The following is a 144,179-nucleotide window of genomic DNA, read 5'->3' as shown; positions in this document are numbered from 1 at the left end:
TCAGTATCACAGCACAACTTGCATTGAGAATTAGGTAATTTATATGCAGTAAAGTTTACTAGAAATGTTGAGATTACTGAGCTGAGCAGGGCTATTCCATCCATGAGTACCAACAATCTCTGTTAAAGTATGTCCATTTCACATGGTTAAATGGGCACAAGAAGTCAGCTGTTTTGAAGATGACAGTGCTCTGATAATCTGTGAATTTTCAATGGATTCTGTTGTTCAAAAGTCCAAAAGGAAAATGTCATGAAAGGGCATTGCTGTCAGGGGTGGATGTGCCAAGTATTGGGGCACACTCGTGAACCCACTCACTCGCCCACAGGTGAGAAAATATGACTGGCAAGTGAGTGAAAGCATGAGTGTCAGTAGAACAGCAAGAGGGAAGAAAAGACATGTGAATGTTTTGGTTGGCAAATGTCATTTTGCCCAGTATGAGTTCCTGTCAGGTTTAGGATTTTGTATCAAAAGTGCTTTGGATCTTGATGAGCTGCCCAGCTGGAACAAGTAGATGTACAGAATTACCACATTGTTAATAGCTCAAGGTCTCCTTCCTCTCTGTTGCTCTCACAATGGGTCACCAATAAGAGCTGAGATGCTTGTTTTGGTTAGTGGGTTTGGGTTTTACCCCCAGTTGTAGCCATTTGATAAAACCACAGCACTATTTCCCTCCTCCTGTGTCCCTGACACACTACAAAACAACGACAAGGAAGAAGGCAGAACAAAATAGCAGATGATAAAAATGTGAGATGGCCACAGTGGTGCAGAGGGAGCACAGAAGTTCAGAGGCAGAGAAGAGCAGTGCAGTATTCTGGGAGAAGGGAATACATTAATTATAGGGACAGTTTTATTTATCCAGTCTCATGTTTTCATACAGTTTTATTGATCACAGAACAGTTTAGCATACCAGCAGGAATGCTTATTTGTATCCCACTGTGCACTACTAAAAACCCAGAGATATCTTACATCCATTGGGATCAACAGAATTTATTTCTTACATGTATTGCCATTGCAATACCCAATTTTTAGCTGTTCTAGTTCCCATAAATGTTTCTACTGATGAATGCATATAAACAGCAGTTCACAAAACTTTATTGGATTATTTTGAACTTCATCTTAAATTCAATAAACAAAGGATAAGACATATCTAGACAGTTTTAGTGTCTCATCAAAAATATTGATCATGCTATTGGCATTTTTTTTACCAAGTCTTCAGTGAGACCAAAACCTCTTTCTCTTTTTTTTCTTTTCTTCCCTGTCCAAAGGAGCAGACAGAGGGTTCTTAATTATACTGTAGAAAAGATGGGCAGCCTAGTAGTAAATATCCTTTTTCTCTTCCTTCAAGCAGGAAAGAAATTAATCTCTGCTCTTTGCTTAACAGAGATATGTCCCTGTATAAGATTTTGGTCCTGACTGTGTTACACAGTCATGACTCAAAACATTGGGAATTGCACTTCTTGGTTAAAACACTCATTACCTGGAAAAAGGATCTTATTTCTAATCACTGTACTAGTATTAGTGCTTCTAAAAATATCCTTCTTGTCTCCAGTCTCGGCTGTACTCTTCCAGTGTGGTTATTGAGAACCACTGAACCTGAAATATGGTTATTGCCTGTCTCATTAGGGCAGTCTCACACTTAATTATTGAATGTAAGTTGTGTTGACATTGCAAAGTTGGGCAGTTTGTCTCTGCTTTGGTTCTCTTGGTAAACCCTGAACCTTGTGCTTCTGCTGACAGAACACACGGTCTTTTTTTCCCAACTGCCTAACAGTTCCACTTTATTTGAGACATGTGGAGAAATAGTGGATTTCTTTTTATCTTTCTCACTTATGTCCAGTATTTTCTGCTTGACTTCACTGGCTTATTGTAGCTCTCCTTCAAAAAAATGACAGGACATACATTGAGATTAGGAGCCAGAATGGTCTTCAGCTTTCCTCAGAGAGAAACATGCCTAAAATAACATCAATTTTGAGCGCTTTTTTATAGCTAATATCACTTAACAAAAGCTGCTACAAAATGAATGTGATGACCTCCACATTTCTGAATAGGTCATTTGGATTTAGTACTGCTGTAAATATAAAGATCCTGTTCAGTGCTACTGCCAACATTTCCACGAACTCAAGACACTTTAACAGTCCTTGGCACAGACACCATTAGTACCAAGCAAGCTGTGTCTTCTCTCACAAGTGTGAGGTCTGACAACTTCTGGGTGCCAACTCTACAGTTCTCCTATCAGCTTGTGTACCAAATACTGCCAGTCTGGGTGTAACTCTTCCCCTTACTAGTCTGTGAACACAAGATTGTTTTATCAAAACATCCTCCTGAGATTAAGTTCCAGCACTCAAGGGAGAGGATAATTTAGACGGATTTGCCATTCACCAAAAGCTATAATGACAATATCAGTACCTATCTTGGCAAAGCTTTGTCATCATAAAATCCCAAGAATGTACTCTTCTTCTCAGTCATCTGCAGACTTTCAGGCAGGTGCCTGGTCTGTGCAAACAGCTTCACAGATCTCCATAGAATAATTGATGATCTTCATCAATCTAGATTGTTTTCTGGTTCATTTAATACAATTTATTACCCTGATAGTAAAAAATTACTTGGTGAGCTCTCCAACAAGTAGGTCCTAACCTTCTATGGACAGGTTCAGTGCTTTGTATCAAATGGCAAGGACTTTGCTAAGGATGATTGTCTTGTCTTCTGCTCTCACACAGGACGTCAACAAACTGCTACAAATTAAAGTAACATGATCTGTCTGACACTGTGCTAATAACTAAGTCCTGATCCTCAAGTGTTTTCAATCCTGCTGAAGCCCTGTTAAAAATGTTTAAGTACTTACAACCACATGTGTCCACCTTGCATGTCATATATATGTAAAAAATTACCACAGGGCTGCTCTGTTCCTCACAAACATGGAGGATGGAAGATAGAAGTCAGAAAATATGTTCTCAAAATTATATCACTGGAAGGCAAAAATTTGACCATAACTAGACTGAGTAAACTCTATGCCTTCGTAAGCCTAATCATCAGACAAATGTAACGAAAAAACCCCCAAACATTATTTAAGATAAAAAACTGGTCTAAAGAAGAGAGGAGATTGCCATGTATGAAAGGCTATGCTGTGTAAAGAGACAGCAGCAGGTCATTCCAAAATGAAGCAAAGGAGCTGCTGCCATAAGTCAGGTTGCACAAATCTTATGAGGAGTGGCTGTGGCAGCTGGGGTTGTTTAGCCTGCATAGGAGGAGGATCAAGGATGATTTTATTGCTCCCTGCTACTGTCTGAAAGGAGGGGTAGCCAGACAGGGGTTGGCCTCTTGTCCCAGACAATTAGTGATAGGACAAGAGGAAATGTCCTCAAGCTGTGCCAGGCAAGGTTCCTGCTGGACATTAAGAGGAATTTCCTCACAGAATGGGTGATTAGACATCGGAATGGGCTGCCTGTGGAGGTTGTAGAGTCACTGTCCCCAGAGGTATTTAAGGAAAGACTGGGTATGACACTCAGTGCCATGGTCTGGTTGGCAAGTTAGTTTGTTTTGGTTTGTGGGTTTGGGTTTTTACCCCCACTTGTAGCCATTTGATAAAACCACAGCTATTTCCCTCCTCCTGTGTCCCTGACACACTACAAATAGAGAACTCAAGTCATAGGTTGGACTGGATGAGGCCTCAGAGACCTTTTCCAACCTAATTACTTCTGTGATCATTCATTTTTGTATGAGGCAGGGGGAAGAGTAACCTCTGCGGCTGCAGGACATATGAGTGGAGGGGACTGAGGGGGAGCAGAGTGTCTGGCCTGCTAGAGCCAGCTCATCAAAGAGGAAAAGGGCTTTAGAGAGCAAGTGGGCCGTGCTGATGGGACAGAACTTTAAAGTGGGAGAAACCAGCATAGATTTACTGCTCCTCCTACTGCTTCTCTGGGTCTCACTTCCACCTTCCAAAACAGTAGAGTACATTCATGACTAAAATGATAGAGATTGCTGTTTTCCTTTCCCTCAAAGAGGAAAGGTGCCACAGGACAGGAGTGGTGGACAAGCAGTGCACAAACCAGCCTGTCCCACCATCCCACTGACCATCCCCAGGGGAGTGTCCTGTGAGATCTGAAAAGCTCAGCTCATGGATGGACACATTTTGTGATGAATCTGTGAGGTCTCTATCCCAAACCCATGGGTGAAGTGCAGCTGCATCCAGCATTGCTGTGTGTGGTGAGTCATTTTTCTGCAGGATAATGTCACTTGTCAGCAGTCTGCTCTGAAATGTGTGTGTGTGCTCATGCCACAAAGTGTTTCATGCACTGATTTTTCAAATTTAATTATGACAAATACAGACTTAGATCTTGTTTTCCAAGGTGATTTGTTTTGATGACTTCATGCATTGTTCTTCACTGCTTGCCCAACAGTGGGAAACTGGGAGCTGTCACTTCAGCTCCATACCCAGAGCTGGGTACATTAACTTGGCCTAAATCTTGTAGACATAACACTTTATCTGTCCTGAGGCAGAGCAGACATGTTCTGTGATGATGCATCTCCTCTGTGGGCAGCAAAAGTCCCTTTGTAGACAACTTAGGAAATCCCCTTCTACGTGATTCCATGCCTGCATGCATTGAATCCCATAACGTGAATGTACTTGATTTTGAGTAGACATCTCTCTCAGAATTCAGAAAATGCAAGCCTTGTTCTTTGTCAAAATGCAAGCCCCTCAAGCAGACAAGAGGTAGATGCATACAAGTTGGGACAGACAGCAAACTCCTGTCTGATGGCAGCTGGTGGCAGTCATTGCTCTGTAATGACTCTGTAACTTCATGGGTTTTCACCTTACTCTGTACCCTAAGTAGCTCACTCTCTCACTGTAGGGTAAGAAAACTCAAATTACCTCATGCACCCCACAGACTGCATCAGCACCACATCTTCTAATTACATATTGTGCTAAAAGGTGTTAGTTTTTTATCAGCTTTTAATTTTCTACCCTACAATTTCACTGAATGTCTCCACAGTCTTGGGTGGAGCCAGGGAACAGAGCTGTCTCAACAAAGGTTTTTATCTATCTTGCCTGTACCATTCCTTACTCTAACTACTATTATCATGTTCTCTTTTCAATGTCTGCCTTGTGAAACCAACTCTCCCAATCATTTCAATCTATCCATGCATGGGTTTTCTGCGCTCCTAATCAGTCCTGTTGCCTTCCTCTCAATACCCACAACCTCTGCTTAATCCTGTGTTCTGTTGGCAGATGGTGAAAATACTGCTGCAACCTGTTTTCTTTTAATATAATGGGTACGTAGTAATTTTTGTGTGTGTTTTTTCTCAATGCACAGGCAATATAAGGACTGGTTTTGATTCTGAATATAGTTGCATACTGAAGAAAGGCTTTCACTTGAGCTGTCCTTAGTGGTAAACAGGTGCCATTCCTGAATAAGGATTCCAAATAACTCCAAGTTTCCCTTCACACGTGTGCTATCCAGTGGTATTGAGCTTAATCTGACATAATGTTATTTGTTTGCCTCCCTAGTGTAAGTCCCTCTGATGTTCCTGGGGGTCTTTTCAGGATTTGACCAGCCTTTATAGCCATCACAGAGTGTGGCTTATGGCCAGGTCTGTAATTTGATGAACTCTTTAAGCCCAAATAAGCTTTCACTGGTCCCCAGCTGCTCGCTGGCTGCTTTATGGAGCCGTGCGTGTTTGCGCGGTTACGCCATGAGCCAGGCTGGGTAACAGGCCTGGCTGACGGCCGGCACGGGGACAGAGCCCATGTCCTGTCCCCATGTCCTGTCCCTATGTCCCCTCCCCACGTCCTGTCCCACCGAGCATGGAGCTGTGGGAGCAGCTGTGTCCCCAGTGGGAATGAGCCACGGAGAGTGCAGGAGATGGGGGACCCCTTCTTTCAGTGCCAGTGCTTCCTTAAACTGCCAGCCAGGCAATCTGTGACATACAGCCCTCTTCAAGAATGGCAAATTGTGTCAGAACAAGCTTTATGCGGAAGTATCTGTAGCCAACAAACTCCCGGAGGATGCCCAAACTGAACACCTTACCTGCCACAGGTGGCTTTGCTCTGTGTGTGTCTCCCTGTGTCCCAGAATTCTCCTTCCTGGAATCTCATCAGAAGGGAGATTTCTAGAGCTTTCATCCAATTTTTGGCATGAGATACTGTTGAAAAGCAGAGCTGGGGTGCTTCATTACAAATCAAATTGGATTGGTTCTGTATATATCAAACATCAGATACATAGCTGAGGTCATTAGGAACTTCCAACAGGAGGCAGACGAGGAATGATTATCCTTGAAGACCCAGAGGATGAGATTACAAACACACAAGCCAATAAATCACACAGGTCAGTTTTGCAGAAGCTGATGTGGTATAGCAGCAATGTGTTTATGCTGTGACAGGTCAGTTGGATCAGTGTCAAATCTTCCTTGGAATAAAAGATTTTAGTTTTAATGCATACTGTTTCCGAAATAGCTGCTATGCAGCCTTTATATCCAACACCTCTGGTCAATTTCAGGATTACAAATAGAAAATCTAAATAGATGAAACTGATAAAATAGAATTATTGCTGGATTACCTCAAGATGCAGATTTGACACTGAAAGATCTCCAGAGTAAAGCAGCATTACATGATTTAAGTTCAATTCTATCCCAGCCATTTAAAAATGTTTCTAGTATAATCTTATAGCCTCAGCTTAAATCAAATCTCCTTTTGAGAGAAGATTCCCTAAACCATGTCTTTCTAAGGGGGACTTCAGGGCTAACATGATCTTTTCATTACCTTTTCTAAAACCTTGACAAAAATTGTCTAAGGGTAATAAGGTTGGGAGGCACGACAAAGATAGAGAACCTTACGTTTATGATGAATGTTACACTTCTTCAATTGCTATGCATTGGTTTGATACCACAAATTACTACACTTTTGACAGTCTTCCCTGCAAAAATGCCCCAAATACTTGTAGCATAAATGTAGATTTATCAATGTAATAATGAAAAGAAGAAACTGCAATTGAGGCAGCAAAGAGTTTATATTAGTCTACTGTCACGCCAAGCAAAAGATAATATGGCTACATAAAAAAATTAGGTTTTGACAGAGGTGTAAGGAGAATTTTAGGTTTTGTGACATCTGTCCTTTTGTCTCAGTTAACTCTGGTCTTGTCACTACCAACATATAGGCAGACACTTCATCGAAGTCCCTCCCTTCTTCGTGTGCTTGCTTTCTACTGGCGCATCTCAGACTCACACATCTCACATTCCTTTTGTTCTCCACATAGAACAAATCATAATTTCAAATGTAATCTGCCAATTAGAGGATCAAAAAATATTTTTCCAGACTGCCTCTATACTGCACTAAAAATAAACCAAAAAAAATCAAGTTTGGCATAATCTCAACTTTTTTCTTTTTTTTTAGTCACCTTTTGGTAGGAAAAGAAGCTTTGATAGTGAAGGGTTATCCTTTACTTGGGATTTTTTCTTTTAATGGTGGTCTCTGCTGCTGCAAACCAAAGAGGTGATAATTAGTGTCTCCTACTGTTTACGCCTGCTGCCATCTACAACGATGAGCTATTATTATTCTGTCTGCTAATACTTGGAAAGGATATCACTTGGAGAACTAATCCAAAATACAGCAAGCAAAGATCATTGTCACAAATGCCAAATGGAGACATTGTTGCAGATGTTGGAAATGAAAGGATTTCATTATATTGAATCATTCAGTCCATCTGCCCAGACTGTGCTTAGCTGTGCAGTCTCTAATGTCTCACATAAGTGCTAGAATACTGTAAGTATTAAATAGATCATTCTCTTTGAAATACATTGTGTTCACCCAAAAAACTTTAATTATGCTAGATAGACCTGATCTTGAGCAGTGTTCCAGTTCAGCTGGGCTTTATGGCAGTGTGCTGGTCTTCTGATAATTTTCAGTTACTGGCCCGGAGTCACTGTGTGGAAATTGCTAAATAAGACAGGCTTTCTGTGGAGAACTAGACTGCAAAACAGCCTAGAATATACTGTTGGGGGTCTTCATTTTTTAATTTTTTTCTTTACTTTTTTGTTTTGTTTTGTTTCTTGTTAAGGAGTTAGACTTTTGTTGAAAAGAAGTCCCCACCTTTGTAAAAACTGTCAAACTGGAATTCTGCATCTCCATATGGTTTCTTCACAGGGACATGTTTTTCAGAGGATCATGGTATGTTCGCCATTATGCTTGTGTTCACTGGTAGAAATCCAGAAGACAAGGACCATAGAGAGATCTAGCATCTGGGTTTCAGTTTGTTTGGCATGCACTGCCTTTGGCAGTAGGAAGGCAGAGAAGCTGCCATCTTCAGCAGTTTGGAGGAAGGTTCTCTGAGCCACCTGGAGGGATGCATACATCACCCTGCTGAGTGATGTGACAAACAATCCTCCTTGTACTTGACCATGAGTGACATGGGATCCCCTGCACTTTTTTTTTTTTTCCAGTTTTCTGCTGTGTGTATATGTCTCAAAAGCTCTGCTGTGTGTATATGTCTCAAAACCCATGCTCCACAGAAATTATGTAAAAGCCACCTGGCAATTCTCCTCTTGCAGGTGGTACAGGACACCCTCCATCTCCCACTAAGTCTTCTTTTACTGTTTCTCATTGCCTTCATCCCCCTGGGAAAATCTTCCTGCATGATACTGACATCTGTTGCAATCAATACCTAGTGCAAAGTAAAAGTTGGGCACTCACAGAAAGTGTCACCAATGCCTCTTGCTGATTGAAATCCATAAGCACAACACAATAATGTTTCAGTATTTCAAATATATTTTAATCCTTGACTGCAAGTTCTTCAAATCTGGAACTCTACAGAGTGTTAAACATTTTTCTTGCTTCCTGTAAATAAATCTGACTGCAAAAATAGTTTAATTCCCCATGACATATAAAGGAGAAAACCTCATCATTGTCTTATGTAAACTCATGAATGACAGCAGCTATTTAAATCTATTTGATCATCCAGCCTTTCAAATCATCTCCTTAACTAGATATAAAAGTTTCAGTGGGATGTTAAAATGTTGAATGTATGTGGGAGGGATCTACACTTTACAATGCTAGGGACCAGGATATTGTAAAATGTGTAAAAAACAAGGAAGTGCTTTCTTACAGTGCTTACTTTAACAGTTTGTTACTAAATGCTTTCTTACAGCTCATAAGGTATTGATTTAAAAAAATAGAGGACTTCAGAAGATACTTCACTGTAAGTATCATGTTCAATTAATGTATCTTGGATGACTGACTTGTAGCTCAGTTTTGGATGCCTGTTGAATAACCATTCCCAAAATAAGGTCCTTTAAGAAGTTAAGGGGTAGAGGTCTGCAGAGACACCCATCTCTTCCACTTTTTAGGTACCTTGGGGAACCAGCCTTCATAAAATAAGTGTTTAAATGCTAAAATATAGCACTATTATTGTAGGCAAACGATGTTGCTGATTCACTAACCACACTGCTGAATTTTTTCCAGTCCGATTCCTTGAACTGTGATTGCTGTAATCTGAAATAATAATGCAGTATGCTGTTTATTGTATCTTTTATGTAGAGGTTTCTACTTGCAGTCTACATCTGTTTAATGGAAAAGCTCAAAAGGTAACACACTGCTCCTGCTGATCAAAGACATAAATGAGCTGTTTTCTCTCCTGGCTTATTCAATGTATGCAAATATCTCTTGTTTTCCCTCACCTCTCTGTCTCCCCATTCTTTCCTTGTTTTAGATATGTTTACTGACACTATAAATTTTTAATGAGGTGGCCAGGGCTGCTTTCCTAAGAAACTATTGATTCTGTCTGTGCCTGTCAGTCGGTCTGTTTCAGTCCTCTCTAAACTCAGTGTCTTTTGAAGCCATGGCTCCAGTTCAGCTGAATTTGTCAAAGGGATTGAAAGGTGATGTTTTTGTGAGTTTTAAGGAACTAAAAGCTTTGCTAGGTGGGCAAGCACATCAGCAGGCCACTGTTGGAGAGAGTCCAGCATGACTTTGATCTGTTCAGCCTTCCCGTTAACCAAGGAGCACGTGTGTTCTGGCCTGCTGCTCAGAATCCTCACAGCTTGGAACGAGTCCAAGCACATGATAGAATCACATTCCCCGACAGCCACCCTTTTGCTAGACTAAGCAATCCAAGGCCTTTTAGTTTACTCCTGTAAAACAAGCTCCCCTTTCCTTGGATTATCTGAATATCATTTGCAACTGCTGGAATTTCAGCCCTTCTCTCTTAAGCATGGATGGGCAGAGCTGCCCACTGGACTCCAGCTGAGGTCACATTAGGACTAGGTGGCGTTAATTTTTCTTGACTCCAACAGGACTAATTTGTCTGATTGAAGTGATTTCGAAAACCAGCAAGATCTCTAGCACATTGAAGATTACTTGTCTTGAGTTGGGAAAGTCAGGAGTTACTAACTTAGGATTTTTTCCTTTTATTTTCTTGAAGTTTTAAGCAGTAAGATCAATTTTATGAAAATGGAACTCTCTGAAATGCTAGGAAGTATTTCAAGGTTTTGTTCAGAATTTATCTTTTTAAAGAAGATTAATAATTTCTTCCCTTCTCCCTCATTTAGTTTGTAGGAATAGAACTCCCAGTAGCAAATTTTACTGCTTGGCCATCCAGTCCTCTGTACCCTGCAGGAAAAAAGCTATTTTTTGAACAAGCTGTTATAGATATTAGTCTTACAATGTCTCTATGTCTGATAAGAAAGGAAAAGATGAGTGCAGGCAAGCTGCTGAAGTTGCTGCAAGACAGAAAAAGAGTAAGAAAAGCTCTTTTGCATTGTGGCTGTAGAGATGGCTGAGCATTTAATGTTGGACATTAGTATTTAGCACTTAAATGTATGCTTGAACTGTAATTTCTAGTTACTAAAAGATTTTCTGGCTGAGGAAGTGGGTGGCAAGTGTCCTTCAAACTTGTGTCACAAGAAAGAAACTATCTTCTGGCCTGTTTGAAGATTGATTTTTTTTCAAGTAACTTGTAGATTTTTAGCTGAAATACTGAACATATGCTTGAATTCTGTTCATCTTTTCTTTGACTGATAAAGAGAAAAGAGTAAAATGAAAACAGTTTTTCTTTTTAATAAGAGAGGATTAATTTTCTTACCTAGCAGAAAAGTATTGAGTTATGCTATTTCATATGAAAGTCAGTTCTCAGTAATAAAAGTGTTTTTCCTTTTATGTGATAAGATGGGCGGACTATAAAGTAGCTATAAAAAAAGAGGAATAGGAAATATACTGCTATAAAGAGCTACACCGTGTGCTTTTTGTTAGGATTGTTTTGTAAAACCGACTTGCTGGAAGTAATCCACAAATAGGCTTAAAAATAAGCCTCAGAATTTTATTCTGAATATCTCATCAACAACAATAAGGAGAACATTATGCATATTGACGAAGACAAATCTTTGTGTCAAGTATTCACTGTAGTTTCAGAGCTGTTGCAGTTTTAAGTGTGTTTGCAAAACATCTTTGGACCTCTATTTTGACCTCTTTTGTGAAGGTTTCCCATGATTTCTGTTCATTAACATGAAAAAGGCAATCTACCACATACATTTAGATAACCAAAGCTACGAGGAGCATCTGTTTTCCAGACATCTCTGTGTTGTACGTGACCTATGGTCCGATTTGGCTGAAATCTGATAGCGTTGTATAATTTCACATGCCATGGTTAGAACATTCCTCCGAGGGGAAAAGGAACAGGCCCCGAGCCTGGGAGCGGCATCCTTGGGTGATCTTCCTGCTCTTAAGGCAGCTCCGTGCAGAATCACATCCAGCACGTGTGGAGCAGTGCCCTGAGGATGGGCGCGCAGGCTTTGCCAGGCAGGCATGAGCTGGCCTGCAGGCTGAACACACAGCAGCCCTGTAGCAGGGCTCGAGCAATGATCAGCACGTCCCAGGGCAAGGTTTAATAGCTGTGGTTCAGTCAACCACAGCAACAGCCCCAGCACAGGGTTTGCACAAGGCTCTGCAAAGGCACGCAGAGACACCCGCTCCTCCGGCTGCAGCAGGCCTGCACATGCAGAGAGAACAGGGACCATGTGCATGTCAGCCAGCACCACGATGCTTTGGGAGCACATCAATGGACCTACTGTTGGTGCTGAGCCTCCTGCATCTTCAATAAACCTGGTCTGAGGCTTTGCAAGTAGGTCTAATGGGGTGCTCTGGACCAGAAATCTCTGGCACACATGTGGTTAGAAACTGTCTGATGTTAGGTTTGGGCTCTGTGGTTTGGCCCCCCTGTGGGGATGGAGCACATTTGGGGAGCACCTGGTGTGGGGCTTGAGATTCAGCTCCTCTGAAGGAAATACAGTTTGTATATACAAGCCCCATTCCTTTTACGCAACAATGTGCAGCAAGTGTGACCGACTAGGGAATTTGATTCAAAACTGCTTTAAGGGTTCCAGCCAAAATCTCAGCACAGACACAGCCCAATTAATTTTCTAATTATATTTGCTCACTTGTTCAACATTTCCTTCAGATCAACAAGATGTGTACAATTTATGTCCAACTCAAAATCTGGTGTCATTCCCTATGAATGGAATGCTTTCTCTTGAAAGAGCATGTTAGAGCAGTTTGAAATTGAAGAATGGGCCATAATGAGGTGGAAAAATCCAAATTTTTATTTTAATGCCTTTCTCTGAGAAGTAACGTGAGTTGCGTCAGTATGAATTTTACTTACATTGTGATGCTGCATAAGTAATGGATTTAAATTCCAGGGAAGCAACTCAAGCTATCAGAAGCCCTGAAATTGTGGCTACCACTGCAACATGATTGTTCACACAAACTTGAAAGTTATATTTCTGTGAATTTTTCCAAGTGATATATAGAGGAGGTTGGACAAAGCAAGTGATTTGAATGCAAATCCTGCTCAAGCTTCTTGAATGCTTAGCAGCCTCTACCTTTACAAACTTGGGAAAAATGCAACAGCAGAAGATTTAAAAGTATATGTTTTAATTAAAACCATAATTTCTAATCAACACTGAGAGTTATGCCTAGTATGAAAGGAATGCAAATTATATCCACTGACATTGAAACAAGAAAGAATAAACTAGAAAACAAGTTTCAAGCTAATCCTTTTGTCTGTGTTTAAAATAAAATCCAAGCCAGTAATGCCTGAAAGCTGTTTTCGCTGGGATGACCATTCTCTGGTACAGGTGATGTCAGCCTGATTTCCCTGAAGACCGATGCATGTATCACAAAACTCCAACCCACTTCCTAACAAGGAACTCAGGTATCTGGACAGTAAGCAGGTAGAGGAGCACAGAGACAGGAAATGCCTTCTTGTCCTGCTGATGCTTTCATTTGAGGTGTGGGCAGAATGGTGAGGACACACACAAACCTGTAGTACCCAAATCCTCGGCATTGCACCTTCTCTCTGAGTCAAGGTCTCACAGCTCTCCCAATCTCTCACCTTTCACAGCTATGCCATTCCTTTCTTAAAACAAATAAATTGTTTATTTGCACATAGATTGCATGAAAATTAAAAAATAGAGAAATATTTTAAAGCAGTTTACCAATTTTTAGTACTGTCCAGTGAAGGTCAAGGGTAGTAGTTGTAAATATTTTTTGTAAGTTCTAACATAGGCAGCATATCTGTAAGAGTAACTTAGATCTTATCTTCCATGCAAATCCTGCAATGAAGACTTTAAAAAATGGGAAAAAGAGGAGGAGAAAGTCTATGTAACATCACAGTAAAATAAATTCCAAATTTTTGCCTCATATTTTATAAATCGGGAGTACTTTTATGATCTGACATGAGGCAATTCTAGGTTTACATCCTAATACAAGAAGATAAAAGCCTTTAACCTATGTTGTCTACAGGTCTGGTGGCAGAATTATTATGTTAAAGTCACCACTCCAGGTGACAGAAATCTAATGTGTTACCAACCAAACAAATATAAAAAGGAAAGATAAAAGAAAAAGGGGAACCATCAATAATCTTCTGTAGCAATATTGAAAGTGTTCTGAAGCAACAGTTCATTCCTTACTCAGAAAGCTGGAGGCTGCAAAGGTCTCCTAGATTACCATAGTAACTAAAAGAATAATTTAAATCTGCCTTTTAAAGGGTTGTAAATAATGCAAGTATAATATCAGCCGCTGCTCATTGCCATTTCACATGCTTCAGAACACAATTTGAAGAAGATTGTGGTATCACCATTCCTCTTGTAAGGAATTCCAGCATAATAAAATGTTGTGTCCAGATCTCTCCCTTTCTCTGTTGTTTTGTTTTTTTTTTCTGGATCTATCTGATGAGAAATGAGAACTTGTACAACAGGCTTCATTTACATGTCTCTTTGGGAACCTGAAATGATTGTAAATATCCACTTCTCTGTCCAAAACTCATCATCCTAAAGGACTGAGAATATGAATCAGGCTCTCTCTCTATGTGTGTACGTACCGAATGTTGAAGGATCTCCTGGAAGCATTACAGTGCTAGTACACAGCTGCAAGTTGTGTGTAAAGGTCTTCTACACTATCTGCAAGAGTGGGAATGCACAACTGAATGAGTTCTGCTTTCAATATTACCAAAAATATTACCAGAATAAATATGTTAGGTGGGGATTTAAATCCCCACCTAAATATTTATATATAAGGATGAAATAGCACTGATGATCTTGTACAGACTCTTATGTGAAAAAAGGGATATAAAATTCTGGTCTTGAGTGCTGGAATGAAAAATATAGCAGGCCAAGAAATTCCACAAAGGTAACCTTTTTATGATGCAGAAAGTAGATACTTTTGACTCCCTTTGACCGCAATGAGATGGTTCTATATCTCCTGGGTCAACTTCTCATTCTCATGCCAATCATGATAGGAATTAGAAAAATGCCTTCTGAAAGCAAGCTGAAAATTATTAGCAAATTGTGTAAAACAATGCTTAGAAATTTATTTTTTTTTAGCAAACAACTTATACACATTTTTGTCTCAAACTACAGGGGTGACCCTCTTCAGATACAAGGAAGGGACAAAACCAGTATTTATCCTTAAGACAGCCCAGCATGTATGATCTGGACAAAAGTGTTTTCTTTCCAGAGCCTCTGTCACTCACATTCATCTTTCCCCTGGAGAATACATGTTTTCTCAAATCCCTCATTGTATCTGTGCTCTCTGGCTTAGTATATTCCTTGTTAGCTTCTTAGCAGGCCTAGAAATAAAGTCTTCCTTTTGCTTAGACCTCTCTTGAGCCCAGGCAGCCTGATGCACCAGGAATATATACCTGTGGTGTGTATGCCAAGGCTTTTTGGACATGATCCAGACAGCTTCTATGTCTTGTCCTCAGGGGAAATGTGCCACTGCTGCCTTTTCTTCCTGACATGTGAGGCACCATCTCAGGAAACCTATACCTAAGATAGAAAGCCAGTAATATTTACCACTAGTATTTGCTGTATTTATTGCAGGCTCAATGGGACCAAGTAGGAAAATCCTTTAGTATAGACATATGCATCCATATCAAAAGACAGGGAAGAAAAAGGATGGTGTGACACATAATCTTTTCATATAAATTCAATACAAAGAGGAAACTTATGTGCAGATTATTAAGGCACAAATCTTTGTTTGTATTGCAGTATTGGTAGGAAGTGAGTACAAACTCTAAGATGGTTCAGGCAGGGAAAGTGTAGAAGAAATCAGATGGTATAGGATTGGTGTTAGTCCCTATTAAAACAGACAAGACCCATGTAGGTGGGAATAGATGCCTTAGAGGAGAACACACATAGTTCTAATCAATAACGCAAACAAGAGGATTCACTTTAATTTCTGACTTGATAGCATTGTCTAAAATGAATATATTCCTTAGCCTACTAAACTTTACTCTAACATTATATTTAATTCATAGCACTTGCTTTGCACTTTGAGGAGGCAAAGAGCTGTGAAGTATTGATCATGCAGCAAAAAGATGGCATTGAGTATTTTAAAAGACAGCAACAGTTTTCCTTGGTAGTAAAAAAGTATCAGTATTGTTTTTGGCAATGACAAAATTAAGCCCAAAACTCAGATTTCCCCCATGTTAGTTATTGCATAAAACCCTCAGTTTTCCAAATTTATTAGAAAGATCAGTAACAGAAATAGTTCTGTAACAACCCCCCCAATTTATACGCAGTGCTTTCTTTTATTATCCAGTGATTTCGTATCCATTTTGCCTGACTCATTTTTCCCGTGATGCCATTCTAACTTTGTATTATCATTCCAGAGGATTGAATTTGCCTTGCAGAGATCTCAAGTGCCACAGCAACGGGACATTTTCTAATGGTAGGTAAAGCAACACAGTAAGAAGGGCTAAATTCTGATGGCCTTTGTTTTTACCTCAGAATTCACATGGTTGCAATTTTTAGCTGCAGCTGGATTTGCAATCCAGTTGTAAATCCAATGAGAACTTACAGAAATATTCTTAAATAATTTCAACCCTACCTAGCTCCCTTAAGATATATTGCTCTATAAAATAAGCATTCCTTTAAAGATGGGTGATTTATCTGTAAGACTAAGTCAAATGAATTTATATTGTATATTTTTATAGTATCTAAGATTATATAGCCTAGCATCACAAACCACAACTGAACTTGCCGTGGTGAAGTACCATATTTCCATAATGCTTCCAGGAGAAACAAGTTTCACAGCTGCATTTTTTGGGTTTTTGTTGGGGGCTGTTGTTTTTTTCTTTCCTTTGGTTTTAAACATAGGTAGGATTATAATGTAGGTAAGCAGAGGACTTCCACTGCTAAGTTCCTTTGCATTATGTTGGTTAAAAAAAGAGGACACTCAACAAAACATATGAGAGAAGAGTCAAAGACAAAATGTTCTTCAGCTTTGTAAAACAAAGTAGAGAATTACAATTAAGTGTCAAGGCCAACATTCAACATACTTAAAGCCCTGTTTGTACCCCACATGCTGTAAATTTGGTCCAGACTAGCCAGATCACAATAAGAATAGGATGCTGTCATATCAGATTTTTATTCCACATGTAGCATCTGTACAAGATGTGCAATCAAGTACAAGATTTCCCTGTTTAATGACAGATACTCTATAAGTTAACCCACTATGTGCTGCTTCTTCGCAGTGCAGTGTTGAATTCATCCACATGAAAACATTTATATGAATTGCACTTTAGTGGTGAATTATGTAGATGTGAAAGCATGTATCACTTTCCCATCTGCTGCTTCACTTTGTATTGCTCTATTGATTTGGAAATAAAAACTCTTATGGTGCTGCTCAAACAGTTGCTTAGTTCCAGTTCCATGTTCTGCCAGGGTCACCCAATGCGATTGTTGTATCTGCAGCTCCTAACTGGTTGCCACAACCCTTTTCTCTCTGATTGCAGATAGATTTTTAATACCCAATTCTGATGGCAATTGGAACTGGGGCACTCAGAATCACCTGGCTGTGAGTCTGCCTCATCGCAGTTGGGAAACTTTTGCTTTATTTTATTTTATTTTAATGGATTAAAACATTTAAATGGGTTAGCCGCCTCTTGTTTTCAACAGTCATTTTTCATGTCAGAATTTACATTACTTACTTCATTAAGTCAGGTCATGAGGTTATGCAGGGCAGAAAATTAGAAGACCTAGAGCCCAACTAGAACTTAATCTGGTTACTGCCACAAAAGATAACAAAAAATGTTTCTATAAATGCATTAGCAACTAAAGGAGGGCTAAGGAGAATCTCCATTCTTTATTGGATGTGAAGGAAAACATAGTGACTAATGAGGAAAAGCCTGAGGTTTGTAAAGCTTTTTTTGCCTCAGTCTTTAGTAGTAAGACCAGTTGTTCTCTGGTCACCCCCAGCCCTCTGAGCTGGAAGACGAGAAGCAGAATGAGGCCCCCATAAGCCAAGGGAAAATGGTCAGTGCCATGCTATACCACTTAGAGGCACACAAGTCTATGGCCGCAGTGGCATTCATCCCAGGGTACTGAGGGAATTGGCAGAAGTGTTCACTGAACCACTTCCCATCCGGTGTCATCAGTCCTGGATAACTGGAGAGGTTCCAGCTGACTGCAGGCTACACAGTGTGACACCCAGCTGTAAGAGAGGCTGGAAGGGAAGACAGGGAACTACAGACCTGTCAGCATGACCTGGATATTGGGCAAGGTCATGGAGCAGTCCATCCTGAGTACCATGGGCTGCATGGAGCACGTGTGCGGCAGCCAAGGGATGAGGCCCAGCCAGCATTGGTTCATGAAGGGTAGATCATCCTTGACCAGCCTGATCTCATGCTATGACAAGTTGATTTGTCTGGTGGATAAGAGAAAGGCTGTGGGTGTTATTTGCCTGCACTCTAGAAAAGCTTTTGACACTGCTTCCCACAGCATTCTCCTGGAAAAAACTGCTGCTCATGGCTTGGACAGGTAATCCCTCTGTACTCAGCACTGGTGAGGCCACACCTCCAATTCTGAGTTCAGTTCTGGGCCCCTCACTACAAACAGACACTGCGGAGCTGGAGCATGGCCAGAGAAGGGCAATAGAACAGATAGATTTATAGATAGATAAACAGATAGATAAACAGATAGATAGATTCTATCTATCACAATAGATAGACAGGTACAAAAATGGTATTATAAAAAGGCATGTGGTGAAACACGTACACAATGAAGTGTTGTATAAAAATAAAAGAATATTATTTTAAAATTACAACTTCTTCAGCAGAGAACTTGCAGCACTAACTTCTGCTGTTTTTGTAGAATGTCGTGGCTACGGGACTATGTCTGATTTCTGATGTAGGCTCTGGAGCACAAGTCCGGTGAGGAGCAGCTCAGGGAGCTGGGGCTCTTCAGCTGGAAAAAAGGAGGTTCAGGGGAGACCTTATCACACTCTGCAACCACCAGAAGGGAGGGAGTTGCCAGGTCAGGATCCCTCTCCCAAGAAATCAGCAACAGGACAAGAAGAAATGTGTCACCTCAAAATGCCAGGGGAGGTTTGGATTGGATATTAAAAATCTCTTCATGGAAAGGGTTAAGCATTGGAACAGGCTGCCCATGGGAATGGTTGTGTCACCATCCCTGCTGGCATTTATAAGATTGTAGATATGACACTTAGGTGCATGGACCACTTAGGTGGACTTGGAAATGTTGGGTTAACAGGTGGACTTAAGGATCTTAAAGGTCTCTTTGAAACCTAAATGATTCTATGATTATGTTGGTTTTGTACCTTATTGCTTCCAGAAACTCTCACCAATTTTTCTACACCATAACTAACTGAGGCTCAGGTAGATAGGAGGACACTTATGCTTGTCAATGCATTGCATGTAGAAGAAAATTAATTATTTAAACGTTATTCATTTGCAGAAGTACTGTATAGGTAAAAATTCTGACATAACTCCTGTGAAGTTGTGCCAGTAGCTCTGGGGATCTGTTACGTATTCATTGAGCATACCCCTACAAGAGTCATTTGCAAATTTTAAAAAATTGCTATAGTTTATAAGGCACTGGATGTCTAGATTCATTCTCTAGTTCAAATGATAAACTATAAAAATATTTGCCTATTTTTCCTGGATAATTTTAAAACCAAAGTTCTTAAACAGCTATAATTCTTAGACTTTTAATAGGAGAAATGCTGAGAAATGTAAACTAAATTGAAGAAGAAATCTTTATTCCAGAAAAAAACAGAAAACAGAAAACAAATGTGTGTTCTTAAATTCATCTCTATTCAGCAAACCATTTAAACATACCAAGGCACCACTGGAACTTCAAGACATACTTAAGCGGTCTGAGAAACAGCGATAAACTTAAACAAATCCTTAAAGTTAAGTGCTTTGTTGAAACAGAATTCAGTGTTGCAATTCCCAGCCTGTAAATTATTAAATAGATGTAGGTGAAACTGTAAGGTATGAACTTTAGCAACCTTTCTAATGGGTCTAAGAAAACTTCTCTGGCAAGGGCTAACAATATTTAAAAACATGTGAGCTGTCATTTTAAAGAGTTAAATGGTTTGGTTACATTTAGGTACAAAAATGGTATTATAAAAAGGCATGTGGTGAAACACGTACACAATGAAGTGTTGTATAGAAATAAAAGAATATTATTTTAAAAATACAGCTTCTTCAGCAGAGAACTTGCAGCACTAACTTTTGCTGTTTTTGTAGAATGTCGTGGCTACGGGACTATGTCTGATTTCTTGATGCCCTGAATTTAGGTGAATGTGGCCTGAGTGTAAATCCTATTTTAATGCACACCTGGTTGGATTATTGCTGTTGTCTCTACTGGCCTTAAAAAGCTATAGGGTAAAGAACACCTGAAATATGTTATCCTATGTATGAGCTGTCAAGACGTTTGGATCTTAGCAAATAACACTATGTTTTATGCTAAAGCTTATGATTTACATATAAATCATCTAGATAGAAAATAAATATAATTGGTAACTTCTAACCAGGGAATGATTGCTTGATAGTTTGCATGGGAAACACAAAAAAATACAAAGCAAAACAAAACAAAAAAGAAAAAAGACAAACGAACCCCAGAACTGATGGCATTAAAGGAGAAGGACTATTTTCTTTTAAAATCTTCTTAATGCAGTATCCTTCCTCCCAAAGGGAATGAGTTCATTATAAGACCTTCTCTTGACAAAGTATAGTTAATTGTCACTCTAAAAATTACCCTGTTGTTTATGTATTTCTCATTAGAATCTGATTACACTCCATTTGCCTAAACAGGCAATGGTAGCAACCAATATTCATCTGTGAAATTCTAAAAGAGCTAATTATCCAAAGCTTAGACTAATTGTCAGCATAAAGGACAGAGAACAGGGCTTTGAAGTAGAAAGCTTTAAGAGAAATTGCCAGTCGTTCAAGGATAGCCACTTGGATATGTAGATCGACAAGATTTCATTAGCATGTAAAGCTTTTACTGGGCAGAAAGCCACCCTGGTTAAAAAATTAAATGAGGAAAAGAGAAAATAGAAAATCAATTTGTAAAGACTCAGGTGGGGAAACAAAGTAATTAATGACGGGGATTAAAAGTAGCAAGAAAATAAAAAGTTACTTGCTAGAGTAGTAGGAGGCAACGGGATTAAATGCAGTAAAAGGGCACTTTACATAAATATTAGGAGGAAAAGCAAGGAAGGATCTTACCACAAGTACACATGAAATACGATAGGTAAACAGCACAACAGATTTCTGGCATTTGTAACAAAGGGATTATGTATCCATGTGAGAGAGAGGGAGGAAAAAATCACCTGCAAGAAAGCTAGCAGGCTGAGTTCTGCTGAAATCACACTTCAAGAACCTGTCTTCAGTTGCTAATGAGGCATTTTCCTAGGTCGTGGGTGATTCCAGAAGAATATTGTCAAAGTTGCATCAGTTTTGAAAAGTTTGAAAGGACTTGTTGAATAACTAACAGTGTTATTCATTACCACAGCAAAGAGATTGCTAATTTTGGATCTTATTAACAAAAATTAGAGGTCAAAATACAATTAAGATCTGTCAACACAGTGCCCAAGAAAGTAGTTACTATACTTCTTCTGCTGGGGAGTTTGTGTCTGTGTTTCTTCCTTTGTTTTGAAAACTGTGTGATTCCAAGTGCTACAGACAACTGTGTTCACGTGACAGCCATTGATCCTTTCAAAGCTTCCCAGTCAATACAGCAATAACACTTTGATTTAAAAGAAGTTCCATTATACAAAATTAACATTACACGGATTAAAAACTGACTCGCTGTTTGATCTCCACATGTTATTGTTAATGAAAAGACATAAACAAAAGAAGCTATTGTAATGATTTTTCTCCCAGAAACTTATTTTTGTGCTTAATACTTTTATCAATGATCTAGACAAGATAAAATATTATGGCAAAGTTTGCAGATGGTAGTAAATACTGCAGAGCACGTACTGCTTTTGCCAGTGAGTCTGAATCATCTCATTGAGAGCCACAATCTGACAAAAAAAGTAAAATTAAGAAGGTCAAATACAATGAATTACACATGGGATCTGGCAACGTTAGCTGTATGTATAGAGTAGAAAACTCAGGATCAGAAAACTCTGTGATGTTACATGTATAGAAGTAAACTGCACAGGGCAAGGGTACAGGCTCAGCACTGGCAGTCTGCTTTTCTCTGCCCTGTTTAATGGCTACCTACCACATGGAATGGTTGCATGACACACCTTCAGACAATACTGAGCATGCAAACTCACACCACCACCATGTTCTAAGAGCAGGGAATAACTGTGCACACTAGGCAGAACAAATGTGGCCAGCTTTAAGAAAGAAAGTAAAGTAGAAGAAAGTTTAGCCATGTGCATGCAACACCAAGTGTGACTTGATCACAGACTCAAGAAGAGTCATGTGTAGGTAGTATGGAGATGTCCCTCTGCAGTCCTCCCCGAGGACATGAGCACTGTACTGCCCTGAGCATGTTCATTTCATTTACAGCTCTTCATTAAAACCATGAATGTATTAAAATCTTGCATGTCTGGCCTTCAGCTGGTTGGCTGTCACAGTATGGAAAGACTTCTTTCTGCTGCACAATAGCCCAATTGTACTTTGTGGGTAGAGGGTTACTCTGACACACTAGAAATGAGCTGGAATATTGGTTGGAAGCACTCATTTTCTGCAATTATATGGAGAATCTTTTTTCTCACATACTCATCTTCTACAGCTTTTTCACACAGTGAATAAAGTTGCAAAGAATTAAATGAATCTATAAATGGGAAATAATTTGCTTCCAAGTCAGGGGTATTCTGTCTTCCTTTGAAGAACAGGGCAGTGGTTTTCTCTTAGGATCACCTGGCAATATGGCATCACCACAGATTAAAGAAGAAGCCAGTCCCTACCAGGCCTTTGGTCAACTTCATCTTCTCTATTTCTTTGAGCATAGCATGCAAAGATCAGTCTGCTGTGGGGTAAGACAGCTTCTGCTGTGATTACTGAAGTTGAGAACAGTGTCATTGGGCTGGCTCTCTGTGGCTGTGCCTTGAGAAAATTTAATAGCACATGGCACATGGTATATCTGTAATCTATTGATTCAATATGGCCTTGAGTCCTGAAATAATGAAAGACTGCAAAACTTCCTAATAAATGTATCGTGAATGTATTTGAAGTGTTATTTCCCAAGAGCATCCTGAACAGATGGGGCAGATGCAGCAATTGTCGCAGGAACAAATTTAATGTTGCATACATGAAAAAAAGATATTGCAAAACTTGTGCAGAAGCAGCAGCTTGCAGACTTTGTTTCCTTGGATGATGGCATTGCACAAATTTTGGGTGAATTGTTTATGATAATTTTTTGCTCCAACATTTAATAAAAAAATATTTGCACAATTAACTTGCATGAGTTCATGTTTTCTCCTTACTATTAAAAAAAAATAGGGAAAAGAATGAGTTATGGCCCTAGCTATGAATTCTAATGGCCTCTGTATGTACATATATTGGTGCCCACACACAGGAAAACTTGATACTCAGCTGAATTTTTCTAGGCTTTAGAAAAATGACATAGGCTTGAACTGGCTTGATGGCCTTTGAAACAGCAAATTAATCTTAACTTGTGGAGACAGGCATAATGTCAGTGAAACCATGCCAACTTTCCCTTCCTGCAGTACATGACTATATAGATAGAAAAAAAGGGTAATTTGTAAAGTTTCTTTTTACTGGTAGCCTTGAAAATAAAGGGGCAAGGAGAATTCATATCTGAACTTAGGAGTTTGCCATGGTCTGAAACTGACTGTTGGATTTTCTTGATAGCCATTTTTATATAAAAGCAAATAAAAACCCAGATTATGCTGGTATGGACAAATGGTATTTCACTCCATACCTCCTTCCCTTGTAGGAAATTCCCAAACCGATTTTAGGGTGGAGAGAAAGGCGCTGCACGGCACAGAGAATGCGTATGCCTGGTTTCTAGTGACACATAAATCGAACGAATTCCTGGAATCCCGGGGTTTGAAATTCACGTGTGGAGACACATGAGGGCACCACTGGGCGGGGGATGGCTGCTGATGGAAAATGGACGTGTGCTGGCCCCTACTGTGGGCTGGCTCCTGGGACTCTCCTGGATTCCATGGCTAGTGGGCAGCACCAGGGCAAGCCCCTGGTGCAGCAGGGAAGGCGAGAATGGAGCCCAGAAACACGGATCTTATGCTCTGTTCAAAGATTTGACAGATAAGTTTCAGCAAAATTCAGCATAATTTCTGAATACCATTTCATGATTTTATAAAATATAAATAGTTCTATTCAAACATCTTGTTTAAACGGTAAAACCCCTTTAGTCCTTGTGGTACATTTGTAGTAAAAATTAATAATACAAATAAGACCAAAAAAAATCCCTGCAAATATTAAAGAGTTAATGGTATTTAACTTTGTCTTGTCTTCTCATCAGTTTTCTAGGCTGCACCTTTCCAAGTAGGATAATATTGACTAAGCCTCATTAAGCCGATTGAGAAATAATCTTTTAAAGAAAAATGCAAAATTAATGATCCATATTGCAAGATCAATAAGCCACTTCAGAATGTACATTGATAAACTATTGCTACTAAAAAATACTCTCAATTTTGTATGCAAAACGAACAAGATGGGGCCAAGTGCTGACTAGGCACTTAGGAGGGCATGAAATTCATACAGGGAAGAGCTGGTGAAGAAAGGGTGCCCTTGGCAGTGATCCACTACTCAATGAGTCAGCATGAAATTGCCATTGCAACAAAAACAAATCACACGGAGGGATTTATTGGCAAAAAATCTATATGTAAGTCACCATTAATTATTCTACTTTCTTCATTACTTCTGAGGCTTGGCTGGTCTACAGTGTCTTATTGTGGATGTCTTATTCAAATGATTGGAGGAGAGCAAAAGAATGATACAAGTTTGAGAAAATGTGGCAATTTGAACCAAAACGTAAATTCTGAAGGCAAAATATAACTCATCATAACTTGAGATGTATATGTAGAAGATTGTCAGAAATAGGATAACATCAGTCATTCTCCACAGCCAAGAGAGGAAGACAGAATTTAATCAGGTTAATTTGCAGAAAGAGGGGCTTGCTCAAAGCCAGTTGATGGGCACATTAAGTTGCCTGAAGAGAATAGGCACCTTATGGGTGGTTTTTAAAAGCAGGGTAAAAACCTGTGTTGGATTTGGCCTGAAATATATTTAATTCTGCTTCTGGGCATAGATGCTTAATAGAAGGCCTCCGGAGAGCCTGCGTTTCATGGTATCAGCTGAGCACTAAACTCTCAGTGATGGCACTTCCTGTTGAGGCTTTTTGCATATTTAACAACTTCTTTAGTTCTGCTTTCTTTCATTTAATGAAGATTAAAAACAATATGCCAGGGGAAAAAAAAATGTTACAATTTCATTTATTTTCTTTCACAAAATTGCCATTCACCGAGATCAAAATTATATGAAAGGAGGGAAAGAATAGAGATGTTGCTGTTGCTGTTTCTGGTTACCTAGGGGCTACCATGATCAGCACTGGGTTATGCTGGAGCAGCAGCAGAGTTTTAAATTTTATTTTCCACCCTTTTCAAAGCCATTGTCTCCTCCTACAAACTGGGGGAGGGTGCTTACTGTACCTGGTGGCATCCTCAGCTAGGCTCTAGCTTGGCTTTGTGTTTACTCCATTTATTCTATTTTCCCTTTCACAGTAGAACAATATTACCATAATTTTTTCATTGGGTATATTCAAACACATTTAACCATGGGGCCGCCTTGAACAGACTGGTTAAAACAGGTTTTCAATTAGCCTTAAAATAATAATTTTTCACTCTGCTCATTTCTTAAATAAAAAAAAAATTAAAACCCCGGGTTTTTCTTTTTGCCTTTTTTCAGCCTCCTAACACCAAAAGGATGTGGCTAAGTTGAAAGGGCCGCTTTTCTTCTCAAAATGTGACACATTTTTCAGTAGCAGTTCAGTTACTGATCCTTGTGAAAGACCTTAGGGACAGTCTGAAGGAATTTACTTGAAATTGAACTGCAGCCGCTTTCTGATTTATTTCCTGCTCCACCACCCTTACAATTGGGATGCTGCAGCGGCTGAGATCCATCGAGGATGGGGCAGCTGCGGCCTCACCCCTGGATGTTGCCTGGCTTTCTGGAGAGCCTGTTCAGGGACCCGAGCTGCCTGGAAATGAATTGTGGTGTTTGCCAGACGAGGCTTCAGCCCTGCAGGGGCTCGCTGGCACCGTGGGGCCAGGGGTGGCTGGGGACAGAGCGGGCAGTGCTCCCCCGAACCACCGCACCTTCAGCTTCACCCGGCACACGAGCACAAGCACAGTTTGATGGGCTGGAGGCGCACCGGGAATCACTGCAGCTGCCCCTCTTTTTCTGCGTGGGGAATATTCCATGTTTTTTAGGGAAAGGCGCCAACCCTTGTTCCAGGGACAGCGGCCAGTGGGAGAGCGGGGCAGAGGGGTACCGGGGGCCTGCGCCGGCTGCTGCGGGCGAGGGGAAGAGAGCCCATTTTGCCTGTGAACGACACTTCACAGGAACAGAAACTGCTCACGAATTCAGGTCAAAATGCGGCAAGAATAAGCCCTGGGAGCCCAGCCGCGCGTTTGTTTCCTCCAGAAAATCGTCCACGGTAACCGGTGACACGCCATAGCTCCAGCAATCAAAAGGAAGCCGAAGAACACGACGCAAACCCAGGATTTTGGCCGCTCTGCAGCACCGCCCGCCCGCCCGCCGCTGCCCCCGTTGTTTTGCGGAGGAGACGCTCGGGCCCGTCCCGGAGGCGGGCCGGGCTCCAGGCACAGCCCCGCGGGCCGGCCCGCAGCCCCGGGCCCCGCGCTGCCGCTGCCCCTTCCCCGGCCCCGGCGGCGGCCGGACGGCGCGGGCTGCGGCGGGCGGGCCCGGCCCCGGGGCGGTGCGAGCGGCGCTCGGCCCCGGCAGGGAGGGGCCGGACCGCCCCTACGCGAGGAGCCGCCGCCGTCGCGGTCGCGGCGGGAGAGGTGACAAGCCGCCGCTGCGCGGAGCCGCCTCCGCCCGGCTGGGAGAAGCGGGTGTACCCGCGCTCCGCGCTCCGCTCCGAGGTAAGGCAGCCGCCCGCGCCGCCGCCAGCCCACCCCCGCTGCGGGGCGGCTGCGGGGCCACGGCGCGGGGACAGCCCGTGTCCTCTGGCCGCGGGGCCGGGCCGCGCGGGGACGCGGCGGGTGCGCGGCGGCGGCGGGACTTCGGCTCCCCCGCGCCCCGGGCGGGAGTGGTGGCAGCGGTGCCGCCGGCCCCGGGGGAGCCTGGCGGCCGCGGCGGCCCGCGGCGCCTCCCTGCGCGGGGAGCTGCCGCCGCTGCCCGTCCCGCCGCACCTGGAGCCGCCGTTCCCCCGCTGCCACGCCGCCAAGGGCGCGGGAAGGCGCCCCGAGCCCCGCGCCCGTTCGGGTGCCCGCTGCCCCCGCCGCCCGCCTCCCCTTCGCTTCCCTGGGGCAGGCGCCGCGGCGTGGGACGGGGCGAGAGGCGGCGGGCTCTGCTGCCGGGCCGTCGCGTCTGGTTCAGCGGTGATTTATGGTTTTGTTAACTCAGCATTTGGCACGGCGTGCGAGCGGGGAGAGCGGCGAGCGGGAGTCATAACTTTGTGTTACTTCTGGAAGGGAAAGGGAAAGGGCCCCGTGGGGCCGTGGCCGCCCCAGCGGCTTCCTCCAAATCCTCCCTCCCCGCTCCATGCCCGCCCGCTCCATCCCTGCGCAGGGGGCTCGCTGCAGGCAGCGGGGAATAGCGCTGGGCCGGTTCGCGGGGGGAACACGGCACGGGACTGCCACCCGTGAAGGTGAATGTGACAGAGGGGGAAAAACTCAGAAATTAAATGTTTTTCTTACTCCTGGTTTTGTGTGGATACCCTATATATTTATTCCTTGTACACACATATTTGTCTGCATATGCACAGAATATGTTCATGTATTTTTTGAACTGTGAGAACATTGCCTATAGGCTTCTGTTTCCAGATGTTTTGTTTTCTGTTTCTTTTGGGCGTATTTACATTTCTGCTGGGAGGGAAACAGACAACAGTAATGTGGCTGAATATGTATTTGAGCAGTAGCGAGGAATAACTTGTGTGCCTTTAATTCAGCTGCAGAGGATATCCATGTGGGATTAATATACTTAAGTGATCGTGTCACACTGACGTATCTTGTTCAGACTTGTAGATTTTTAAAGCAGTGTGGACTTGTAGGTAGTAGCGGAAGTGTAATTAATTTTAAACATGTGACTTGGCCTAGTGCTTATGATTTTAACGTGGTATTCGTACCTTGGTAAATATGCATAGATTTAGCCATCTGTCCTCTATTTTCCCTTCGTGTGTGCACGTACCACGCTGCACAAATGAAAAAGGTACCTGCGGTAAGCTTTAGGGCCAAATACATATTTCATCTCTTCTGGGAAATGCTCTAAAGTTACTCTCAAGGACTAGTGGAAAACATCTTTCATACAGTTTCTGAGTATATTTAAAGTTTAAAAAATAGTTGCTCCGGCATCAATTATGTCAATTTGTAGCTTGTATTTGGCACGGATACTATTTGCATTCGTCGAGTACAGTTGATACTGCTGCTGGAAGGGATGTAGTTTTTCCCACTGTGGACAAGGCCCTTTTGTGCAGTGTAAACCTCATGCTTTTAGAGGATGCATGAACCTCTGGGTAGAGCCAGCCCTGTGGTTTCTCTCTCCAGTGGTAAGGTGGTGGTGGGGTGCCAGCTCCAGTGGGGCTCGTTGGAGATCATAGCAACAGAACTTCTGCCATGAGCTGGAGCTCCCAGTCAGGGCACGCCAGTCTTCGGCACTTGCCATGGTTGCAGGCATATGCTATGGCTTATCTGCATGGCAGTGAAATTTGGAATAGCAGTGGGCCACCCTGGTGATTTGTACAGTGTGGGGGTCTGTCTGTCTGTCCATGCAAGGTAACCTGTGGGATGGTGCCTGTTTTCCTGCAGCTGAAGAGATGGGCTGTTCTGTTGTGGAATCCCTGCTGTCACCACAGGAGTGGTACCTATCTGCATTGTGCATGTAGGTGGGTGGATGATATAACACGGGTCACTTCAACATACCTTCTCCTCTGGAACTTATCTCCTCTATATTTATGTCCCTCTCTCTGAAGAAATGGCCTGGGTTTAGTCAACATCAACTCTGCCAAATCTCTAATCTTTGGAATTGGCATGTTTGGGATTGTGATGCTGAAATCTTCATCTGAGCATCATTTTCTTGAATTTGGCTTTTATAGAATAACAGTTGTCATAAGAAGATTAAAAATAAAGTCTACTTGCTGCTAACACTTGGTGGGTGAAATTTTCATCTCTTATACTCCAGATGCTCTGCAGTTTCTCTGCTGGTACAGTCTCTAGAATTGTACTGTGCAGTAGTACTGAATGCTTTTTCTCCTAACCTAGGGGTTCTTAAACTGTGGTAATACCTACCTTAGAAAAGTGGTACATGAATGCTGCCGCCAATGGTGTGTGACTGTTTGGGGAACCTTCTCAGTCTTGCTTTTCCTTGGGTTATAAGCTTGGCTACAAGGCACTGGAAAAAGTTCTGTTAACTTTTTGTCCTGATTTATGGCAGGAAGAAAGAAAAAATGTATTAAATTGGTATTCCCATTGCTGCCTGATGGTGTTAGATTTTTTGCATCCTCTGGGTAGCTCTTGGAATCTCAGCAACACTACATGATTATTTTACTCCTTATGCTGCCAAGTAGAATTATATAGCCTAATTTATTTAGATTTGGCATGTTCTCACTGAAAGTCATTCCGTGCTAGGTGAATGAACGGTTTTCTTGTTTATATTGCCTTCACTCCTCACTCCCCTTTTAATAGACCCTCACAGGTCTTACTATAGCTCTACTTGAGGGTTTCTGAATTTTGTTGAATCTGGCAATAAAAATAGAAATAAAGAACTATGAATCACATTAAACTTGTTATCAAAGAAGGTATTTTCATGCTGTCAGTTACCAGGGTAGAAATCTCACTCCTCATGGCTCCAGCCAGTCCTACAATCACATTTACTGCTCTTCTATAAATTTTTTTCTGACAGTTTATTGTTAGCTCTCTGTGGCTGAAGTACTCAGGACAGATGTGAACACACTGCCTTCATCTTTGAAGAATTACAAAGTCTCCTAATTGGCTTCCAGATCACACTGTATCTTTCTTCATAGCCCTCTATCATAATTCAGACTCTTCCATTCTACTTATTATTCCTTTCCAGATGTCTTATAACAGTCAAATCTTTGCTGGATCACTTTTCCCCTGATGAATTTTATTTATTTTCTCAGAGGCACCTAAGAAATACAATGACTGATGGATTATTCTTTTCCCCTCCCATTACCTTTCTTCAATATTCTCCCACGTTCATTTGCAAGTAGAGCTACTTAGAAAGTGTTCATTAAAATGTCATTGAAATGAAAGTCAAGGCAGAATGTTAATCAAAAATGCTTTTCAGTTTCAAGTCACTCATTTCTCATGAATAAACCTTCAAAAACAAAAACAATCTCTTTCTTTTCTACTGCTGATACTTTCTTTCCCTGTGCATTTTGCTGTCTTGATCATTGTGGTTGGATTATTTGTGGTAACTGAGTTTGACACAATCGATTGGCTTAGGGCTTTAGAGAAACACAGTATCAAAACACTCAGCTGGCTCTGGAATAAAAATATATGGCTCAATCAACTACAGGTATGAGGAAAGAGTAGATCTCCTCAAAAATCTTGAAGTGCTGAAGAACTCAACAGTTTATCTTGCCGTGCAGCTGCATGGCACCGTGTTGGGCTCACGTTGGGTGACTGTCAGGGGCTGTTCCTCTGCAGAGCCCAAGGCAGCCCTGCTGGGGCCTCTGGGAGCTGTAGGATGCTGGGTAGATGTTTGAGCTCTGTGAGAATGCAGCCTGGAACATGGGGGGATGATGGTATCACGCCGTGTTCCTAGGGAAGGACACAACACACTCCGGAGCAATCGGATTTCCTAGATTGGAAGGCTTCGTGGGCTGCCCATGGGGACACAGATGACTCTTTGCCTAGATAGAGCTGAGACAGCAATGCTGTTATTGAGTAGTGTTTCAGTATGAAAGTATAATGTCAGTGTAAAGTCCAGAAATACTTCTGACCTATGACCAGCTGGGATCAAGTATCTTAAAGCAACAAACCTAGGGTCCGTCTGTGGCTGCAAGCTCTTTGACAGGGCTTTCCTCTGTTCTCCACTGAATTCCAGGTTTAGGTTTAACTTCAGCTATTTCTCCTTGCTTGGATGGTGCTGCAGTTGTTTGTGCTGAATGTTAAATAGGTCTGTGTGTTTTCACACTGGCAGAATTTGAGACTTGCTGGCTAATTCACCTGGTGGTTTGACACTGATGTTAAAAACTAGTGTATAGGGAATTGAGCTTAGTTGGTCTCTACAGGGGAAGGAAGAAGTGATGTGGAAGCACCTTTCTACTGCTGCCTGTTCTCCATTGCCCCTAGTTTATCTAGGAAGGACCTAAACTATATTTTTGTGGGCCCTTTTGAGGTATCCCCCCTGGAGAGAGACAAATATTTCATGCCTGATGGTATCAGAAAGGAGGTCTGTGAGGCTGAGTTTATATTGTCCCGTACCTCCTCTGAAAAGAGACAATTTGAAGTATGGGAAGATCCATGTCCTTTCTCTAGTTTGATGTCCCTGGTCTGTTCCATTAGGCTTACTGAAGTGAGCCAATAGTTGGTTTTGTTGCTTATCTTTTTCAGGAATGGGAGATTTGACACTAACCAGTGGTTGCTCAGGATGGTATATCCACCGTGAGTTTCCTCAGCAGTGGTAGAACTGTTATGTTTTCAAGGAGGAAGAAGACTTCCAAGTATTTTGTTAATGATTTCAGACTGGAAGGAGCATGGTTGAATTCTCAGGTCTCAGAGAAAAAAAGGCACCCTGTTTTAAGATTGGGTGATGTCTAAATGTGGTTGCCTTGAGCTGTGTAAGCTGGCTGTTGGTGGATATGGGCGAGGCACAGTTTTGTTTCCTGAGAGGGCTTTCCAAGTGTGCACAAGGCTTTCACAAAGGAGAGTATTTCCTTGCTGTGCAGTATGACTGTATGGATGAGCATGGAAACCCTTAGCATAGGCTTTGATTATTGAGCATTTATTGGCCATTTCTTCATTTGAGAGGTTCTGTCCTATGCCTGTGGTGAGATACTGAAAGATAACATCTAGGTGATTGTTGGGTATGTCACTGGAGCAGTGTTTGTCAGGATTTGACTGTGGTTTTGATCATTGCTGATGTGTGGGCCTGAGCCCTCAGGCCCTTGCCCCACTGCTGTTGATGAGATCTGCAAGATTTGGAGTTTCTCAGTCCTTACTCTGCTTAGGCTTTCTCTGGTTCCTGGGAAGCTGGCCATGCTTTCACTTCCCTGAATGAGGCAATGCTCTTTGCATAACTGCAGTGGTGTTGTGCTATCCATAATGTTCAACTTCATTGTCAAGTGTCAACAATATGATCAGCTTTGCAGGTTGTTCCAGGTGTGGTCTGTGAAGGTGCCAAGAGGACTATGAGGAATTGGCTTTTCTGAAAAAACACCAGGTGATAAGGTTTGGGGATTTCATCATGTTCAACCTTGTATCAAAGTATCTGCTGAAATTCTCAAGCTTTGTAATTCTGGGACATTCTGCTACCTTCCATTGCAAGATATTAATGCTAGCCTTCCTAAAGCTGTTTCTTTATTGTAATCTTTGAGTGAATAAATTTTAGCTTTGGCTTTTCAGGTTAATGAAATCTAATAAAGGTGCTTTAATATAAGCACCTTAGATTTCACATCTGCAGAACAGGTGAACAAAGTGCTTCTTGGTGTCTGTTTGTCTTGGACACTGTATTGTGAGGAGCAGGGAAAAAAGACATGGGGTTTATATCTCATCTGGAGAGAGCTTTGGGTGATGCAATGTATATCATGTATTTCACTCTCAGGATTGTATGTTGCCTGTTGGCAGTTGGAGCTAGATCTTATATTACTCAATTCATTCACTTAATTTCATAATGCTTTGTGCTCTCTGCTTCCTGTTCGTAGTGGAGAGTATTTCTTCTGCTACTTGCAGCTACCAGAAAGTATCTGATTTCTCTGGTTCTATCCCTCTAATTCCTTGGAAAACCCAATCCAGTTTATACCATGGCAGATGAAGTGTGCCATATCATTTGGATTGCTGGGTGCCACAAGAGAGGCATGTGATTTGTCTTGGAGGCACAAGCTGTTGAATCCTAGCAATGGTTAGACCTGGATATGCCTCCTATGGGAGCTATGTTGAGTGTGAACAGGAAGGATGAGGGCAGGGTAATGTTAAGATTAAGGCACATTCCATCAGACGATGGTGTTGGTGGTTTCAGGCAGTAATATTTTATTTAAAAATAACCTGTCCTTGCTGTTGTGAGTTAGAGGAAGGGAGGGAGAAGAAAAATCTGTCTGCTTCCTGAGCTGTAAAGGGGCCACTTGACTAATGGTGTGGCAATAACTGAAGGCCAGAGCTGGGTGGGTCTCAATACTCCTCCCTCACAAAGCAGCAGAAGAGTTTGGTCATCTGAATTGTGGTGACGGCCCTGGGGCTGACAGGAGGATTACTACAGCACTGTACTTGCTTTCTGGAAAGCTTACACCATACTTCTTTACAAATTTCAAAGATGACTGGAGTGCTGAAGTGGTATGAGCAGTTCCTAATCTCCTAGAGCTGGTCCCCACTGCTGCTGAGTCCCTGTCTACGGCTGGAAACGGACTGGGGTGGGGGAAAATGTCATTAGTGCAGAACTGTGCAGAAGGCTTTTAGGATTGAGATAATGAATTTTCTAAACAGGAAGAATAATTGAAACTGCTGTAGTTCCACTTTGCTTACTCCAGCAAGATTTTGTCAGCGGGTTCTTAGTTATTTGTTGATTTCCGCATAATAGACTGAAAAAGGAGCAGAATGAATGGATATCCGTAACGGTTAGATTTTTTTGATTTAACTCTCCCCACCCCCCTTTTTTTTTTTTTTTTTTTAGCTGCCAGTATTCTTGAAGTTACATTGTCTCAAAAAGAAGTCTTTAGAGATGGCCATAATTTGAAACATCTGGATAAAATTTGGGGGTTTTTAAAGGACCCATAAAGAACTCCTATAGAAAATAAGTGCTAGTAATTTCATTTTTTATTGTTAGGTGCCTTGATTTTAGATACCTTTGTAAAATAGAAGTGCATTCAATATGCAGAATATCTGAGAGTACTGAAATAGAAAGGTCTGAAATTTTGTGGACATTTCTGTACAGAATGCAAGGCTTTTAACATATCCCTTCTGTCAGCAGTACAAAGAGGAATCAAAAGAAACAAATGCAAAACATCTGAGTAGTAGTCCCTTGTATGTGCAGCCAGTAGTAAAGGGAAAAGCAGAAGTCTTTCTAGTTCATCCAGTGAGCACATGGCCACAGCTTTTGTCAAGGCAGTACTTCTGGCTCAGATGACGTTCCATTGCCATGTCTAGCTCCAGTGAAAAGTTACTTTTATGAGTAGTTGTCTAGGTTGAGGGAACTGGGCTCATTTGTTTGGATGAAAAAGGACACAATAGTAGCTATTGCAGCTATTGGAGGATGATTATGAAAATAGTAGGACCAAACTGTGCTTTGTAGTGCCAGGTGCCACCAAGGGAGAATGGCAATCAGGTGTTTCTTTGGAGATTCAGGTTGGATGTTGGAAAAATCTTTTTACTAGTACAGCAGTGCAGCACACCAGCAGAGTGTCCAGAGGAGCAAGTTCCTGCCCTCTGAGCTTCTCAGGACTCATCAAGGCAAAGCCATGCTGACCCAGTCTGCTCTTGATGATAGTTTTCTTTTGAGGCAGAAGCTGGACTAGGTAAGAAAGCCCCTTAGGTTCCTTACAATCAAAGCTTCTAGGAGAATTCCCCCCACACCTTCCTTCTCAAATGAGGAATTTTTTAGACAATTTTGGACTGAGCAGACCATCTACTGTGAGATGCTTGGTGGTAAGCTTACTTTCATGTAGTTCATCCAGTAACGTTTCAGTCTACTCTACTTAGATCAGTATTGTTCATCTAAGCATTTATGACCTGAGGACCAGGAGAATATTTTTGTCAACAGGTTTCTTTTGTTCTTACCTGTACCTGAAGGAAGGGACAGAGCTATTGATGGTTAATGCAATCCTGCCCTAACAGGCAAACCTCTCCTTGTGGGTCTGCTGAAGATAGCTTTGGGGCATGAGGTGGCATTACAGTTGCCAAAAGGGCAGGTGGTCTGCAGTGAAATTTAGTTTCAAATCTTAAGTTTATAAGACTATACATCCCACAGCAAGACACCTGTGCAGTCTTAATCTTGTACTTTTCCCTGCATTCCCCTTTCCTTAGTAGTGTGACCTTTAGGTAAGCCAAAGGTAGCGGACAGGATATGTTCTAATTGTGTTGTGGCTCTACTAATATGTGTTAGTGGTTTTATTTATCCTTGTTAGAGCTGATATGAGGGGGAACAGCCAAATGAATGGTTTTGTCAATTTATAACACTTTTTTTTTGAGCGAGAGAGAGGGGAAGGGGAGAGTTGGAGAAAAACACAGAATGGATGAAGTAGCTATGTTAGAAAGCTGGATGCTATCCCTTTATAGGCATTTCTCTACAAATAAACTCTCCTTTCCATCTCTGGATCTCTGGTGAATGAAGTCCTGTATGCATTTTGATTTTTGAAGCATTTTTTTCTGTAATTTGTTTCATTTTTCTGGTGGTGGGATTAAATATTGACATGTGCTACTTGAAACATGCTGTTTTCAGAGGTCATGCTGTTGGATGCCATTTTATCCCACACAGTACTTCTGCTAGAAGACCTTGTTTTTTGCCCTGCATTACTCATACTTGTTTGCTTATTTTTTCTATATGAAAACAATTCTTGTTTCTCTTTGTGTTTACAGCTACTTATTTCTTGGTTTCTGTTACATGACATTTGGGAAAACTGAAGGTTCATGTTCATGTATATAGTATTTTGTGGCAGAGTAATTAGGCAAAGATCCACATGTAATGTTTAAAAGCATTATGCAACAAAGTGTTCCTGACACTTCACAGTAATCAGAAAACAAGCTGAAACAAAGCAACCTCTTTTGAGGTGCAAATGGAAATTTGGTGCAAAACTCATGACTGAATGCATCTAAGTCTAATGTTTAAAGAAAAGCTTGTCTAAGTGAGCACAAACTCATAGACTTCACAAAACAGAGCTGCCTGTTAACCAAAAGACTAGTTGCTTGCCAACAGTTCACTTGGCATAGCTTTCTCCTACCTGTCATCCATACTTCACAGAAAGAAATAAAACCCTGCACTTACATATTCCAGGCCCTCTCTTCTTGCCAAGGTAATGCTTTTTTAATTATATAGAGTCCTCTGCTCCTACATGTGTGGGTTATTAATTGCTGTAAAGGGGTGAGGGATTGAAAGCTGCTCTTACTGATTTTGAAAAACAAAAATTATCCAATTGGCTTTCATTTTCTGTGAAGTTTCCTGGAGCCTATTTTCTCTGCTTACAGTGGAGATTGCTTGCTGATTTTGCTGCATGCCCCTGAGCATCTACCCTACAGACTCAGACTGTTAAGAGGCAGCTTGTAGAGAAATGGGAGGCAGCATCACCTCCTAAATTAGGTTGTTTTACACCTGTATTACAGTAGTGTACAAAAACAATAGCGTAATTTTAATGAATTAGAAAGAGCAAGTTAAATTATTTTTGTGCTAATTAAAGATGGGAAAATTCAAAATGTAGCTTAGTTCCAGCAGCATTTTTTCCCTTTGGGTTCAAAATGGATTAATAAAACTGAGCTTTTGATTTAAAGGATAATTAGAGAGTTCTCATTGCATCACTCATTTAAAGATGCATTATTTGGAGCCATTGCTTGAGTTATATGCATGATTTCAAATATATTTGAAGCTGATAACTGAATCTTCATAGATTTAAAAAATACTGTGTTTGCATGTAGAAAACTTACTTGGAATACATCTCTCATATAGTTACATGAAGTACTAATTTTTAGTCATTTATGAGCTTCTTGGAGGAAAACTCTTGCTCCTGTGTCTTCCCAATGTGTTGGAAATCCCCAAGATAAGGAGCAGAAGTTTGGTATATGCATCCTCCACTACATTCCTTGAAACACAAGAGGGTTTTCCTGTTCCCACGTGACTTTGTGGCTGAGGTTAGTAGGTTTTATGAAAAGGTGATTTATCAAATGGTTTCCTCCTGTTGTGGCTTTGAATAGGAACTACTCCAGATCTGAGGCCAGAACAATGGGTATGGAGGAAATTAGTCATGGAGGGGTCTGAGGAGGAAGGAGCATGTTTTTATCAGTGATGGAAGAACTTCCCAGTACATGGGGGTCTCACTAAAGATGATTTATGCATCAGTGGGTAGGGCTGGATTGCACCTTTGCATTGTTTCCAGCTGAGTATTAAAAACCTAAAGGTAAAACACTTGCTTTCTTCTTCATTTGACACATTTGGGAAGTATTCTTTCTAACCACGTGGATTTGCAATACATTTTTATGAAGGCTTAAGCATTTGGTGTTTATTTCAGCTGAATTCAAGGAGGCTTCCATCAGGTAAGTCCCTGGCCCTGGCATGTGTTGTACAAATGAGGGGGACATAAAGTCAGTTAGCAGAGAGAGATTTATCTTGAATTTGTGATACATGTTTCTGGCTTAAATAGTGCTTGTACTTTTACACTGTGATTCCTTGTGATTCATAAAACATATTCTGGACAGGGTTCAGGAGCTGATGATAAAGGCTTTCTGTTTTGTATATAACTTTTTACATTCTGCTGGAAGATTTGGGAAGATCTGTTCTGATAGGAATATTTCTGAGGAAATGGTTGCATTTTTGGATGGGTACAGGTATCTAAATATATGGCATCTAAAATGGCACTAGACAATTTTATATCTGGGACATCTGTGTGAGGATGGCAAATATAAGACATACCAGTAACCCAGTCCTTCCAGTGATGGCCACTGAAGGCCAACAGAAATTCCCTAGGCCATCTACGAGAAGCTAGATATCTGGGTTTGATTTATTAAAATTTCAGTTTTAATGCTTCTATGATTTGGTGTTTCAGATGAGCAAACTGAAAACTGCTTTTTATTCAGCTGTCATGAAGAAAAACAGAATCACTTTCCTGAAAAAACTTTTGCATAAGTCAGTGTTCTAAGAGTAAGGCAGTGTAGGTGGTTTGCCAATTTATTTTTCTGAGCTTATTATTTTGCCAGTTTATAGTATCTGCCTTATAGAGTCAGCAAGATAATGGTTATTTTACCAACCTTCCCTCTCCCCAGAAATGTCCCCTTGGAAACAAAAAAGGAAATCAAGAGGAGAATCCCGGTTCGACTCCTCTTAGGTTGATTTCGTGTCCATCAGTTGTTCAGAGGAGGAAAGCGTGAGTGAGTGCAAAGATTGCTGTTCAGTCAGGGGAAAAAAAACCCTGGAACATGTTCAGCATAGCTTAGAGAACAAGCTTATGTAGCTTATATAGCAACATAGCTGGAACATGCTTATGGCAAGCTGAGGATTTACACCAAAGCTGTAAGTGTACATTGTCAAAATACAGGTGTCCTTTAGCTCTCTGCTAATGTCTTTAGTCATTTGAACTGATTTTGAAAATCTAGAGTGCTGTCCAGTGTATGTAACTGAAATATCTAAATATTTATGTTCCTAATAAGGCTTCTTCTGTAGTAAGATTTCATCTCCTACATGTTTAATGAAGGGCATGCTAGAAGAAGAAGCCTAAGGGTGACCATCTCAGGTAACCAATACAGAAACACAGATGCTTTTAGGGTATGATGGAATCTCTTAGAATAGCTACTTTGGGATAGGATGAATCACAGCCCACAAATGCCTATTTCTCTTCAGTGACTATAAAGAGAGAGGGGGAGTAGAGTGACTCAGTGAAATGTGGTTGTTTATATTTGGTCAAATGTATTTCGAGCTAAGTGCATAAGGCTACAATCCTGAGGCAGCTCAGCTCTCCATGGCACCTGGTGTATGTGCCTCAAACATTTAGCTACAAAAGCCTGAGTGGACTGGATGTGAACTGCAGTTCCTCTCTGCCTGATGCCTTCATCACCCTTCCCAGCTGGAACCACCCTCTAAAGGAATTGTGCACTTGTACTTAGTTTTCATCCTGATGGGGAATTGGTGTCATCCTAAAATAAAGTCAGGATGCAGACTGGATGTGTGCCTGAACCCATGTGTTTGGATCTTGCAATTTAGACATGGCTTAAACTCCTTGTGCAAGCAGCGGAAGGAGAAGGGAGCATTTGGAAAGCCTCCAGGAGCTACCTTAATTTTGGTAAGATTGATTCCTAACATGTAACTTGAATATGTGCTTGCTTCTGTGGAGTGTTTCCATTTTATATTTGTCTCAGCATATATATGATAAAAATTGTTTTCCTTTCTGTGCACAATCTCCAGTTTTCCTAGGTTAGGGAGATGTTGGGATGTCTGGGAGGTAGGAAATTAAAACAGTTGAAAAGCCAGACTTAAAGTTCTTGTGATTAAGCCTATTTTTAAAACAAAAATTAGACCCATTCTTTCAGAACCTGTTCCCAATTAGTAACTTGAAATTTTGATATTACTGTCTAAATTTTTATCTTATAATGATTTGCACCATCCCTTCAGCCCCAATATAGATATTGAGGTGTTTTGCGAAAGCTGGCAACAGTGGTATTATGCATGAGTGCCTAGTTTGAAAATCTTGGCAGCTGCTTTGACTTTTCTTTATGCTGTCATTCAGACCATAGCTACCAAAGCTGAATTTTGCTTGTAGTAACAGTTGTGGGAAGTTACTAAGGGAAGAGTCTATTACTGACACAGGAAATGGCTTTACAGTTCTTTTTGTCTTTGCCAAACTTACCAAAACATCACTGTTGCCATAGGTCATCTAGACACAGCTCAAAATCATCAACCTGCTGCAACTGAGTATCACATAAATTGCTTGGTGACTTCGGTGCTAGTGTTACATATGTTCCATCCTTCTTGCAAAACTCCCTTTAAATTGACAAGTTTTGTTGCTTCTGGAATTAGACCTAATTGCTGTGATTCAAGAGTAAGGAAGGAAAAAATAACTGTGTGGGTTCTGCATTTTTCAGTTCTCCTCCTCTTTATTACTTCCAAAATAGTTCACTTTTCTCCAAAAGTTGTATCAAGACTATTCAGAAAATTGTGTGTAATAGTCACTGATAGAAGCATTTTTCCCTTGATTCATTAATTACAGGAGCATATCAGGCAGAGCAGATGGCATTTTTTGAGTTGGGAATTTACCTTTGTTATTCTCTGTTGAGTTCGACATGTGAATTTCTCAGCTTCTCTAAGATGATATTGTTTTGCAATTATATACATAATATGGTTGTATAAATCAGACTGAAAATTGAATTTCTGGCCTTTTTCTTTGTAACTGATGTGAAAAATGAATGGGTACATGGCACATCTCCATTTGAGAACTACTCACTCCTCAACGTACAGAGTAATTATTTTTAATTTATATTTTTTTTGCTTGAATGAAGTCATGCCTTACTCTGGTACTTCTCAAGTGCCAGTTCTGAGGAAGAACAGAAATTTTCTCTTGAGCTTTTTGATGGGTCTTAGCTAAAGGGTTCACAAGTGGGATGTGATGTATTTTCAGCATGCCCCATCGGGTTGAGGGTCTTCTGATCCTCTGTCATGGGAGAACCTATAACATAATAACCCACATGAGGATCTGGGTGGGTGTGTGGCTGCTGGCTTTGTGTTTGTGATGCAGGAGTCCTAGGAATGCTGTCTGGAAGGCCCCCAGCCCCGTTTGACTGCAGTTAGAGCTCTGCAGGGGCTGAAGGCAGTGTGTTCGCTGTGAAGCAGTGGCACAAGAAATTGGGTTGTGCAGGCAGTGCTGAGCCCGTGCCTTTTCAGGAGCTGTGTTAGTAGTGACTTGCCTTGGGTTTGTGGCAGGGAAGGGTTGAGGGAACTTGCAAGTTGGAGTTAACCAATGGGCCACAGAAGCTCTCGGTGGGGATGTGGTGTGGATGTGCCTGGGTCTGTGAGAGGGCAGCCAGCTCCTGCTGACTGGGGCTGCTTGTGCTGCTCACTCGGCCCCGTCTGGCAGGGGCACCACCTTCCTCTGTGCTGTAACCTGCTCGCCTAGACCAGCCAGACCCTGCAACTATTCCTCCCTTTCCCTCTCATCACTCTGTCCCTCTTCTGCCCAGCCTCGCGGTGTGTTTTGGCCCACCTGCCCGTTCTGACAGTCCCCTCTGCGGTGTGCTCGGAAGGGCTCTTCCCGCACACGTCTGTGGGGCACCAGCCGAAGGGTCATGGGAGCAACAGGCGAGGTTGTCTTCCTGCTGTCAGCTCCAATGTCTGGTCTCTGGCAGATGGGAGCAGCAGTTACAGGGGAAATCCTGCTAATCTCCTGTAACTTGAGCCCATTACATGCTCAGTCGCACTGTGGGGCTGGTGCCTTTCCAGCCACATATGGACGGATGGCTGAAGGAATCAGACGCGCACTGCAGAACACTTTCCGAGATTTGCACTGTGGGGATCAGAAACAAAAATTAAAAAGATGCTGTGAGTCAGCTGAATATTAGCAGGTTTTAAAGCTTTGTTAAATAGGAAAATATTTTCATATGCATAGCAAAACATATAAAAACCCCTCCATATATAAAAAAAAACACCCTGAAAAACAACATCACAAAAGCACTTTGCCAAATTTCAAGGCTACCCCAACATGGGCAGAGGAGCCAGAGTTCCCCAGTGAGTTATAAGGATGGCAGAGCAACATGTTTTTGTCTAGGTTATCTCAGAAATAGGCAAACTGTGTTTTGGCAGAAAAGTCAATAAATCCTGCAGCAGATGTCCAGCATGGAAAATTTTTAACAAGGGCAGCTCAAGTTTGGCAGAGTCAAAAGAATGTGGAAAATCCTGATGAGATGCACCAAGGGCCATCTTAATAATGGGTGGAGTTACCACCCTTGTCCCCAGGGTCTCTTGAACCCACCAAAATCAACTATTTGATTTTTCAGGAGGATTGTTTTGGGTTTTTTTTAATATAGGGCAGAATAGAGAGGAATGGAGGGGGTGATTGAACAGAAATTAAGGGCTGGCTGGCAGGAACCTTCTTGGCAGAAGCACGTTTCAGCCATGCCTGGAAGGGGAGGGTTTTCACAAATTCTGTGGGAGATGGTGGAACCCAAAGGAGAGTTGCTGCTTGCTGGATAGAGGAATAATGGATTTTTGGGAAGCTGTGTTTATAATATGCAAAATAGTCCACAGGAAACAATGGGGCCTTGGGACAGAGCTGCCAGTGAATGAGAGCTTTGTTTTCCTCTTGTCTATTCATATTTCTAAACTTTTAGTGGCATTTTAAACACATTTTACACATTTTTTGTGTAATGTCTTGAATTGCCTAAACTGCTGCCTAAAGTACGGTTACCCTGCAATCTTTATCCCTTTTTGGATAAAGATTGACTTTCAGCTTAAGCTCCTTTTTGTATTTTTCTTAATTGCAACTCTTGTTTAATAATCTTTGGCTGCTTTGTTCTCATGTTTTAAAACTTTAGAAAAATTTATAGGAAAACTGGTTGACAGCAGACCTTGTGCACCAAGCGTGTTGAGCTGCCCACAGCTTGACTTGAAAATGGCAACTGGTATCGTAGTCCTTTTGCCAGAACCTTGACACAAATGAACATCAGTTGCGAGCTAATTGCATGGACTTCAGTTTAGATGCTGATGATGGGATTTGCCTGCCATGGATATGAATTAAAACACCATCACACAGATTGTGTTTTTGTTGAGAAGCATCCCATACCTGCAGCCCCTAACAACCGGTCTGAAATAATCAAAAAGATGTTATGGTTGTATTGCTGTTAAATGCAGACACAGATTATGCAGTATTAAAATGAGAATATTGCTGCCTCAATCAGAGCGTGTTTTGGCTGCATGTTAAAATAAAAGACAGATAGTTTGATTTATTATGGAGCATGTCTCACCTTTGCAAACAAGACAGCACCACTGCAGTTTTGCAGTTTCAGAAATGTTGTTTGTGCACGCGTTTACGATTAGCAAAAGCTTTGAAAATCCTTGTGCAAGAAATGCTGAAGCTGCTGTTGCAGTGGAGGGAAAGGGAGTTGTTTGCTTTTGCTGTGTGTGTTATTTCACAGAGCTATCGCTTTGCCTCACCAGTAAAACTCCTTCCCTGTGCGAGGGAAATTCCTGGTTCATTGGTATGGATGCATTGTTTTTACACATTAGAAGTGCTGTGTTGCTGTGTCAATCATCCCGTTAGGATCAGTTTAAGAGCAGTAGGGCTGACGAAGCTGGGTGTGATTGGCTGCCATATGCTGGGAGGGCTCTGTGAGAAGGAAGGGCTGCAGTCTTTCAGCAACAGAGTTTAGGCTGTGTCTGCTTCATCATCTGAGGAAAAATCCCCCGATAAGTCACAAGGCTTTCTGAGTAGAAAACCCAAAACATTACAGGCTGCTCATTGTTTCGTGTCAGAATTAGTTACCATGATGCGATGGGGAAGATGTGGCTGTTTGTTTGTATCAGATGTTCCTGTTCACGTTGGGAATGCGTCGAATAGACAGGGCTAAACAAGGTAGGAGGATCGTTGTCTTTTATCCAATGTTTCAAGAGTTTGCTGCAGTGTACTGCATACTGTATGTGTTGCTTGGGGGAGTCAGGGAAACACTGTTTCTTCTGTGAATGGATTCTGTTTGGGTGAAATAGGTGGATTTTATGGTAACTTGTTTTCAAAGGGTATTAATTTCCAGTGTAAATAGCTCTCTTCAGAAATAGAACATGAGTATATGCATATTAAAACAAGTAAAAAAAGAAATAGGTCAGTGTGTTTCAGAAGTGCTGCTACCCTAATTGGATTTTTAGCTGGGTTGTTGTCTGGAAGTGCAGCCTAGCTTTAAGAAGGAGAAGGAGTCAACCTGGAAATCTGTGAAGTTTATAGCAGCTATGTTTGAAGATTTAGATGAATTAGACTGGCTGATCTAAATAATTCTCTATCAGAAGCTTTGACTGAAGCCAAGACTGCCTGGTTTAGATTTGTAGGAGTATACAACAAGATTACGGTATTTTACCCTGTTATAAAACTATAGGGGTTTTCTGACTGTGCTGTGATTCCTTGTGCTCTTCAATGAAAGCCAGGGGAATTTTTCATAATGTAGTTTAGCTTATTGTAGTTTATTGTAGAAAACTGCCCTTTCCAGGTCTTTGTCTAGGCAGCAAAACAGAACCTGTACATGAAAACAAGGAAAACAAGGTTAATAATATGTGCTGCAATTATCTGATCTTTATACATTTTTAATGAGAGAACACACAGCTAGCAGAATAATTTAATGAGCAGGCTGGCTTTTAGAGCAATGATTTCTCTGTGCTAAGGCACATCAACTTTCTTTCAGAGGAGGAGCCTCAGTAAGGAATGGAGAAGGTTTATGTTAAATGCTCTAGAGAGAGCAGAAGTCTGTAAAATTCTGGAAGAATAGAGTAGTTTTCAGTTGTTACTATTATTTTTTAGATAGAAGGCAAACTTTACCATCATGTTTCAGGAGGGCTCTGAGAACATTTCCTCATCCTGTTATATGCTGAAGCCTTTTCAACTTTCTCACACTGCCATATGCATTGATGGTACTCAGTACCTTTTCAGGATGTCACCCAGTTAGTGACCCAAATTAACATGCTGACTTCAGTTGTGTTATAGCAGCATCCTTTATATGTACTGTACATATTACAGTTGGGTTTTAATTTTTTTTCCTGCTAAGGTTGCCTATTGGTGAGACAAGAAAATGTTGTATTCTTATTTTGTAATAGCCATGTACATCGCATACTTGTATTCAGCTAAGATGTTGATAGAAAAAATACTATACATGTATACATGTACTCAGGAAGACTAAAGATCAATTTCTTAAAGAGAAAGCAGGTAGAATAACCTTTTGCTGCCTAAAAAGAACTTTTGATGATGTAATTTTGGGGGGAAAGTTTCAAGATTTCCTTTATCCTAGGAACGAGTTACATAAGTTTTAACAGTATTGTGGCAAGTAGGCCCTTCTAGCCCAGCTGTCCATAGACCCACTGTCCATTGCCCCTCCCGTTCTTCAAGGAGAAGTACAGGACATGCACTCAGGACTCCTGATGTCCCCTCCCAACTCCTCACAGCTGACCCTGCTCAGGGAAGGTTGATATGACTTCCCTGCTCCCCGGCCAAGGACTTGCTGGAGACCTGTGGTGGGTTGTTGACACATACTCAGTTCATGAACCAGTGACTTTTGAAGGCTGCAGTCTTCTAAGTCAAAACAACCTTGTGTCTTTTGAGAATTTCAAGATCTGCTAACAAATGAAACAAATGTCAGGATGTAGAGCATTATTATTACAAATCCATACGGTATAGATATATATGTTTAACTCTATCGCTATTGATGCTTAAATGTGTTGTTTGTGTGCAGACTGTGTTAAGCATGCGAGGCAAAGACTGATAATTAGAAGCAAGTAAAATAATATTTTTCAAGAGATTTCTCTGTAAGATATGAGACAAATATTTAGTTATTGCAAATAAAACTGTTTTCATGCACAACTCTCAGAGAAAACTTTTCAGTTTCCTGTTTTGAGACATCTCTTACTTTCAGAAAATTTCAGTGTCTGGTTTCTGTACCTTGTAGATCTCAATATCTGGAGTTATCTTGTTATGGTTGACTACCAAAGTGAAAATTTGCATTCATCACTTAGTCAAGTAGCTGTATCAAACTACTGACAGACATTCAAATGACAAAAGGATTTATAAAAATTATTTCCTGGTCAAAGTGCATATATATACTACTACTTTATATGATTAGGTAAATGAACCTTCAGCTTACAGAGTAGAGGTGGTAGTATGTATTTACATTTATTTGGTATTAAAAGTATTTCAGACCAGATTCTGGTGTCTATTTAATTTAGTAATATCTTTCTGCTTAATTGCTCTGTGTATTTCATCAGAGATATTAGTGTGGTAACCTTCCAATGTGCAGTCTGTCTGTTTTCAAGAAATAATGACTTTGTTTAGAATTACTCTATTTTCTGAAGATAGAATTTTCTATTGAGTTAGAGGTCCTGAAGTATAGTGCTTGGCAATAGAGCAATTATAAAGGCAAATCAACTTCTTAGTGTGTAAATGTACATTTTACCGAAATGTGAGATAATTATGTGGTACCATTTTAATTTTTTTTTCTTTCTGAGCAAGAAAAATGGCTCTTAATGTTGCGTGGGATTTCTAGCACTCAGGTATCACCTCAGCTGTGAATGAATTATCTTCTCTGTTGCTCAGAAATGTATCAGAAATAGTCTGTACTGTGTTTATTTGTAAAAGCTCTGTAAAATGTTCCATTTTTATAATATTGAGAGATGAGAAATGGAGTGTTTAATTGAAATAGATTATTTTGCACACAGTTTTAAGACATTGCTAATATTTAAATTTCATGTGATAGCTATTAGTGATACTGTGCTAGAAATTTCTGACTTTGAGGATTGTTTTTTCTCTTCCAGGGAAGAAACACTTTTTTAAAAGTCAAATTATTTTTGCCCTTTTTTATGAATATGACTGTTGCAAAATTGTAGCAAAAGATAGCTAAATCACTTTTTAAAAAATTTATTAGTATGTATTTTCTTTTTAAAACCTGTGATTGTGAAGCTAATTTGATGTGTTTAATACAATGTATTATGGTTAACTAATGTGCACCAGTGCTATGTAACTGGTTGTAAACAGGCTGAAATTATAGCCTGAGGAAAATAAAACTCATTTCAAGAGAGTGTCAGTGCTGAAAACTAGTTCAAATAATAGCAGTATTAACTGTTTGACTAATTAAACTAATCTCCTTATACATTATTAGCAAATGCAGCGACAGTTGTTGGTTATTGATATATAGTGTCTTCTTTTTAAAAAGTCTTTTAAAACCAAACTTTTTTGGCTCTATTTGGAGTAGAGAGTTCATGAGGAGAAAGAAGTTATGCATCCCTTTTCTGGGATCTGGCAACTTCTTAATCGCCACAATTTTTTATTATTCCTTTGTAATCGGGCCGTTAAAACACTGAGCTCTCTCTCCGATAGCGCTGGCAACGTCAAGTTCTTCATTCCCTTTTTCAGGAGTGCTAAAAAAGGAAAAGTCTGGGTCTCTGAAGATTGAAGAGCATACCTAACAGGGGATTATATGCACAATCCTTATAACTAACACAAGGAAATACTAATTACGTCGGGGACTCTTTGTGCTACTGATGATTACTAAAGCTGTTGAGAATTGCCAGTTTGCTGCTGCTGCAGCCGAGGACTTGTAGGATTCCTGGAGCCGCAAGTCTGGCAAAAGACCTGGTGGGCTTGTGATGCTGAAACTTTGCCAGCTAGAAGAGCTCAGCTGTAAACAAATTGATAAACACAGAGGTTCATGCTCTTTTTATTATTTATTTTCTTTTTTTTTCTTTTGTTTTTCCTTTTCTTTTCTCCCTTCTTTTTCATACCTAGATATATGCCCACGAATACTTACACGCATACATAATATACACGCACTCATAAAAAATAATTTTTCACCTTTATGATTTTTGTTATACAAAAACAATAGCTAATATAGGCAGTGGGAGGGATTAAGTGATACAGTTATTGCATAAAGAAGTGGATCAAGAAATAGGAACAGATGGTTCATATCAGAGTCTATTAATTTTTTCTACTTTAGATCAATGATTTTTTTCATCAGTTTCTGAGTGGATGATAAACATTTTGGGAGGTGTTTTGGGAAGATCTGGGTATCATACATTGCTGAACTCATAAATAGAGACAAGGTCAGTCTGGAGGTTCATGAGCTGTTAAATCTTCTCTCCTGCAGGGAATACAGCACCTCTGATAGTAGACAGAATTAGAGAGTACAAGTAAGGAAAAATGCAGGAAGGTTTACCTGTGGTAGTTCTATGGAAGGAGAAAGCTAGGATTTGGCTAGAAAGGCTTCTTCTTTTTTTTTTTTTTTTGTGGGAATTCTGAAGGCGGCTTTTCAGTATGTTTTTATTTTTGTGTATGATTGCTTTTAAGAGGCCTGGCAAATGAATTTTTGGTTTTTTAACCCTCTAGTGTTCACTCTTATCCAGACTGAATACTTTTAAACTTGAGTTTCTGAGGAATTTTATGTTGTTGTTTTGGTTTTTTCCCCCTACTGCTCTGTTATATATACTTCAGGTATGTTAAATGGCACAGTCCCCCAGTCCTTAGTTTTCTGAATCTGTCATGATTTATGTACTTTACAGGTGTCATAGGCAGTGGTTTGAACTTAGTCTAAAACTGAGCTACAGTTTCCAAGTGACAAGTTTTCCATTCTTTTCGGTTGTTCAGAAGGATGATGTTTCCATGCTGGGTTTCAGCAGATCAGGTTTGTGCCTTCCCAGTCGTCTTTGGCAGCTCTCTGTGGGACACTGCTGCTAATGTCTAGGTGGGTAAAGTGGCTGCCTCGTGGGACTGGCAAAGCCCTATTTTAGTCCATTTAAATATTTTTTTGGGTATTTCCCTCCACTTTTCACTATCTGCAGTGCTGTTACCAGCAGCTGTATGCATATTTCAAGCCTAGAGCTGCCTTGGTTTGTCAGCAGACCCCTCTGGCTGTGCCCCTGGCAGGACAGGCAGGCTCACTGCTGGCAGGAGCATACCTCCACACCCAGTTAATGATTCAGGACTTCAGCACTGCCTCACTCGTATTTACTTAAAAGGCTGTGACAACACGTGTGGGATTTCTGTGATGGCTGGCTGCGTTCACCTGTGGCTGTGAGGAGACCCATGCCAGCTTTCTCACCTGCATCTCCTCACCCCGTAGCCAAAAGGTGCTGTGGCCTGGGGCACCTCCTGCAGCTGGCACGAGGCTTGTGCAGAGGAGGACGCCGGTGCGTGGGCTGCTGGTGCTGGGGATTGCGGTGCTGCAGTCCTTATTGGCATGCTGAACATGCTCTGGCAGCACGGCGCGCCGCTGTCCTGGAGTCTAGTGCTTGTCTTTAAAAACTTTTTTGCTTTGTCTGTGTTTTTTTTTTTTTACAATTCCCTTGGGTATTTTAGTTCCCCCGCTGCTAATGCTGGGAAACACTCTGGGAGTGGATTACTTTATTGCCATAATTTTAAGGAAGTTGGGGTGGTGGCTAAAAACTCGAAGATTTTCTCTGTCACATTGTCATGAAAGGCTTTGTAAGTAGCCCCACTGATGTGTTTATAAAGCCAGTGCACTTTCCACTTTCTCCCCCCTTCCTTTTTTTTAAAGACCTCATTTAATGCTCAGGACTGTGCAGTGAGGTCACTTTCAAAGGCTTTAGTATCCACAGTAGCAGCTCTTTGAAGTGGAAACACCAGCGGGGAACAAACCTTCAGCTTAATCCTTGGTGTAAAAGGTCCTAAGTGGTAAGAAGCCACAACATCCCTCTCAGTGGGAGGAGCTGGAGAGTGATACCTGCAACTGAATCTGTATCCTGGACCTCATCTGTGGGGCTAGAACTGGTTGGACATTTCTGCAGGGCAGGAGGGATGCAGTCCCTCTCATCTCTCTGGCTTTTCACTCTGGCTCTGTTCCAGCTTCTTTCCCCAGTTTCTTGAGGAGGAGGACACAACTGAAAGGCGAGAAGAGGCCTGAGAGCAAATGTGTTTTGTGCTTGGGTTTGTTTGCTCCCTCAGGTTGGTAAATCTTTCCTCTGGAGTGCAGAGCCAGTGGCACAATCCATCTGCTGGGTATTTGTCTGTCCAGTTAGGTCGGTGGCTTCATGGTGCTTGTCTCCCCTTTGGCACAAGGAGGGTGAAGGAGACGGTGCTTTTTGGTCACCAATGACTCATTCAAGTGCTCTAAGCTAGGTGGGATGAGTCTTTCATCTCTGAAATACATTTGTTTGTTAGGGGATGAAAATGTTGAGTTTCTTGCAGTGGGGCTTGAGGATCAGTGTATCCCTATGGATTTGTGGCCAGTCTTGGTTGCAGAATTAGGCTGCTTGTAAGGAGCTGCCTTCCAAAAATGAGGAAGGCAGAAGATGGCAGTGCCTTGACTGGCATGTGGCTTGAGCTACCAGGGGTGAGAAGCTTTTTGAGGAGAGTTTTCCTTCTTGAACATAGTAGCCATTGTTGATTCTGATGACTATTTAAATAATATGATTTTTAATTGAAAAGTTATTTTTTAACTTGTTGGTATTTTTGACATTCAACACATCATCTGCCATTTAACTTCACCCTTGTGCTGTTTGCTGTGTGCAAAAACAGCTGTCTTTTCTGTTGCTTCCCCACAGGTAAAGGACTGAACACTCCTTGCCTCCTAGTCAGTCTGGTGATTCTCATCATCAGCCTGTATGAATTTCATATTCTTTCTGTTGTCAAAACTTCACTGCTGCCTCTTTGTACATGTAAGCCTTTCTGCAGTGCTGATGGTGCTGTTACTGTTCTCTCACTCTTTTATCATTCCAGAGTTACATGCTCCATGTCTATACACACTAGTGTAATTCCTTTTTGTTTTCCTTTGATAGTGCCAAATGTTCTGCTTGTTTTATACTCCATCAGCTGCTGAATATTTTGCAGAAGTCTTCACTGAATTGCCTCTAGTGTCCACATGATCTTTCCTCTGTAGCAGTATCCTGTTGGAACCTAGTGTTGTGTGTTTGCTATTCATTATTTGTCTTTTTTTCCCCTCATCTGCATTATTGTGCCTATCTTTATGTTAAAACTGAAGTCATTTTATCACCTAGCAGACTCATTATCATGAGATCCTTTTCTAACTCCTCACAGTTGGCTTCAGTTATGACTTCGCAAAAATTTTATGCTAACTGCAAACTGTCTTATTGGTTGTGGCTGTTGTTGCAAAGCAGAGAAGGAAACTCTCTTGGCAAACCTAATTATGAAAATTACAGTATATTATTAGAAGTAAAACATGATATTTAATCTTGGGAGTTTGTTGTGAACTTCTGCTCTGACTTTAGTCTTCATACTGTCTGCAGTGCTTAGCACTTTTTGCTGCTCTTTTAAATTAAATTTCTTTAACATCCATAAGGCCTAAGTCATCACAATAATTGGGTTCCACAAAAATGACCAGGTTACAAAGATGAGATGATTAATTTGCTTTCATTTTACTTAATTTTGAGCATTTGGGATTTGTATTTCCTAGCTCTTCCCTACCATTGTCACAATTGTATTTCTTAATGAAAACTGGCAGTTGCTTGTAAACATACATGTAGGTGATAAGGTTGTATGAAATGCACTTGATGTTTTCAGATTTCCAGTGAAATGGGCAAGAGATAGCTGTGCTTCAGTGCCTTCTCTTCTTAAACTTGAAGATTCTTGTAATAGGAATTAAAACAGACTTAGTAGTAATATTCTGCTTTGATGAGGATAATCAGCTGTATCTCATCCATCTGGGTCTCCAGTCACCAAAACATCAGCATACTTTTCACTAAGGGGAAAGGTATATGTGATGATTATAATCTTTGGAGTGCTTCACTGCAAGGTAAAAATTATTTTCTTGAAACAGGACATTAAAATTTGTGGTCAGGTTTTGAATCTTCTGATTTCAATTTTTTTTTTTTTTAATTTGTGTGGCTGTTTTGACTCCTGTTTTGCAGTTAGGAAATTTCTGGTACGTCATGCAGGATTATTCTTAAATTGTTTTCCTGATGGATTTTGTTCATGTGGTGAAAAAATATGGGACCTTAAATTGTGGATTTCCATTCAAATTTACAGAATCATAGTAATTAAATTGACCACTCCCCCAATATGTAAATTGAGTGAACTTTTGTTGTAAGAAAACATAGAGCTAGAATACCACTGCATCTTTGTTGTCCCTCTCTTTTCTCCCTTTTCAGAATATATTTTTTTGGGGGATTAGGGATTTTTGGTGGTTTTTTTGGCAGGGGCTGGTGGATTTGGGGGGATTTGGTTTGGTTTGTTGCTTGTTCTTTTTTTGTGGAGCCTTTTTGTTTGTGGATATTTTTGCTTTTGGATTTTTTGGTTTTTTTTTTTGGTTGGTTGTTTTGGGTTTTTTTTGTTGGGACTTTCTGTATTTTTAGTGGGGTTTTTTGTTTGTTTTTTTATAGCAGACAGTCCTATTCAGTTGCTCTAAAGTGGTACCATGGTTCCTGGTCTTTCAGGTCATGGGCAGAAGGATAAATGTGGAGAAGTGCCATTCAAGTAGGTTTTCAGGATTTCTAGAACCTATGCATTGTTATAAAGTGGTTATCTCTGTGAAAGCCAAATATTGATAGTGTAAACTTTGCATCCCATAAAGTTGTAGAGGATTACTAGAGGGCATAACTCTGACCGAGAGTGAGGTTGTTCTTTTTTTTTTTGCTTTTTCTTTTTTTTGTTTGGGTTTTTTTTTTTTCTGGTCTGGTTTAATTTTATGTCTCACCTGTTTTATCCTGGAAATGCTGTATGAAATCGAAGAAATTCTTACCAGGTATCTGGGATCAGAGCATGTACAGGCTGAAGGTTAGAAGTTATAAAGTCTCTTATTTACAAGCTAAGGAAATATTGCACTAAAATAAGGGACATTCAAAACACATTTAAGTAATTTTTAAAAACTTGTTTCTGGAATAGAAATGTGTGTAAGCATAGCAGAAACAGTTCACTTCTTATGTTTCTGTAAGTTTTTTTTAATCTCTGAGTGGTGTTGATGATGTTATTTATTTGACCAAATTATTTTTTTTTTTTTGCTATTTTTTCACTTTGTGATGCAGAAATTTTGGCATTGTCTTTCAAAAACGCCAGGCTGTGCTTAGCTGTTCTGCCATTGCCAGCAGGACAGAGAAATTTCTGTAGTTACCAGTAAGCAGAGATAGTAGAAAAAGGTCTGGAAGCGGGCTCTGTCAAACCATTTATAGGAAATATGTTCAGTTTTCACTGCAAAACATTGCAATTCATTGTGTCAAAGCATGAAAGCACTTGATTTTTCAACTTTTTTTTCCCTACTGCTCTCTTCACAATAAATAGCTGAGTTAAAATAGAAGTTTTAATTTGAATATTGAGAAAATGTTTGATTTAAGGTGGGGACATGCCTGGCTCTGAGACATAGGCTAACACTGCCTAACCTGTATGGCTGCCTAAATCCATTCCCTTTCCAACTTTTAAGCAAAGAGAAATTAAAATCAAGACTCTATATATTGAAGTTGCTTTTGAAAGATGCTGGCTGGAATTTTTTGTTGTGGTTTGGGATTCCTTTCCCTGACATAAACCTGAATGTAGTTAATCTCCTCTACTGTTACAAACAAATTAATGATATACATGGTAGAAAACTGAGTATGAACTCATCCAATGTCCTTACTGTAGGCCAATAAACCTTCTGAGTTGATTTCTGTGTAGCCTTTCTACGTTTAAGTACTTTATCTCCTGTTAGTTGTAAATTAAAAAAAAAAAAAAAAAAAAGTTACTCTAAAATGAAACTGAGTTGAAAAGTAACTTTCTTCAAGTGGCAACGGGTGGTGAGCTTTTTGGACTGAGGCAGACATGTTACACAAATCAAAACAACAGATCGATGTGACCCATTTTTATTGGGTCAGTGCTTCTTAATTGGTGCTCAAGCAAAAGGGAAGGTCAGTAGCTGTACTGCACACCAAACCCAAAATTCGTCATCCTGGAGCTCAGGGGAAAAAAATGTTTACTTGGTAGGCAATGTCTGCAGATGGTTACTGTGCACTCCTTCCAGTTGTAGCTCCATTATTTGCCTCAGGACTAAATAGAAGTATTCAAGACTTTCAGGAAAACAGACATTCACCAGAAGTTGCAAGTCATATGAGAAAAGCTCGTCTCTTCTTTTCTGCCACTAGTTGCAAAAACAGTTTTAGGGGAAAAGCATTCTACTTCTGAACTTGTCATAGCTATTTGACAGCTGAATAGTGGTTCACTAAATGCAAATTTATTTTATTCCAAAAAGAAAAAGCTTGCAGAATTTAGCAGAATTATGTATTATCAAATACAACGCAGGTAGCCTTTGAAGTTTTATATGTTGGTTTTGTTTAGGGTTTTCTGTTATTTGTTTTTTCTTGTGGACAAATGCATGAATTTTGAAAATGAAGTTTCTTACTGTCATCTTCACATGGAACATGATTAAATATTTTCTTTATTCACCTTGGAGGACCAAAGATAATCAGGCAGGAAGCCATCTCTGCTTACAACACAAAAAGGCAATCTACCTTCAGAAGAGACCAATAGAGACCTACCTGTTAAATACTACTTCTTATTTCTTCAAGGCCATGCTAAACCCTCCATTTCTGTTTTTTCTTAACTGGGAAAGGTCTTTGAAAAAATTGCTTTTAATGGGAGATCTCAGCTGCTGTCTGAATGTTAGTATAAAAACACTATTTAAAAATATTTTTTTAAAAATCATCTTTGAAGATTATTAATTTAACTATCTACTATTCTATAGGTGACTTTAAGGTTAGGTTGCTGTTCCATCTTTAACTGCTCTATTCTGGCATAGGCATCTAATCAGGCTTTGCAGTATGTCCTGTGAGATATTTAAGCAGTAAAGCACTTGAATACGTTCTGCTTCATGAGGATTTCTTTAGTTTTGGAAGTAAATAAAACTGGTGTTGTGTATTATGTGCACACTACTAATGGAGCAAAAGGGGAATTGAATCCTTGTGATAAAATGGACTCTGGTGAAGGCTTGCTTGGCAACCCTCTGAGTACTAAAGATACTACTGAGTATCTTTATTTTTCTTTTCCCTGCCAGAAGCACTTTGCCATTGTGATAAGTTTGTCCTTCCAAAATATGTTTGAGATGCTTGTGAAATGCTTTGGGTCTGGTAGGATGCAGGAGTGCCTTGCTTAGGCTCTTTTAGACAGGCTCTCAGGTTTTCTTCCTTCTCAGTTGCGTTGCTGAGGAAGATCCCTGCTTCTGGGAGTGTTCCTAGGTGATGCAGCTTGGGGTGCAGAGGGAAGGGGTCTTGGTGTTTCTTCCTCTTGTGGTTGCTTTTAAATCTTTTTCTCCAAGCTCCACTTCTCCTGGAGCTTGTAGGCTTGTAGTTTAACACATTCAGGAGCACAGGTGAAGCAACACAGATTCTCTTGAAGTCTTTTGTAATCAGTCATCTTACTCTCCAGCTCCAAATGTGGTTTTCAAATTTTTGTGAATCGCCAAAGTCCTGAAGTGTTTCCTTTCATATCCGTGCTCCTCTCCTGAGAGTCTGTGCTTTTGTCAACAATTGTGAGATCAGTCAGGCTTCTTCTTGGTATCCTGCTTTTCATGCACATTATAGAGGACATTTCTGACAGCAGCATTTGTAAAAGGGATTGAGGAAATCCGTGGAAGTAAAATTCAGTGAGACCTATTAAATACAAAGACATCAGTTACAGGTTGTTGGGAGAAAATTCATGGAAATATCATGCCCTGCCTGCCCTGGTTCTGCACTATTCTGAAGACATCTAGCATAAGTCATAGTCACAGGCTGCATTTTGGGCAAGACGGACTCTGGCTCATCTGCTAGGATCATCCTTTTGTGTATTGTTATTCTGTGCTCAGGTAAAAGGTGGAGGAAATGGCACAGGAATGCAGGTATTTTATCTCAGAACGGTGATGCTGCTTGAATATAGTGTAGGAAATCTGTTCAGCAGGATGGGTTAAGCACTTAAGAGGCAGTTTGGAGTTAATAGCATTAGGTAGTGTACTTGCTGCCCTCACCTTAGGAGCTTGGTTTGGATGTGCCATGCAACTTCCCAGAGCTGGGTAATTTGTGGAGTATATTATTAATAATGCTGTTGGCCATCTTAAAACATGTGCAGCTTGTGAATTCAACATGTCATTAATTTACATACAGTCCTTGGTTTATTCAGACTTATCCTTGTCTTTCAATGCAAAAGGGTGCTGTTTGTCACATAAATACCTCAGCAAGAGTTCTGCCTTCTTGGCTTAGAGCAAAACTGGACTAGAGAAAATAGAAAATTTACAACAGCCTGAGCTCCTTTAGACTGTGCTCCTGTGTAACAGCATGTTATCAGTCCTTTGGCAGGTGAGAACAGTCATTTGATCACACGTTCCCTCCATGCCAGTCTGTAAAAATTTCACAGTACATAAGCACACTTTTCTATAAATATTTTACAGTCCTAAAAAACATAAATACAATGCATGTCTGCTGCTGGGTGTGAGTGGAAGCTCCTAATGCACTGGGGTACCCTTTCCTGGGGAATTGGGTTTGATTAATAGCTATTACATGTTTCACTCTGCCAAAAGCAAAACATTTGTGTCCACAAGAGGCCAAGTGGTAACGTCATTGCTGCCGGGGATGATTAACTCTGCTTGCCGAGGCACAGAAACAGAAATTGCTTTTGCCCTCTTGTCAAGGTGGGAACAGAATTTTGTGTATGAAATTCATGCGCATAGAGGAAAAATCAGGTTAATTTGGACTTAGAAAATGTTTAAGTTAAAAACTGTGAGAAGGTCCAAGCCAAGAGAGGAGGAGTAGAATAAAAACAAAATTAGTTTGCTAGAAGAAGAAAACTCTTCTGCAATTGCATTTTAACTGAAGCATAATAAGCATTAGTTTTTCCAGCATGACTTCGAAGCAGTTTGATTTTTGAAAATACTCTTGTGGTCTGTAGTCATCCACTGACCTAAAGTTCAGCAGAAATATTTCACGGTCCATTAGCAAAGTAGTCCAGTGGGTTGCTGAAAAGGTCCCAGGCTGTGTGGGTTGTTTCACAGTCAGTGGTACACCTTCCTCCTCACCTACTTCCCCAGGGACAAAGGACATTAGTGTTAGTATATTGTAAATCCAGCTTCAAAGGGAAGCGGCAGGTTTTAACAAGAAGCTCATTGCCATGCTGTAAATAGGGAGGGACATACTAAAAAGCCTGAACCTGGCACATTAGTGATCGTGAAAAGGAAAATATGGCTCATTTAGCAAAACTGATTTGAAGGTCATGCTCAGTTTAAATAAAGCAGACTGGTGTTTTCTAGTCTGTCCCTGGCCTGAACTTCAGTCAGCTTAACTAAAATAGTTAGGATTGTCTCTATGCTCTGTAAAGTGTTCATCTGAATTACAGTTCACAAATGTTCATTGCTGGTTGTGTAACAGGAAGAGAGATGTTGCAATAGTTGATCTCCAAGTCAAGCAAATAAAATAAATAATGTCTTTTTTGTAAGTCCTGGCACTTCTGACTTGAGCTGCTTCATGTTGAATTAATACAAGACCCAGGATTAGAATTTTAGTATTTTTAGCTACCAGCCACCTGATCAAACAAGTGGGCTGCTTCCCTGATATGGCAGTTCTGGCTTCTTCCTCATTTGAGCAATACTGATTTCCTCAGTGTGACATGGGAGCTGCTTAACATCTTAAAGTGGAATGTAGTTGAATGGCTCTTCTTAAAAAATGTTATGGTGAGAGAAAGATTTCCAATTTGTATTTGCCATCAAAGAACGGATGATGTTTCATGGAAACCTGTCCTGTTTTCTCTTGTTTCTTGAATTTAGGGATTATAATTTTTTGTGACTCCACAATAGTTTGGAGGAGAGCCAAAAGCCTGATTCTGGTTTTAATGCTGTCTTTTTATGTAACAATGCAGATGCTCCTAAACTCTACTGTGTATTGTCCCGTCTTTGTAGATATCTAGAATAAGTGTACATATAAGAAAATATGAATATGAGACATTGCTTTAAAGAGAAGAACACAAAGCTGGCATAGTACTCACTGATGAATGATACCTCTGTACTGATGCATCACTTCTGGTCCTGTTTCCCTAGTTTGGAAAGCTGGTGGGATGAGAAAAGCCTATCCACCACAGGAGAATCTCTTGCATGTTCTTTCTTTAAGATGTAGTTTATTCAAATGTGATTAACAAGCATGCTGACTGTCGCATTATTTGCCTGTAAAATCACTTTATTTTTTATTTAATTCATGTTGGCATATTTTGATGTAGGATCCTGTTTGTATTGGCTAGTGAGGAATAGGCTTAAATTAGCACGTGGTGCCTGAGAGCCAGCCTTGCTTTCCAGGGACAGGGAGGATATCCTGTGGGATACAGCACTGCAGCTAAAGGTGCTTGCAGAGAGGAGCCAGACCTGCTGCAGGTGGGGTGCCTGTCCTGCCTGCTCTGCTCCCTGCTCCGTTGGAGTGGGACGTGAGCAGCTGGCCACGTCTCTGTTGAGTTGGCACGTGCGAGGCAGGGGGCATTGTGCTGCTGTGCCACTCTGCACCTGATGAGGCAGATCAGAATGGATCCAGCCTGGGATTCAGCTGCAGTCTTGCTTTCCTCAGCAGGGAGTTTGGGGGAGCTCAAGAGAGAACTTCCCAGGGGAGTTGAGGAAATGGCAAGTAGCTGGCATTTAAAGTGACAGTGGAGTGAGCCTGTGGGGTTGTGGCTGTCCTTTAGTGGGCAGCTTGTCTTCTGTTTGGAGGCTTTGAATGTTATTTAAAACACAAACGATGCGGGGGGAAAGGACATTTAAGAGCATAAGGATGAGGTTTAATTGAAAAACGGAAGCAAATTTCCACCATTTTTTGGACTAAAGCACTTGCCAATGTCTTCTAAACATATGTCTGTGTCCTAAATGATTTGAAAGTGGAGTCCACTATGCAGCTGCAAACAAGAGGTATGACTTAGTGAGACTTGAATGCCTTTTCCTGGAATAAGGGTAAGGGTTCAGTAGCTGTCAGTTTTCAAATATCTGTATTTCCATTGTTAATGTTCAGGATACGTAACTTGATCTAGTTACAGAAGCATTCCTATGAGTTAAACTCATGCAGGGAATCTTTCCACTGGTTTTGTCTGTAAACATAGGGAAATGCAAAACTTTGCAAATTTCCTTTGCAAATATGTCAACTGCTGAAGAAGCAGCAGCTTTTTGAAGGAACACAATTCTTGTCAGTAGTCTGAGGATGCATCTGTGTAGTGGGGCACATTGGTTAATCTGTGTTTTCAGATGTCCTGAGGCATCTGGAGATGGCTGTGTTTTGTTCCATGTCATCTGACCCAGGTAAAATCATTGATTCAAAACTAGTAAGTCCAGGCTGAAAGAAATCGCTAAACTATTTTTTTTCTTATACACCAGTTTATTTCCTGAACAAAAAGGAACATCATAAGAATCTGAGTTAAAGTAGTATGTGGTCAAGACACTGCTGGTTCATGAACTTGTGCTGTGGGATGTGAAGTTAGTGATACTTATGGTTAACCCTGTCTAAGGGTAGAGCCTGTTTTGCTTTTTCTTCCAGCTTCCAGCCAGACCTTAAAATTTTGACATTTAACTCTTTGGGCCTGGTGTCTCCTGCAGGGTCATTGTTATTGTTTCTTTGTTAAAAAGTTTCTGGAATTTAAGACTATGACCCTGCTTTTCTGTGAGAAAGCAACATGAGATTTTGTTTATGTGTAAATGGATAAAAGTTGTAGAAGTAACCTGCTTTGGGCCAATGGCTTAAAATTGTTTCCCTGGGGTTAGAGAGTTGACCTTGGTTTTCCTGAAAAAGATCTCACATTTGGGTGAGAAAACAGTTTGTCCCTGAAGAGTGGCAGTATATGTGTGCTGGGTTTGAAAACTGAGTTTTCAATACATTGAATTGGCATTGGAGTACCCAGCAGGTCATTTGTGGTGGCTGTAGATAGGTCCTGAAGGTTTTTCCCACCTGAGGTCATGTGTTTAACTGAATTTGGGCAGTAGTCTGTAAGTCAACATGTTTCTCCCTGCTAGTGACCTAGAGAAGGTTCACCTTGCTTTCACAGCTCAGTGAGTCTCTGGGGTTTGAGGAGTGTTTTCGTTTTGTTTTTCTGAGTCCTTGTCTTTAAAACAGAGCATTTTTTACAAATTATCAAACTTGTATAATAATAGAAATTATCAAACTTGTACTTGGCTAAGTATATTTAGTGCATCTCTTCTGTCTGGGAAAGAAGAGCTTATATGCTTCAAACTGCACAGTCCCCTTTAATTACAACCCTTTAAGTACAACTGAGGGTTTTCTAACTTTTTAATTCTTATGTTTCTGGTATATTTTTAGAAGAAATATATGGATCATGTTGATAAATTTTGACAGTAGGAGCAACAAATTGAGCCCCAGTGTTGACATCTCTTACTGAAGATTTTAATGTGATGAATAATACAGAGTGTTTAAACCTCAAAAAGTGTAAAACTGTTTTAACACCTTCTGGCTGGACTTAGTGGTTCCTCTAGATATCTGTGGTGAGACCATGTAGAAGACTGTGCTCCTTTACTGGATGTCATCACCTGCAGAGATGACTTTTGGAGATGGGGTTGCTCATTACTACGTGTTACCTACTGAAGCATGAGTATGTCATGTCCAGGAAGTCTCAGCTTCACCATTAGACAGATCCTGCATAATCCATTGCCACATGATCTGGCTGATAAGTAAAACTGTACCAAAGCAACTCATATTTTGTAGATAGTAAGAGCTCCTATTTTCCAGCTGAAAGATCCAGCTGGTTCATAATAGGGCAGGGCTTTGTTTTTGCTTGCAATTCCCAAATATGAGGCTGCCCTGTATTTCTCTGAGAACTTTTTCTCTGGGCTTCTAGTGTCTGTGTGCTCTGTCTTGTCTACTAATTAAAAGGATTTTTTTTCTTAACCATGACAAAGGCCTTCTAGTCCTATGCCTTGCTAGCTTTCTGTGAAAGGGAATTGATGCTTATCTTAAAAGGGATCCAAAGCTAAATAACTTTTACAAATACATGTCCATGAATTTCATTTCACTTAACCTACAAAAAACTGCATTTGTACATGTGAATTTTTGATCAATTCCATTGATTCAACTGGGTGAGAGACTGAAAATTAACAATAATAGTTGTAAAAAGACAAAAATAATTTGCGCTTATGTTAAGTACTTCCTTCATCTTCAGTAAGAATATTTTGCAGCTCAGTTGTTTGTTTGTAGGTTTTGATAGTTTGTTTAGCTACAGTGGTGGGTGCTGTCTTGAGTTGGAATCATTAATGGTAATAACAACAAAACAACTAAACAAAACTATAAGGCAAACAAAATCTTCTGCCAGGATGAGGGACACTTTGTGCTGAGGACTTTATGCCAGTGAGGTACCATTGGTCTTGTCAGGACAGCTAACTCCAGCTGATATGTTGGGACACAATTAGAAATAGTGGGAAGAGGAGCAGAGTTTGCATTTGCAAAACCCACTGGTTTTCTCCAGATGGGTGGGTTTTGCAACACGCAAGGTCAGGGTTAACCATGATGTTAATAATGGCGTGTGACGTTGCAGGCATTTTATTGAGGATTGTTGTTGTTATTGTTGTTATATTTTCTTATATAAATTCCATTCATTTCCCTTATTTACTTCCCTCTTTACTCAAACTGCTGGAGTTTTTTCCCTGTAACCACAGTCTCTTCTGCTTTCCTTCTAAAATTTCCTCTTGTCCCTCTCTCTTCCAATGTTCACAGCCTTTCTCCACCTTTCTCCATTTGCTATGAAGTCTCTCCCTTCTTTTCAGTTTCACAACCAGTCATTTCCTTTTCCTACCTTCCTCTCCCATTTTCTTCCTTCTCTTGAGCACTTTCCTCATGTGTTGAATTCTACTTTTATTGACTTCTCCAAGAAGAATAATTTTATTCTCTGCTTTGTCTTTTCTCTCCCTCCTCCTCGTTTTGTATCCCTCATGTTGAGGTTTTCAAGGTGGCATCTCTTCCTTCATCTTCCTGGTGCAGGTGATGGGCAGAGGAGGTATGACAGCTGCCTAGCATGTGGTTGTGAACGCATAGGTCATGTAAGTGGTAGAGATAAAGCACTCCAAATTGTTCTATCTTCACCATGTTTGAACTTGCCTCCTGCTGAAGGCATGGCCTCCTTCAGAAAGGAGACAGGACTCAGTTCTGTCTCCCGAGTTTTTACCCGTAGGAACTCCTGAGGCACTTGATGACTCTTGAGAAATCACGTGGCACTGTTATGTTGGACAAGACATGGATTTTAGAGACAAACTTTTCATGCTTTCCTTTCTTTAGAAAATCTTCATGTAGCATGAGGGTAAGAAATAGGATGATACTGTGTTTCACTCTTCTACCTTGCACCCCCAAATGCTTTTTGGTGTGAATTCTTGCTGTAGTCTCTCAAATCTTGTATGTGATTCTGCTGTGCACTTCTTTTTTAAAAACCATGGTTACTGCCATTTCTATACTGTGTGCTGTTTGCTTTGCTGCCACGTGCTGTGTCTGGTTTTTTTCAGTCTTAACACCTACTACTTGAGAAACAACTTTGTCAATTTTATGGTGTGCAGCTCTGCAGAGTATTACTACTTGTGACTTTCAGCAGTGTGCAGTATAACATTTACCCTTTTCCCAAAATTTCCGTCTCTCTCCTACATCTATTACTGAAAACCGTTACTGACATTTCTGAATTGGAATGTGTGGCTCTGGGGAGAGTATTTCCTCTTTTACATTTAGCCAGCTAAATCATCAGCCCAACAAGCTATCAGCTCAACAAGCCCTTGTGGAGAGGCTCTTCTTGTATTTCCTCCTCTCTTTCCTTTTCATCAGTTATGAGTATTTTCTCACCTCTTTGTATGCTTTTAGCTTAATCTCATTCTTCATTGATTCTGTCAGACAACATTGATGGAATATTTAATTTGAGGAGTTTGTAATTTATGTGCTCTACTGTAATTACATATAATTATTTCAAAATGTACTGATTCTCTTGCACCTTGTTGTTCTTCATGACCAAGTAAAGCTAAGTGTCATTCATACCCATCTTAATGGACTTTGGACTTGAAATTGAATTTTGAGCAATTAGCATTGCATTGCCTTTATTCATGCTAGGAGTAGGAACTTTTGGTGGAAGTATTGGTCACATAGTAAAACACCTTTTGGTAGCATTGCTAAGTAGTAGAAAAGCTTTTTGATGCGAAGACTTAGAAGTCAGAACTGGGATCTGATCCTGAGACTGGGTGTGAGTAATTCTTCCTTAACAAACAATACTGACTTCAGTTAAGGCCAGTGAATGCAAGCACAGAATGGTAATTGTTCTGACATGGAAAATCTGACAGTGATTTTAGAACAATTTTTATTGACGTATTTTAAAATCTCAGTTATTCCAGTCCTTCCCCTTTTCTTTTTTCATGCACAAAAATAATCCATCAACTGTTTCTGGCTGGTATTTGCAAAGTAAAAGTTGTGTTCCTTTGAAGCTAAATAGAAGAAAACATCGTATTCATGATTTCACTATCTATGTATAAAATTTAGGTAGTGGTTAAATATTTTTGTAATATCTAACCCTTTGATTTTCAAATCGGTTTTTCTGTAAAATATCCTAGGTATTTTATAGTCTGCAAACAGTTTAAGTGCCATATTGGAATCTGATGTTTTGATTCTAAAGGATGTATTTGCAGAGGTACACAGAGGCTAATTAAATCAAAAGAATATTTAGATAAAGACTGCTTCATGTTAGAAAGGACTCATTGGTGCACGGTGACTTGGTGGTTAAGCCCTTTCATGAAGCCCTTATGGAACATCATCTGAGTTAATGGGAGGACTAACTATATTGTCTGCATTTGGAGGGGTTTTATTTCCTATAATTTCGGAATTATATTTTTTGGTTTCTTTTTTGTTGAGAAATAGAGGAAGACGCAAAAAATCTGAGCAGAATACTACCATCCTGGTTTCTAAGGAAGAGCAAGTAATGAGTAACTATTTATAATGTAGTAACACAGTCTAAAGGGCCAAGTGATAAATTAATGGAAACGGGTTCTTGTATACAGTTTTGGAGACTAAGCACATTTGATTGAATTGTTTCACAACTAGTGTGCCTAATTATTGTGTCTGCCACATTCATCTATTTAAATCATTCCCAACTTTTGGATTGCTGCCTGGAATATTACTGCAGTACGTGTTTCAACTGGTTATTCCCCTATCACATGTAACTTCACAAAGGAGGATTTTTTTTTTTAAAGAGTGAACTTTGGCTGTATGTTTATAATATCTGATAAAAAGGGACTGTAGGTTTCATAATGTTGATTTGAATGAGTTGCACGTGAACTGATGCCGTATTTGTTTTGTCAGGTCAGTGACTTAAAAAGTGCCTTTGCCAAGTCACTTTTCCGAGCGAGGACTGCTACGCCCGTGTTCTCAAAATCCCGTCTTTGCCAGCCAGACATTGCCTTCACCTTACACCTGGCAGAAGATACCTCAGCTGTCTCCATTTGCCAATTAGTTGATGGGAAACTGAAAGCAGAAAAAGGATTATTATTATTGTTATTCCTGGGACATGAACAAATGACTGCGTTGCTTTTCTCGTGTAATCAATACCGGCAAGCAACCATCAGGGGACTGCTATTCTATCAAGGAGTGCCATTGCATTGATGGACCTTGGCTTTAAACCAGTGCATCCGTGATTACAATCAACAAACCCACGTGTTTTACAGACAGAAATGCGACTGAGCATGTGTTTTCCCAGCCAAAAGTCTACGAGCGGGACTTAATGATTGATGAGTGACTGCTTGCTGATAAACTTTCTCTGCTTGTTCTGCTTTGTGTGCGTTGGACGTCGTTAATCGTCCCCCACTGTTTGTTTTTTTTAACTTCATTTTCCATTAGAATTGAAGTTATTTTTTACTGACTTCCTTCCCCCCCCTCCCACCCCCCTTCCTTTGTCATTAGTTTTGGAAATTTCTTCAGCATAATTCACCTGACAGCAACTTACAAGTTCAAAATCAGCTTCTCATCATGGCTTTGAATGTTGCTCCCGTAAGAGACACAAAATGGCTGACACTAGAAGTGTGCAGGCAGTTTCAGAGGGGAACTTGTTCACGCTCTGATGAAGAATGCAAATTTGCACACCCCCCTAAAAGTTGCCAGGTTGAAAATGGAAGAGTTATTGCCTGCTTTGATTCCTTAAAGGTAAGAAAAAGAAACTGCATGTGTAGTGAAAATGCTACTACGTCGTAGTGAAAGTAAAATAGGAAATGATGAGTGATTCGTTCCTGGTGAGATGTATATTGAAACAAATGTTGTTTATCATAATGTTTGTTTACTGAAGCTTTTAAGATTTCTTTCTAAGGTTTTTTTTTTCAAATGTCACTATGTTGTTTACAAAAATTGCATGTGACTGTGGGATACAGAATTGGTTGCAGCTGGTAGGACAATTGTATTCTCCCAAGTACATTTTATGAATTATAATTGTTTCCTGGTAAATGAAAATACACAGTGGCGCAATACTCTGCCATTCCCAGAGTCCTAAAGAAACAAATCATATGGAAAGAGTGCAGATTTTTTCATTTAGATCAACATAAGTGAGAAAAGCCTATCCATTAGTTCAGATTTGACACAAGGGTTATTTACTCTTGGTATTGGGGACTCAGGTAAATTAATAGCATTGGTAATTACATGTATGGATAGTGCAGATATGAGCATAAGTTTAGGAGGAGCAAAGGAATTTTCTTCTTTGGAGGATATTTAGCAATTGTATTGTTAGGGCATCAGCTTCTTCAGACTTCCTAATGACATCAGGCATGCTTTAGAAAACTATTTTTAAAAGTTCTGTGAAAACAGTTCATGTACTGCATAAAAAAAGATTAATGACCCCCTGGGATTTGAGGAGTACACAGTGTTTTCCATTATGATATATTTGTTTTCTCATGTCAACAGAAGGAGAAAGCTTATTTCATATAAATAATTAAAGGGTAGAATTGAGAATTTCAAATTTTAGTTTGAAAGTTTTACTTATGGCTTTATCTTCTGGGCATGGGAGAATGTATTGGTTTGCTATTTTAGCTCTGAGGATGAAAAATTCAGTTACCAACAACTCTTTTACTGTGAAAACATCAGTCTGAAAGATAAGAAAGCTCAGGGTGGTTTATTTCCATTATAACTTTTTTTTTTATGCAATGCAAGATATTGTGTTAGGCATCTGCCTTTTGTTTTTTCTCATTTTTTCGTTTCTTTTGAAGATTTAGAAGACAGTATCTCAGGGGAGATATTTATGAGGGGGTCATGTTCTGTAGATCTGTCCTGTAAGGCAGAAGAGCACCTTTGGAGTCATGGCAGTGTGTCATAGAGGGCTATTAATGACCTTAATCCATGGATTACTGCACGATAAACTCTAACAGCTTCTTTGTAGATGTTCTTGTATGTTGGTTGTCTGCCAATGGGATTTTTTTTTAAACAAGCAGACTAGTATCTGCAGCAAGTGGGCAATACTCTGATTTTACAAAAAATAAGCAGTTCAGTGGAAGGGGGTTTTATGTACTACTTTTATGTGCTGCAAAGTCTCGGGTCTGTGGCTAGGAGGCTGGAGAGAAGCAGCAGGACTCGGTCACCCTGGGCTGGCAGGACAGTGGCTCTGCAGTGAAGGAGGTGCTGCTGCTGCATCATGCTGGTCAAAGCAGTGATGCACCTGTCCTTGATGCCTGAGGACAGCATCGCTCTCCCTGGTGCTACCAGCCACTCACAGTGGAGTTGCCAGCTACTCAGGTTGGAGACTTTTGTTCGGGGATGGTTATTGTCTGCAAATAAAAACTGGAGTCACAGACTAAGCTAAGGATACCATGAAGAGAAATCCTGAGGGATCACAGTGGATAATTTACTGACAACCAGCATCATTGCTCAGTGGAGAGAAATCCAAAACCCTGTAAAAGAATGTAGTTGAAGCAAGTAGCTGTGTTTTCACCTAGTGTGGGAGGACATCTGTCCCGAAGGGCCAGCCCACTCCAGCCCAGCTCTGGTGGCTGAAGTGGTGCTGCTCTGTCCCACTGCCCACCATCACCCTCTCTCATGCATCTGTGCCTTCCATCTTGCATCTTCTAGTTGAGTCTAATGGGTTAAATTGCTAATTGGGAAAGATGGGATTATAGCAAGAATTCAGATTGTGGCCTGAAGCAGCACAGGTTTCTTACTACCAACTCTGCTACAGGCTGAGGGAAATCCAATAGTGGGATGACAGTGCCTTCAACTGCAGCTCCTTGGCTCTGAGCATGAGTTGGAATTGTGCATTCCCAAGTGTTACCTGATCCTGCTGTGCACAGGAAACTGTTTGGGACCACTGTGGGTGCAGGGCTCTGGGCTGTGCTGTCTGGTGTCCTCACAGTCATAATCTCAGTTATTCAGAAGACTGCCTGTAAACTGACATTTCTACAGCAAGAATGTGTGTGCCTGGTTAGGTCAGTTTGCTTATATTGCCAGCTGAGAGACTTGAGGTTAGTCACATAAACCTATTTGGTATGTAGCTTTTGGAAGTACTGGTGTTAATCATACAGTTTCAGAAAAAGGCTTTGGCACTTAACAAGTGGGATGGCTTTTCATGTAAATGAACAAGCAAAATAGTCTAGAATTACAGATAAAATCAGAATTTAATTTAAGAAAAACAAGAGCTATTTTCCTTGCTGAACACTGAACCACAGTTTAAATGCAGGCAATTATTTAGCATTTATTTACATAGCATCTAGAGCTCTGGAGACTTAGCCTTTTAACTGTCTTGGTTTGGTATACCTGCTGTAAAAATAAATGATGCTGAGTCTCTAGATAAACATCTTTCTACTCAGAAAAGACAATTTTATTTTTTTAGTCTGTACTGGAGTTAGGTTACATTTAGGTGGTGCCTGGTAGTTACAGCTGCTCCCTTAGAAGTCAGTCAAACACAAGATACAGGACTCTGAGACAGACTTTCCTTTACTGACTGATCAAAAAGAGTCCCTGTTCTGGATAGGGACATATGCTCCCCTGCATGCCATCTTCTCTCCAGATTTCCAGGGCAGACAAGGGAGCATGCTATCAGTGTCTGCCAGCTGGATCAGACTACCAGAGCACCAGCAGGCGGCTGCAGGAAAGAGTCCAGTGGAAGGGGACAAAGATGATGAAGAGACTGAAGCATCCCTCTCATAAGAAAGTCTCAGAGAGCTGGCACTGTTCAGCCTGGAGAAGGCTCAGGGGATCCCATCATGTGTATAAACACCTGCAGGGAGGGTGCAAAGAGGACAGAGCCAGGCTCTGCTCAGGGATGCCCAGTGACAGGGCTGGAGGCAACGGGCACAACCTGAAACACAAGAGCTGCCTCTCAATGTCAGGGAACACTTTTTCACTGTAAGCACTGGCCCAGGTTGCCCAGAGAGGTTGTGGTGTCTCCATCCTTGAAGATCCTCAAAAACTGTCTAAGATATAGTCCTTGGGCAGTTGTCTCTTGGTGACCCTGCTAGAGCAGGGGGTTAGACCAGGTGACAGCCAGAGGACCTCTTCAACCATCCTGTGACTGTGGGACCCAGAAGCACCTTCACACAGACTTTCCTGTAGTTTTAGGATTTTTCTAGCTAGCAAAAGCTGCCTTTGGGACCAAAGGATGTAATCCCAGCCAGGGACACTTGCCTCTAAGTCCTACCATGCCTTCCTTTGTGCTCCCACTGCTGTCTTTGTGATTGTGCAGTGTACCAGGCTAGAAACAGGAGTTGTTGCTGTAGTTGCTGCAGAAGAGAAAAGGGCTATGTGGCACCAGCAGAGCACTGGGTCCCTTCTGCCAGTGACAGTGCTGTGGCCTTAGGCTGCCCTTCTGGAGTAACATAATTGCATCATAATCCAAGTTTTCCTGTATTAAAGAAGTATCTTTCTAGTTGTGGTGGCACCAAGTAAAAGGTCAACAAAATGACCTTGTTTACTCTTAATTGAGAAGGCATTTTTGGCTCCCAATACCTATCCTTGCAATACTTGACTTTAAACCCAGCAAAAGTTGCAACAGCAACCCATTGGACTGATTACAGCTTTGAGGAGCCAAAATGCTCACTGTGGAAGACTGTCTGGGCTCTGAATATCCTTCATCTGTGAGATGCTCCAGGCTAGACAGAAATAGCTAAAGACTAATGAGCCTGGGTCAGATTCAGGCCAGAAACCTGCTGGTTTCAAGCCAGCTTCTGCTGTATGGGCTTCTGAGAGGCAGCTCAGCATTTGTTTCTCCCTCTTTGGTGAAGGACAGAGTCTGCTGTGTTCTGAAGAGAGCATTTGTGGGTTTTTAGGAGAATGCAGGTGGATCATCCCTCTGTGGTGGATGTAGCAGTTGGACAGATGTGTGCCCATTAGGTGGCCACAACGTTGCTGTCAGCAATGAGGCTCCAGCCAGGAAAGGCCCCAAATGACTGGGTCACCAGACAAACACACCCGAAACTGTACTGGGAGAGTGACCTTGGTGAGCTTAATGTGAGGATGAAAGTGTCTCTGGGCTAATCCGGGTCACTGTGCTTGAGGTGAACGAAGGGGACCTTTCCTGGCGGGGCCTGAGCCCTGGTGGTGGGTGGGAGGATAAAGGGGCTGAGAGGCACTGCCAGAGCCTTGTCTGCTGCCATAACCATCATGAAACCTTTTTGGAGCCCGTACAGGCTCCCCTTTGGATGCCCTTGGAAGGCTCTGTGAAGTGAAGTGACCTGTCTAACACAAAAGTTTGAATTTCAGAAACTGCTTCATTTATGATTTAATACTTCTCCCTGGGTTGAAGTAGCTTAATTTAAAATTGAATAATGTGCCCGTATAACATTTAATATATCACATTTAGATCCCTCCAAGTTGGATGCTATAAGCAAGTCTGTTTTCAAGGCTTTCTTGTCCTGGTAGTAGTAAAGAACAAAATCCTTTCAAAGGAATACTAGTATATAATATAATGCGTGAGGACAAGAACATAGAACACTTTGCTGTATTTGAATTGGAATAATTAAAAAAAACTACATTAAAACAAATGGAGTTGTTTAGGAGGGGGAAAAGGGGAAAGTTTGACAGATAAAAAAATAAAATCATGTGCATTTTGCTTAGAGTTAACTCTTCTGCTTGCAGGCATGTCTGAATTTTCAGTGCTGGTGTCATTTCTTGACCCAGATTTGTACCTTTTCTGCCGGGCAGCTACTAGAAGGATATGTTGTCTAAGTTAACACAGGTAACAGAGATGGTATCTTGAAGATACTGTTGTTGCAAGTTTAATGGTGGTAACAAGGAAGCAAAGCTTCTTTAGGAGTTCCTGATAACTTTTTAGGTTTTTCATTAGTCCCTAAGCCCTTCAAACTCTTCTATTTATTGAGCCAACAGTGTGTTGTGAACTGGTCATCTGCATTTTCATGAAAGCCTATAAAGAATACATCTATCTGGTCAAATTTGGCACCACAGAATAAAAAGTAACTGAAAGCTGTGCACTGAAAGCTGTGCATAGACTTGCTTACCAAATTAAAAGGTTGCTGGAGAAAAAAAAAAAAAAAGAGAAATTTTAGGAACATTCACTATCTGAAAGATCTGGAACTGAAAACAATCTTCTTAAGATGGCCTCAGCTTTATTCAGAAAAGGGGGAAAAAAGGCTTTGTAAAGTGGGCAGTGTGTTTGTACAAGAATGAGCTCAGAGTTGGGAGGCAGTAGGTGGTCATTTGTCTTCCTGTAATTCTTTGGTTGGGTCTCTGAATGTTTTACAAATCTCAGGGACTCAGGATCATTTCACAATTTGAAATAAGTGGTACCTGCTCACATTTGGCAGGTGAAGCATTCTGAACAGACTATAGATGAGCATGGAAAGGGGATTAGCTAGTTTTGTGTATACTAGAAAGCATTTAAATGAGTGTTTATAGTGTCCTAGCTGGCTGAATTTTTGTCCATCACTTGGTTATGTGGTGTGACAGAGTTCAAAGACAAGGTGAGTTCAAGGACTGTGCCCCCAGCTGGTGGGAAAAAATTACTGAAATGGGCAAAGTAATTTCTCTTGGGCAACAGAGTGGCTTATACCTCCTGGGCCCATGAATTCTGCCTGCTTTGCTTCACAGTGACCCAGTTTCAGCAGGATGTTAGGGAATAGGCTGCCCTTTTCAGTAACTGTGGGCTCTGGGGATGTGGAACTTGCAGGGTGTAACTTTTCAGATGGAGGATACAGAATCCAGGTCTCATTTTTCCTGCAGAACAGCTTCCTTTTTCACCCACCTCTGTTTTTTCTTGTAAAACGTCCAGTAATCTCTAGGTAGTCTGAGAACACTACCTGGCAGAAGCTTTCATGTGTCTGAGTTACTGCAAAGTGTGGGCTTGAAGAGAAAGTGCCAGTCAAGGCCAGTTTTAGATAACTATTAACTCTGTGGAATTAATTGTGACTAAATTAACACTGTGGGCTCCCTCTGTGTTCAGAGTATCAGTGGCCACCCTCGGCCCAACCAAAGCCCCATTTAGCCCCGTGACCCAGTCATGGCCAGTAGTGGGTGTCTTGGACGTGGTGTGTAAACAGCAGTGGCTTCCTGGAGTGCTCTGCTGGCTCCTAGGGATGTGATTCCCAGGGACATTGAGAGCCAGACATGTATGCTTGTACCTAATAGCTCTCAGTCACCATCTTTCCACTGGATTTGTCCTGTTCTTTAACTATGCTCACATTCAGCATGCACAGCAACCTCCTTCACAACTTTGTTATGTACAGCATGGAAGACAGCTTCTGTTCTTTTCAAACCTCCCCATCCCATGGATGCCCCCAGTTCTTGTACTGCAAAACAGAAGAGATTCTCCTCTGAATTGTCCTGAGAGTGAAACTGGGTGGGTTTTTTTCCACTGACTTCACTCTGGAAGGGGCATGTTTCTCCCTGGTGACTTCAAAGGAAGCCTTATGAGAGAAGGTTTTAAATCTGCTTTGTGAAAATGCTGTTCTCAGGACAGGTACAATTCCCAAAGGCCCTGCTTTTTTGGGCTATGGCAATTTTTGCACTCAGAATAAAGTGCTGCATGGAATTATGCCATTCTGTTTCCTGAGACTGTATTTCATCTTATACCAAATCCATGCAACTGTGAACAGCTGCTAAAAAGAGGTGGTTACATCCAGGCCTATCACAGCTAGCTCCCCATTTTTATCTCTGTTCAGGTGGTCCTGCAGCCACAGCAACTGGAGTTGATCCAAAGGAAAGGGAAAAACTACATTAAATATAAGTTGAAACTGCACATTTGGGCAGCACCATCTTGCATAAACTGGGGTAAAAGGGATTTAAAAATGGATAAGCTTTTTTTGAAGACCTCTCCTTTATCTCTGAGCTTAGGGACTCTTAGTATTCCTTGTTTGTTTAATCACCTGTTCTTGTTTGTTTTCTGATAAAAACTCTCCATGTTCCCCTGTAGTCCTCAGCAGGCACAAGTTCCTTTAATACTTCCTTTTTCCTGTTTGTCTCCCTCGTATCTCTTCATGCAGCTGTTTCCATGCCAGCTCTTCTGGCTTCAAAGGGTTAAAAAGAAGGTAAAATTAAAAACCAAGTAGCTGAACTGCTGGGCTGACGCACTTAAAAATTCATGAGCTTGACTTAAATTGGTAAAGAGAGAAACTGCAATAAGCCTTTAGCTGTTGTATTACATGGTGTTTAGCTTTTTAATTTTTTTTTAATCTTATTTTTTTAAAGGCTGTTGATCTCTGCAGAGGGCACCATGTTCTTTGCTAGGGTTTGTCTCTCTGCTGAGAGGAACATTTTTGATTTATCTCAGAAGAAAGTCTGGAGGCACAGCTCATCCCAACCACCTGTGGTGCTTAACCTGCAGGAGCCCTGATGAGCTGCTGGAGCTAAGCCCAGGGTTGGCCTCTGTGGTAGAGGACCACTAGCCATCAAGGCAGCTCGGAGGAGCAAGTCTTAAGGCAGAGACATGGGCAGCAGGTTCAGACCAAGGCTGTGAAGAGCAGAGAAGCTGAAACAGTTGAAGTTCATTACACAGCCTGCTACAAAAGCTGTGTCTCCTTCAAGGCCCTGTTTTGTTTCCTCTTTTGTCTTTCTCAGCAGCAGCACCAAGAACACAAAGCCATCCTGGCTGTCACTGCTATCACCTGTGACCACCTGAGCTGCCAGATTTGAAAAGTGCACACCTTCTTGTAACTTAAGTTCCATTTTCAAAGGAGAATGCACTTGGATACTGAGTTACCCAGGCCTTCCTTCTCTCTGAAGTCACAAAGTGGCTTCCCAGTGGTGTGGTTCAGCGGCAAAGCTCTCTGTGGTCAGAGCAGGCGCTTTTCACCAGCAGATGTGTCACTACAGCCTGTCATCCTCTGGCCTGTCAGGGCCACCTGATGAGAGCACGGGGGTGTTACCAGTGCAGTTTCCAGATGTGGACTAGGGAGTGTTACCAGTGCTGTTTCCACTGCTGGTTTCAGTGTGTTAGAGCTGGCTGAGCACCTGGTCACCTGGCCTGGGGATGAGGATGAGCACAAGAAGCAGAAATGGTTGAAAAAAAACCCAGTTAAAGAACAGTCACTGAGGGAGGTAGTACAAATCTGTCATCCTGTTCACTGAAGTGTGTTATCCTGAAGGACCAAAGGAGTGTGTAGTAGTTCCTGGGCAGTGGTCTTGCTGGGTTGAGCTAACTCTTGCAGCTTCCTGCTTCCAGAAGAGACTTGCAAAGAACGTTTCCAGGTGCTGTGCCATACCCCTTCACATCAGATGCAGCTGCCACTCGGTTATCAGTCTAAATCTTATTAGGCAAAGAAGAGCAGCAAGGCAGATTAGTTATGGCCACAGGAAACCTTGGATGAAAGAGCATGGTGTTTGCCAGATGTTCTTCAGATTTGCAGGCACTCCGGGGTGTTTCATATACCCATCAATTCACTCTGTAGATTTTGTTGCTGCACAGATCCATGCTCCCCTAAGCCTTATAATAACCAGTTTGTGGGTGTAGTGAAGGCAAAATTCAATCAGAGTCTCTGACTCATCCCATCACTAGGATTTTGAACACAAGAGCAATTGCTCACTGCCCACTCCTCCCCCACGCTCCCTATTAACTCAGGTCACTCACTGTTCCCACAGGCTTGCTCTCTCCAGGTCTCCCCACCTACTCCTTTATTTTTCTGGCAGGTGGTTCCTCTTTCATTCCAGGTGCTTTTTTTTTTTCCCCTTGGCCTTGTGTACGTAGCTTTCGCTCAGCTCGGGCGTCAGCTGTTCTTCCCAAGCTGTTATACTTTGACTGCATCATAAAATACAAAAGACAGGGTTGTGCTTGTCTGATGGAAAAGCCTAGCAGAAACAAGACCTGTATTCCTATTGTTTCAATTCATCCTCAGCATTGGAAAGATATTTAAAAATCTAAAAAATCAATACAAGAGGAATTGGGGAGTTTATCTGCAAGTCTGTTTGACAACTGTGCCCTCTCCCAACTTACCTCCTCATATGAGGACTGGCACCTTTTTTAGAGGAGATTAACTTCATTGGAAACCTATTGCAATAAAAGGAAAACTGTTGTGGTTTTAGAGATTTTGGAACATCACTGAAAGCCCCTTGTGAGATATGAGTCCCACAGCTGAATTGCAGAAGGCAATTAGAAGTATCCCTTTTCTGTGACCTTGATGTTTGTCTTGTGGCTGTGGGCGTGGTGTGCCACCCACTATTAGATTCCTGCAAGGTCTTGACCACAATAAAGAAGAAATTAATAATGGTGAAAATAAACTGTCTTCTCCTCTGCTTTGTTAATGAATTGTGTTACAGGGGGATGTGAGCAGTGCCTCCAGAGTCAGAAGGCCCTAATTCTTGGAAAGATCAAATCATCAAGCAGTAAAGACAAAGAAGTGGGGAATCAGTGGAATACTGCATATGAGAAGCATATGAGGGCAGTAGCAGCTGTGGTGAAAACCCTGGTGTGTACTTGCTGGCTCAGGGGCCCCAGGGAGGTGTCCTGCTCCCTGTGTGCTGCTGTCACCCTGCAGGCTCACACACTGCTCCACAGCCCAGCACTGGTGCCATGCTCCTGACTGACTGACCCGGTGCAGTCACTGCACTGTAGATCTTCCCTTTCTCTTGAGGTGTTACAAGTTCTCAGCCCTTGGTTTCTCACAGGACTTCTTGGCCTGAGTGAGAGGAGATCTGCAGTGTGCAGTCTCATGGCAGCTGCAGGGATGGCCTGGCCTAGCAGCCCACCAGGTGTGCTGCTGCCACCTCACCTGCATGTCCAGTAGGCCAGGCAACTTTTAAACTTTGTAAAAACCCAGTTTATTTACTCTAGTTTGAAATTCAGTTTGGGCCCTGAATATTCCACAGTGAAGCTGTGCCTCTGACTGAATGTGTTTGTTTGCCATCTTAGATGTTGTCAGGAGAGGAGTTTACCCAGCGCGGGCTGGTGGCAACTGTATAGATACACCGTGGCCATAAGAGCTGCCCAGCTGTGATTCAAAGCCAGCTGAGCTGCTGGGACCTTCTTTGTTGGTTTACAGTGAGCCAAAAAAATAAAATTCAGCATGTTAGACATTGAACCAATCTCCACTGGCTGTTATCAAACAGGCCCCTAGCCTTCAGCCCCAACTGGGTAAAATGCACAACAAAAGCAGCTTTTTAAGCTAGATATAACATGTGAAGATCAGGAGATGTATCATGATTGTTTGAGGGTTATTTCAAGGATCATTTGCTAGATTAGGCCATCACTTTAAAATTAATATATATTTATTTGCTGGGGATAGGATATGAGTCTTTGGGCTTGATTGAACTTCCTAATCAGAGGCATCTGATTCTATTTGAGATAGAATGGATACTCTATAGCCCTGGATAGCCCTGGATACTCTTGATGGCTTTTCAGTTGTTTGTCAGAGAAATGTGTCACCTTTGTTGGCATCATGCAACAGTCCAGGATATCCCAGGGTGCTCGAAGTGGTCCTGCTGACTTCTGTGTGGTAACAGAGTGAAGCCCTTCTTGAGAGGCAGTGTTAGCTCTTTTACAAGCTGGAAACTCTGGTATGAACTGCTTTGGGTCAAAAGGTGGACAGTGCATTTGCCATAGTGATGACCTGGCTAAGAAAAAAGCTGGGATATAGGCCAGACTCAGGAAAACATGTCTTCTGTAGCAGAAGAATGCCCTTGTGGAGACCAGGAAGGGGATGAACTAATGAGTAATTTAGAATTCACCCTTAGTAACATGAACAGCAAATGTAATTTCATTGGTTTGAAATGGTTGTGACCCATGTAACTGGGCTCATTTTTGCTACCTATGAGAATGGTAAATCTATGAAAAAGAAAACCTCTCTAGGAATGTTATGGCAGTGAACTCAGCCTGTTAAAAATAAAAAGATGGACAACATTTTGCGAATTTGAATTAAATACCAACCATTATTACTGCTTTATGAAGATTTTAAAGCTAGAAATCAACCAGAATATGCATTTGAAAAAACCATGAAATTTACAACGAGGAAGTCTTGTTCCTCTGAAGTATAATTCTCCCTTACTTCATTTGCAGATGTGAACATATGAACATCTGTCAAGTGCAATCAAATATGCATGTAGTTTGTTGATTTCAGATACAAAAGAGAGAAGAATATTTCCTTTTCCAACAGTATCTTAATGGTAATTTTCCTAAACTAGTGGATAATAATGGATGCCATGAAAATACAGGCTATTCCCTGCATGCATTTGGCCTCACATTGTGCTTCAAATCACTGGTTATACCATACGTGTCAGCTTCACTAAAAATGCAGGCATGGGATTTTCATGTGCAGGGTTGGAGGTATGTGGATATTGCAGTGGAAACACTGTGAGCATCTTATCATGTGAGTAAATTAGTGTTAGTATGAAGGAATATGAGGGTGCTTGTGTGCTTCATGCTGAACATGTTGATGCTATTGAAATTCCAGCCTGCCACAGTTCTTGGTTTAAATCAATATAAATATTAATTTGCTGCAAAACTCTCATTCCTTCGGTGAGAGCTGTGTTAACTGATTAGTATGCATGAACCAGTTTGTGTTTGAAGTGCAGCTAATGTCTATGAGTCTCCTTCTTTAATTGAACCTTCTGGCTATAATTGTTTTTAGCCTGGATTCTTGAGGAAATGAGGCTTACACAGTCAGTCTGCTTCTCTTTCCCTCCTCCCCTGCTAACTTGTAAACCCACTGGCCAGTTTCAGTCAAATTTGACCGAAGTCATAGTCTCAAGGATAGTGAGGTTCCTACAAGTTTTTAAAAAACAGGTAGCCTAATACTAGAGTGGAGAGAGATCCATAAGCCCTCCCACCTGGAAGAGGTTCTTAGAGCACACAGACAGGGGGAAATCCTTGAAATTGAGCTAACCACAAAGAAGCTGGGGTTTGGAATCTGCAATCAAACCTGTAAAGCCCTGTCTCCATTCAAGCTGATGTTTGCAGCCCAACCCACTCAATGATAGTAATGGTGTTGGGCAGACACGTGGCAAAGGACTGCCTACAGCCATTCCCCCTTACCTTTAGCCTCTGCTTGCTTCTTGAGCCTAGTTTTCATGATATTTTCCATATTCAGTCTTTTCAAATAGCAGATTTACCTTACTGAGTCGTTGGTATTCTTACCATGACTTTTTTTTCTTCAGGGAAAAAGGAAATTTCCACTAGGAATGCAGATTTAGGTCCTGTAGGTGTGCAAGGCAGTGAAAGGCTGCTGGATGATAGGTGGAGAAGGTGACATCCCTCACTGACACTGGCTGTTATATAGACAGCACCACAGAAATTCTGCAGGCAGTAAGAGAGAGCAGGAGAAGATGTAACACTAGAGTCTGTGGGGAGTGCTCCTCTGGAAGGAGGAGGTTTGCAGGTACCATCCCTGCTGCTAGGCTTCTGGAGGCATTTTTTCTTTAGACAGTCACTTGAAGGAAAAGAAATGGAATACTGTCCTGGAAATAAAGGTGACTGTGTTTTATGTAAGAACCATATGCTGTTTTGTTCTAAGCTCACAGCGTCTCATTTTGGTTTTGGGGCAGCATCCCTCTAGGGTTGCTCCTGTATCCTGCAAGAGTAAGCTGGTCTTCTGCTTCTTCTTTACCCAGCCTTGATATTGTTGCAGTATAGTTGAAATCCTCTACTGTTGGACCTGTAGACGGTGTTTTAAATGAGTACTGCTATTAAAAATCCCATTTATCTAGCTTTCCTTAAAGTACCAACAGTACTATAAGCAGGTTTTCCCTTATCAGATACTTCAGTATGCCAGCTGTTACAATATATGTAATGTGTTTAACGAGCAAAGGAGTTTATTATTAGGTAATTAAATAAGGCTGTTCTTTCTAATTAGTTATTTGCCTTTCAGTCCTGGATGTTGCAAAAAGATCCACTGTGATTTGTGTCAGCTGTATCTTGGTGTGCTTTGATTTGCTATAAAGCAGCTGTGCATCTCAGCAATGCATGTGAGAATCAGGGGTGTGAAAGTAGCCAGCAAGTTTTTAATGTAAAATGAGAAATGTTATCACTGGCTAATTAAGTAGCAACTGAAGGTTAATTAATTCATAATATATCTGTATAGGTGGCCAAATTCTATTTAGTGGATCAACTTTCTAATACAGATGTGGAAATATCAAATGAAAAAGTAGTGCAATAAGTTAATAAATGTGTAGTGTCTTTAGAAGCCGTAAAGAAATGGTAGCAAATTGCTGTTTGGTTCAGTTCAACAGAAGCTAATTAACTGCTTATACCTAAGAGGTTGTGTTGTTTCCAGTGTCCTTGGGATCCCAAGCGGGTTTATGGCTTGAAATGAGATGTGGTTAGAGCGGTTCAAAGGAAGAGAGGTTGACTGGTGAGGTAGCAGGGCCTAGCAGTAGACTCTGGAGCTCTGTGCATACCAGCAGAAGGCCACAGAGAGGACAGCACAGTTTGGAAAACTGTGTTGGTTTTTCAGAGAAATTCCACAGAATACAGCAGGCACAGAGAAGGGGGAGAGCTGCAGACAGATCTGCTGCTGTTGCGTGTGTGTGACACAAGGCAACCTTCTCTCTAAACTCATTGTTTCCTGGCATGATGAAAAACCCAGCAGGTACAGAGAGCATGGGAGTACTGGGGTTGTTATGAGGATGTTTAGATGGTAGTGCATGTTCTCAGGTTTGGCTGTTTCGTTCAGTCTGGCTTGGAGAGCAGCATTATCATATGGAAAAACATTACTGAGCAACTATAGACAAAGAAAATGAAAAAAAAAAGCCCTCAAGTGGTCTGAACGGAAGGCTGAAACTTTCTGATATGTTATCTGCAGGATCATTATTAAAATTCAGTTTAATTTTTTTTTAATTTTGCATTTCTTATGTGCACGCTGTGTCTAATTAAAAACCTAGTTTAAATAGATAACCGTAATTTATCAGTATAAATACAGCAACTTTAGCATGCTTTCCCTTCCTCAAAGAATGTGGAGAGGATGTGCTTCAATTTGATGTGATTACAATTTCCTAAAGGTGATACTTTTTTCTGTTCTCTGTTTAAGGCTCCATTTGTCTGATGATGCAGTGCAAACCTCTTGAAAATCTGTGTAACCTTTACAGTATTTGTAAATCTTAGTTATAATTGGCAATGACTGGCTTTCTCTCATATTAATCTTAAAAATTATGAGTAGTAAATGAGAAGATATCCATCTTATATTTCAACACACCTCTCTTGCAAAACACCTGAATCTGCCTGTTTTGAGCTGAAATAGTCAGTCTTCAGTCTACAAGTCATAATAAGCACTTGCGTCATGGATAACCTTGGGTATTAGAAGATGTTTTTTAAGTGATGGTTTTTGACATTATGTTCTCTGTTATTTGAAGCAAATTGTTTAACAACACTGCCCTGTTGTTTTCTCCTTTGTGAAAAGGATGCAGCTTGGGGGGGGGTTGGTTTGTATTTTATTTTTTGCTTACCCTGTCTTTTTCTTTCAGAAGTAGGAAAAATTACTAAGCTGTTCAAGGTTAGTAAGGAGAGTCAAACCTTTCTATTAAACGTGCTAACATAACTGGGGAAAAAACAGACCAACTTTTGTATTTACATGTCTTTCTTTGGGTAATATTTATAGACCATCTTGGAAACAGAGAGCGTGCCTGTCAGTACTCACTTGTTAAAAAAATGAGAGTATTTTAAAATATCCGGAAAAAGCTGCATCTCTGACACAAATTATTATGCACCTAGGAGTCCATGAATGCATAGCTCAAATACATACATACAGATACACAGATGAAATGTTTAGTGCATGCTTCTCCTCAGCCTGTGTTTAACTCAGTCAAAAAACCCCTCCACACTCTGTTTCTGTGTTTGTAAGACAGGCTTTCCTTTCCCTGAGTCACTTTGGCAGCCCTGGCCCATGCCTGCTTCAGGTCTAACCCAGCTGATTCCTGCTTTTCTAAGTATTAGGAAATGAAAGTGCTGGTATACCCCCATGTTCACTTTATCATAGTGACCCTTAGTATTCAGGCACATTTCCGGTATGCTCTTATATAGGGAGGCAGGCCCGCATAGGAAATTGGTATGCTGGTGTGTCAGAGGCATAGGGCTAATGTGAGGGGCAGGAAGTTTTTTCATAGTAGGTGCATTAGCTGGTCATATCGGAATCGTGGGTAGGAAGCGCGAATTCATAGGAATCCTGCTGATAGGAGCAGGACTTTTGTGGCTAAGATGACCGGGAACAGTTCTTGGGGGGGGTTGAGGAAGCTTGGGTTAAAGAATAGAATCATGGTTAGCATGTTCATGGGTATGATATTGGCATACTCGGCCAGAAAAAAGAGTGCAAAGGGGCCTGCTGCGTATTCTACGTTGAACCCAGATACTAGTTCGGATTCCCCTTCTGTTAGATCGAAGGGGGCGCGGTTGGTTTCAGCGAGTGTAGAGACGTATCATATTATGGCTAGGGGTCAGCAGGAGAAGATCAGGTACAGGGGCTTTTGGGCGACTGCGAGAGTGTTAAGGGTGTAGTTACCACTGAGGAGGACCATGTGGAGAGGAGGATAATAGTGGAGAGGAGGATAATAGCCAGGGTGACCTCATGATTTGGACATTGGTGACCAGAGCCATGTGTGGCACTGCGAGTAGAGTTGCCACAGGACAGGAAGAAGCCTTGCTGCCCTTCCCCAGCAGTCATGGTTTGATACATCCCTGGGGCTGTGATTGCCTTTTCCATGGTGTGTCACACCTGTGTCTCCACTGTCAGGCAGCAGCTGATCAAAGCATCCATGATGTTCTCTTCTGCCATGGCCAGCTCCCTCTCCAGGTTCTAGCTGCACATCTTCCAGTCTGTGTCTGCACTTATGGGTGGGGCTCATTTCACATCCTAGAAATGCTCTGCTCTTTCATGCTGAGTCTTGCTCTCTCTCAAGTTCATCATCTTCTGTCATACCTTGATGCTTCTGTCTTCCCATTCCCAAATAAGCAAGAGTCATCACCACATTTCATTAGCTTAGCTGAAGCTTCTGAGAAACACAGATCTAAAAAACATGGATCTGGTGTCCTGGAGATATGAAGCTTGACAGTATAATCAAAGTAGTTGGTTCCTGCATCTCTGATTTCATAGCTCCTCCAGCCTGTGTCCCCATGGATGATTTCTGCAACTGATCCCATATTCAACTAAGCCAACTGTAAACCTCCAGTTGATTTCATGAGGCACTTCACTGTCCCCACACTTTATGGACTTTTTTAAGTGCAGCCTGGTTTGCCTATTTCTTGTTTAGTGCCTCAATGATTCTTGTCTGACCCAGGGAATTAAGTGGAGCAGGCTTTCCCTCTGACTGAAGTGTATACTTTTTGAAGCTGTATTTATAAATCCATTAATTTTAATTGTTTGGAAGCTTTCGTCTGGGATTTCATGATGTGAATCCCTACCAGTAGGTTTCCATGAGGGCCTTTTCACAAGAGAAAATCCATTGACATTGATAGTCAAGGGTTCTTCAAAATTAGCTGCCCAGTGATGTGCATCACTGTGTACTTACACTGTTTTTTTTTTAATAGCAAGTAAGTTGCTGGTTTTTTTGTTGCTCCTGAGGGCTTCTTTAAAAAAGAAAAAAGAAGGAAATCTCTAAGATTTATCTTCCTCTCGGTTCTCTTTTTATTTTGAAAGGAATGTTTCATGCTTTTGCAAAGGGTGTGTGTGTTGGACTCCTTGTTTTCTTTTGCTTTTTTCCCCTCTTCTGTCAAAATTCCATCTCTGTTTTCCATCAAGAATATGTGAAAAATATTTTCTATATATATCATTAAATAGTTTCCTTGTTCTTATACTACTCCCTAGGCATCTGCTGATGACTGCTTTTGGAAACAGGATACTGGGCTTGATGGACCTTGGTCTAACACAGTACAGCTGTTTTATTTTCTTAAACGCTGAAGCATTTGTCAAAAAAAAAAAAAAGATTTCTATTTATTTACTTGTATGCAGCTGCAGTGGCTCTTGAGAAGCAGAGTCTGCGGTTTGCTCTCGAGAGTATGAAGACAAATTCAGAGGTGTACAACAGCTCATCTAAGTAATTACAGAAGTGTTCCTAATTGTAACCTTCTGTCGAGTGCAGAGGCAACAAGCATGTGTTATAACAAAGTGAGTGACTCACAAAAATTCTGGATGTCTGAGAAGAGCTGGAGACCACAACAGCAAAGAAAGAGGGCAGCTACTCCAGTTTGCACTCTGAGGAAAATACAGGGAGCCAGAGGGAAACAAAATCTACCTCAGTCTTGGTAGCTGTTATTGCCACTGCTCAGGAAAGGAAATAGGAGAAAACTGGGTGAGAGGAGGTGTCCAATTTCCCTAATACCATATCAAAATTGTCGGTGGTAAATATTTTATTAAATAGTCAGCTTAGCAAAACTATAAGGGCCCATAGCTAGAACCTTTCACACTTCTTTTTGAAAGTTCTGTTTTAACATTAATTTTGATACTTACATGTAATAAGAAGTTAGTGGTTATGTTGTTGCCGTTGTTGTTTGGTTGGGTTTTTTAAGAAGCAGAAAGAAACATGAACTCAATTAATTGCCTTATGAAATTAATTTTTTTGCTATTCCAAATTTATGTACCACTGAACTCATCAATGCATTTGTTCTCATATCTCATCAATCATATGTTCATATGATGCAGTGAACCCACACGTGGTTGTTGTTAATGACACTGGACTAAGGAAAATGGTTGTGCAATGAGAACTTGAGAGAGAAATCTGAAAGGATTCCTGGGCATTAATTTTACCTGCTTATTTGGCCATATGTAAATTTGAAAGTTTTATTAAGATTAGGATTTGTGTTTCCAGAATTTTCAAGCAATTTCTACATTTAGACACCAAAGTAAGACTTCTACTTTACTGCCACTCTACTTTTACCCATTTTATCATCATTAATGGATTTTGTAATGAAGTACATCATCATCTGATTTAATTATTTTCAAGACAGTTAGTGTTTTTTCCTTAACTGAAATTTTATTGCATGATGCATTCACCTTCTACCTTTGTGTTCTTTTTTGTATTTTCAAAAGGAGCTAGAGATTTTGCAAGCCTTGACCCTTTCTTTATGTTATTGTCAGAGCATTTACAGATACTGGGCTTTGTTGACTTGTTGCTCTGGAGTTAGTTAAAGTTGGCTGAATAGCTGTCCTAAATACTTCCTGGCTGTAGTACTTGGAATAGCAATTTTCACTTCTCTGGTGATGGTGCAGTAGCCAACAGGCAATATATTTTTATCTGACTCCACTGCCCTTGAAGCACTTTCATTTTAAGGAACGCCTACATGTCTTTTTATTTTAGGTTTAAACAAAGAAAAAAATTAAACTTCTGGATTAGGAATTTATTTTTTTCCTCATTATACAACAGCTAAAGAGATGTAGGGATATCAGTGTTAGTCCCTGATCTGTTAATGAACATGATCAAAAGACAAGACTGGATGCAGTTTGTTTTGTATATAAATTACCTTTCCGAATGTAAGACGATGTTTATCTGAAGTCCATTAAATAGGTGCTTATGTAGCTAATTATTTGAACACACAAGTCCAGGCTGGCTCACCTCATGTTTTGTGGGAGCTGCCAGTGCTAGGGTAAGGGAGGTTGGGTTAGGCTGGGTTGGGTTGGGTTGGGTTGGGTTGGGTTGCTGGTTTTCTGCTGGCTCCTCAGAGAAGGGCATTGGTTTGTAGCCAGCACCAGCAATCCCACACCTCTCAGTGTGGCTACTCAGGGCCATCCTGGATAATCCTGCTGTCTTGCGGGAAGAGGCAGTGAGAGCTGGGGATGTTGAGCCTTTGTGTGGTGTCAGAGATCTGAGGGACTTCACCAGCTTGCTGCTTGTATCCATGAGCCGTGGTGCCTGCTTGGGCCGTGCATGGGCATGGAGAAATGTTGCAAAGTGAGTCTCTCGCTTCCAGACTGACAAATCTCAATTACCTGTACTCTTCTACAGCCTTAGGCGGTTTGTGGGGGTTTTAAGGGTGTTGGAGAGCAGTGGCAACCACCATGCTTCCATCATTGCAGGGTTGTCATCATCCTCTTAGCTGCAGTCAGAGATCAGAAAAATGCGTCATCATCTAGGGTCTAGTGTGTATGGGTGACTTTGTTTTTAACAACATACATAAAAGTATGTTAAAGATTTAAAGTGTTGGAATCATGGTTTTGAGGTGTTTACAGGTTATCATCTCTTGTGTCTGCAAGAAGTAGATGATAAATTGGCAGACAGCTGTTTGATGATATATAAATTGTTGTCTGGTACTCAAGTAGCTTAACATTTTCCGACTGTGATCAGATGTGTCTGAAATTGTTCAGCTTTACGCCAGGAGAGCTGCAGTTCCTCATTAATTCTAGCACTCCATGAGTAGTTAACCAAGTCTGTGTAAGGCTTTGCATTTCCAAAGAGCCATGTTTAATTGCCTAGCAATTGGCCTTTATGTTGGTGTTTTTTTATTAAATACTGAGAAAATTTCTTTGTATCAGACTCGCTGGTGTTTTTGCATTGTTTCCCTGCAGTCTCCAAACTGGTAATTCCACTTGTTAAACTGGGTTGGCTTTTACAATCTCCTTTGTTGTGGGATTCTCCCTTGCTTCCCGCAGTACATTCCAGAAATTGTTTGCTTGCAGGCAACTCTATTTATAAGCTTGTTTCATTTCTGTTTGATGTTTGAAAAGGTTTTTCATAGCTCTTACCTTTTCTTTGGTTTCTATGATATGCTAATCATATGTTCTTTAACTAGTTAAAACTGAACACTTCATTTGTTAAATATAGCCAGCCAAGGGAGTCCTTCAGGCATGCATCTCCATTCTTTACTGTCTCTCTTTCATTGTTCTCAGGATTATAGCTGGGAAAACGAATAAGGGAATAAGGCATGGTCTGCAGTATGGTGAGTGGATGTAGATATGATGAACCTTCTACTGAGGCCTTCATGCCTTTAAAATTCACTATATTTCTTCTTCTTAAAGCACAGCTGACTTTTAAAACTGATTTAATATTTTCTATCCTGTAAAACTTTAAAACTGAAACTACCATTGGTGGGAAGAATTCAGATACATACTCTCTGATGAAACACTGGGTTTTCAGTGTGGGATGGTAAAATAAAATAAATTAAAATCCTGTTGATAAGTACTGAAGGAGACAATTTCCTTAAAAAAGTGTTAACAGCACTTCTGTAATCTTAGTGTTGATTTTAAATTAATTGAAATACTTTTCCCCCATTGGCAGTTTATTCCTTTGTTGTGAAATTGTCAAGGAAGACTGAGATTATTTACTATATTCCACATTATGTTTTGTAGGAAGGCAAGATACATATAATCAGACTGCTTTAAAGGTATCTAAAAATCTAAAACCAGAGGAAACTCTATAATTGTAAAGCTAATAACGATGTGCTTGGGGTGCCTTCATGTTTAACTCATTTCCAAAGCAATCTCTGTGTCAGAAGCCATATTTTTAGAGAAGTAGAGATACTCTTTATAAAGTAGTTTGTACGTGATTGGTCTGCCTATATATATCATCCGTAGATTCTGTAGCATTTGGCTTGCCTACCAGTGAAGGGAAATAAGTGCAGTCCTCCCAGACTCCTCCATCTTTTACCTGTGTGCTCACAATCAATGCAGCAGTGCCTTGGGTCGGAGCTTTGACCTCATAGGAAGATGCTCCATCTGTCTCACAGGTTGTCTAGAGGATCCCTGATGACTTCCCATATTTTGTTTTTTGATGCCCTCTTACCCTACAGAGCAGCCTATGTGCCCCCAAGACTGGCCTGAAGATGTGAAAACACATCTGACAACATTCTTTGGCTTTTATTGTTTTGTTTATTTGCTAAGTAGTATAGCGTAAGGATTTAATAGCCTGAAGACTAATATTTTATAAGCTGCCCTGTGAATGAGTGGTGGGAGATAAATGTTAGCTTGTATCAGGAACTGTATCTTTTGGCATGATTTTAGATTGCACTTGACAAAGAAGAACTAACTCTAGTCTTTGTCTTGCTAACATGCCAAAATAGCTTTTATTGCTACATAAGCCAACTTTCATGCAGTCACTGTTGATTGAGAGAGTCCCTCTCTCTGCTCTGCTGGAAATAGGCTACTACAGCCTGGTTTAAATGGTTATAATGTTTAAAATTTGTTTAATATGTTACTTTTAAATTGAAGAATTCTCTAAGCTCCCTCCCACTCTCCCTCCATCCCAGAGACTGAATCCCCAGTGATTAAACAAGGGAGTTGATTAAACCCTGTCTAGTCGCTGGTTAGTGATCTCATATTTTGTCTATTTCTCCTGATGAATGGTACCCATCCATCACAATTTTTCTTTGCTGAAAAGCAGCAGGATGGGAAAAAACACTGAATTGGCCATTTAAATATTTATTTTCCAGACTGTCTGCAATTACAAAGGCTTTTTGAAAAATCTGAATCAAGATGGTTTCAATTATGAGTAACACTTCTAACCATACTGCATTCTAACCTGTATGTCCTTTAGGTTGAATCTGACATGCCACAATTATTGTAATCACTTTATGATGTGCACATCAGATGAATAGAATATAGAAACAAATACTGAAGGGTTTCTGGCTGTGAAAGAGCCACTCTTGTGGAAAGCATAAGATCATTATACATTTTTTTTCTTCCATAAAACTTTGTTTTGGTTTGTAGCATTTTAGTTTAATGTATTCTTCAGCCTTGAAACATTTATAAAGAATATTTATTCTAAATATTCTCCAAAGTAGCAGTGATGAATGAGTTTCCTGAGAGCAATGAAACATGGTTCAGCCACACTACCAGGCCAGGTGATGAGCCGAGTATGTTCTCAAAGTCTGAGTGAAGTTTTGAGTCTTGGTGGTTGTGGTCTTTTCCCTCCTGCTCCAGAGAGGGAAGTTTGCAGCACTTCTGGTCTCTCTATTCCTGCTTGGGAGCAGAGAGGGAGAGGGTGGTATAATCTTCACTTAGAGCTTCTCACTTGGTTGTTGTTGTCACTTTGGCATAAAAAGCAGTGACGGAAGCCTTGGCTGTGCTGTTGGCTCCTGACCGCATCCTGCCTCTTCCCTCCCAGCACCCGAACAAAAGGAAACATTTGACAAAAAGAGGTTTGATGGGAATCTCTGTCTTGTGACTCCCGCTCAGATAAGATGCGGGCAGTGAAAACACTTTACCCACAAAGGAAAGTCATAAATTATGTCGTACTTCGGTTCCTGTTTGCAGAACAGTATTTCAGGCCCTGGGTTTCTCCTGAGAAACAGAGGAGCGTGGTGCCAGACCTGTGAAGGCTTCCAGGAGATAGAACACTGAAAGTTGTCAGTTGGCCACTGTTGCAGTGGAGCCTGCTTGTCTCCCGTAGAAACTTTAGGAGAAAGGAAGAACAAGTAAACAAAAGTGGTTCCTTTCGCCAAGTGAGTTTGCACGTCATACTAGATGTTGTGAGAGCCTGTTAATACTTTATGAACATCTTTTCCCTGCTAAGAGTTAAAGGTGGGAAGGTATCATCTTCAAAATGCTGAAAAAAACAAAGTAGACCTTGTTCAAGTCAAATGGGTCAATTCAAGTCATGACTCTTTTTCTTTCTGTATAAATCACTGTGACTTTGCTGTGACACTGGAAAGTCTTGGTACACTGGTACATGATTCATTTCAATGCAATTTAAAGTAGAACAAAGTGTTTGCCTTGAAATTATGTTCATGTGCTTATAGCATTATATTCTCCAAATTGCTGTTTGGTAGCTCTTCATTCTGTCAGTGGAGTGTATCAGCTTTGAACATAGAACAACTGTTTGTATTCAAGTATTTCTGGATGAATGGTCCAACAGGTTTAATTTTTAACAGGAATGTTTTGCTTACTGCCATTGTGCTTAAATACTTTTATTGCTCCATAAATGCTTGGGGTTGCTGTGATCATTAGCTTTTGGTCAGGCATGTTGATGAGGCACACATGAGTGTTTTATTACCAACAAACAGTGTTCCATCATCATCACCTGGATTTAATCTTGCCCACCACTTTCCAAATAATATCCTCCTTTTCTGTGGTTTCTGAGTCTCTCAAAATGCAATTATCTGGGCTGAAACATTTCAATTACTGACTCAGTGTTTATTTAAAGTTTTGGTGAAACACTTCAACCATCTTTGAAAAACAGTTGAGATGTAAACACCTTGGTTTTCCTTCCACTTTTTTTAAACTGGCTCAATAATAAACTTGATTTCTCATTGTTTATAGCTGAACCTTGAGATCCAGCACTGCAACTGTTGCTCTGATATCAATAATTCACCTTCTGCTATTTTTGTGAAATTTCACCCATACTTGGTCATTTTGCAAGTGTGAAACCTCACCATCCATGCCTGCCTGGCAGAGGCTGTGTGCAGGCAGTCAGGTCCCACATACACTCAGCTGTTTTCAGACGAGTGACGCAGCTCTGTGTGGTATCAGGTGCTGGTGCTAAAAGCAGGGAAGAGGCTGAAGATGAGGAAATGGAGAGAGAGAGGGGCAAGGTTGGGGTTTGGCCAGATGAACTGGGTAGGAGCCAAGAGTTGAGGAAAATGAGATGTGCTGTCCAGGCAACACATCCAGCCCTGTATTTCCCTGTGCCTCAGTGTGAGATGGCATGTGGAGGGGTCAGGTCTCTGCCCAAATGGTGCAGCAAGAGAGGCAGGCAATGGCAGGGTTGGCAGGAGATGGGCTCTTGGTCAGGTGTTTACCTCTTCCTCTGGGAACCAGTGAGTGGGTCCCTGAAACTGGCATCATAGCTGCTAGCCATGAGGTGGGTGGACTCCCAAATCCCAAGGGCAGTAGGTGTCTAGTGAGGCATTTGCATGTGCCACATGGATGCAACGGCAAAGTGAAAGGAGGACAGACACCTGCAGCCAAAATCTGCAGGCATTTCTCAACTGTTTAACCATATTTGGTCTCAGTTTATTCTGCACAGAGTGGGAGTAATGCTGTCTAGTATCACAAGAAGACTGAGAAATCCATTAATAATTTTAACGGAGCCATTGCTAATGTGATCCTGTAGAGCCAGCTCTATGCATGGGCCCAAAAGGGAGTGAGTAGCTTGCGTTCAGGGCAGGAGGTAAGTGAACACGTGTTGGAGTATTGACCACTGACTGTCAGGGTTAAAAGAAATACCATTTGACTGCCTATTTGCTGTGTGGAAAAGGCTGTGCAAAATAGTAGATGTAGTTATGTGTTTGAGGTTGGTATCACTGCTTTTACTGATGAACACAGGTACCATGGAGATTATCACAGTATTCCAATGTCATTGCTATATAATAAATGCTAGGGAGTCTAGCGTGTGTGTTCCTCCCAAAGTCATGGATATATGCATTGAAAAACCTAGAGGCATTATTTTAATTTGAAATTAACCTAGAATTTTATTTAGTCAGTGCTGAATCTGTCTTAAGGAAGAGAATAATTATCTGCTCCTTCAACACAGTATTGAGAAGGTATAAGCATTCTTGAGACCACAATCCCATATTCTAGTACTGGAATGAATATAGTATTCAGGAAAGTAATAAGACATCCTAATGTGTCTTATCTTTTCTCATAACCATGATTTAGCTGCCTAATTCCATAAGCTAACATTTCAGATAAATGTAACTGCGTTATATTTCTTGCTATTTTTGCTAGATCTTCTGGAAGCTTCCTAATACCTGGTGGAAGAGGCTAGATAGCCTTTCAGCAAAAAGAAAAGGGGGTGGAGGGGAGGTTTAGCTTACTGGAATGCCAGGGCTTCGTTCTTTCCTCTTGCTTGAGTTTATGGACCTTTTACCATTGTTCTTCCCCCCCCCCCCCTTTTTTTAAGCTGATTTTGTTTGTTGATTCTCTGGGTATTTCTCACTGCTAACTCTTATGTCCTGCTGCTTCAGAGCAGGGGTCTCACTGCCCCTCTTGCTAGTAGTGCTGCTTTCCCCATTCCCGCGGAGGGAAATTCAAGGTGTGTCAGACTGCAAGAAAAGACGGAAACTAAAAGGTTTCACTGGTGTTAAGAAACCAATTCCCAGAAGAGCAGGAACATGAACTGGGTATAGAAAAGGTGAGGAAAGGTACCCCATTTCCCCTTGGCTTTTCAGGTCAGGTATACTTGCTTCTCTCTGTACTCTCTGTAGACAGCCCCAGAGATATATGGTCTTTTAATGTCAATAATTTGTTTGCTGCTTCTCAGAAGTTAGAAAAATTAAGAATTTTATGTCTGATTCTTCCTTGAAAATGCATATATATATATATTCATTTTTAGGTGTTTGTTTCTTTAATTTCTGTTTGTTCGCAGGAGCTTTCCAATCAGTTGAGAGCTGGTGTCAGACTCCAGCCCTTGCTGGCTGGTCCTAGGAGCAAGGCTAATGATTTATTAATAACGCAGCTGCGGTGCCAGCGCTGCCACTGGGAGTGGGTAAACACTCCTCCTCTGCAGAGGGACAAGACTCTGTACTTTTCACCTCTGCAGTTATGTAAGGTGTCCTTGGCCATCTGTGTATTTAACTTGGCCCTTGCTTTTTCCATTTGTTTGCAAAATGATTGGCTGTGAAACAGGGAGGAGTCCCAGGAAGCCCCAGCTGGACTTGGGAGCCCGAGCAAATAGAGGGGTGCAGGGTGGCCTGGCTGGAGTGAAAGCATATTCCCAAGGAGCAGCACAGGGGCTCACCAATGACATACCAGCTCACCTGGTGGCAGTTCCATGCTGCTGGGAATCCTGCTTGAGAGCTGGGGGCGGTGGCATGCTGGTGTCCAAGGCAGTCACTTGCTTCTGCTGTTCATTAAGTCTGCCCTTCTCTGTAGCACACCAGTGGATCCCTTAGTACGGGGACATACTGATGACCTTTTCCATTTGGTGACACTATTCCAAGTAATGGGCCTTTTGCAAGTCACATTTCACTCACTGCAACTTGCAAATGAAGCACCTTCTCAAGACTTCCTTGGCCAGGTGAATTGCTGTAGGAAGCCAATGGAGTCACTTTTATAGCACCCTCCTCCCATTTTCTTTCTGATCCAGTCAACCAGGCTCCTCAATGCCAAGGCATATCTTCTGCTCATTCTTGATGCCACATGGATTTTATGGCTTTTCCTGAGGTACATTAAGATTCCTGGTGTATTGCTGAGGGAACCATTGCCAGCATACCAGCCCATTGCCTGGTCCTGGTTGAGGTGCTCATCCTGTGGGCCTATGGGCATCCCATCAGCAAAGACCTCTCCCGATTACTCACTATTTCTTTTCTAACCTGGATATGGTGGAGGGTATGTGCTATGGACATTGGAGGGTTTGTGTGCTGACCCACAAGGCCTTTCCTTTACAGGCCACTGAGAGAGAAATAAGGTGTCTCAGGGCTTGACTGTCAGTTCTGCAGTTACCCTTGCCTACCTTATCACTGCAATATAACACAAAATAAGTGGTGTTTCCAAAGCAAGGGAGTTTAATCTCAGTTCTGTTCATATGAGCAAGCTTGCATTAAAGTCAGCACATGTCTACTTGAAGGTTTTTATGGAAACTGGAGAGGAGGTGGGGAAAGGGATATGTCAGGAAGTGGTGCTGTGCCATACCCATCTTCTTGTTCGGTGGCTCTGCTACACCACTGTTACTTTTTCTCTTGCCATCTGCCCTGCAGCCAAGCAACTTACCTCTCTGTGTGTTATTAATTCTGAAATGGCTACTTTTGAGATACTGAGATACTCTTGAGATACTGAGAAAATTTGAAGAAAAATTGCCTCTTATCAAGCTCTTATCTTCTTTAACTGTTCAGTCAAGTTAAATTTAATGGTGTAGTATGTTGTTTACCAGCAAAATTCTGTGTCACCTTGACTTACTGTGTGGTCCAGCCCACAATTTACACATCTCTCCTCTGTCTTCCACAAAAACACTCAATCCTTGAGATTAGCAGATGTGTGAGAGCTGCCCAGCCATCAGTTTACTATGTGTAATGCTCTATTCTGAGACTCTATAAAGGTTTTAGACATTTTTTTCTATAATGCAGGAATCAGTGCATATGTTAACTTCTCTGGCTGGGCAGAGTTGGAGGGCTTAAATCACTGCTCTGCTTTTGAAACCCATCTGGAGTCCCATGGCAGGCTGCATCCAGTCCTCCCACAGGGGAGCTGTGTTGGAGACCTGCACAAGGGAGCTTCATACCGTGTGAAGACTCTCACCACCCATGTAATAGAAATCTGACATCTGAGGAATTTTATCTAAATAATGTTATGCTTCCCTCCACTTTCTTTATGTTCCTTCTGTTGGGTTTTTCCCTTATACTACCTGTTTGCTGCCTCTCATTCCCTGGAAGTTGTCTGTGTGAATTAGAGCTAAGATTTATTTCAAGGATTGTCCACAGTTGCTTGTGATGTACTGCTGATAGATGCTGATAGCCAAACGATGCTAAGATAAAAATTGATTTTGAGTGCCAATGAAGGGGGAGAAATGGGAAAAGAAAAACAAAATGAACTAGATAATTTGTAAAGAAATTATCTCTATTGCCCTATTATTCTCAAATTATTTTCAAGGCAGTAAACACAGAAATAAAATAAATTGATATTAAACTGTTGTCTCTTTGTCTGAGTGTTCTTCTTATTTGTTAGAATAATCTTGAGGATGTTGTCAAGCAACTTAGAATTTTGTAAGTGGTTTTTTTTTTGAGTCTGCTATATCTGCTTGACTTCTTTGTCTTCTGAGCAATTTAATATTGAGTACGCTTCCCTTGATATTGCAAGGGAAATTATTAAACCATTCTCTATAGCTATGCTCAACATTTGTTTGAAAGAGCATCTTGAGAGACTCAGAGCTCTGTGCATTGCAAATGTGCTCTTCAGTAGAACATTTTGTCTTTTTCTATTTAAATAAATATCTCCTATTAAGTCTTTAGTGGTAAGACTCTTACATCATTTAGACATTCCATCTTTTTGTAAGGCTTCCATTTTTGTTCAATATTTTTCTATTTTTTCTATCAGTTACAGGCAGTTCTTGTTCTCTACTTTTATGAATAAAATGATCATTTTTATTTTACCAGCTTACAAAAAATTGAAGTCATTAAAAGAGTAGCTAATGGGTTTTCTTAGCTAGTTGGAAATTGAATCAAACTGAAGTCACCTGAGAATTTTTTTCCTTTCTTTCTTTTCTACCTTAAGGTAGGAAAGTGAATTTGCCTTCTACTTTTTCTTGGAACGGAAGTGTGTAGGTGCGTATAAATATGTATGCACACTCACTAACTTTGGTGGGTGGACTTGCAAGGTGGCTTTATAAATACAGAACTAAGTTCTCAGCAATGTTTCAAAGTTGGTTTTGAGTTGTTTTTGTGGGTAGCTTTTGTCTAGTTTTTTTTTCCTAGGAAAACAGATCCAAGAGCTGAACCATTTCAAGTGTAATGTAAGAGATGCTTGTGTTGTTTTGAAATATACTTTTTGCTTTAGGTTTTTGTGTTTATAAGATGTATGGCAAACTGTAAAGTCTGAGGTATTTGAACTCACCATCAAAAGCTTAATATTTCTATTAGTAGTACAGTTTGGTCCTTTTGAATTATTTTTCAATTTCACAAATATTTCAAGTGTGCCCCATTTTCAAGTTATATTATTCTGATCTCCATTTATTTCTATGAAATTATGTAAAATTCTGCTTAGGCTAAAAAAAAAGTGTTTTCATAAGCATACATGTTTGCAAGGCAATGTACTCTAGATGTGAAATTATGCAAAATGAAAAAAAAAAAGATTTTTTCTTTATGCCCTATAAAATGCTGCATTACATTTTTTAAAATCTCTGACTAGTCATTCTTAAGGCTTAACTAAATTCCCTAAGTCCTTGGACATATGCATAGCTCTATGAGCATGTGTAGTCCTACAGATTGTGTGAGGTGGTGCATATTCACAGCAAGTGCAAAGGGAATACTTTAGTGGAGCTGTGGTGTCTGGTTTTTTACTTCCTGAGTGAAGTTAGGAAGCAGATTGACCTGCATAGGAAAACTGAATTAATGGATCGTGATGTTAGATGGAAATGCTTTTTAATTCAGTCCAAACTGGAGTCTGAGGGTTTTCTATGACTGTTGAAAGTGCCATTGGTGGTTGAACTCTCATGTACTAAAATATGTAGGGAAATGCATGCATTCAAATCCTGTAGAACAAGAGGAATCATCCCTCTCTGTGTATGAACACAGTGTTCTCTTTATCGTTTTGGGTTTTTTTTTCCTTTTTGATATTTCTGCATTTGAAAAATAACTTCTGAACTGGAAGTTTTGGTCTGGTAGAGTTAATGTGGCTGTCTATGCATAGGAGCAGAAGCTTAAGTATCTCAAAATACCTGCCCTCCTATTGACTGGGTCTATTTTTAGCCTCAGGGAGCACAGGATTATCACTATTGAAAAGTTCCTGGTTTATGTAATACTGAAATTTTTAAATTGATTGGGTGAGGCCAAACATGTTCCCAAACAAAATTTGCTGAGAGGCTGCTGAGGAGGAATCCCAAAGGAGAAAAAACAGTTTTTGCTGTTGACAGAAACTCTTCCAAAGAAGTGTTTATGCCTTAGGTACCACTCCAGCTGCTGACACTGCTGTCTTTGTGGCTATTCTTGCCATGTGCTGCCACCACCCTGGACAGTGGCCTTTGCTAGCTCCCACTCTGCTGGGGTTTTCACAGTGTGTAATACTTTCAGTCGGCAATGTTTAGCTAAGCAGCATGCCCACAGCTGCAAAGGCATTACTGTTTCAAAACGTGTTCTGATCTTTACAGGCATGTGCAAGGCATGCAGAAAATTGCAAAAGTTTTTTTTTGAGTGGGAGGAATAGTTGTGGCATTAGGTGATTATTACTTTTTAAAAATTTGTGTATGTCTTTTCTAACTCCAGCAAATGTTTAGATCTCATAGTGTCTATCTGGAAACCAGAAAATCTTCTTTTCCCTTGTAGAACGAGTTGCTCAGATGCCTTCTAAAACCATTTATGTCTTGGAAGTCATATACTTTTCTTCTTTTCTCATTAGACTGCAATTCAATCTTGAGAGTTCATACAATTTCATCTGCATTTTAGGTTGAGCTTGTTTTCTTAAGGAAACAGGTTTTGCATAAATGCACTGTCCGTATTTTTGCCAGCATCATCCTCTCACCTTAATAACTTCTGAACAACGTAGACAGTTTCAAGCAAAGCTGCTAGAAGCAGACGTCTCAAAGACATATCTCAAAGTTCTTACTGGTTATGCAAAAATCAGTGTCTGGGTAGAAGGAGATGCAAAGTTTTACCCAATTAAGGAAAAGGCAGGAGCGGGCACTAGGCCTCTCCCAAGCGCGGTGTGCCGGCAGTGTGCGCGCCTTGGCCGCTCCTCGGGACACGCACGGCTCCAGCCTGTTGTGATTATCCTGAGGGGTTTCCTGGGCATAGGGAGGGGAGGTGGGAGGGAAGGGGGAGAAGGAAGGAGGGAGTGGGGTACAGGAGGAAGCTGGGAGTTTACAGAGAGTTGAGTAGGGGGAGCTGGAAGCACCCTGGGGAGCGAGGTTTGCAACAAGGGACAGACGCCTGCAAGGCAGCAGGCCTCCTGCTTTCTGCTTCTCATTGGGAAACCTGGTTTTTAACAGTGTGCTGTGAGTAGGGGGAGTCATGCTCTGTTATTTCCCACTAATTGCATCAATGAATTACCCAAAATTCTGTACCTGAGCAAAATAATTCTGGAAGCTTTAGTCGATTCTTGCCTTAAGAGATAGAAGAAACATTATTTTGCCTTTTTCTTTCTGTTTGAGCGTCTTACTTTTATGAAAGATAATTTTAATAAGTAAAACTAACTCATTATTACACATAAGCAATTCTCAAACCTGAATTACTTATTATTGTTACTATCAGAGCAACTGTAAAATACTGAGAGAAGTTGTGAATTTATTAAATATTAAAAGACAGGAAATGGATCCCTATGTGGATCCTTTGCATGTGTTAACATGCAAAGTTATGGGGTGTTACTTCTACATTCACCTCATTTTGCTTATTTTAAATGTAAAATTCTAAGCATATATCTAGCTTTTTCATATACTCTAGTCTATGGGCTGTCTTGTGGCATTGATCTTAGACAAACTACCTGTTGTTCTTAATGGGAAAATCTATTGATTTAAAAAAAAAAAAAGCCAATGGTGTGACATGGCTTGTTAAGGGATGTGTTTTTGAAATTAAGCTGGTCAGGCAGCAGCTCCCCAGACCATTGCCCCTGTAGAAGTGGAGCCTCTCTTTGCTGTGCTCAGGTGTTGGGCACTGAAGTCCTTTGAGTTCCCAGCTCCTCGATGCACCCTTTCCCTCTCTCACTGCTTTGCTAGAATGAAACCTGTGGGACAGCCTGATGCGAGCCACAGCATGTTCTAGTCCAGATAATTAGCAGTAGAAAAGTAGTTTTTCTGCTCAAACTTTCCATTATCCTCCTGAAACGCGGTGCTGGGCAATAGGCTGGACAGCTGTAGAGGACAAAGGCAAAGAAATAAAAGGTCAGAGTTAGGTACCATCCTTCCAGTATGAGGGGAGTAACAGACTGCTGGGAATGTGAGCTGATGTCTGTTCATTGTTCCTATCCATTGCAGATAAGGAGACAGCTCATTGACAGTGATTTTTTTGCATGAATTCCCATGGGAAGTGCACAACCACTTATGATGTGCTTGTTGATAACCTTCACTTCATGGGTGACAGGAGTTTCTAGGGACCCAGTTTCAAACCAACCTGTCTGTGCCCTTGGTTTCAGGACTCTGACTCATATCTGGGAACGGGTTAAAAGTTGTAAGAAGCAATTATTTTTCCTTGCCTGAGTTTGTGCTGTCCTGTGCCAGAGGGACTGAATGTCTGTGGAACAGCTCCTAAACTGCTGTGGTTTTAAGATGAAGCAAGCCTTGCTCCAGAAGCTTGATATTGATGCACCTGAAAGTTCAAGTACCTCTTTTTGTCTCTGCATTTGGGATGATATGACCTTCTAGCATAGTAGTTTTTTACAAAGTGGACTCATTGGTGGTGACCCAGCCAATACATTGAATACCCCTGCATGTTTTATATAGTTGCCTGTTCTGGTTTTTGGTTGATATGTGCTGTCATGTGAATTGAACTTTGTATTTGACTTTTTAATAAACAAAAAATTTCAGGGTCAATGTAATTTCATTTGACTGAAATGATATTACAGGTTTGAATTTTTGTTTGTGCAGTGATTAGTAGCTGGGAAATGGAGCATATGGGAAAAAAGGAATGAAAAATTCCTCTAGATCTATTCCTACAGCCATTGTAGGTTCAAAAAGTAAAAAAGCCAGTCTCAGAATTTATTTAATTTTGGTAGTGAGGGCGGATTAATTTACTCACTATTTTCAGTGCTCATTCCACTGCAGTTTATTTTGGGTCATTTAATTTCAACAAGGCTTGATCTGTTCAGAGGGCTTTCTATAGCAGCGTGGTGGGACCACACAGCTCTTTTATAGTACGTACGTTCATTGCTAACCAGGAACTCAAAGAACTGGTAAACGATGCACAGACATGAATAACTTCAGAGAGGACAGTACATTTCTGTATGGTTGGATTATTTTGAAAGTTTTCAGAAATAACCAATCTTTTGTGCACTGTGGGTTGCTTTGCAGAGCTGTATGTGATGGTATACAGTAGCTGTGTGCTTTCACAGGTCAGACTGGAGATCTGGCTGAAGGCACTCTTCAGGTTTAAGGTGCTTCAGAAGCCACTGTGCATGAGAGTTGCTCTTAGTCCTTGTTTAAGGAAAAGTTTTTATTCCACAGGTTGATATTTCCATCAGATTCAGTAGTTTGATATGATTTTGGTTTTTTAAATTTTTAGATTTGCTCTAGGAGCCATTGATATACAAAATAGGCTAAGGTAAAATAGATATCAGTTAAAAATGTCTAAATCAGTTGGCCTCATCAGCCAACAAAAAACCATATGCTCATTGTCTGTGCTGGGTATGCTCCAGTTTAGCATTATGATGGTAAAGGCCACATTTCCCCCAAATGAAGGAGCCAGCTTTCTTTCTTGTCCATCAAATCACAGCTATTACTGGTTCTGCTCATGCCAGCTGACAGAGTAATGTTCCTTTTGTGTAATTCATTAAATCAGGCAGCATTAGTGATTCTCTCAACAGAAGGAAGGCCTAATGTCCTGAAAGTGGTTGCAACTGTACTAGGAGATTAAAACAGCACTGAGACCATTGTTCCTGAGTGTTGAGACCATTGTTTGTTCTTAAATTTTTAGCTTTCTTGCATTTTCCGGCTTCTGCTATTTAGCATACTCCCAGCAGCAGCCAGGAGCAGCTCAGGAAAGGGCTGTTCTCAATAGTTTCATAGTGTGGAAATAGCTGTTTGCTTTCCCATCAGCCTCGACACAGGAGAAGCTTCCTGACCATGTTTAACTCACCCCTTAACAGTTAGTTATGACGTCCTTGTAGCAAATTAGAGGCAGAATCCACTCTGTTTTGGTGTCTAAGTCAAAAGTATAACAGTAACACTGGTTTGGGGACATTTGAAGCCCATTGAAAGTTTTGTAGCAGCGTGTGTGTGTGCATACACAGAGTCAGCGTATGTCTGTACTGTGTGATATTCCTGCATAGGGATCTGGATGCTTTATTGACTATAAAAGGATATTCCTGCTTGTCTACAAATAGTAAAGCCCTAATCCCAGTGAATGGGAAGTTTAAAAAAACACTTCTTAAAAACACCTCAATTTAGAAACAACTTACACAGGTTGAGTGTATCCAATGCGCTTTGACTAATGCTTTAGGCCCTCTAGTCACAGCTCTTAAAACTCTGTGGTGGTTTGTGAGCCGTGTCATCAAGGAGCCTCTGATCTCAGCAGGTCCTGCCCTGCAGCTGCACAACCTCCTGGTGCACCCTACAATTTCCCTTTCTGGGGGGAAATATATCAGTGCATCCTATGCTGCTCTACCTCTGTTTGTGGTCAGCTTGTACACCCATCTCCTCTAACCCAAACCCCCTCAAGATGACAGCCCACCTATATTTTTAGTCTCTTATTTTCTTGTAACTGTCTAAAAACTCCTCCTTTCATGTTGATTGGAGCTGTCCTTTTGCTGTGTACCTTCAGATTTAGGACCATGCACTGCTTCTAAATTTAGGCTGTAAAAGTACCACCTTTACTTCTTTTATACTTGAATGGAAATAGTTCAAAGTTGTGCTGATGTAATAAAAACAGGAGGCTAGAAGGCAATGAACTGGAATAAGGGTGAATGTATGAGAGAACACAAGCAGTGAGTGGCAATTTTAGATCCTCCCTGCCATGATCACACAATTATTTTTAATAAGGCTGCATTTCTCTTAAAGAAGGTTTCAATTTGTTATTCATCATGTGATGTCATTTAATAAAAAAAACTTTTATGTTACAGTAACACCAGATACTCTAGCCAGGATGTCATGAGAGGCAGTTCAGGCAGTCTGGGCCGTTTTGAGATCATTAATTGTATGGTAGTGATCTGTACTTAACAATGAAAATGCTGATTCACAGCCTTTCTCCTTTTTTTTTTTCCATGGCTAACAGCCTTAATGATCAATCAGAGGTGGTGGGCTGAGGCAGAGCTCAAGGCCATCAGCTCCTTTCAGCCCTCTACATAGTGCCCAGGAAACACCCTGTGTTTCATTAGTTCTTGCTTAATTTATGATGTAATGTTTTGCCCAAAGGCATTGAACTATCATCAAAAGCAGCTGACTGATTACTGTGACTTCTTTTTCCAGGGCCGTTGTACAAGGGAGAACTGCAAGTACCTTCACCCACCAACACATTTAAAAACTCAACTGGAAATCAATGGCAGGAACAACTTAATCCAGCAAAAAACTGCAGCAGCAATGCTCGCCCAGCAAATGCAGTTCATGTTTCCAGGGACACCACTACAGCCAGTGGTAAGTATATTTCTCTGGTGGTCTTGATGGTAAGTAAAGTTGAAGACCCTGTTGACCTGCAAAAGTTCTCTGAATTGTATCAATAAAAATAGTCCCTGTCTGTTTATTTAAGGAATGGTCAAGATGCTGAAGGTATGCTCATTTATATTTGCATTTCAAGATGCAATGGAGTGTTGCTGTAGACTTGTTTTATTTTTCTTTAATTCCATAATGATTTTCATTTTTTTCCCCTTTTTTTTGCCCCTTAATGCCTTTCATGTCATGTTTGCAAGATTTTTACCTATTAATCCTTCTGGAGGTGAAAATTTGTATAATAACAATAATTTGCTAGTAAGTAATTTGAGTAGGAACACAGAGTTTCTCAGGAGTCTATGGGTCTGAATGGCTTTAAATATTATTTAATCCCAGTACCAGGAACAAAGGTTAATGATTAGCATTTTCTTACTCTGTTGAAGTCTGAAGTGTCTGAGGATAAGCCAGAGAATTGGTGGTGCATGCACTTCACAAACTCAGTGTTTTGTCTCAAGGTGATTCATACGGTGCCTGAGACAATTCATATCCAGGAGGTGATATAGAACTAGAGTCTGGCATGCATGAGCAGCATCTTTGGTTATGCACTAAAGTGATCAGTTGCTCTGGGCAGTCCTTGCAGTTGGGCTTCTCAGTGTAGCAGACTTCTAAAGCATGGTTTGGCAAGTAATCTGAATTAAACTTTTCACACCTGGCTGCTAATGATTTTTCAATCTAAATTCCTATTGTAAGGCATCCCACGAGAGTGGGATTTTTTCTCTAACTTGAGGCATCTGGAGTGTTGGCATCAACTTCTGCAGTGAGTTTCCAACGTCCATTTATAGTTTATCAAAAGACATTGGCACTCCTAATTACTATTTGCTTGGCTTGTTCCAGACATCAGCATTTGGATTAGATGATTAAGTTTTCAAAGTGCCTTTGTCTTTCCATGGGCTACCACAGAAGTCAAGTGTAGGTATCTCAGAAGAAGACATCTGCATCTGGTCACAGGAAGCTCAGCCCAGATGCCTTTTTCAGTAATGCCTTTTTATACTCAAAACATCCACTGTCAGATGGGATTGGGCATTGAGTGTCAGGACTCCCTGAATTTCTGGCACATGTCCATCAAATTGTATCTGGTGATGTTGGCCTCCTAATGTGTCTTGATATTTCCTGGGGATTTACTGCTTGAGTGTTCACCAGAAAAAGTTTTGATGAAGTAATAGATCCTACCACTTAATATTGTGAGAAAAATTGAAGTGGCAAAATGATACTTTTTTCTTCTCATCCATTTCATCATTTGAACTTTACAATTTCATTGACATAATGTCTTCTGTACTGATTGCTGTGATAAAAATGCCAGATCTGTCTCACACAAATTGCCAGATTAAGATGACTCAGCCTTGACCAAATGGATTAAAAGTGAAAGAAAATTTCATAGAAGTCATTTGACAAGTGGATTTTTTCATAAAATTATATCTGACACAAAGCTCTTATTTTTTATTTCACATAACACATATTGCTTTCAACATAGTCAAACCATTGTTTCATATAAATGTTCATTTTTATGCTCTTCAGAATTTAGCTCATATTTGACATATGAACTGAGTTGCTTGATATCAAGCAGATTTGTTCATTGATTAGAACACAGCACAATATATTTTTAACTCTTAAGGGCAGTTAGATGCCATTTCTGTATAGATGATTATCCTGGTTAATCTGTAGACTCAGCGGATCTTATTGCTGCTAAATCACATCCATTTATATGTTAGTAATTGGTTCCAGAGACAAAAAAAATCCCAAGAAAACTGAATACAAACAAAAAAGCTGCTGCATTTTCTCTTGCATATTTTCTACGTACTTTATGTCATGCAAGCCACTTTAACGAGAAAGACACTTCTCCTTTGTTAAAGTGTTTTGAAGCCTTAGTGTTGTGCTCTTGTGTTTCTAGCTGCTGGCTTATTTGTGAACCTAATTTCTGACAAAGCTGCTCAGAGATGTGTCCTGTTTTTCCACAAAGTTTTTCCTCACTTATAATTGTAGCTTCACTCTCTAGGGTACTCAGCTCTGCAGAACTAAAGCACTCTGCAGGTCTGAGCAAGAGCTGACCGTGGTGATGTCCTGCCTCCACCCCCTGGGTAGCTGGTGGTAACAAACCCACTATTCTGCCTCATCACGGCTGTCGTAGCATCACACAAATGCTCTTTCTTCTGGTCATGACTTCACTGACTCACTGTAGGAAGAAACAAAACAAGATTTTTTTAGACTTGTATCATTCCCTCCAATCAAAGTTTTTCATATGATGAACTAATATAAGCTTGAATAATCCCTTTCTAAATATTGTGTCCAGCTGAGGTTATAATATTTATTCTGCTTGCCACTGGTGACAGCTGAGCACACAAACGTTTGTGAAGTTGTGTTTTTTCAGTGTATAAGACACAGTAACATATAATTGCAGGAGGTGGCAAAATACAGTATGCAAACATACTGGAAGTTACATGCCAAAGAGCTCATTATATGTACTCTTATTAGAAATATGGCTTTAATATAGTTAATAATGCTTCAGCTATGAAATCTGAATACTTTGAAAAACAGCCTGTTTTTCCAAGGAAAACAGGTATTGAGAAAAAGCAATAAAGTCTATGTTATTTCTACATTTAGGTGTGTAAATAAGCCTGCAGTGTAAGCTGGACCTCCACACTGATTCAGGTTCAAAGCAGGACTTCCTTTGCATCTGCAGACTCTTTTCCAATAATAGAGTTACAAAGGTGGTTCTTCATGTACTGCTGGAATGTGTTACGTGATTAAAAGAAGAGAGGATGCTGTGTATTTTGCCAGCTGTTTAAAGTTTTTTCAGCAAGAAAATGAACCAGTGCCAGAAAGAACAGCAAGCAAAGAACAACTAGTAAGCTATGGGTTAAGGAGTTTTTATTTCACCTTGGTGTGTGTTTTCCTTTTCCAGCCCACATTTCCAGTGGGTCCCACAATAGGAACGAACACGGCTATTAGCTTTGCTCCTTACCTAACGCCAGTAACACCAGGAGTTGGCTTAGTCCCGACTGAGATCCTGCCCACGCCGCCTGTCATTGTTCCTGGAAGTCCACCGGTTTCAGTCCCCAGTTCAACTGCTACCCAGAAACTCCTCAGGACTGATAAACTGGAGGTACTGTGGACACCACTGTGACTAGAAGCACAATCTGTGTTAGGCTGTGTGAGAGATCTTGGAGGGTATGACTGTTGTTTTAGAAGCGAAGCTTAAATTTAGTTGCTACAGATAAAAAACTTGTAACGAGGCAGGATTTCTGCACTTGCAGCCAGTGGTAATTAAACACTGTTATTTTTAAGATAGTTTTTGCTTGTATTTAATACACAGACATCAACATGAGTTTTCATTTTTTGTAAAGTTCATCATCTCAAAAAACCTGAGGTATATGCATAAAGACATCCCTTGATGAAATGATGATCTAACAAGCACATTTTTTATTTCAGTAATAATTGTCTCGGTTTTTCTGCGCTGATAATAAGGGAGTTTATGGCTTTATGGATTGGTATTAGGGGAATGGTGTAGCCCTTCAGCCCTGAGCTGCCAATGGAGATGTGGAATATTATTAACCCTGCGGCAGTCTGAAGGAACAATCCCCCAGCTATGTGCAGAGCCTCCCAGCAGTTGCTGGATCACTGCTTGGCTGGACTCAGTGGAATCTGTGATCCGAGTACACAAGGAGGCCAAATGGCTCTTGCAGAAATGAATGTCCTTTCCCAAAAGCCTAAGCACCAGTGTCTTGAGCACATTTCTTCTTAGGAAAATAAGTGTGTTCATTCTGCCCATTTTTGAAAATTATTTTTAAGTAGGCTCTCAGTTTTGTTTGTAGACTCCATAAAAAATGCATTGCGTCTGATGTGTATTTTCCCTGGGTTTCAGCAAGAGGAACTCCTTCCCTACCAGCCCACCCGCAAGAATACAAAGTGTAGTCAGAAAGAGACAAAATATTTTGTGATTCCCAGCTAGTTTTGCAGAAGCAGTTACGTAAGTATCCTTCCCAGCTGCGTTTTTAGCAGGAAAAAATAAAAGGCATTTGGGAATGCTTCTGTTATTTAACCACAGTACCAGAGAGCTACCTAAGGAGCCAACGACATAAGGATAAAATAGGTGCATTCCCCTCACCCACCAAAAGATGCAGGGTTTATTAAACTGAAGTTGCCGTAAAGCTTGAACTAGCAGGGGAAGGGGGCAGGCTGTCTTTTGGGGGCGTGGGAGCCTCCCTGCCCTTGCAGGCTGCAGCGAGCTGTGCCCTGCAACGTGTGTTGTTTTGCGCGTAGGTGTGCAGGGAGTTCCAGCGGGGGAACTGTGCGCGTGGAGAGACTGATTGCCGCTTTGCGCATCCGGCAGACAGCACAATGATTGACACAAATGACAACACCGTAACCGTGTGTATGGATTACATAAAAGGTCGTTGCATGAGGGAGAAATGCAAGTATTTTCACCCTCCTGCACATTTGCAGGCCAAAATCAAAGCGGCGCAACACCAAGCCAACCAGGCTGCAGTGGCAGCCCAGGCAGCTGCGGCAGCTGCGACTGTGATGGTAAGTGCTGGCATGTATGGCTGCCTTTTTCTGATGCCTATTTTGCTGCAATTTAATGCTGTTTGCTTATACTTTCTTTTCTCTTTTGCCTCTTTTTTTTAATTTTTTTTTTTGGTGAAAGATAAGAATTTATAAAATTATTACTATTGCTTGATGGGAGGAAGCACTTTCTTTTCTTTATGCCCTTGTTTTAATGCTGTATTTCTATTCAAGACAGTGAAGCAAATGACACTCTATACCACTTCTGTTCTCTGCCTTAATTATATGTAAATTTGCCCCTCATATTTCCAAACAGAAACAAAACTGATAAGCTTCAGTGTTCCCAGGAAAACAGGGACACATATGCTGTTTTAGCTCTTTGATGGCAGATATACATGTGGAAATTTGGAAGAAAAGCAAAGAGGGAGTGTTTGCTTCAGAGATCAGTAGTAGAACAGAAACCTGTATTGAAATCAGCACAGTCTGCCTTAGAAACGAGACAACCATCCAGCCACCTTGGTCTCACTGTGCTGGCAGTGTAGGAAAACCAGGGCACTCATCTGATGTACCATTAGTGCCTGCCTGAGGATGAGAAAGAACTGCCCTCTGTGGATCTACAGCTATCCCCAATGACTAAAAAGTGTTGCCTGTATATGTTTGAACTTTGGTTAGACACATTTCATGCCTAGAGACTTCTTGCCTCTCCTGCCATTATGGGCCAGTTACTTGAATCATGAGGTTTTAAAGTAGTAAACTGTAATGGGAATCATTAGGAAAGAAACATTGTGGCTACAGTCAGAAGAAAAGAGAGTGAGTGATCATAAATCTGATTTATTTTCAGATATATTAACCTCTTACTTAAAACTCTTCAGACAAGACAGCCCACCCCTTCACCAGGATTGGATTCCTCTTACAGTTGCTACCAGGAAAGTTGATGAGTTTGCAGCAGTATTAATGAAGTTAAATAAATTGAACATCCAGGATCTGACTTGAGAGACAAAACTGCTGGCAGCAAATCAAAGAGTCATTGTCCTCATTGCTGTCAGTGGACGAATAATTAAGCAGATGTGGTTTGTGGACTTGTGGGCAGTGCATACAATAGTTATAGACAATACAGTTATTCTCTGGTTTAAAGGCCTACAAGAAACACAATACAGTACAGTACATAACTACCCCAAGCTATTGTATTTTAACACATTAGAAAATACCAGACTTTTCTGAGGGACAAAGGGTAAGTTATGCAAGAAAGTAAACCATAATACAGAAGAATATTTCTTAAGTTTCAATATTCTTTCTCTAATAGCATCACAGCCTTTGTTTCAAATTGGATGATTTTTAGTTAAAGTTTCCCGTGCTTGCAGAAATTGAATGCCATCTGGAAATTAAAGCAGAGAAGATTGGGTTTTTATTCTGATTAGCTTCTGTTGTGCAATATTTATTGTTCATTTATAGAATGTAATATTTCTAGGCACTATACTAAATAAGAAAGGAGAGAGATGAGTGGATTAATTTTTTTTGCGCTTTGGTAATGGTTGCAGATATATATCCTGGGGTTTTAAATAAGGCTTAATTAGAGTTGCATTAGCCTCAAAGCAAGATGAAGCATCTTTGGAAACACAGAATTGAAATGTTATCAGTCTAATATCACAGGAGAAGGCAACAGGGACCTGTAATTCAGGGTAACATTTTGCAGAGAAACATGTACAAAATATTCTAGCCTGTTTCCCCTGCTTAAGCAGAGGAGCTAGACGAGATTGCCCAGGATGTGCCTGTTTCGTTTACTAATGTCTCTAAGGATGGAAACTCCATAACTTGAAAGCCTGTTTAATACTTCCAGTAAAAAGAAATGGTTTTGTTTTTTTTAATCTTACATTTAAATGGAATTTCTTTTATTTAAATTAGTTTCCATTGCCTCTTCTCCTGTCCCTGGGCACCACTGGCTCCATCTTTACCCTGGAATCAGGTATTTGTATACACTGTTGAGATTCCCCTGTATCTTCACCAGGCTGAATCCTGTCCCTTGATCATTTTTCTGGTCCTTTATGGGAGTGTTTCCTAGTACACCTATGTCTTTCTTGTACTGGGGTGCCCAGACCTGGACAGAGGGCTCCATATGTGGCCTCACCAGGGCTGAGTGGAGGGGAAGAATCACCTCCCTCCACCTGTTGGTGATACTCTTCCCAATGTAGCCCAGCATTCCATTAGCTGCCTTTGCTTTTGAGGACACATTGCTGGCTTGGTGTCCACCAGGATCTTGAGGGTCTTTTCTGCCAAGCCTTTGTGGCCTCCAGCATGTACTGGTGCCTCGTGATGTTCCTCCCCAGGTACAGGTCTTGATATTTGTCTTTGTTGGACTTTGTGAAGTTCCTCTGTGCCCATTTCTCCAGACTTTCTAGGCCCTCTGAGCAGCAGCAAGTCTATCTTGTGTATCAACCACTCCTCCAAGTTTCACACCACTGGTGACTGGCCTCCAGCGGGGCTCTGTGTTGCTGGTCAAATCCCTTTGAGCCTGGCATGTGAGACAATTGTCGGTCCCCCTCCCTGTTTCCCATTTAGCCCATGATAAATAAATCTGTCTGTGAGGATGAAATGGTGTTGAAATCCTTTCTGAAATCAAGAGAAACAACATCCCTTGCTCTCCCTTCACCACCCTGCCAGTCTCATTATAGAAGGATGTCAGGCTGGTTAAGCCCATTTCCCTGTCATAAATCTATGGTGACTACTTCCCATCATTGTCTTGGCTTTCACATGTTTGCAGATGGTTTTCAGGAGGATTTGCTCAATTGCTTTCCCAAGGACCTAGGTTAGGCTGACCAACCTCCCAGTCCTCAGACCTCCCTTCCTGCCCTTTTTGAAGATAGGAGTGTCATTTACTTTCTTGCAATCTTTAGGAATTTCCCTCAGTCACAGGAACCTTTCAAAGATAAGTGAGAGTAACCTTGCAGTGACATTGGCCACCTCCCTCAGCACCCAGGGTGCATTCTGTTAGTTCCTATGGCTCTGTGTGCATACAGCTTGTTTAAATGTTCCCTAACCTGATCCTCCTCCCCCAAGGGAAAATCTTTTTCACTTCAGACTTTCCCACTGGTCTCCCACTGGCCTGAAAGGCAGTCATGCCAGTAAAGACTGAGATGGAAAGGATTTTCCTAACCTCAGCCTTCTCCATGCCCTGTCACCAGGTTGCCTGCCCCACTGAGCAGTGGAAACACATTTTCTCTAGTCTTCCTTTTGTTGCTCAGAAGCCCTTCTGGTTGTCTTTCACATCCCTTGCCAGAGTCAGCTCCAGGTGATCTTTGACTCTCCTAACATATCCCTGCATGTTCAGGCTGTGTCCCTGTTCCTCCTGAGCCATCTGTCCCTACTCCCACCTCTTGTGGGCTTTCCTTCTTTCATTTGAGTTCAATCAGGAGTTCCTGGCCTCATGGAGGCCACTGCTGTGTGGATCTTGTTTGTATTCCAGGAGACATTATAGCATACCAATGTGCTGTATGGCAGGCAAATACTATGCCTTGGAAGTTTGATCATTTTCAATATTATCCTTATTTCCTTTTTGCATCCTCTTCCTCTCCATCCGGTATTGATTAGTTGGTTGTTAGTTATGTAGATCAAATGTTGAGAAGGAGATAATCTGATGGAACAGAAAGAAGCAAAGGAGGTGTTACTATCATGATGAAATAAAAGAAAATATTAACATAGGAGAGCAAAATGAGCAGTTTGAAAGCTTGAAAAGAATGGGAGACTACATGGAAGCAAGGTTGATGAGTATGTTTAGAACAGATCAAGCCTTTGGGATGGGAAGACTAAGACTGAACTTGCTGGGTAATATGAGGGGAAATCCAGAAGAAAGCTTCAGAGTAGGGAGGTGATGTTAGGAAGAAAATGGAGAAAAATTGGACAAAGGCAATAATAAACAGAGAGATAATAAGTTAACAAGTGAGATTAGATAAGATCTGTATTTGGATAAGAAAAGTAATTAACTGAAACACTTTACTCTTGGTGAAGTTGATTTGAACTTGTGCACTTCATCATCGCATAGTGCTGAATTCAGTTGTACTGCGTCACCTCGGTGTGGATTTCCCTCTGTGGTGGAGGCAGAGCAGCTCTGAGGCTGTGCCCAGGCAGTGCAGTGTTGTCCTCTGCCGTGGTACCTGCTCAGTGTCCTGCTTAGACAAAGTCTGTGCAGATCCCCACTTCAGACTAGGTGTTTCTTGTTGTGTCTGGGTCCTGGGCCCAGAGAGACGAGCAGATCTTGTAGATCAGGGTATGTAATCCAGAAAAGTGCTAAAGAAGAGATGAGGAGGGCATTGACAAGATTCATGCTACATAGACAGGTACAAGGAATAAGTAAAATTTTGAGGACTGCCCTGCAGAATACCCTGTTGGCAGCTGATAAACTTATGACCACAAGGTATTTGCAGGCATTTTGTGCCTTGTCCTCTTCCTCCACCTCAACTTTTGTTCCCTATTTCCACATACTGATTTCAAGGTAGACAAAATCTGCATATTCTGAAAAGAGCTAAATATCGGCCTGTGCTTAAGAATCAAAAGTAAAAATTTCAATTTCTAAGTAAATTTCTCTTTCCTTTCTAAAGGTTTGTAAGAAGTATTTACACCATAAAACTTGAAAGTAATTTTTATATGAGGAATTTTTTTACAGAATGCTGTCATATCAGCCATAATTTTGAATTCACTATGAAAGAATACATAAATGTATGTGCCTATGTACTATGCCTAAATACTTTCTTTTGAAAAATTAGTAATGCTGGACTAGTATCATAACTCGTATGTTAATGTTAGCATATGAACTGGGAGCCCAGTTTTACTCCCTGCTCCTGAAGCTAGTACTGAAGGTTGTAGCAAAATTTAGAAAGTATGTTTTCAATTCTGAAAGACTTTTTTCCCTCTCAATGTAATGTGGTAAGTTACAAGATTAAAAAAATCTACAAAAATGACCCAGCTGTAGGAGCAAAGAAAAGGAATTAATGATAAGTTAGTGTAACTAGACATCCTCTGCACTGTGTTTTGTATTGGTGAATAAGAACCACTCTCATTTTGACCATTGAATGTTTCTCTTCTCTAAATTAAAAGACAATCAATCACCTTGATATTAACAGTATTTGTAATGCACTATAACTTTCACTAGTGTTTTGTATTTGAAAATGTAACCTCCAAAATCATTTTTCCCACTTCAAAATGTGACCGAACTGACTTATCAGGAATTCCAATAGGTGTATCCTTAAAACTTTCTGCATCTCTGTGAAGTGTTTATATGATGCTTAATAGTGTCTGCAAGCTGCTGTTTTACTCAACTTTCCTGAATTTCAAACATCTATATTTTACTCTCTTATATGCTTTTAACTAAGGTATAGTAGATGCATTTTTGCTTCGGTACTAATTCAAAATGTAATATTCATTTCTTTAGAAGACATTTTTGTTGTTGTGCATGCCTAGTGTTTTGTATGTTGTATATTGCATTCAGAATATTTTTTTCCTTCTCACCTATCCACAAATGCAATGCCGTTCCCATGACGCACCTCTGCTTGCTGTTTACCTGTATGTTAATTCGCTTGACTCCCATTGGCCCACTGCCATCATGTGCTCGCTGCCTGTTATTAAAAGACTCAGTCGACTGCCAAAGCAATGAAGCGACCTCTCGAAGCAACTGTAGACCTGGTACTTTGACCTTTCACCTTTTGCTTTGCATGTAGCTTTTTTTAATTTTATTTCGGTTTATTATAATTTTTTTTTTGGTTTTTTTTCCTTCAGAGAAGCAACTAATGAAATTTGTATCGCTTTACTTTTCAAACATCAACCGGAAATGATTTCACATACTCATTAATTTACCGGAAGCTCTATTTATCCATCTCATTCTCATACGTAATAGACCGCAGACGATTTAGTTTGGTTCCTAACACAGTTTCATCTTTTTTAAATCTCTCATGAAAAGTCGAATTGAGATAAAACTGCTTTTGTAATTGAAAATGCATAACGTAATCCATTAATCTGTATAATAATAGGAAACGATATTTAAATTTAAAAATAAAAGAAAATACTTGGCAATGAAACACAAGTGGTTTTTTCTCCCTGTAATATTTGAAAACCTACTTAAAGGCAATGCCATTTTCGTTGCTTTAAAGCAAACGTTTCTTTTCAGTAGTTGTGCTGCTGCAGTTCTAGGTGAATAGTACCATGCTTTTGCTACCAATAACAAAATTTCACTCATTTTACATTGCTGTGCTTTGAGTTAATATGCATGGCGAGGCATCCTTAGCCGCTTTAAAAATTACTAAGTTTTTATATTTATGTATATGTTACGGACAAGGTCTTAAAAATGGAACCATTTTAACTAACTTTCTTATTTACAGGCCTTTCCTCCTGGTGTTCTTCACCCTTTACCAAAGAGACAAGCACTTGAAAAAAGCAATGGTGCCAGTGCCGTTTTCAATCCCAGTGTCTTGCACTATCAACAGGCTCTTGCCAATGCTCAGTTGCAGCAACATGCAGCGTTTATCCCGACAGGTATGTTGTATCCACACTGAAGCAGTTTAGTGTCCCTGAGGTAGCCTCTGTGTCAGGCACTTGCACTTGACAGAAGGTTTTGTTATGCTCCCTTCCCCACTTGAGGTGAAGCCTGCACAGATGATTGCACATTATTTTAATTCCTCTTGCAAAGGACAAGAATTCAAGCAGAAATTTCAACATGCAATTAAGGTGCTTTTTTGCTCATTCATAGCCTTGCTCATCGTTCTCCGGAGTTTGCCCCCTTTTGCCTACTGTAAATTGGCTGGATTTTGACTCGTATCTGTTCCCACTAACAAAACTGCTGGGAAAAGCATCGTGCTTCAGAGATGCCACAGCATCCTCCTGCTCCCTCAGCTGCTGTCTCGCAGCCGTGGGGATTTCCCCAGCCCCACACGAGCACCCTGAGAAGGGGAACACCAGCCATAAACTTCCAGTCAATACCTGCGTGGAAGCACAGGCAAACAACATCACTCCCCACAACTGCACTTAAGGGTTTTCAAGCGTCAGATGCATTTTCGTGGGTTTGGAGCACCACCAGAACTTTTCCTAGCATTTGTGGCTCATAGCTGGGGTTATAATTCTTGATAGAGATGATCTGAAGATGAGTGAATGTAATTTGCATTTCAGTGCTCGGAGCTCTGTGAAAATCAGAGCATTCAGAGATGGCTTGACCTGCACCCTGGCTGGTAGCAGGGCAAGAGAAGGGGTGTGCTGGGTGCTCGTGCAAGCAGTTACAACACAACCCTCTAAATTGTGTCAGTCGCCCCCACTCCAACTTCCCAAAGGAGAATTTCCCTCCTAAGGAATTCTGTGATTTCATTCGTAATTAAAAAATTGCATATTTTAGTGTCAGGGTGTTCTCGAGTGTGAACTTCAGAATAGTTTAAAACTACGTGTTTGCAAATGTGCTTGACTTTTCAGCAATGTTATTTTAGTTTATAGAAATAATGTCGGTTAAACAAGGAATGAAAGGCAACACATGATGATTTCCCAATCTATCAGCATTCCCGTATGTTTTTAAAGATAAAAAACAAACACAGATGGCTTTGACTTCATGGAATTTTTCTATAAGGCCTCAGTAACAACCTTGGAGACTGCCCCCATATTTGTAATAGTAAGTAAAAGCATAGCCTTATTTTTAGCACATTGGTGCACCAGAATATGTGTGGCAGAAAACACACTGACATTTCTGGGAGTGTTTGAAAAAAAATAAATAAATGGTGAGACCGCCTATTTGGACATGAATGGAAGACTGCCCTGTGCTTGAAGAACATACAGAAATGTCCACAAATTTATTTTACATTGAAACTATGAGAATTTGTAGCATGATAGGTATTTTTCCTTCCTAATCACTCCCCTTCCGGGCTTATTGCTCTTATTTGCAATTGACAAGGACTTGAAATTAACTATAGAAGATACAGTAGTTTAAACCATTTTCAGTGAGAAACCATATGGATATTTTCCAGACTTTTGGAATGTTCATGCTTCCTTAAGTAGCTCATTTTTTGTACTTTTTATTGTCCATCCCTCTTTCCAGCTAACGGTTGTAATTCTAGTTTTAGCTGACCAGTTTGTGGTGGTAGGAAGGGTAGATCTTGAAACCAACCATAAGGGCCAGGTTGTTGTCAAGTCCCAGCAAAGTGCATGAAAAGAAAGAAGAAACAGTGTATAAAATACCAGATGGAGACCAAGCCACAGAGCAGAAAACCTTTCTTAAAGTGATGACAATCCCGCTCTTTTCAAACACCATCAGCTCCAAGGAAGGATATTAAAGAGTGGAGTGGGGTATGGGAGGAGTTCAGGAAAGAGAACACCCTCTATAAGAATGGATGTCATGAGCTTTCCATTAAAGATGATACATCTGATATTCCCACATTTCCTGGGAAGGTTGGATTTGGTGGGTGTAAGGACTGTCATGCAACCCACATCTGAGGAGCAATGCATGACATTATCTGTTGGATTTTAAATGATTATGTGATATTTTCTAAACTGGTATAATTTTCAAATGTGTTCCTTGTGTGTGTGTGCGTGTGTGTTAAATTTTAAAGACAAGTTTTGCTGCTGGAATATATATAAAACTTAATTGTTTTATATAACTTCTCTGCTTTATTAACCACTGGCTCCCCTAATAAAAAGTGTGGGGCTTGACTTAGCATGGCTTACCTCTGAAGTTCTGCACTTTGTTTGTTTTACATCAGTTTGATTGCTTTGTCACCTTCTCCTTATTGTTCGGTGAACGATCTTAAAAACAGCAGATCTTTTCTCTCTTCCCATTGCTGTTTGTTAGTGTTTCTATAGCCTCTAGAGGAGGAAGTTTGTGTATTCTCTGGGGACTGTTCTTGGGTAAGGTCATTCATAGTCACACGAGTCCGTATGGGGCTGCAGTAGGAATTCAGCAGGAATACAGGAAGCATATTCGACTCTGTGTCAAATATGCACTACCTCGCACCGGTCTCCTTACCTGCTTGCCTTCACCAGCTTGCTGTGTGCACTGTGCTGGAAATAAGCCGATCTCTTTCTTGCATTTGGCCTTTCCAGAAAGGTTAAAGGTGGACTAGGCACCAAAAGTAAACTGCATGGCAGGTGAGCAGTCATCCCGCAGCATCTCTGAGGTGCACCGGGAGCCTTCTGCTGCAATGTTCCACGCTTTGAGGTGTTTAGCTTGGGACTTGTCAAAGTACTGTTTTCTTTGTGTTAAGAATGGGTAGGGTAACATCAAGCACAAATTTGGCAAAACCCCTGCAGTAGAATATTGTCTTAATTCCATTTTCTTTTCCTGCCACATGTCAAAATATTGGTGAATGTTGATTGCACAACATTGAGCTGTCTGAATTATGCAATGAGCTCTAAAAGTCCCAAATACTGTGGTCTTGAACCACAGATGTTTTTATAAACAAAAAACTGTTGCTGCAAAAGGACTAAGTGAAAGGATAACATCAATAAGTAAAAAAGTTTATGAAGTATCTTGAATATGTACAGAAACTTGCCAAAACCCACACAGTATATGCAGAAGTTTAGTAAGAGCACAATCACCTCTTTGTGTTTAAGCAAAACTGTGAATGACCTTACAGTTTCATTTAACTAACTTACTTCTCTGTGGTTATGCTTGAATCTCACTTTGAATGTTAACTCTAAACAGCTAACCTGTTTCTTCCCTTTATCCACTTTTTTCACCTATCATTGCATGACACGCAGGGTCAGTTTTGTGCATGACACCCGCTACCAGTATTGGTAGGTTCCAAATTTCTTTATTGATCTCTTTTTTTTATACCGTATATGATGTATATTAACTTGTTTCAAAAATTCTAGGCGAGATTTAGCCACTGACTAGAATTAAAGGTTTGCTTGTCCTTCTGGTTGACTTTGCAGAGTGTTTAGATTTGTAGATGAAAGCTGCAGTTTAGACATGATATCACCTGCTATAACAACTACACTGCAAAAGCATAATACCATGAATTCCAGTCTGCTTTTCAGTTTTCAAAGTTTTATTTCTCTTTATATTTTATATTGTCTAGTACTATAAAATCATAAAATACTGGAAAAAGCCAGCAAATTTCATCAGTGTTTTAAAGTTTCATAGTGGTGTGCCTATTTCTCCTTTGCTGTGTGTTAGAAAGTTTTATCAGCGTTTCCCAGAAATGCCTACTTTGATGCACAGAGTTTCTGTTGAAACTTGTGATCTGAATCTCACTCCTTCTTTAAATATATTTGCAACCTGAAATTAACATTTTGGGCATGCAAAGTGGAAGTCCAACGCCACAGCCGCCGAGACAGGAAAGTAATCTTTGCCCTATCCAGCGATTTTATTTCTGGGTTTTGGGCCTACTCACATAAACAGTTAAAATATCAAGTCTTTAAAGCATCAAATTAATAATTCTCCTGTGAAGATGCTGATTAAAATTCATTCTTAAAATGAGCAAAAGCAGTGTCTTTCACAAAATCGATCTTGCTTTTTTAGATCAAACAAAGTAGTATATGTATCAGGCTAATTATTATCATCCCTCTCCTGATTTTTGCCTCAAGCAGATGGTAATTTAACTCTGATAAAGTCGAACAGTTATGCAGTGCTAGTAGGAAAAAAATGCCTAAATTGGATTATAAAGAAAGACGGCGAGTATCTAGCTTACTTCAAAATGAAGATACATGAAAATAATTCATTTTTAATTGTGTTTAAAAATTAAGATGAACATTTAACAGTTTTCTTCCCAGTACAAACCACTGGGGTTTTTTTAGTAGGATTTTATTTTGAAGTGCATTATAGCTGTACTGAGGGAAAACAAATTACACATGTAACAATCCACAGGTAATGGGCTATTTTGGTAAAGGCCTCATTTGCACAAGTAATCTTCTTCTTAGAGACAGCACTTGCATTTTCAGTGGTCCTCGCTCTTTTTTTTCTGGGAATCGCCGATTATGTTGACAACCTTCCTTTAATTGTACTTGTAATAAGCTATTTTCCCTTTTTTTTTATTTCTCCGCCACGCTTTCTCGCTTTGCACTGTGATTGCATGCCATCTGCCGGTTTAACCCATGACGATGGCTTGCCGCTCTTGATATTCACCATGCCAAAAATACCACTTCTCTTACCATAATGCTGCACCCTCCTGTTCATTGCTTCCATGGTTCCCCTCCTGAAAGTACCCATGATGCACAACGCTACGGCCGCCACTGTCTCTGCAGCAACAACTCCTGCAACAAGTGTTCCCTTCGCCGCAACAGCCACAGCAAATCAGGTTTGCTCCTTTTAAAGCTTTCTTTCACAAGATCCTGAACTCTAAATGAGTGCTGAGATTTTTATTTTATTTTTTTTAAACAAAAAAAATTCTCACAGAGAATTTTTTTTTTTATTTCTGTGTTTACCCCATCAAATTTTACTTTTATTTTTAAGTCGTTTATAGCAAGTGTTTGTGGGACAGGTTGCACTTATTTAGAGTTAACATTTGTTGCAAATAATGATGTAGCTGTGTTTTGTGTTGCGATGTTTGTACCTAATTATTGTGTAATTAACCCAGCTGGAGTTAGAATCACCGTAGCACTGGACTACTTACAAAAGTCTATTATTAACTCCTAAGTTCAAACGGAAGATCATCACAGGTTTCAAACATTCAGGTGTGTTAATGTAGCTATCTCCATGAGGTGTGGAAGTGACTAATTTGTAAGCATGGAAGCTGTCAAAAAATCACAAGCAGGACAAGGCAGCTGGGAAAAAATTTGAATGTTTTGTGTAAATACTAGTGATCAAAACAGCAATGAACATATTTATGACTATGCCTGCTTTATATTTGAAAGTGTGTCTTTAACCTGGGAATTACATTTCCCTAAGGAAGAATGCTGATAAAAAGAATCCCAAGGATTATTGTCTGAGGTAGGCTAGGAAAGACAATACTTGCTCCTCTTCTTCTGCAGCTTACGTTAATGGCAGTTTTCATTTCGTCTGGGTCCTGTAGGACCTAACTCCCAGGGAAGACATATCTATTGCAGCCCTGGGTGTGTACCTTTGACTCCTCTGTTGGAGTGGTTCCCACCCTGATGTGCCAAGAGAGGAGTTTGCACAGCTGTTGGATCACTCTGGCTTTTCCCATGCTCTGGGACCATGCTCAGGCACTTCCACCTGAGATGTGTTCCCCTCAGGTTCTGAGAGGTCAGATGGAAAAGCAAACAAGCAGATTTGCTCAGAAGAAACCAAAGGGCTATGTCCCCATCATCTTTCCTTGTGTTGCTCCTGGACAGATTGACAAGCTGTCACAGACCCAGTAGAAATGCTGTCCTGTTGGTTCCTTCCCCTCCACTTACCAAGGGCTTAGAAAGAAATATGTGAAAATGTTTTGCTTAATAATGATATACTAACGGGTTTATTTTTTTTACTGGCATTCCCAAAACTATTGAGGTATCTCATGGAAAAATACAACTTGCTGCAAGAGTTTATTTTTAATAATTTAGGAAAAATATACTACCTCTGAAATACATCCTACTTTCTTAAAGAAATACAAACCAGTCCATTTTCTTTGGGTTTTTTTTAAGGTTCGTTTGCCAACATTGAGATGTTTTTGCTTCTAGCATTTTCATCAAAAGAAAATTGTTGTTTTTTGCTTACTTTTCTGAGAGCTAGCTTGTGAAAAATGCTGGGGTTAAGGATGAAAGTGCAGCAGGCAAAATGTGCATTACACAGTTCTTCCCAGAACAGTATCTACAGCAGAAAATTGTTTGGTGGTATCCAGTGTAGTTTTATGATCTCAAAGTGGTGACAGAGGGACTTGAAGATGCTAAGGGGCTAAGAGAAAATGGGATGGTTTGGGGAGAGGTTGAGCCAGGGACCCTCTCCAGCCCAGGAGTGCAGCTGGGGCAGCTCCACCACCTGCACCCCTGAGTGCCAGAGGAGCTGACTGGGGCTGAGGGTAGAATAAATACATGGGTGCCTTCAAAAGGACCAGTAGGCAGGTGGGTTTTTTAAGTTAATGGGAACACTTTCATGCAAGTAACTAGTGCCCCTGAGAAGACAAAGGTGTGCCTTAATGCTCTTCCTCATCCATCAGGATGGCAGGCAGAGCCCCTTCTTTCCCAGTGCAGATTTTGTTTGCATTGGAGGATTATAGCATTTTAAATTTAACAGGAATTGTAGAAAGTGTCTGTATTTATCTAGTTGCATATGTGTGTGTGTGTGTATACATACAATTCCATGCTGAAATTAATGCATGGTTTAACAGGAGGATGGGTTTTCACTTGTTTAAATTTCAGCCATTTGTAAGTCTGGCATCTAGATCATCTGCTTTTCTGGAAGTCTGTGTTAGGACAGGGAAAGTTGTCCCGGAGAGTCTTGTCTCTGTCCCTTGCCTGTAGAATGAGTGTAGGTGTGCTACCAAAGCTCTGCACCACTCCACATGGAGGAGAGTAGTCCCACCTCAGGAGCTTATTGGTTTCTGTAGCTTGTGCCATCACAGTCTTCTTTTTTCTCTCTCCTCTCTTTGTTTTAGTAATTTTAAGTCTTTAAAAGCTACTGTTAAAAAACCATGTATTTCAAAGTAGAGAAAGCAGTAGGATTTCATTCTTCTTTATAAGAGACAGAACTCCAAGTTTTCTGTTTATTTATAACATCCTAAGATTGGAGACAAAGCTACAATGCTGGGAAAGCCCCACAGTAACTCTGTGGCTCAAATTCTCAGTATTTCTTTAGCCCAAGAAACATAGCAGGAGCAGGATATTAACTTGGTAATTAGCATGACTTTGTTCATGGTCATGGCATTCTTTGTGTCCTGTTGTATGGGTTTAAACTCTCCTGAGTATTTCAGAAAAGAACTTTTTTATTCCCAACCAGATAAAATTTCCTTTTCTAGTCTGTACCACGCTGCTTTACATATCTGTGAGGTACAGTTCCCTCTTTCCAGTGTCTCTACCATGGTTTTTTTTACAACCTGCAGCCTTCAGCTTGTTCCATTTCATCTCCCACAGCTTCTTCTCAATTCTGGGCATGAAAAGAAAGTTTCAGCAGGGCTTAATAATTTATCTTAATATCATTTGGTTTAGTATTCTGACCTGGGGAAAGATTGCAGGTCTTCCTGGGATTGAGTGTGATCATCCCAGTGTCTTTGAAGCACAAGTGGAAGGGAAAAGTCAACATCCCAAAAGTTATGGAGTCTCAGCTGATGGCTAATACAACATAGTAACTCTGTTGGGTCCAGTAAATTTTTTAGTATGTGCTGTCAGTGTCTGTTTTGAAAAAATAAGTCACTGTGTCTCATGTCTTCTGTATATCCTTTCTTTCAGAAAATAACATGAGTAAGAGCTCAAAATACACCTGCACTGGCACACGCTGTCAGTGATGCTTGGCCAGCAGCTCTGGGCATTGTGTGTTCAATGTGTGGCACGAGGCACGTGAGAAGATTGTGTAGTCTTAAAGGCTGTTTGTATTGTGTACATCTGTGCAGGGTGACACCAGTTAAGAACATATGGAAAATTTGGCATCCCTTGCTTTTTCTGACTTACAAAAGTTAGGTTTTAAAAATAATTTTCTTGCAGTGTAGTTCAGAGGGGAAGAGAATTGCTTTGGTGCAATGCAATGCAAACAGGATGCTGCAAAATGCCCCACTTACTGCAGCTGCCAGGCTGTGGTGAGAGGGGATGGATGGGAGGGGACTTCAGCTTTCCAGTGAAAGCTAGCTGGAAGGGTACATGTCCAGGAGCATGACTGGTCAGAGGTAAAAGGCCCTTCCCCTTTTCCTTCTTCTGCTCTTCACAATTGCTCCAGCCATTCCTGCCAGGATGTGGCTTGAAGCCTCAGCTGCTTAACCCCAATTCAGCAGCAGACGCTTGATGAACTTTCAGTTCAGTTGTTTGGAGATGTTGACAGCGTTTTCTCGGAGCAAAGTTTGAAACTGGGTGAAAAGAGGGTGAGAAGCAGCGTTAGGATGTGAATACAGAGGTTTGGTCCTGGCTCCCTCTAGTGCATGCATGTGGACAGAGATACGGAGGATGTCCTGCTTAAAATATTAATGCAGTCTTTGTGTGTAAATATGTACTTCAGAATTCTTTAACAAAGCTTTTGTTACTCCTTCAGCTAGTGGGCTAGCAATACTCAAGCAAGCAAGGAAACTGTTACCTGCTGAGCTTCACTCACAGGTAGAGTCACAGGATCATTTAGCTTGGAAAAAATCTCTGAGATCATTGAGTTCAGCTGTTAACCCAGGACTGCCAAGTTCACCACTAAACTGTGCCCCTAAGTGCAGCAGTTTTTAAAAACCTCCAGGGATGGTAACTGCTTTGAGCTTGGTTTCAGTGCTTGACAACCCTTTCCATGAAGAAATGTTGCCTAATATCCAATAGAAACCTCCCCTGGTACAGCTTGAGGTGATTTTCTCTCATCCTATCATTTGTCATTTGGGAGAAAAACCAATCCCCACCTTGGTACCATCTCCTTTCAGGGGGTTGTAGAGGGAAAGAGCAATATTTACTGAATGTTTTTTAGGCTAAGAATGTACAGTGCTGCAATTTCAGGATGATATAAAAGTCATAGATCTTAAAGAAAATTATTTTGGAAGGTTTTTTTTTCTTCTTGTTTTGCTGTTTACTTTATGAGAAAATACAGGATTAGAAGCTTGGGGAAAGATTAGATACAGCCTATTTGGAGATAAGGATGTTTCTATTAATGGAAATGCAGTCAAATGTGACTTCCTCCACCCTGCACACCAAAGGTAATTTAACAGAGGATGGTTTATCCTGACGTTATTTGAGAGAGGTGTTATTCTGACTTTTGGGGCTGAAGTTCAGTTTTAAGTAATGGCAAACAACTCCTTGTGGGAGCTTTAAATTTCTAAATTACAAAGCCTGACTACTGTTCCATTTTTATCTATTTATCTTGGTGAGTCCTACAAGGATTAGAAGGTTAGAACTCAGCCCAAAATTAAGACACTTAAGTGTTGGTATCTAAGAATGGGTGTCTACATGCAAGATACAAGTTTAAGGACCCATTGTAGACTGTGAAGTTTATCAGCCCAGTCAGATGAAATCTGGAGAGTAGCCTGGCTTGTCCTTCAAAAGTCTCACAGGGCTTGGTTCAGTTGCCTAAACACGTGTCTGGTGATGTTTGAGATTGTCCCAAGAAAACCTTGGAAGTCTGTGTTACCCAAGACATTTTCACAAGCTTGGCAGATGCAACACAGGACCTACAGACAAATTTTTTTTGCACACCTACTTCTGAACTGAACTGGCAGTGGGATGACAGGCAGGAGACATTAGCCCTTAGCCCAAGTGGTATCAACCCCTGGTGAGCACATGGCCCAAGCCTGCAGCTGGTGAGCACATGAAGGGATCTCCAGGCTGTGCTGGTTTACTGACTGGGTTGTGTCACCTCAGTGAGAGTGGCAGGGGGTTAAGACATCAGCATTCCTGTGTCCTAATCTGTGTCCTCAGGTTCAGTGAGTGTTTCCATAGTTCCTGGTTATTAGAGGACATATACCAAATTCCAAGCAATGTGAGTCTTGCTCACATCACATCAGTTCAGAACAATTCATGGCTTTATTTTTTGTACCAATGAAAATGGGCAGAGACTGATAGTATAAAAATAGCATAATAGAGAATGCTGCTCAAAGATGTTATTTTGTGACATTATTCTGCTGGTTATATGACCTTTTATCAAGAAGGAAATAGTAAAAAACATATCCAAAAGAAAAATTAAATACTTAGAGCCTGTGTCTAAAAAGAAATAAAAGAGCTGTCTCATGCTAAGGCTTGTGATTATCTGGCACAGCTGCTTTAAATTATGCATCAGCATTTGCACTGAATTAGGTGGCAATTATGCAGATATTAATTATGAAATCATTCAGTAGCCTTCAGTTCTGTCAAAATCTGTTAGAATACAATGAAGCAAAAATAAAAATAGTTATGTTTTGAGTGTCGCAAACAAAAGGACAATTAAAATATTTGCCCCAGAATTCAAAAACTAGTTAAAATAGTGTAAAATACAAACATGCCAAGCTTTTGGGATTTGGGATACCATGTGTGGTGGCTTTGTCAGGAGGCAGCAGAGCTGGGACATGCAGCAACAGAGCCCCTCTCCTTGCCAAGGTGCCTGCAAAGGCAGCAGCACTCCCAAGGGAGGCAGATTCTTCTCAGACCAGAATGTCTGAGGGGGCACTGACTCGAGGTGATCTCCCCTTCTGCACAAAGCAGACATGCCAGATGCTCCCTTGTGCAAATATTCCTTGGTGTCCCCCAGCAGGGCTTCCTCTCCATTGCTCTGTAACCCAGGAGGCTGGCTGGCAGGGCAGAGAACTGCCCATGGCACTGCTGACAAGCTTTTACTGCCTCACGTTCCCTTTCTTCCTCATGGAAACCTGAAAAGTAGCAATATGCTGAGAAAATGAATTGAAAAATCTGGTAAATAGTAGGAAATGGACTATTTTTGTTGTTGTTTAAAAGCAGGCTTTTGAGAAGGAAGGTGGGCAGTGAAAACAAATGTTATTTACATCCTTAGTGCCAGCATACAAGTACATTACAAATAAAAGCCTATGCAAAATTCATAGAAAACCTTTAATTGCAGTTTCTGAGGGAATGAGGGAACAGGTAGGAAAGCACTTCTTCTGGGAATAATGAGTATCTAAATCGTTTTAGTTTTGTTTTATTTTTTTTTTCTGACTGAAAGTTTTGGTCTAAAAATTCCATAAAGTTCCAAGTTAAATGCTCCAATAGAAAATTCCATTCCAACAACAGAAAGAGTGATTTGAATCTGACTTGGAAAAGTCCAGAAAAGGAGACAGAGGAACAGGTTCCATCTTCAGACACATTCTCAGAGGGAATACTTTCAGGGAGCCAGCTCAGAGGAGAACAGTGCTGGGCATCTAGCGAGCCCATCTAAGGATTGACCATCTTGCTTTATACCTGCACCAGGCTGGAAAAACAAACCTAAGTGACCCTTGAATCATTTCTCTAGAGAAGATATTTAAATAGCAATAGTTTATCATAGTAGGAAGGGCAAACTTAAACTGCTTGCTGCTTCTTCCGTGCTAGACACACAAGAATCCCAAACCTCATCTCACTCAAGTTATTTCGTCTGACATAGGTAAGTAGCTGGGTCTCACAGACTCAAGAAGTGAGAGTTTCCAATAATAAAGCCCACAGCAAATCTTGAACAGTGTCAAGAAAGCATATTTTGAACTGCCTTGAAGCAACTGATGGTACAAAATAAGTGGCAAAACTATTTTCTAAGGCAGAAGAGAAGCAAAACTAAAATATTACCCTGGAAAACGTAATGGAACTCTATTTTAGTTTCATGCAAACTTTACTGAGTCTTTGTTTTAATAATTTTTTTTGGCCTCTTAACACAGCATGTTGTTTCTTTGTAGATTATAAAAAGTTCCAGCAGGCTTGTATATGGAACTTTAGATTGCATGTTCATATACAAGAAGACAGGGGAAAAAATGGAAAAATCTCAGCTCTGTTTTGGGTTTTTTTTAGAAATTCTCCCATCATACCCCTCTCCCCTGTATGGGACTAAAACCTGACTTCCTCTGGTATCCTGCTAGATGGCAGTGTCACACAACATCAGCAGTAAGCAAAGGCTTCATTCTTTTATATAACAAAAACCAAAACAGATTTCCCTTCCCTGTTACAGAAATTTAAAGAAAAAATGTTGATGTTTGATATGATAATCTCTTTTTATGTTCTTGCATTCAATTATTCAACAACTGATACTTTGACAAGTGGAGTAAAAGTCTTTTGGGGCATATATTTATTATTTAAACATAGAAAATTATTTCTGAGGTCCACCAATTTTGTAGGCATTTGGGGGAAAATGAGTTTGTTTCGTGGTTTCTACACGCAGCTCCATGTGAATCTGGGTTTTTCCATCATAAAATTTTAACACAGAGCAGTGTGGATCTTCAGATGTACTTGTCTGGGATCCTATCCTTTAAAATAATTGCATCTGGACATCTCTAGGTGCTCCAAGTACTTTCCCTTGAATTAAGCAAAGATCATATTTTTATCTTGGTGTATGATTTATTGCCTACTAGAAATGCCAGTCTTTGCCTTTGAGTTTGCAGGAGGCTGCACTGGAAACATCTATATATTTAGTTTTGTTGATTGTATCTGTTGTGACTTTCAGCTGGATACAAAACTTTGCTGAGTTGCCTGACTTCATTTTTGGTGCAATATTACCTGCCATGGCACACACTGGTATGCACGGCTGTTTATGTGAGAGTAATCAGATAAGCAGAAAATTAAGGAAGTGGTAAGTAGTCAAAAGTCAGGAAGGTTAAGGCTTCCTCAGAGAAGGTATGAGTATAGTGAGTTTTATAAAACCCATTCAAGGTCTTATGAGTAACCTTGATCAACATAAATTTGGTCCTTTTCTGTGTTCAAGTTTAGTTCTGGATGTTGTCTCTTGCTCTCAGAAGGGAGTCTGAACTGGAGTGCCAGGTTTTGGGAGAGGAGGAGTTTCAGAGTGGTGATAACTGCAGACATGCCAGCTGTGCTCTGTTTGCAGTGGTGCCTTTGCCTGAAAAGGATGCTGTATGTGTATTGGCAGCCTCATGTTGCATAGTGTGGGCATGCTTGGTGTCTAAAAGGAAAGTGCAAAGCAGGTTTTGTTAAAAAAAAGGCTAAGTGAGGATGTCAGGGTGGAGAAGTAACACCCCTGCAAGAGAAATATGGGCACTTCCACAGATAATGCACAACTTGTGCTTGGCTTTCACTCATTTGTGCTCTCAGTTTCTCTGGGCAAGCCTATTCTGGTAGTTTCTAAAATTCAAGAAGAGGAGGAAAATGACCTAAAAGTAGGAAATTAAAAATACAGATTATTGCAGTAGCTCAGACCTGCTGGGAGGTAAAATTGAGTGGCTGTCCAAAACAGCCACTGCATGGGTGCTCCTAAAATACTACAGCAGTGGTTTTCTCACTTCTGTATAGTCTGTCTGCTGCCTCTGCAATGAGCTAAAAATAGATTTTGGTAGAATATATTAGCGTATGTTATGATCAATTTTTAGCACTGCATTATTTATTACTTTAAAGAAGAATAAATAAAGCCAGATTGCTTTCATTTCTAAACCAAGTAATCCTCTGTTTCTCCAGAGTGAGTAAATACTTATTAAGTTGAACTTAAATATTGTACATTATTACTTGAGTAAATACCTATTGAAGCTCATAAGCAAGCTAAGGAGTTGGCAGCACAAGTGGCTTTGGTCTCTTCTCTCAGGACCTTGTGACAATTAAAAGAGAAAAATGGTGCTGGCTGAGCCCTTGAACCCTTTGGGATCCCATAATTGCCTTGAATTTTTTTTTTTAGCTCATCATGAAGAGCTGGATTCAGACAAGGTCTTTGTCAGCTTTATGACACTCTAATGGCCAACAGCTTGTGCCTGATGGAATGAAAATGTGCAAGCAGATGTGTCCACTTCAGCATGGACATCTGACCCTCAGCCATTTCCAGAGGCATGTCATTAACATATGGGACAGGCAAAACTGGGCACACTCAAATTTAGGGAAGAGAAGAGAGGACGGCACAGGGCACCACAATTACCATGTGAGGGAATGGGCTATGAGAAAGCCAAGGAAATAGGACCTTCATCCCTCAGGAAACACCTGATGCCTCCATATTAGACCCTGTCTGGGCAGGCAGCCATCTGTGGCCCAGACATCTCACTGGCTGTGTACAAATCAGAGGTCATCTTATTGATGAACAAAGTAGACAAATATATTGGGGCTGAACTGGATTAATGGAAAAACAATAAGAGAAAATCCTCCTTCAGCCCTGGATTGAAGAGAGGACCATGGTTAGTGAATAAAACAAAGCACATATCCATTAAATAATAATATGCTGGAAATGAGAACAAGGTTTCATGGGAGAAAGAGTAGCAAAGGAAAAGTCCAGGCTGCATTTAATGCAAGCAAGAGTTGGAGCTGGCTCAGCTGTCAGTGGTTGAGACAGGGACAAAACCTATTCCATGAGACAGTGTTGGTGTGACCCCTGGTGTGGGCAAATAAAATGTTCGGGATGGTGCTCCATGGAGGCGCTGCTGCAGAATTTGTGGCGGAAAGGAGGGGGAAAAGTCCATTTGTAAGGCTATGTAAAAATTAAATAAGACCAGGCATAACTGATACAATAGGAATTACTTTCAGTAAGTGTCTGAGCATTTACTTATCTTTTTCCACTACTAATTAAAAAAAAAAGGAAAAAAAAAAAAGTTGTGTATTTTGAAGAAAAGGAGCAAGACACATACCACAAGAGAACATTCTAAGAGAAAATGAAAAATAAAGACATGGAGGCATTTCCCAAAGGCATGGGGAAATAGAAATAGTCTTGGGTTCCTTGTCATAAGGAAGAAATACTTGGTGTTGCTTTTATTTTTAGAAAGAGGGAGAAGTTATGAGACAGCCTGATATGAGCCGGCTGTCTGAAAATATCTGTCATTTTTAATGTATACCCCAGCTATATCTGACCAGTCTGCTACTCGTGTGAAAAACATGCAAACAGAAAATGTCACTGTGGAAAGGTTCATCTATCCTGACCCAGGTGTTCAAAAGTTAAATACCTTGGTGCAAACTGTTCACCACAGCCTCTCGTTTGGTGGAGGGCAAAAAAGCATCATGAGTTGATAATCTGTCTCATGCTAAAATAAGTTGCCTGAGGTAGCCTAGGAAGATGTAAAATGGGTGACTGGCTGAGACATTCGTGTCTGAAATGCTCTGAGATAAATCCTGTTTACAAGAAACTCCTGTTACTACATTGCTTTCAAAATGGAAGGCTGGGCAGACCAGAATGTTTGCTATGTCTGAGTTAATTTTTGGAGGGGTAAGTGCTTTGTAGTGTAAAGATCAAATACAGTCTTAACATCTTCTTAAAATATTAGGGCTTATAAAGCACAGTGTATTTTGGAGTAATAATTTCAAAACTTCTGGAAAAGAAACATGTCAGTGGTAGATGCAAAGTCATGTTTTCCAGCTGATCCACTGTGACAGGTCTTTAGTTGAACAAGAGTTCATGTACACTGAATTCATGCAGAATGGTAAATTTTCTGTATTCATCATTGTATAATAAATCTGGAACTGGAAAATGCATTTAAGTCAGAGACTATAAAGAGGCTTTGTGAATTGTAGCTTCAAAACAGAAAATCTCAAGCCAAACAGTGTTCTTGTAATTCCTAGAACCTAGTCACGATTCTCTGTAATTTGGTCAATTCTATGAACTGTATCAAGTAAAGCAGTAACCTGGATGTCAGAAAAGAGTTCACAAAAATGGAATTTCTACTTTAATTTAAAAAGACTTTCAATATTACTTTTTGAGTCTTGAGACAATGACTGATCACAGCCACCTTTGCCAGGTCTGGGGAACTCCCAAATCGATTTATCTGCATTGGTAGTTGGTGAGAAGCTGAAACCATTGGCAGTAATAGCTCTCTTGGTTGTCATTCCCCTGAATGACACTGCAGAACTGTACCACCCTTATGAGCAGCCCTGAATTTTGGGATGTTCTGTGTTGCACAAGGGGCTTAATGACCACTATGATCACTCAGAAGTCCTGAAGGTAAAGGTCTAAGAGAGGCATGCACTGGTAGGAGAGAAAGTCTTGACATTTAGGAGCTGAAAATGTCACATCTAAAGAGCTGGAAAATTTTGAGTAGTGAGTTTAGAAAGTAGTTTGCAGAAATTTAGTTTCACTTGTGTTACTCGTTTCAGTGAGGTCAGTTAACTGTCATTGGCACAGTGTGAATGATTTTAATCTAAAGGGTAGACAGCTTTCTGCCACTTCAAAATGTGCCAAGAAAGAATATGATGGAGAGAGTACCTTTGTCTGTGATTACTTCAAAAAATGCTCTTTTCTGTTATTAAATCTTCTGTGAAGTACTATGCAAGGCTCCAAGTGCCCAGCCATTTTGCTTATGCTGGAATTTGTCTTCTTATTAGATCTTTTACTGCAGCAGCAGAAGGTGTGTTTTCTGGCATGTCTGTATCCACACCTGTGGTTCTTAACCATTCAGAGCAGGAGAAAATGCATTCCCATGCTTGACCTGTCTTTTTATAGTCTTGTTTTTCAGGGTTTTTTCTTATATATACTATAGTAAAAGTGTCATGACATTGCATCCTGTTGCTGTGAAGTATAATGTTATAATAGTACCAGAGCAAATATGACAAGTCATATATATGTGCATTTGAGATGTAATTCTTCAAAGAGTAGTGAACATGAAGATGGCTGGATCTATTTACAAGTAACAAGGGAGTGCAGACTCTGTAGAAAGTGTTTGCAGGGATGTTCCTTCTCCAGTACAGCTTCTCCTTTTTCAGCATGCAAGTGATGGAGCAATTAGCAGCGATGCAGACTTAGATAACCTCTGCCTTCCATCACAGTTTATTACTTCATTTGTAGATTAAACAGGACAGGTTCACAGTGTGTTTTCCATGTAAAGTAGTTTAGCATTTCATGTTTCTCTGTCAGACACAGCGAAAAAAAAAACCAGTGGCAGAAGCTGATGCCTGTGTATGTAGCTGTGGCAGAGTTGTGATATCTTTTGAGAAATAGGGTGTGAACATGCAATTAAAGACTACGGGAGACGTTTTACATTTTGTGGCTAAGGTTAAAAAAGAAATGTAACTCCTCAGTTCTGTGATGATGCACTGGAGAAGCTTGTTCTGAAGGAGACACTTGAGGGTTTTTTCCTAGGAGGACTCCTACGTGTACTAGAAATAGCTGGGTGCAGCATGCCCTAGTTACGGCCCTTGTACAAGGGGCGGCACATCGAGGATGAAGCGGTGGGAGCAAGCCAGCTCCACAGCCACTGGCAGCAGGGGAGGCATGGCAGTGACAGCTCCAGCTGCTCCTCTGGCACCTGCAGCCCATAAACAGGACATGCTTGCCCAGAAAAGAAAGTGCTCACATTGTCTTCGCTGTTCTCCTGAGTTGTGACAGGAGGAGAGAAAAGGCAGGAATAGGGACACAGCAGTGGAGTCCTTACCTTGGGCTTTGCCACTCACCAGGGCAGGGAAGAGAAGGGGTCTCTGCTCTTCCACATTGCCCAGGACCCCTCTGTCCTGCCTGGACAGTCCACAGCAGGATGAGAGGCACTTGGGTTAATCACAGTTCCAGGAATAGTCCTACCATTTTCCTGAGAAGCAGCCTGAGATTAGGCCCTCTGCCTTCTCTGTCACACATTTTGGGGGAACTGTGAACACCGGTCTTGTGGGACTGTTTGACCAAAGTAATCTTGGCAGAAGGAGGTTACCTGTCTCCCTGTACTCAACGAATAAAAGCTATAGGAAATTCAAGTTTATCCCCTCAAGAGTTGGCAGATGATGTAGTCAGCTGCAGTGCTGAAATTCTGAGATTTTACTGAGTAAGAAACTTACTGAGTAAGTTTCAGGTTATGTCCTATTAAATGAGACCTTAGGATCTTTTAAATACACTTGTGTGATTATGGCTAACCCACTGTAGCTAAAGCTGCTTTATTAATTACATTAATGTTGGGTTGTAACATGCTAAAAATACTAGTGCTGAAAATCTTGGTCATTTCTTATTTTCAGCATGGCTGTGTTCTTTATATGTATTGTCAAATCACTGTGCTGGAGCTGAACCAGGGTTATCACAGACAGGGCTTTATTATTTGAGCAAAGGTATTTCTTTGTTATTTCAAAAGGAAACAGAAGATAGGCGATAAGCTAACAAACTCACAATGGGTGGAAGTTCATTAAAAATATATGTCCTTGTTGTGTGCATGATGTATTTAGATGTTAAGTCCTTTGGAGCAGCAGGTGTTTGTACAGTGTCATTACAATGGGGCCTCACGTGTCACCAGATTTCCAGAGCTGATGGCAATCAAAGATGGCTTTTTGGCTTGCTGGCAAGGTCACTGGGGTCAGGGAGATGGTGCTTGTGTACAGGGAGAGAGGCAGTGAAGCTGTGAGGAGCAGTGGGGTGCTGGGCAGGGGACTGGGACGAGCGCCTGCCACGCAGAGCCAAGTGTGTTTCTTTTCAGTGGTGTGTATGTCAGAGGTAGTATGTTGCTTAAGTTACTTTCCAAACACCTTTTTCCCCCCTTTTAATATAAATATTGCATTAAGCAGTGGTCTAGCTTCATAATACACAAGTAGGTCCAAGTGCTGTCATGACTACCTTGCATGCCACCTGCCGATACAGCTTAAAAACACGCCAAGTGCCAAATGAAGCAGGAAGAGCAGGCAATACACTCTTAATTCCTTGGCTTGTGCTTAAGTCTGGAGCACAGGATAGCAATGGTGTGATAAAAGATCAAACTTCTGCCTTTTGATATCACTTTCACTAACAGCCATTTCAGGCAGGTGATGGAAATCTGAACCATTTTCCAATACTGTGAGCAGGTGGAGTTGGTTGCTGAGCACACTGTGCATTTAACCTTTGCAATATTGGAAGCACAAGTAAAATACACCTGTAAAATGATTTTTTCACCCTCCATTTGAGACACCATGAAGGTAAAGTAGCAAGGTTAGTGACTAGTTAGGTGCACAGAGGTACCACTATAGTATTCCCCCTGGAATCCTTGCCATAAGGAAGCGTGATAAAACCTCTCAAGTTCACTGATCTGCAGTTAATTTTTTTAGAGAATAAGCATGCTAGCAATGCTAGAAGTGCATTGAAAAGACACTTTTGCTTCGTGAAAACACCCAGGCCAGTACATCTTTTTGCTTGTTAGTGGCGAGGAGCCCTGCCTCCACTGTTTCCCCTGGTCATTCCTGACTTTCTGGGAGCACAGTGGAGCTGAGAATGGCCCCAGGTGCAGATGCACTTTGAGCTTCTCTGGGAGGTGCAGGGCTTCCACCTCCACTGATAGACAGGGCACTGAGAGTGCACACCCACCTACGGCCAGGCCCTGGGTGCAGCACTGCCCTCCAGGATTCTGACACATGAAGTTCCCCCTCTGCGTGTTCTCACACGTGTGCACGGGATGACACCGGGTGTGTGAGACACAAACGCCTCCCAGGCAGCCTGAGGACACAGGACACTGTCCCACAGGGCACGTTTTCCCACATGGAATGCTGTCCCACAGGAGACATTGTCCCACATGAGGCACTGTCCCACATTGGCTACTGTCCCACACAGGATGCTGTCCCACAGGGGACATTTTCCCACACGGGATGCTGTCCCACACAGGACACTGTCTTAGGGGGAAGTTTTCCCACACAAGGGACTGTCCCACACGGGACACTGTCCCACACTGGGTACTGTCCCACAGGGGACATTTTCCCACACAGGGCGCTGGCCCAATTGAGTACTGTCCCACAGGGGACGTTTTCCCACACAAGGCACTGTCCCACACAGAGCGCTATCCCACACAAGGCACTGTCCCACAGGGGACGTTTTCCCACACAGGGCGCTCTCCCACATGGGACGCTGTCCCACGTGTAATGCTGTCCCACACAGCACGCTATCCCACACGGGACGCTGTCCTGTGTGAGCTGTGCCTGAGCCCAGTTAGGCCAGCACAGGCCGGCTGGGTGCACTGCTGTCCCCACGTCACCTAAAAGCGCGATCACGCTTTCCCTTTCTCTCCACAGATAATCCTGAAATAGCCGGCAGGAGCGGGACGGAGTGTCACGAAGCCTCCCTCCGGACGGCCAAGCACGGCTACTGTACATACTACCCCGTCTCCTCCTCTCTAGAGTTGCCACAAACTGCATGCTAAGTCAAGAATTTGTTCTTATGGACAAATCAAAAACTCAAAAAAGCTAGTGCTGCTATGTCATATATGAATATTAAATATGGTATGCTTACTATACTCCAACCTAAAATAGTTAACTACCTGATACCAGCTGTGATGTTTCAAGACATAAAGGATAACATTTAGTTTTAAAGGTTTTCTAAGCATAGTTTAATTATTGCAAATATTGTCGTTTCTCCATAACTACACCTAACGAAAATGGTCCAGATCAGTTCGTCTCGTGAGATTCCACGTTTATGAATCTTTCGAGCTCAGCAATAATTGAATTGCATTGACTAAAAACTTTCCCCAGTTGCAGGTTTAATTTTCACCCAAACTATGATTCGGGGTTTTCTTCTCAGTTAAAAAAAAATCTTGGTTTTGCTCCCTTGGTGAGTTGATTCCAAGACAGAAGAGATGAAACGCAGCCCGGTGTCCTGCACATCATCCTGCCAATCTGATATTTTTAGCCAGAAGTCCAAAGTAAAGCACAAAGTCTTTAGATGCACATGGTTGGTGTTTGACTTGTATGGAGAAGTTGCATTTGAATCATAGCAGAATAGCAGAAGAAAATTTTAAAAATTTTGCACAGTATGAACTTCATACCCCTTTCAATCCCCAAAAGAACAAAGTCTTGAGAATATTATTTTACGAGTATATTTATAATGTTTTTAAAATAGACTTTGCAGAAGTGCCTAAATTTTGTCACATCAGACTTGATGAAAGTGAGCCTGATGCCAACAGTCAAATCTCATCGGACGTGAATAATCTTTGAAACTCATAGTCAGGTTACCAAAAAGATCCAAGCTGTTAAGAAGTAATTTCTAGAAGTGTAAAATCAAACAAAACAAAAAAAACCAAGACCAAACTAACAAAAGAAAAGGCAAAAATAAGGCTGTAGATTAAGAGATTGTATGATACTCTAATTTAATTAAAATTCAGTTGAGTCACTGAGACTTCATAGGTGACTTTAATCTAGGCTATTAACTGAACACTAAGAATGTAGAATGAGATTCAGTTTAATAAATCATTACTGTATTTGCATTTTTTTAATTGGATTATAAGATTGTAACCAGATTAGAGTGGAGAAAAATTAGTTCCTGTAATTGTTTTCTTTTAAAAACATATTTTATGTCACAAAAGTATGAAGATATCTTTAATACAATTATATACATGTTATATATACATACATACATATATATGGATGAAGCAGATTTTAATGTTGTTTACTTTTTTAAATACTTTGTTGATTTACAAGGTAATTATATATGTATAATTAAAATTTCATTTGTTTGATTTGAGATTTGTTTCAAGCACTATTGTACCAAATATTTCATATTTCACATTTTATATGTTGCACATGTATCACATAAATGACATAGTTTTTAAATTATTGTTTGAAAAAACAAGACAGCTGTTATAAGTGGATATTATGTATAATTGTTTGCAGCATAAGTTTTCTATGTGGACATTACTAGTGATTGCAGTATTTTAACTTAACCTCTTCAGATTGATTGTAAACTATTTTAAACTTTGGCAGCACTGCCTGTTCTGAACGACTGAAGGCACTAACCATATTATTATTTGTCTAGGAAATTATTTTCCAGGCTAAATCTTGTTTGTCCGATGTCTAATTACTATCTATTTATATATAAAGCTGGAGATTTGATCATCCGAAAGAAAAACAAATAATCACAATTTGGTTGTAAAATTAACATAGTGCTTGTAACGTTGCGTTAGTTTAATTTGTGGAAAAATAATGTATCTTAACTTGTTATTTAGCAGTTAAGGTATCACCATTATATACTATTAAAACACTAATATTTGTAGACTTTCTCAGTCATTATAACTAGGTAGTTGACACTGCAACTTGCCTATATCTGTCAAAGTTGTTTTTATTTTTTTATAATAGTTAATTTAGGCATTTGGGTAGCTTATTGTATAATACTAAATGGTAAATTATCCATGTTTAAATATTTTATGTAGATAACTCTTCAAGACATCATTTTGTGTGAACTTTTTATGTTTCAAAATTACTGTTATTCTATGTTTTTTACAATTAATCCAATATTACTATTTTTTGCCCATGGATGACGAAGCTTCAGATACATCAGGTCTTTCATCCAGATAAACTGACAGACAAAAAGAGAAAATGTATTTTTAATAAGAGATCCACTTTCCGACTTTATGACTTTGTAATATTCCTGAAAACTGTACAAGTACAAACCTATGCTAACAGTAAGGAGGCAATTACAGAGATGTGCAAATACGTGTACAACAGATTCTGCATTTTATTTATTTATAAAGTAATTTTATAGACTATTTCAAAATTTGGGAAGATCTAAAACTATTTTTCTGTATAAATATTATTTGCCAAAACTTTGTTTATATTTTAAAAAAAAGTCTAATGAAAATGATTAAATTTTAAATGCTTTGTTTAATTAAAAAATACAACAAGAAATATAACCCCCTAAAAGAACCATGAGATGGGCCAACACAGAGACAGTAAATACTGTAGCCGGGACATGGTTTCAAGTGACTTGAGATGTCTCAGTGCTTATTTTCTTCAAAGGATACAGCACCTCACCAAAATACCTTTTTGTTTGCCTCTCTCATCCAGCATAATTGACGACACATACAATGAATATTTCAGTAACAGTTAAAACAAACCCCTCAATTCACTCTTTTCCAGCATATATAATTACTAGTGGTCTGTTAAATAGCCATTCTATTTCTGTTGTGACGTTAAATTCATTCACCCAATGTACAACCACTGAAATAAAAAGAAGCATTTTAAAATGAGAGCGGAGTCGGGGCAATCCTTTCTTGTGGCGCGCTCTGGGAAGAGGGGCCTGGGATAACGAAAAATAGGAATCTTTAAAAGGTATGTATTACTTTAATTTTATTTTTTCCTTAATTGCTTGTTCAGGTAACAAACCCTTAAGTGCAATCCCCAGGTGCAGGACATGCGGATGCTGTGTGAGGAAGCCCATGCCCTTCTCCTGCACCACACGTCTCCAACAGCCATCCCGAGCCCTTCCCGCCCACCCGTGCATTCCAGGGTGCAGACCAGGCACTGGTTATCCCAGGGGCTGGCTCACAATTGCCTGACCATTGTGGCATTTTTTTGGTGGCACCTCCTTTGCATCTTCTTTTCTTTCCTACATCTTGGAGAGTGTTACAGCCACAGATAATCCCTGTTATCTGCTAGTTCCTCTGGAGAGAGCAGTGTCACAGAGGAGTTTTGTACCCACAGGCAGGGATTGCATGGCAAACTAGTGACAGAGGAGGGATTAAATTAAACACTCTGGCTGGCAGCTCTGTGGTTACTTCACACTGCCTTCTCTGATTTTTTTTTTTTATGCTTTTAAAGAAAGGAAATACAATCCTGCAGAATCAAGAAGAGTTTGTGTCATAAAGTTGTCTACGCTTCATCAGCCCAAGGCTGGTTTGAAAGGAGCCAAAGTCACAAGTGATGAGGAAAACCACCAGGTCAACCAGTCCATTTGGATGTATCACAGGCATACTGAGCCAGAAGCCTGCTGAGAATGAGTATGTGGGATGGAGAGGAGAAATAGGATGACTTGCAGGGACAGGGAAGGATTGGAGCATTAGAGAGCTGCAAGGGCATTGTAGAGCAGAAGCAGCAAATGATTAAAATTCAACTCCTAATGACTCAGGAGCGGGAAGCCTGTCTGTTGACACTTTCTTATGTTAAACCCCACCCTGGACAGTTGTCAGCTGCCAAGAAGGGTCACTTTTCTTGTCTAAAAGCTGCTTTGTTTCTTGTCAGCTTTGACACTTTCTTGGCATTGGAGAAGTGCTCATGGACACCGTGAGCCTTCGGGGGCCACAGCAAACCCACAGTGTCTGTATGTTTCCATGTGCAGAGTGGCCCCCCTTCAGATAACATCAGAGTTTCCAAAATGGAGCATGCTACTTCTAGAGAACAGCCTTTAGAAACCTTTGGTTTTCCCCTTTGCCATGCCCCTCCCCTGGCCCCACGTGAGGTAGCCATTGCCATAAGATTTATTCTCTACGTTTTGTTTGGTTGTCAGTTCAAAAATCCGAAGTAATCTGAGCACTGGGGTGTTCTCGCAATCCACTGGAATTAAAAGCATGGAACAAAAGGGGATGTGGCATTTGAGGGATCAGAGACTGCTGGGATAGTTATGCATGTTTGCATCCAGCAGAAGAAGCCAAGACTGGTTGAACCTTGTTCGTGCTGCTCTTTGGGAGTGACTCTTGAGCAAGCTACTAAAACAGCAACTGGGTTTTCTTTCCAAAAGAGTTGTTTCACTCCAGAAGAGAGCTCAGGAGCAACCCAACATTTCTGTACTCTCGGTGACAAAAGATAAAAGGATTGATGAGCAAGGCTGCTCAACAGTGCAGGCATTGAATCTCCTGCTACTGACACTTATTGCATGAATTCGTGGGACCAAAAGAAATACCTCGCCTGGAATTGCTGAACACCTTCCTTGGCATCTGATCGTATGGTCATCTGAGCATACCATGCTCTTTATGCCTGCAATCAGTTCTCTAGCCAAGCCTTTTGTCCTGTAGCCTGCCTTTTTAATGTCATATAATTGACAGTTCTGGAGGCTTTTTTACATGGGTCAAGATGATGTTTATTGCTGGAGTGGGTGTGTGTGAGAGTAAAATCACCTCAGCTGTTGCATTATTGCTGGTATGTAATATATTCAAGCATAAAGGTATGCAATAGATAGTTTGATTATCTGTGAATGGATAAATTATGGAAATTTATTCTAAAGTGTTAGTCTTCTAATTCGGTAATTATAAAAACCATAGAAATTGTCAAAAATAAATTACATGTTTAATTACATGAAAATACCTTCTGCTGTAACAGGGGGAAAAGTGCAATACAAAGAAATGTGAAAGGAAGGTATTGGTGTGAGCTGCTTACTCAATGCTGGGTTGCAGTTGCATTATTCCCATCAAGGCTCCTTGCAATGTGAGGAAGACACTTGTCTTTATGATTTAGGAAAATCACTACAGGAAAGACGCCCTGCTTCTCTCATCTTCAAAGGACTAGATTTGGATACTACTTTTAAGGAAAACAAATTCTGGTGACTGTCTTCCTTAGCCTTAATTGTCACAAAGCAGTCAAGGTGTGGCCTGTGTGGTTCCTCAGAGGGCCACCAGACCAAAGAGATGCCAGGATGTGGAGGTGGCAAGGGTGACCACAGTGGTGTGAGGTTCACCTTGTAGGAACAGCCCCCAGGGATGGCCATGCAGGTGCTGCCCGTGCTAAACCTGAGCTGTGTTTACATTTGCCATGGCTGCCTCTCCTTTTCACACAGGGCTAGAAGGAGGAAGTGCTTTTACTTCCTTGGTTTATGGTTGTAGCCACTGCACTGAATGCCAGTGGAACACATCCAGAGATGCTGAAGTTGGTAGCTTACAGCACAGCTCAGGACTGTGAGTGGGCAAGTTTTTCACACTTGGAAAACTGCTAGAGTGGGATCCAGATTTCTGTCTGTAGCTGTGGAGTCTCAGATGGGGCACTGCAGAGTACCCACTTGGCCTAAAGCTGCTGCTATGGAGAAGCACAGGTCTGGGTGAGTATGTTAACTTAAGTCTGCCAGCCCCATGCAGGTGTCTCATACTCTACAACACCTTAGATTACTTTAGTCAATGAATCTTGCCTGTTTTCACAAAGGACAATGGTTTTGATGGCTTTTTAAACACCCATCATGCACAAGAAATCACAAAATCATGAGATTGACTAAAATTGTCTGATAGTTAAAAATCCTGATCTTCTCTGTAGGTATTTGGAGGCTGTTCAGCTTGTGTATTTAAGTCTTTTCTCTCCTACTATGGTACCTAGAAATTTTTTTCATGTCACCTAACGTGTTCCTGTGCTCACAGATGTAAAGCTAGAGAGTTCACAAAATTCTTGAGAAACTCATGAAAATTTACAACAAAATTTACAGGAATTCAAGCAGTTCTTATGTTTTACCATGTTGTAGGGAGGAGTGACAAAATACTGTAACCCTTTAGGATGTGATATGATTTCTTCAGGCTTAACTTCCACATGGACATTATTCAGTTATTGTGCCAATGAAGGTGTGATGTTATCAGTACAATATAGGCTGAGTGCAGTTGCAATGGGATGGGCTGTCCCTGTAGGCAAATAAATTGCTCTGTTTAACATATGAAATGACTGTACCCTACTCTAACCAAATTAGTTATGTTGCTTTAATTTCTCAAAGTCTTGATAACAAGCTGTTCTTGGACAGGCATTGGTAATGCCTACATGTTCATTTCTAGGTTTAAGATAAATGATTATGAAAGGCAAGAGTCCCATTTTGTGTCCTTCCTCAAGCCAGATGGGCTCAAAAGAAAAGCTACATAAGCAACTACAAGTGAAAGAGAACTCACATGCAAAAATGTGGTCAGCCTTAAGCAGATTTCAGTGGACTTCCTAACTGCAGAATTGGATAGAAGGTTTTCCTTTTCTATTGACCTTAGAAGTGGCTACTTTATACCCATTCCAGAGGAAATAAATGAGATTGAACTATTCTAATAGAAAATCAATGCAGTCCTCAATGAGTGTGAACTTTGCAGGAGCAATCACTGGAGGAAGTCCCTGGGCTGATGGTACTGCCCATTCTTCTGCTGTTATCTCAGAATTCATGGTAAGTGCTTCTGGGCAGCAGTAGAAGCATACTGGCAATTCCTGCTGTGGCAAGGGACTTCTCATTTTATTTCCTTTTAATTAGATCATGAGAGAGGCTGGACTTCTTCAGGTCCAGTTTTGTCTGGAGTTGCAGGCATGTATGGGAGCTTTTGTTTGGTGTTTTTCTCACCAGCTTGTTAGATTGATTGTCCCCAGCGTAAGGAGGATGTAGACCTGTTGGAGACAGTCCAGGGAAGGGTCACAAAGATGATCAGAGGGCTGGGGCACCTCTCCTGAAGGTAGGCTGAAAGAGTTGGGGTGATTAATTGGAGAAGAGAAGGCTCCAGGGAGGCCTTAGAGCACCTTCCAGTACCTAAGGGAGGCCCATAAGAAAGATGGGGACAGACTTTTTAGTAGGGCCTGTTGTGATAGGGCAAGGGATAATGGTTTTAAACTAAAAGAGGGTAGATTTAGATTAGATGTAAGACAGAATTCTGGTTTTTACAATGAGGGTGACGAAAAATTCAAACAGGTTGCCCAGAGAAGTTGTGGATGCCCTATCCCTGGAAACATTCAAGGCCAGGTTGGATGGCACTCTGAGGAACCTGGCAGAGTTCATAACAAGCTGCCCATGGTAGGGGGTTGGACCAGATGACATTGAAAGGTCCCTCCCAGCCCAAATCATTCTGTAACTCTATACAGAGAGCCTATAAAGGAAATGAAACCAAATGAAATCCAATTGTCAGCCCGCTTGGTGCTTTCTTACTTGCAGTCACTCTATTTGCCAGATATAGTGCAGTATGGATTGCCTGAACAGTGGCAACAGTTTCTTCCTGAGCATCCTTTTCTGTGTGCAGGTAGAACAGAAACATGCTTTTACCACACTAAGTGCAGGCCTTTTGCATTCAGCCCCAGGGTTCTTGTATACGCAAAAGAAGAGTGACTGAGGCTTTGCCAGAGGGTAACAACATTGATCTTATAGGCACAACTTCTTCTTCTGAAGCCTTCCCAGCCCTGCTGCCTACAGAGGTGCCCAGTGTGACCCCTCCTCCATCAAGCTGGGACACACAGCAGGGTGTTGTGCATTCCCAATCTTGCCTCCAGCTCCTTCTTGCTCTGGCTTTCACCCGAGCTTTTCTTCTAAGCACATATGCACCATGGGAACCCCATGCCTCCTGCTGGCTTCTGTGCCTTTATTTATGTCTGAGGGTGGTTGTTTTTTCAAACCATCTTGTTCCCCTTTTTTTCCTTTGACTCTGGAGATGATGTGGGCTTTTACAGCACCATGTGGCTGGGGAGCACACTGTGGTCCTTGCACCACTACAGGACTGCAATGGGTACAAGGAACTGATTCATCTTGCCCCCACAGATTGAGAACGCTGCCTGAAAGATGAGATGATTTAAGTGATGTGTTCTACAGTAATCAAACACCTCTCCCCACCACTACACATACATATTAATGTGAACCCTTTACTGTTTAGAGAGACTTTAGGGGGGACATGTCCTTTTGCTACTTAAGGGGGAGCATTAGCCAATCCTTTCTTAATTCATGCACAGGGGCTTTATCTTCACTCACCTGATTCTGCTGGCATTCCTTGGGAGATCCATGGATCCAAATTAAGGGCCATGCTGTTCTTGACCATACAGAAAAGTTCCTTGCAAGGTTATGAAAGCCTTTGTGAGTCAGTTCCCATGGAATCGACCAAATGAACTTCATACTAAAGAAGGAAACCACAACAGTCTCAGTGTTTAAAGCATCATTTAATTACAGATTTGTTTGCAAGGAAGGTAAAGTGGTGTAAGCCTTCCTAGAGAGGACCGTGAAGGCAATGTCTCATCTGCTCTGTCCAATATTTTGTGGTCAGGAAGAAGACAAATGAAGCAGGCTGACTGCAAACAAGTCTCCACCTCAGCAGCAGAAGCAACTCTCTGCTTACTATTATTTAGCCAGAGAAGTCTTCCAGTCTTTCCCAGTAAATGCTGTCCACAGGAAGGGTTTTGATGAGAGCTTCTTGGGTATGATGGAAACCCCAGGAAAAGCAGAAGGTGCAAAGCGGTGAAGGGACATCACATGGTGAGAAGGCAGTTGGTGGAAACCAAGTGCAGCATAATTATTCTCTTATTTGCTTTTTACCTCCATCTACATCAGATGTTCACTCTAAAAGGCATCCCAACTTCCATCTTGATGAAAAGGACTTCCTTTTAGACCTGGCATTTGGGAGTTTTACATCCTTTCCCATTTGTTTCCTCTCCCTTTGTTTTAATTTTAGCCATAATGCAGATGATCCAATGTGATATGAGATCAGCCTTTGGGCTTTGGTGAATGCAGCAGAAAATTACTCCTGAAGAGGAATATATCAGGGGAACTGCTTTCAAATCCAAGTTTCCTGTGCAATATAATTACTCCTATTTAAATAAAGGACTTCAGCACTTCTACTCAGCAGCACCTCTCTATACAACGTGAGGGTTGTTCCCTCTTGACACAGTTTTTTTGCACTTCTCAGAAAATGACTCTATTAAAACCAAACATTAGTGTATCAAAGTGCCTAAAATCAGTGACCATTTTATATTCAATGGAATCCTTACTTTCTAAAAAATATCACAATGAAACTGCTCTATTTTCCTTCCCCTTATTGTTACTATTATTACCTCATGAATGCTCCAGACAGAAACAGCTGCATCTCCTTTAATTTTCAGCTTCTTAGACTTAGCTGGATGTGGCTTCATGCTCTAGGAATCAATAGACTCAAGCCAATTTGCAATAAAACTAATAAAGAAAATGGCTCTGATAAGATGTGGCATTTGTAGAACTTGGACTTAGTTTGCTCAGTAATGTAAACATTTCCCAATGTGAGTTTTACCTAGAAATGCATGCTGCAGCATCATGGTGTCAGAAACTCCCATTCACAGGGGCTGATACCAATTGAAACAGCCAGAGTTTGTGGTGGGGTCCCTCAGAAGCAAGACCTGAAGCAGCAGTTGGGCTTTACTAAGACTGAACACTTATTACTGGAGCTGGATGCACAGCTGAAAGGAATGGGCTCAGGCTGGGTTACTTGAGCAGGGTGTTAGGAGAAGCTACTGTGTGGATTTATGGACACTGCCCATGCTCTGCAGGAGCTGTGGGTAGCTGCTCACCATTGAAAAGTACCCTGTCTCACAGAAATTGAAGTACCTCATCTTTTTAAACAGTGTTTTTCTTTCAGGATCCCAAAATGTGTGTCTGTCTGTGGCAATCACTGCAGAGATATTTAGATTGGCTGTCAACAAGCCACAGAAGGTCTTCTCAGATGCCTGGTGCTTTGTCCAGCAGATTACTAGATTTACCACAGGAGCATTCTACAGCCTTCTGGTAGGGCTGAAGGCAATGGGAAGGCCCAAAGGAGAGGATTCAGAGGCACAGACTGGGGGATGTGTCTTAGTTCCTTCAATACATCCTGTGCCCGAATCCAATCAGCGTCACTAGCTATCTTGCTCCTGCACATGAAAAATGGCATCACTGTAAATAAATAAAACCCAAAGTCCCCTAGCCTATGGCATCAGAAGTAGCAGGACCTCTCTGAGAAATTAGTAAGTATGAAGAAGGAAAGTCTGTGGCATCTACACTAAGTCCTGTTGGCTTCTCCTTCTTAGGATTTCTTCTCCCAAACCTCTGCTGCAGGCCAGCACTGGTATCCCCTGTAGCCATCCCCTTGTGCCAAGTTTCCTTCTGTCAAAACACGGAGGAATTGGAGCGCATGCAAAGACAGAAGTGTAAAAATGTCTTTTTCTACCACACTTCGAAGAAACCATCCCTGTGGAGGACCTGAGGGAGCAGGTGAGTTTTACCAGGCCTGTTCAGCCAGCTGGGTTACAAGGGAGTCTCCTCAGCTGCAGCCCCTTAGGGAGCCTGAGGCTATTTTTAAATCAGTAAAATTAAGAAGTTCTGGGGGTTTGGGAGGCTGATTAGCTCCACAGGGCACCTGCAGATCTCAGAGGCGAGGTGAGACAAAGCCTGCCTGCAACACACCTGCCTGTTTCTGCCCTTGAGTGTCCCTTGGCCACTGATGGTCGCTGCTCAGCCAAGGGGCTGCCACAGCTCCCTCTCCTTCACAAGGGAGACCTGGCTGGATCTGTGTGCTTTAGGCTCTTAACCCCATCCCATTAATTTAATGCTGGTGACACAGGCTCACATGCAGCTCTTCTCTCAGCTTCCAGCCAGTCTCCCAGCAACTGCTCCTCAGCCTTTCCTGGTGTCTCTCCACACACATTTACCCACACGGGCACAGGACACAGGGTTTAGCTCACTGCATCTTTCCCATGTCAGAAAAAGCCCAAGACTCTTTTAGAGCATTTTATATCTGTTTAGAGGCAAAATTTGCATTTGTTTTAATGAAACGAAAGTAGGTTTATGATGCTAGCAGCCTGCAGCTATGCCTGCTAGTGCAGCAAACCTACTGCAGGGAAGAATGGCTCTGTGCTCTGCTACTCCTGCCAGGAGCATCCCTGGCACCTCCCAGACTGCTGCATTTTTCCTCTGGATAAAGCTTGGATTGGCAAAAAGTGCCAACGTTTATAATCACTGCCTTTTCTATCTCAGGGGAAAAAGAAAACAATTTTAAACAGAACAATTTTCTTCAGGCATTTACATCCATAACAATTTAGCCTGCCCAGCTCCACCCCTGAGTGTCCATCCACCCACCCCTGCAGAGGGGCACGTTGCACAGGTAGAGGTGGAGACCATTTAATTTGTTTTGTCCTGACACAAAGGAAGCATCTGTGTGGGCACAGGGGCACAGCTGCAGCACTGCAGGAGTATTTCTCCACCTGCTTCTGTGTCACTCCATAGGCAAGTGAGGGGCTTGGAGGAACAAAGCTTTCTTGTCATGTCAGATGTTCCCCAGAAGGGTTTGCCCCTCACTTAGCTCTGGAAAGCTCTGCCACTGCCTCTTTTGTCCACAAAGTGCATTTTTAATGCCACAGTAAGGACACAGCTTCTCTCTTCATCAGTTTCCATCTGCGAGATGAAAATGGCAACAGCCTGGTGAGGGCTTTGCTGGGGACAGGTGCAGAGCTGCTGAAGGCTCCCTTAGCCCTGCTCTGCTTCACATGATGTTGCTTAAATCAAGGAGTAAAATGTAAGCATGGAGACAGGACTGTACCAAAGGCATTATTTATTTTGACCCTGGCAGGTTGAAGGCTCTGGTACTTATACAGTGGTCCCACAAATCCCAGAGGTCACCTCATTGGGTCACATAAACTAACACAGCTTTAAGCTATTGGAGTTTATACCAATTTATAGGAACTGAGACACTGGCTGAAGGTTTTCAAGTCCATGGAAAACACTGCAGCAAAGACTTTTTTTTAATCTCCTTTCTGTCTTAACTACATACACACACACAGAGGTACTTAGACAACATATGCAAATTGAATTATCACTTTTTAAAATGCGACACCAATTTTTCCAGCATCCTCTTAATAATTTTTAAACTTTGCTTATAAGAGTATTTTATGAAAAGCTGGTCCTTAACGAGACAGGTGGTGGCTGATTTGTATGGTTTAAGAGAACATTAGAGGGCTGCAGTACCACTAATTTGGTTAATGTCTCCCTCTGCATAGAGAAAGCCATCATATTACCTGATAAAAATACATCACCTAATTGATGATTTCTTTTTCCAGAGTCATGACTAGACACTAACCACCTTGAGAAGACTGTCATGGAGTAGTTCTAGCATTTTCCTCAGTCATCTAATATGCCCAGTGTGTTCATCCCAAACCCACAAGGAAATATTGTTGGAATCTGTCCCAGAAAAGCTATCCTGATAAAGTTAATCTCTGTGCAGTGGGGCCAGATCTATATGAAAGTCCCAAAAGAATTCTAGAAAAATTCAACACTATGGATTTGATTGGTGCGTTGTGGGTTGCTCCCAAATTTTTTTTGCAAGCATCTACCTGTAATTGTATCAGCTCTCACTGAAGGCCCAAGAGAAAATGCCAAGAGGGGCAGGAGATAATTCTTTGTATTATTTTCCTCAAGCAAATGAGCTGTGGTTCCTAGAGTAGGATATGCAGATCTCCTGCTTGCACAGACCTCCCACTGTAACGCACCTCTGAAAGGCTGCTTGAAAACTGTAGTCACAGTGTTACATTCACATACAGCACTGAAGACCTAAAGAAGAGTATGAGAGCTTTGTACACCTCACAAACTCAGCTCCTTTTACATTTTCCTCGCATGAATCTTTTCTTTAGCCTCAGGATGATTTTATCATAAATTTATGATATTGGGTTGTCTTAAAGCATCAGCTACTGGCATCAAAAACATGAGATTCCTAGTTTCTGTTAAAAAATCTGAACAATCTATCACAAAGCAGCAAAAAGCAACAATAACTGAAGAGCAAAAGGCAAACTCAATAGTCAATGTTGGGAGGCAATTATTTTCAGGCCCTTAATGTTTATCTCTGAAGGCCAGCAGTCAGTAGCTCCTATGTTGATAAAGATCATATATAAACCACATGATCCTGAAGCATTAAGTTAAAACTTCCACTAATTAAGAGGTTGGGCTCCACAAGCTCCTGCAAGTAGAAACTCCAGACCTCCATGTAGAAAGAGACAAGTTACTGAACATTTGTCCCCCTCCTTGAGTACACAGACAGGGTCAGCACCTGCTGGCAAAGTGGCAGCTGGGTCTTGTCACCCCCCCAGGCAGTGAGCAGCGCC

General features: G+C 40.9%; 1 protein-coding gene across 11 annotated transcripts; it reads left to right on the top strand.

The window, feature by feature from the left end:
• Positions 1–26,776: 26,776 nt before the first annotated feature.
• Positions 26,777–133,645, top strand: MBNL2 (muscleblind like splicing regulator 2). 11 transcript variants are annotated; one of them, XM_064712464.1, is made up of 10 exons: positions 26,781–26,899; positions 63,774–64,610; positions 99,432–99,596; positions 102,568–102,768; positions 103,926–104,189; positions 109,788–109,841; positions 110,534–110,687; positions 113,886–113,921; positions 115,329–115,423; positions 130,701–133,645. In XM_064712464.1, the coding sequence occupies exons 2-10, from the start codon at positions 64,437–64,439 to the stop codon at positions 130,713–130,715; spliced, it is 1,158 nt and encodes a 385-aa protein (XP_064568534.1). In that variant the 5' UTR covers positions 26,781–26,899; positions 63,774–64,436; the 3' UTR covers positions 130,716–133,645. The 11 variants fall into 11 exon arrangements, with proteins under 11 accessions (XP_064568578.1, XP_064568534.1, XP_064568553.1 ...); XM_064712483.1 differs by lacking the exon at positions 109,788–109,841; XM_064712473.1 differs by lacking the exon at positions 113,886–113,921.
• Positions 133,646–144,179: the final 10,534 nt, after the last annotated feature.

The sequence above is a fragment of the Zonotrichia leucophrys genome, chromosome 1 (genome assembly GCF_028769735.1).
Source record: "Zonotrichia leucophrys gambelii isolate GWCS_2022_RI chromosome 1, RI_Zleu_2.0, whole genome shotgun sequence".
Lineage (NCBI taxonomy): Eukaryota > Metazoa > Chordata > Aves > Passeriformes > Passerellidae > Zonotrichia > Zonotrichia leucophrys.
Note: the sequence above shows the minus strand (reverse complement) of the source record. Positions and strands in the feature narration are given on the sequence as shown.

Excerpts from the sequence above, each read along its gene's own strand:
- MBNL2 (XM_064712444.1), top strand. The coding sequence starts at position 64,437 with ATGGCTTTGAATGTTGCTCCCGTAAGAGACACAAAATGGCTGACACTA. Across the intron at positions 109,842-110,533 it reads TCGAAGCAACTGTAGACCTG|GCCTTTCCTCCTGGTGTTCT; the intron begins GTACTTTGACCT and ends TCTTATTTACAG. Across the intron at positions 113,922-130,700 it reads GACACCCGCTACCAGTATTG|ATAATCCTGAAATAGCCGGC; the intron begins GTAGGTTCCAAA and ends TTCTCTCCACAG.